The 144179-nt window shown below is 45.8% G+C and overlaps 4 protein-coding genes across 6 annotated transcripts; 2 read left to right on the top strand and 2 right to left on the bottom strand.

Moving 5' to 3' along the window:
- Positions 1 to 1237: 1237 nt before the first annotated feature.
- Positions 1238 to 6621, bottom strand: LOC136511341 (vegetative cell wall protein gp1-like). The gene is made up of 2 exons (XM_066505439.1): positions 6120 to 6621; positions 1238 to 1266 (listed from the first exon to the last, which is right to left on the bottom strand). The coding sequence occupies exons 1-2, from the start codon at positions 6619 to 6621 to the stop codon at positions 1238 to 1240; spliced, it is 531 nt and encodes a 176-aa protein (XP_066361536.1).
- A 63612-nt stretch (positions 6622 to 70233) lies between these two features.
- Positions 70234 to 76696, top strand: LOC136511622 (uncharacterized). 3 transcript variants are annotated; one of them, XM_066505666.1, is made up of 20 exons: positions 70234 to 70544; positions 71799 to 71878; positions 72225 to 72311; positions 72964 to 73014; positions 73122 to 73239; positions 73615 to 73671; positions 73804 to 73868; positions 73968 to 74051; positions 74153 to 74203; positions 74294 to 74356; positions 74441 to 74487; positions 74575 to 74653; positions 74756 to 74818; positions 74903 to 74992; positions 75076 to 75114; positions 75190 to 75417; positions 75517 to 75602; positions 75733 to 75862; positions 75934 to 76027; positions 76126 to 76696. In XM_066505666.1, exons 1-20 carry the CDS (start codon positions 70427 to 70429, stop codon positions 76314 to 76316), a joined length of 1821 nt encoding a protein of 606 aa, XP_066361763.1. In that variant the 5' UTR covers positions 70234 to 70426; the 3' UTR covers positions 76317 to 76696. The 3 variants fall into 3 exon arrangements, with proteins under 3 accessions (XP_066361763.1, XP_066361764.1, XP_066361762.1); XM_066505667.1 differs by lacking the exon at positions 74153 to 74203; XM_066505665.1 differs by having other exon boundaries at positions 74575 to 74818.
- Positions 76697 to 96185: 19489 nt separating this feature from the next.
- Positions 96186 to 96920, top strand: LOC136511502 (agamous-like MADS-box protein AGL29). The gene has a single exon (XM_066505554.1). It carries the CDS (start codon positions 96186 to 96188, stop codon positions 96918 to 96920), a length of 735 nt encoding a protein of 244 aa, XP_066361651.1.
- A 9915-nt stretch (positions 96921 to 106835) lies between these two features.
- Positions 106836 to 110512, bottom strand: LOC136511339 (isocitrate dehydrogenase [NADP]-like). The gene is made up of 15 exons (XM_066505438.1): positions 110446 to 110512; positions 109785 to 109828; positions 109560 to 109669; positions 109142 to 109179; positions 108953 to 109092; positions 108842 to 108895; positions 108650 to 108758; positions 108399 to 108484; positions 108203 to 108306; positions 108032 to 108100; positions 107833 to 107948; positions 107666 to 107704; positions 107306 to 107447; positions 107046 to 107171; positions 106836 to 106950 (listed from the first exon to the last, which is right to left on the bottom strand). The coding sequence occupies exons 1-15, from the start codon at positions 110510 to 110512 to the stop codon at positions 106857 to 106859; spliced, it is 1338 nt and encodes a 445-aa protein (XP_066361535.1). The 3' UTR covers positions 106836 to 106856.
- Between the last annotated feature and the right edge of the window lie 33667 nt (positions 110513 to 144179).

The raw sequence follows: 144179 nt of genomic DNA, 5'->3' as shown, positions 1-144179 counted from the left end.
TGATGGTACTTGCTAAACTTGTATGATCTTGGTTTGTATGACGATTGGTTTGAAATCCTTCGTGGTTTCATGGACTACCAGGTTATACAGGCTTAAGTTTGCTAAATTATCTGCTTTGGTTGGTTCTGTTACACTATCCACGATCATCTCCCAGCACACAGAGTGGGATCGGCACCACCAGGGAATCACCTACAAGTCATCGATTATTTGACATAGAAAAAGATAAAATTAAACCGACTTAATCTCAAAACAAATCATTATTAATATTTTTCGTCTACCTTAAGGTACTGGGCCCGGGACAGCTCCACCTGTCTTGCATCAGGCTTGCTGATGGATTGCTTCAACACCACGGCATAGTAGTCTCTATGGGCCTGCACGCGCGCCTCGTGGTGCATGTCGGTGACGTACTTCCTACAGGCGGCGGCAGCCGCCTGATCCGCCCGGGCCTCAAGTCCTTCTTCCGGCTTGAAATACCTCTGCATACAAAACCAATGTATCCATTCATTATTTCAATAAAAGACTTGCCCAATGAAAATGTTGTGCGAGAGAGACTTACCCAAAACTCCGCCAGTACCCGCTCCTGCTTGTTGCGGTACCTATCGTCAGGGGCCAACTGGTACCTGTCCCACGTGTAGGCCGGCTCCCGCACGTCCTTGGACACATTCATAAGGCCGGGGTACCATTTCCTGCACAAAACACCAAGGATGCTCGCGGGGGAGCATGCAGGAGTACCCAACAAAACCAACCAGGCCCTGCACAAGTGATTAAGAAAATTTACCAGTTCCTCTTTTGATTTCCAACATTATCATATGAAGTAGTTGTGATAACATCTATAGTTACTTACCTCTTTGCCATAGGGCGAATCAGTGGCCGGTTGTGAGGAAGCGGAGGCTGAGGGAGGCTCGCGGGACCTCGCTGGTAGACAGTCAGGGTAGCGGAACTGTCGCCCTCGGCGGCCTCGTCCTCGGTCGCCTCATCCTCGGCCGCCTCATCCTCGATCGCCTCATCCTCGGCCACCTCGTCCTCGGTCTGTCGGATGTCCTCGTCCTTGACCTCATCCTTGGGCATGGCTGTCACATGCTCCTCCTCCATCACCTTGTCTGAAGGTGGCGGGGAAGGAGTCCACTGCCTCCTGCTGACCCTGGTCCTCCTCCTTTGACCTCCTGTGGATGCTACCCCTAACCCCGACTCCTCGTCTGAAATAGGAGGGCGTGGTCTCCTGTAAAGGGAGGCCATCTCACATCGTGGACGACTGCTCACCATCACCTGCAATCACAGAATGAACAAGACTTATTAGTATATATATTAGAAATAGATTCAAAATAAATAAAGAAAACACAAACTAAAACAAACATAGTATTACATGTATTAGGAATAATCTTTATGATTAGGATCATAGGTGTCATCATCACTGTCAAAATTATCCAAATGGGCAACACTATCTAAAGGTTCTATGTTGTCTTCATCGTCATTGCCTAGCCTTAATCGGTCAAGCATTTCTATGTCCTTGGCATTTTGCACCACATCTCCATCAACCTCGTCATCCTCTATTTCGTTGTCTACTTCCATTTCGATCGCTTTGGGTAAGACTATCTCAAACGTGCCTGGTAGCCCATCTTCTTGATAGAACTATCCATCATATGTGTTTGCGTTGAAGTTGTAATCGTCATCGTTTAGGGCAGGTAATTTACCGTGTGGAGACACCTGGTGCACAATAGCCCAACCCTTAAGATCCGCTTTGTCTTGGTTGGCATATCGCGTATAGTACACCTGCACGGCCTATTGAGCCACAATGTAGACATCTTTTCCTGGATAGATGGAATCTTCTCAAATCTCGACTAGCCCAAGATGAGGGGTCCGTCTCGTTTCTCGAGGATTAAACCAGTGGCATTTGAACACGACAGGTTTATGTTTGTGACCATGAAATGAGAGTTCATAGATTTCCTCAACTCTACCATGATAGTCGAGGCCATCAGTGTCGGGCGTGCAAACTTCGCTATTTGTGGTTTTTCGTTTGGGCCGAGTCTGCTCATATCTTGTTGTGTGGAAGCGATATCCGTTCATGTCATAACTGGTAAATGACTGCACCCTAACATCATAGCCGCCTGCAACCTGTCTCAACTCCTCACTCATGGATGAGTCAGTCTAGGCCTGCAAGCTCAAGCATGATAGGTCGTTATATTAATTGAATGAACGAGAAACTTGGAATATGGAACGTGGGAGCTAAATTGGACATTACCTTTTGTTTGAACCAAGAAATGAAATCAGGCCTCCCCGCACCCACACCTCGAGAAAGAAGGGTGTCATGTTCCTACGAGGTAGGATCCCTCGATTGATGCCAGGACTCACAAACAAATTCCCTATCCGAACAAGAATCAGTGGGGTTGCATGAAGAATATTCAGGGCGTATTGAAACAAGTTCGTTGAGAACTTACTTGACGAACGGCTGCACCTCGGGAAGGTTGGTCAACACATATAGCATGCCACTTTGCCACTCTTCATTTCCCAATATCTTATTGGTCAATCCACTTGCGCTGCCGAGTTGGCCTTGGAACAGGTTGTGGGTCCATTCATTTTCGCCAACATTATAACGAGGGAGTGGATTATGATTGCTAGGAAGTTTTGGCTTATAGTATAGTGTTGTGAAGTTTGCCACCTCCTCCCTTAGACTTGCCTCTACAATGGAAGCCTTAATTCTAGCTTTATTTGTATATTTCTTGCGAAGAGTCTTTAGACATCTCTCGATTGGATAGCACCACCGGGCTTGCACGAGCCCCCCAAACGTGCCTCGGACGGGAGGTGCACAATCAGATGCTGCATGGGCAAGAAGAAGCCGGGTGGAAAGATCTTCTCTAGCTTACAGAGCAACACAGGTGCCGCTTTTTCCATGTCCTGAGCGACAGTCCGAGATATCTCCTTGGCACAAAGCTGACGGAAGAAAAAGCTCAACTCTGCCAGCACTTGCCAGACATGGTCAGGGACATAGCCTCGGACCATCGCTAGAAGAAGCCGCTCAATCCATATGTCGTAGTCATGACTCTTCATCCCGTTGACTCGTAAAGTGCCTAAGTTCACTCCACTACATAGATTCACTGCATATCCATCTAGGAACATTAACGTCTTGATCCATTTTAGTACTTCCCTCCTTTGATCGGGTTCCAAGACAAAATCAACCTTAGGTCTTTTCCATTGTTTGTTTCTGCCACTAGGAGGCCACATCTCTTGCTTCGGTCTATCACACAATGTCGCTAGATCCACTCTAGCCTTAACGTTGTCCTTAGACTTGTTAGTGTTCATGAGAGTTCCCCAAAGTGCCTCGGCGATATTCTTTTCGGTATGTATTACATCAATGTTATGTGGCAGAAGAAGGTCATCAAAATAGGGGAGCCTCGTCAAGCCGGACTTATGAGTCCACATATGTTACTCACCATATCCCACAAAACCACCTCCTTCATTGGGCATGAGAGCATCTATCTGAGCACGCACCTCAGCACCACTCTTCATGCGCGGTTTAAGGTCTATCACTGCAACACCTTTCGTAAAGTTCTTGATGTCTTGTCTGAATGGATGGTTAGAAGGGAGGAATTGACGATGCCTGTCGAACGACAAATACTTGCCACCCTTCTTTAACCAAATGAACCTCACAGCTTCCTTGCATATTGGGCACGGGAACTTCCCGTGGACACACCAGGCGGCGAATAACCCATACGCCAGGAAGTCATGCAGGGAGTAGTGGCACCAAACATGCATCTTGAAGGATGATTTTGTAGCTCGGTCATATGTCCATACCCCCTTCTCCCAAGCGTCGATCAATTCATCAATCATAGGCTCCATGTACACACCCATATTACTCCTCGGATGTCCAGGAATTATCAACAACAAGAAGATGTTATGTCGTTGAAAGGAGATGTCGGGGGGGGGGAGATTCAGGGGGATAACAAACATGGGCCAACATGTGTATGGGGCAGACAACTGTCCATAATGATTGAACCCATCTGTTGCCAGCGCGACACGTACATTACGAGCCTCAGCTGCTTTGTCAGGATGTTTGTCATTAAAGTACGTCCATGCTTCGGCATCGGACGGATGCACCATCGTCCATGGCTTGTACCGTACACCTTCTTTATGCCATGTCATCTATTTCGTGGATTCCTCGGTCATGAAAAGCCATTGGATCCTCGGCACAAACGGAAGGTGCCATAGGACTTTCGTGGGGATCGTAAGCTGCCTCTTCTGGCCATCTCCAGAGTCTACCTCCAGGTACCTTAAGGATTTACACTTTGGACAGTACTTTGCATCCTTGTGATCTTTCCTAAATAAGACGCACCCCTTCGGACAAACATGTATCTTGTCATATGGCATCTTAAGCATACGAAGTAGTTTCTGTGACTCATGCAAGTTCTTCAGCAGAATGTGCTTCTCTGGTAGCATGCTGCCAAACACGGCCAACATCTTATCAAAGCCTTCGTGACTCAGATTTAACTCGGCCTTCAACCCCATAACACGTCCAATGCTATCCAGCTGAGAAACTATTGTACTCTCATGAAGGGGTTTCTATGCCGAGTCCAACATTTCATAGAAGGCCTTAGCGACTTCCTCCATCTCCTCCTTCTCACGTCCTTCTACGAAGTGAGCTTGGTGAGTGTCATCTAGCATGTCTGCTACTCCGGCATCATCATCAAAAGCCTTGAGGCGTGGTCTCACCACCTCCGCTCTTATACGATCTGCTTCACCATGGTGGATCCACCGGTGGTAGCCAGCCGTATAACCATTGTACACAAGATGTTTACCCATGGTCACCTTGTCTACCCTTCTGTTGTTGTCACATTTGCTACAGGGACACCAAAGTTTAAAATGTCCTTTAGCTACACCCGAGCTCCATGCATGTTCCAAGAAAGCATCTATCCCATTCACCCACTCAATGTCAAAGTCACTCCTGCTTCTTCAGCCCGTGTACATCCACTGACGGTCTTTCATCCTTCCACATATATAGCACATAGTAATGTAACCATCAATTGCATCTACGCGGTGTTCCTACTCTCTAATAGGTGAGGATAGGTCCTAATCCCACCCACGGATGCGTAGATGAGGTTAGTTTCCATGCTCTGCTCCCTATCCGAGATAGAATTTTGGCAGCACCTCCCCGCTGTTCTCCCGATGCACGTCCTGCAAGGGAGAGTGTGTATCTGGAGAACAACAGGGGGTGATGCCAAAACACCATCTCGGACCGGAGCGGACCATGGAAACTAACCCATCTACGCATCCGCGGGCTGTCCAAAAAACGTGAACAATCCAAAACAGATACGGTCACAGATATACAAAGATCTGTATACCTCCAACCGTATCTCTTTCGGACGGGAGACACCTAACTAGGTTACGCGACCAAAGACCACATACGGATAGAGGGGTTATACCTAGGGTGCCGGTGAGGTCAGGGTAGCGAGGAGGTGAAGAGTCGGTGCAGTGGCGAGTCGACGCGATGCAGGAAGACCCGCAGCGCCGACGAAGACGATCGGGGTCGCCGAGTCCCTCCCACATGTCCTCCTGCAAAAAAGGGCAAAAATGGTTAGTGTCGACTCAAAATTTCGGCAGCACCTCCCCTGCACGGGGAGGTTCCCAAAACCTACAAAAAACATGGCACAAAGGCCAACAACCACATATATACCAAACATGGGCATGAAGGCCAACAACCACCAATATATCAAGAGGAGCCATGTACTTTAGTTCTCTTTCCATGCAGATGAAAGTATTGAAGTAGTACAACAACAATTACTACTAACCCTACAACTACTACTAACAACTACTTAACTACTAACAATACTAATACTAAGAACTACTTAACTATTAACAACTACTACTACTAACCACTACTACTTACTAACTACTACTATTTACTAACTACTACTACTAAGCCTACAACTAACACTACTAACTACTACTAACAACCACTACTACTTACTAACTACTACTATTTACTAACTACTACTACTACTAACCCTACAACTAACACTACTAACTACTACAACTAACACTACTAACTACTACTACTAACACAACAACTTACTACTACTAAAACTACTAACTACTACTACTACTAACACTACAAAGGTAGGGCTTACCTTGGCGGCAAGAACGGCAAGAGCAAGGGCCGGCGACGACGGCGGGGATGACCGCAGCAGCGCGAGGATCAACGGGCGGTCGGAACGGCGCGAGGATCGACGAGCGGTCGGGTCGGCACCTTCCTCTTCTTCCTCCTCCCCCTTCTCTTTCTTCCTCTTGCTCCTCTCCTCCCTCTGCTGGCCGATCGCAGGGCACGGCGGGGCCGGTGGAGCTCGGGGCCGACCGGGTCGTTGTCCCTGGGGAGCTTGGAGCCTGGGGCGCTGGTGAGCTCGGGGCGGCGGCCGGGGACCCAGGGCGCGGGCGCGGGGCCGCCGGGGCAGGGGCGCGAGGCCACCGGGGCGCGGGCGCGGGGCCGCCGAGGCTGGACGGGGGCGAGGGCTTCGGGGCGGGCCCGGCAGGACCTCGCCGGAGGGGGACGACGGCGGGGTCGGCGGCGGCGGCACGGCGACGCGGGGGCGGGTGGGAGACGAGTGAGGAGGGGGTGGGGTTGGGCCGGCCCATGCTGGGCCTTTAGGTTAAAAGATTTGCCGAGTGCCAGGCCCAGCGGCACTCGGCAAAGGTTTTTTTTATTTTTTTTTAAAAAATTCTTTGCCGAGCGCCCTGTGACCTGGCGCTCGGCAAAGGCTCAATTTTTTTTTGTTTTTTTCGCCCCTTTTTTTCTGGGGCCTTGCTACAGTAGTTAAAACTCCATTTCAAAATTTGGGACAATTTTTAGTTTTTTTACTTTATTTCCTTAATTAGTTTTGTTTCGTTGAATTTTTTCGACTATTTCAAATTTGAACTGCAAGTGCATGGAATATTGTAATCTAGTGCTTCAAAAAATGTTATTCATGGTATTTGGTGTATGTTGAGTCTCTATCCACGAACTCGCATCAAGTTTCGCGCATCTTCTTCACGTAACATGATGAGCCACTTGCCGGAAAAGTGTTTTAAAATTATATAAAGTCCATACGAAGTCCGGAAATCATGAAACTTGTCGAGGTGTCATGTTATCGCATGTGTAGGCTGTGGTAAAAAATTGAGAATGTTTCGAGCAAGTTGCGACATCAGATGCATAAAACCCAGACATCACCGCATCAAATTTCGCGCATCTTCTTCACGTAACATGACGAGCCACTTGCCGGAAAAGTGTTTTAAAATTATATAAAGTCCATACGAAGTCCAAAAATCACGAAACTTATCGAGGTGTTATGTTATCGTATGTGTAGGCTGTGGTAAAAAATTGAGAATGTTTCGAGCAAGTTGCGTAACTTGCTCGAAACATTCTCAATTTTTTACCACAGCCTACACATGCGATAAACATAACATCTCGACAAGTTTCGTGATTTTTGGACTTCGTATGGACTTTATATAATTTTAAAACACTTTTTCGGCAAGTGGCTCGTCATATTACGTGAAGAAGATGCGCGAAATTTGATGCGAGTTCGTGGATAGAGACTCAACATACACAAAATACCATGAATAACATTTTTCGAAGCACTAGATTACAATATTCCATGCACTTACAGTTCAAATTTGAATTATATATAAAAATTCAACATAATCAAATTAATCAACCAAATATAACAAAAAAAACTAGAAAAAGCACCAAATTTGAACATGAAGTTGTAAACAATGTAGGCGGGCCCAACAAAAAATTTGGGGTCAAAAAAACAAAAAAAATTGAAAATTTGCCGAGTGCCAGCTTGGTTCTTTGTCGAGTGCTGGTCCAGGGGCACTCGGCAAAAAAAATTTTAAAAGAAAAAATTCAAAAACGGTTAAAAAGTCTTTGCCGAGGGCCTAACGGTGATGCCCTCGGCAAAGATTGACGGCAGGGGATGGACGTCGTGTCAGGCGATGTTGCCGACGACCGGCCCTGCAAATAATTATTGTTGTCGTGTGCTTGTCGTTGCCGAGAGTCTGGCCCTCGGCAAAGAGTCTTTGCCGAGGGTCAGACTCTTTGCCGAGTGCTCGAGCATTTTTCCTCGGCAAATCTTCAGGCCCTCGGCAAAGATGCTATGTCGTGTAGTGTGTGCTCTGTGCAGTAGTGTCAAACCAACTTTTTCCGTTATTCGTGCGTGAAAAATGACTAATGTACATAGCGCACTCGGCCCATACAGTGTACCACTACCACCTACCACGTACGTTTGGTCATTCATGGCAACTAAGCATATATAAAAGCGCACATATGCCCATGATGCCTTTTGGCGCTACCGGCCTGCTAGTTGGCTGCTTCCATCACCGATAACCAAAGCACAAGCAAAGGTCAGGTCCGCGTGAGTGTACGTACGTTCGTGACCACAATCCACAAGTGGGAACGCGTGGAGGAGTCAACAACGCAAAAGCTAGCTAGACCTCGGAGAAAACCGGAGAACTCGATCGACAGAGACCTCAGACCACGCTCGCTTTCTGTGATTCTTTGCTCGCCACTATACACTGCTGACCGAAGTAGTGCACGTCCATGTGTAGTACATACATCCGTGTGCCATGCTAACAGCAAAGGAGGCACACAGCAAAACAAAAGCAAGGCCGCCAGTCCACCACCGCGAAAAGCTCGAATAATCATCCCCTTGGCCGGAGACCGGAAGAAAGAATCGTCGTCTGATCCTGTCGGCACGCCGGCACCCGTACACGTCAAGTGGAGCTGGGTCGCTGGGACCGGGAGGACGCAGGGGGGCGCGCTCTTGGGCGGCGCGCGCCGTGGAATTTAAGCGGAACGGGACGCGCGAGGAGGCGAGACCGCAGAGTGCTCGTTCGTTCCAACCATACAAAACCAGTCAGTCGCCCATGCAAAAGCGCAAAGCTTTGGCATGGCAGACGTCCGGTCCATATTATTCTTACGTGCCTGTCGAGACCGCTAGCTAGCTTCAAACGCGTCATGGCCGTCGTATTCGTATCGTATAGTACGGACAATAGTTATTTGATGCTTCCCTCCACCTTCCAAGAAATCGACACATTGGTTTAGGAAAAAGAAAAAAAGAACAGCGGATCGCTATATTTGATCCGAGCATATTTTTATTCCTCTCGCTTTATGAGGTTTTGGCTAGACCACTGCTTGGTCCTTAAAAGTCAAGATCGCACGTCCTGACCATCTTCTTCAACTCTAGCGAGGTTAGGGTTTTCAATTGAACTGTACCATCGATGGCTTACATTGTTTCTTAAGAATAACTCAAGCAACACCCCCTAAAAATAGGCCTCTGATTTTTTTTTCACGGCTCTTGTTTTAGACTCTAACTATAGCAGCACTCCCCTAACTTTTAGCCCCTGTTTTTCCGATGACATTGACACATGAGGCCCGCTTGTTAGGGGCTATTCTCCCTTTTTGTCCTCTCCCATATGCGCACACTGGTGGACTCCTCTCTCTCTCCCTTCTCAACTTATATCCTCTTGGTACTCCTCAAGGCTACCGAGGGGCTCACTCCCTATGGCTTGCTACACACAAGTCCGACTTTGTCATGCTCATCGTCGACCATGTAGTACTATTGGGTCACACTTAGTCCCAGTGCTCAGACGAATGAGGTCGCTTGCGTCCGAGCCATCACCATGTCTCATCCACCATCTCCTCTAAATCTGTCAAGTTACCAAGGATGACAAGTAGACGCGAAGGTCATGCTTGTGTCGTCGGGGACAATAAGAGGCCAAGGTGCCGAGATCGAGCCGCGGGGTTATATGATCAGTCGAGGTGCATGAGCTCCAATCATCAGAGGATGAAAAGAGGCCAGACGAGTGAGGGGAAGGTGGATTGGTGCTACCGAGTCTCCAACTTTCTAAAAATGAGCTAGAGACAACACTCCTTTTGACGGAAGGGTGGGTCAGGGGAGGACCGCCAATGAAGAGTGGGGGGAGGGATGTCAAAAAAAACTTAGAAGAAACCTGGCTAATAGAAAAATACTCCCTCTATTCTATATTAGAAGAAGATTTTGGTTTTCTAGATAAATAGCTTTTGTTATATACTATGTCTATATACATAGTAAAAACAATGTATCTAAAGACTAGAGAAGTCACAACGTCTCCTCCCTTTTGAGAGACTCTAGAAATAAGCTTGGGTGGATTGAAGGACCGAGCATGGGCTGTTGCCGCATGTGTTTCTTTTCTACTCTGGCTAGGGCATGGAAAATAGTGTAGGATCGTGCTAGAGTTGCTCTAAGAAAGCTATTATTTTTTTTAATTGGGTAAATCTTTTCTTGTGAGTTGGTCGGTCGACAGAAACTTATATAAGACAATAATTATCTGGACCAAGACCCCCCAATATCATACGATTCGAGGGAAATAAAGACGAAAAAAATTGCGGTGCGCATCGCAGGGCCAGGGCCAGGGCGCTAAGCATGTGCATGGTTGATGCTTAGCAGACTGTTACACAGACTGCAGGGTGTTAGATTGATCTCCACGAATTGGTCCAGTTAGGCCCTTGGATCTGCTCCCTGATTGGGGGCACCCAACCGCTCCATGGTTGGTGGGCTGAAAAAGAATAGAACAGCCCACCAACCATGGAGCGGTTGGGCGCCCCCGATCAGGGCGCGGATCCAAGAGCTTAATTGGTCGTTGGGTCAATTGGTGGAGATCAATCTAACATTCTTCCCCTTGATCTCACCTTATGAATTAAACTTAACTTACTTATTTTATCTTGTTTCTATTCCATCACAGATCAGTGCATAGAGCGCGCCTCATCGTCACGGTCAGTTGCCATTAGATTAAACAGCTACAATGCACCTCTCTGTTTTGAAACAAATTCTCAACTAGGCCCTCATTGTCCAGGAATCATAGGCTTTCCCTTAAACTCATGCCGGCTAAGTGTTCTCTGAACACGCTGGGTGGTAAGCCTTATGTAAGCGGATCCGCGAGCATCTTTTTTGTTCTTATATGTTCAAGGCTAATTATATGATCTCGGACTTTGTCTTTCACAATATGATACTTTATGTCAATATGTTTGGCAGCATCACTTGACTTATTGTTGTGAGCATAGCATACCGCTGGATTATTATTGCAGTATAACTTGAGTGGTTTATGTATGTCGTCTACCACTTTCAACACGGGCATGAATTTTTTCAGCCAATTCACCTGCCATGTGGTCTCATAACATGCTACAAACTCGACATATATTGTGGACGATGTAGTGACGGTTTGCTTTGAGCTTTTCCATGACATAGCTCCTTCTATAAGAGTGAATATGTATCTGGACGTGGACTTTCTGTCATCTCCCTCATAATCAGAATCTGTATACCCCTCTATATGTAGGGAATCAGATCTTCTGTATGTTAGCATGAGATCCTTCATACCTTACAGGTAACACAAAATTTTCTTTACTAATTTTCAGTGTTCTATTTCTGGATTACTCTAATATCTGCCAAGTAACCCGGTAACAAATGCTAAGTCAGGGCGAGTACACACTTAAGCATACTGTGAACTTCCGACAGCTAAACTATAGGAACCGCTTTCATTTGATCGATTTCATATTGGTTCCTGGGACATTAAAATTCCCCATACCTATCGCCCTTGACTATGGGAGCAGGTGAAGACTTACAATTTTACATACTGTATTTTTTAGAACTTTTTCTAAGTATGCCTTTTATGATAATCCTAAAACCCCCTTTTCTCTATCTCGGTGAATCTCTATTCCTAGGACGAACGAAGCTTCACTGAGATCCTTCATATCAAACTTCGAGGACAAGAATTTCTTTGTTTCTAGTAGTAGATTAACATCACTGCTAGCGAGCAAGATGTCATCCACAAACAATACTAGGAAAATGTATTTCCCATTCTTGAACTTTGCATAAACGCAATTGTCCTCTACATTTTTTTGAAACCCAAACTTTATTATTGTACTATCAAACTTCAAATACCACTTTCTTGAAGCTTGTTTTAATCCGTAAATGGATTTTTTTAGGCGGCATCCCATACGTTCTTTTTCTTCCACAACAAAACCTTTCGGTTGTACCATGTAAATATTTTCCTTTAGATCCTCATTTAGGAACGCCGTCTTTACATCCATCTGATATAATTCTAAATCATAATGTGCTACAAGCGCCATTATGATTCTAAAAGAATCCTTACATGAGACTAGAGAAAATATCTCATTATAATCTATACCTTCTCTTTGTGTGAAGCCTTTCGCCACAAGTCGTGTTTTGAATCTTTCTATATTCTCTTTGGAGTTATGTTTGGTTTTGTAGACCCATTTACAGCCTACTGTCTTGGCTCCTTTAGGAATTATTTCTAAGTCCCAAACACTGTTGGTTTTAATTGATTCCATTTCATCTTCTATGGCTTCAAGCCACTTTGATGAGTGAGCGCTTCTCATGGCTTCTTCAAATGAGGTGGGATCATCCTCCATTTAAAATTCCTCACATTCATAAACTTCGTAATCTTCAGGAATGACTGATCTCCTAACTCTTTGAGACCTTCTAGGGGCCTCGTTAGATGATGCTTGTTCTATATGAGGTTGTTGTTGCTCTTCCTCATGTGTGACAATGGGTTCTATGGGATCCTGAACGATAGATTTCTCATGTTCATTCATTATTGCCACAGGAGAACTAACAACAGGTGTTGTTACTACAGTGTCTTGCACTATTGATACAACAACAATAGGTAGCGTGAAGAATGGTTCCTAAACCATCGGAGTGCGCACATATACCCACTTCTCTTCAAAATTAATTTCTCGTGCTACCATGCTCCCCCTGATCATATTATTCTCGAAGAACACAACATGTTTTGTTTCTACAAACTTCGTTTGTCTGTCAGGACAATAGAAGCGGTAACCTTTTGAGTTTTTTGGATAGCCAATGAAATAGAAACTAACTGTCTTGAAGTCTAGCCTCCCTATGTTTGGGTTAAAGACTTTTGCCTCAGCTAGACAACCCCACACACGTAAATAGTTAAGTGAGGGTTCATTTCCTATCCACAACTCAGACGGTGTTTTGGGCACCGACTTACTTGGCACTCGATTAAGAATATGAATGGCGGTTTTCAACGCCTCCATCCATAAACTTATTGGTAAAGAAGAGTAACTTATCATGCTTCTCACCATATCCATTAAGGTACGGTTGCATCTTTTAGCTACTCCATTATGCTGAGGCTCGCCCGGTGTAGAATACTGGGCTACTATGTCATTTTCCTGTAAGAACCTTGTAAAAGGTCCAGAAACTTGGCAATATGGGGTGTGTCGACCGTAGTACTCTCCCCCATGGTCAGATCTTACTATCTTAATATTTAAGTTGTGTTGATTTTATACTTTAGCCTTAAATATCTTAAATTTATCCAATGCTTTCGATCTTTCCTTAATTGGATAAATATAGCCAAAACAAGAATAATCATCTATGAATGTTATAAATGAATCATAACCATCCACACTCTTCACAGGAAAAGGACCATAAATGTCTGTGTGAACTATTTCTAAAATTCTTGCGTTTCGTTTAACATCTTTCTTTATTTTCTTAATGCACTTTCCTTTTATACAATCAATGCATTGCTCTAAATCTGAAAATTCTAAAGGCAGAAGAATTGATTTCTTAATCAATTGCTCTATTCCCCCCCTTAAAATATGGCCTAAACGACAGTACCATAATTTCGAAGATACATTATGCATTCTCTTTCGCTTATTACTTGCATTCATAGATAAGGAAGCATTCTCATTCTCAGTGCTCACAACATTCACAATCTCAGAAAGTGATAGTAAATAAAGCTTGTCTTATCGGAAGGCAAGACCAACACACTTATTATTAATCACAATTCAACATTTGCCATTACCAAAATAGCAATCATATCCATCATCATCTAATCTTGAAACATTTATCAAGTTTCTATGCAAAGAGGGTACATAAAGAATATCTGAAAGCTAAAGTCTAAAACCATCATCTAATTCTAGAGAAAGATCTCCAATGGCTTCAACTTTAGCTTCAACTCCATTTACAACTTTAATTCTTCTTTCTCCTCTTTTGCAGGGTCCTCCTCGCATGGAATCCCTGTAATGAATTTGCAACATGAACAGTTGCTTCTGAATCAATCCACCAAGTAGATTTTGCATAACTTAAAAACAAGGATTCATCTATGAATGTAATGAAATCCTCACCTCTCTTCAGAAGGCTCTTCAGGAAGTATGGACAGTCCCTCTGGTAATGTCCATGCTTCTTGCACCTTTTACACTGATCCTTCTCAACTTGAGAATTGTTGTTCTTCTTATGGTGGTTGTTTTGAGGGGATTTCTCTTGAGGTTTAGCATTCTTATTGAAATTCTTCTTTTTATTGTCCTTCACATTGTTAGTAGAGTCACTCTATGAGCTTTTTAGCCTCTCCTCTTCTTGAACACATATTGCGATGAGCTTATCTATATCCCACTTATCGGGCTGCATGTTGTAATTTACAACAAAAGTTTCATATTCCTTAAGCAAGGAAGCAAAAACCAAATGAATAAGGAACTCATCCTTTAGCCCCAAATCCATTGGCTTTAGCTTCGAAGCCGTGTTGCTCATCTTTAGTATGTGCTCTCTGATACCGCCACCAGTGTATTTCTCATTGTATAATTTGTTGATCAAAGTACTGGCATAAGCCTTTGAAGAGCCAGTGATCTGACTCTCCACTTTCTTAAGATACTCTATGGCGGTATCACAATCTGTGATAGACCCTCTTATAGCATCTGAAATTATGGACTTAGCCACCATCAAGCACTTATAGTTTAAAATGTCCCATTTCTTACGTTCGAAAGGTCATATTTCATCTGCACTTTTGCATGATCTCGCTGCCTAGCAGTGACATCAGCATCAGTCTTAGTTTCTTTCCTCACCAGGTCCACTAGCTCAGTAGGACACGGGGAGGTAAGCGCTAGGTCATTTTCAGACAGCGCAAGTGCTAGTTCATACTTCTCTTGCCATACCCTATAGTTGCCCCTTCAAGAGGCGGTATATGCAAGATAAATGCCATTGGGTTGAGTCCTAAAAACCACCGTCAGAGATAGTGAGAATATATGACATAATAATTGCATGCTTTAATTTAACATTGGTCAAAAATTAAAAGATACAACATTCTTATACACTAATTCTACATCACTGTTGGGCAGAAATAGAATTAATGCATGGAAAACTTATGAATAAACATTATAATATTGCTATTATCAACGTTGGTCAGAAAAATAATAATATTATAATTTACTGACTAAAATTAACTGCTCTTCAAATTAAATTCTTCTATTTATTCAAATTTAATTAGAAGATAATATACTTTAACATTGCAGCGGAAACATGAAAAAATTCATTATCTATTTTTCAGAGCGATTTAACTTTTCTCATCTACTCTTTGAAAAAAAATTATCCCGTTGGTTTAAATTTTGACAGAGATTTAAACTAGACAAAAATCATCAAAAATTTACTTCTAAAAAAGAATAAAACATAAACTCAGAGTTCACTGTTCATTTGGCCCAGACTTGATGAAACAGTCACGCCCCACGTCCACGCGCGTGGCCTAGCGCCATGAAATCGGCCCACTACGCACGCGCGCGCAGCTCCTCCCCCGTGCCCAGGCCACAACCTGGGCTTGGTGTCGACGAAATCTGGTTGACAGTCTACCGAGGGGTATACCCACGGTAGTGGATGATTAGTGAATGTGTGCGTAATAGGAACCGGATGGTGACACAAGGCGCAGAGACAGTGATTTAGAAAGGTTCAGACCGTCTGATCGACGTAATACCCTACGTCCTATGTCTTTGTTGGATTGTATTGAATATGAGACGAATCTGAGGGTGGTCCTTACCTGCCTTATATAGTCTGTGGGGTAGGGTTACAAGTTGGTTTATGCCTAGATCTATTCGATTATATGGTATGTATTTACAAGAAATATGATATCTATTATATCCGAAAAGATCTTCCTTCATCGCCAAGATGTCTTGTGATTACCTTGTGGTGCACGGTGACTAGAGCCGAGAACTGTAGGCCTTGATCTTATGGGCTAGACCTCCCCTGGTGGCAGGGTCCTTTCAATGCTTTGGCGTAGTCTTCTTCGTAGTTGCGACGTCCGCCACATTTTTTAACGATGTTAACTTTACCGTCATCTTCCCGAGCATGCTTGCCCCTGTAATCGTCATGGCGATTACGCCGCTGATTACGCTGGTCGTGGTGGTCGCGAGAATCGTTGCGCTGGTTGCAGCGATCAAAATTGTCGTTCCGACCATGGTTGCCGCGGTAGTCGTCGCGGTGTGGGGGGTGGTCAGAGCGTGGAACCCTTGCTGCTTCTTCGATGATTATTTTTTTAGCATCATCGGCGTCCGCATATTTTTTAATAGTAGCTAGGAGCGCTGTGACCGATTCAGGTCTTTTGCGGAGGAGCTTGTCCCTTAGGGCGTCGTGGAAGCGGAGACCAGTGATGAAAGCTTTGATTGCCTCGTTGTCGGAGATTGATGGGACCTTGATGTGCATCTCTGAGAAGCGTCGGACGTACTCGCGCAGTGGCTCATCTTTGTGATCTCGAATCCGCTGCAGATCATATTTGTTGCCAGGTTGTTCGCAAGTAGCAATGAAGTTGTCGATGAATGCTTGCTTGAGCTCTTGCCAAGAATCAAAGTAGTTTGCCAGCAAGCTGACCAGCCATTGGTGGCCTACATGGCCGACGGCGACTGGGAAGTAATTAGACATGACGTGCTCGTCAGCCATGTCTGATCTACACGTGGTTTCGTAGAGCATGACCCATAACTCGGGGTTCTCCTTGTCGTCGTACTTCTGGAGTTTTTCGAGCTTGAAGTTTTTTGGCCACACGACTTGGCGAAGGTGAGGAGTAAACTGCTTCAAACCCGGAGGGCCGTGGGTAGTATCATATTCCATACGGCGATAGCTTTCGTGGGATGCACGATCATTGGCTCTTTGGTTAATGCGATCGCACAGATCACGTTCTCCGAGGGAATGGCGGATATCGTTATTGCCATCACGGCAATCCCGATTGCCACCCTGGTTGACCCCGCGACCACGGTTATCATGGCGATTGTCATGATTGTCTCGTCGATTATCATCCCAGTTGTTGCGGCGATTGTCGTCCCGGTAGTCACGGCGGTTGTCGTCCCGACCACCATCATGACCACCGTTTCTGCCTTGACGGTTGTCCGGTGGGTTGTTATTGCACGAGCCACATTTGTTGGGTGGCTGTGAGCGACTTGAGTACTGGCGGTTGTGGCTTGATTCGACTGAGACGGATGGAGCCCAGGCTTGGTTGGCAATTTCTGCGGTCTGGGCTATGGCAGATGTCAGGTAAGCTTGTACATCATCACGAATTTCCTGGATTTCCGGGGTATTGGGTAGTCATTGCATTGTCACCATAGCAACAGCTACGCTGGTGCTTGGAGTCCTGAAGACCTGCTTTTCCCCTACCCTATCAAAGGCATTATTGAGATCGCGTGGCTAGAACCTTATGCGTCGTGCCTCCTCTTCTGCCTCGGCTTTGGCTTGTCTATGATTAAACCGGTCAATATTGCATGCTTCACGTGCTAGCCTTTCTTGTTCTGTTTCACCAACTGCCGGTGGTTTGTCATTACTGACGACATTGATCAAGTCTCCTCGCCTTGGTGGGAAGGATGGGAATCATGGGTAACCCGGGGAGTGGTCTGGGATATCCAGATCGTATTCAACTTCTTCATTGTCACGATGCTGAAGCTCAGTGTGGACGGAGCCAATAGATGCGGTGCTGGACGGAGAGCTTGAACTGCCCTCTTGAACTATGTGGACCGATCCTTCTTGATATTCCTCAATCCGAACCATGTTGATGAAGTTGCGTGGCTTTGGCCGAGGTCGATGTATAAAACATAGATCCGAGCAGCGTTGTATATTGTACGCGTAGTTGGAAGCAGTGTTTCGCAGGCCGTAGGGCTGAGCCTGGTAATTCTCCATCAAGGCTTCGCACTTGGAGAGCCGGAGACCCGTTGCGAGGGTTGGTCGGCGATGAATGGAGCGCCCTTTAGGAGTAGACGTGACCATGAGATTCGTACCGAGTCATGCAGGATGACTGGCCCGAGCTGGTTGGGTAGATCTGTTGTGGGTAGTGGTTACCTGCTCGGTAGGTTGATTTTGAATCGAATCTACCAGAGCTAGGGTTTCAGCAAGCTTGGTGCCGACCCGATCGATGGAGTCGAGCAGGTCGGTGTTGTCGATCTGCCTCCCTTTGTAGCAAAGAAGCGAACGACAGGTGGTCGGCGTGGCTGAAGATGATGCTGGTGTAGCCGAAGCCAGATCCAACGTGGTCGGAGCCGTAGCTGATGCTGGTGAAGCAGTGGTCGATGCAGATTAGATCCGCGCCTCCCCCGTGGTCATGGCGATGAAGTTGTCGGAGCCAATGGTCCAGGTGATCTGGCCGATGGTGAACGTGAGGCCGTTCGGCGTAGCCATGGAATCAGGGATGATGACCATCTTGTTCGTCTGGAGAGCAGTACGCACACCCCCTACCTGGCACGCTACTGTTGACGAAATATGGTCGGCAGTCTACCTAGGGGTATACCCAAGATAGTAGATTATCGGCAGACAGGTGCGCAAGCCACGAACGAGATGGTGATGCAAGACAAACACGAGATTTTATCCAGGTTTGGCCGCCGTGAAGACGTAATACCTACGTCCTGCTTCTGATTGTATTGCTGTATGTCAATGAGATGATCTTTTGAGAGGGGTCCCCTGCCTGCCTTATATAGTCTAGGGGCAGGGTTACAGATCTGGAAACTAATCCTAACCAGTTACAATTGTCATAGGTGACCGGATAAGGATTCCTATTCTAACCGACCAGGATCTTGATTGATCTCCAAGTCTGCCTTGATTCCTTGCGCAGGACTCTGAGTAGATCGGCTGGGCCATGCGTCGTCTTCTAGTGGACCGGACCCCCTAGTCCGGGCCGACCCAATCCTAGCCGTAAGGGTATAGGGGTTAATACCCCCACACGGCCCATGTCCATTGCCGTGGATACCTGGGGTTGTACCCCCATAGCTAGTCCACGAGCGCCTTTTATCTGCTGAGCAACGCCGTCTTGAGCAAATACGAGTAGTTTAACTTGGAGTCAAATAATTAATCTAGTAATCCAACCAGTTTAACTAGTAATCCAAACAACAAAATGTAGTGCTGATCAGTTTAACTGGTAATCCAACCAGTTTAACTAGTAATCCAGTTAATAAAATGAGGTGCCGACCAGTTTAACTGATGATCCGAGCAGTGGAAGTCAAAGCCAACTAGTTTAACCGGTAGGCATATCTCGAATTTGGCCAAGTAAGGCTAGCCAGAAGGATGTAAGGAGCTCAATATTAAAATTTAAAAAATTCTTCACCTTTGGTGAAGTGTACACACTTAGGCTTCGTTGGCGAATTTAGATGATCATCATCCTTGACTTAGTCAAAGAGGATGTTAGTATCGATACATGCATCGCTAGGTGCAATGTATACATTATAGTCCCCGAGCCTGTGAGTAGGTGAAGAAGACACCTGGTGTCAGGATCAAAGAATATCAACGATCACTTAGTTAGAATAATCAACTCCCAGCTTAGCCGAGCACATAGCTAGTCCCTAGCTTAGCTGAAAACCAGGAAGGAGAAAAAATAATACACTCACCGCAAGGTAAAGTGTACACACTTAGTCCCCGAGCCTGCTATAAGATAGAGAAACATCTTGTAGCAGGTCAAAGAACATTATTAATATTGAGATCAAATAATATATTTTTAGCTTAGCTGTGAAAATTACACTCACCGCTAGGTGAAGTATACGCACTTAGTCCCTGAGCCTACTGTAAGATAAAGTTGCATCTTGTAGCAGGATCAAAGAATTAAGTATAGAGGACGAAGTCCCCATGCTTAGCACTGGGCATGTGGAGTAAAACTCGATAATATCGAGCAGTAAAACATGGAGAAAACATAGAGTGCTTAGCACTTAGATTGCCACGATAGATATACTTATCAAGGCCCCTGATGTGCCACCCAGGATCGGCACCCTGATCTAGACAACATGGACCACCTTGATAACACATATGACATGCAGCATCGACAAAACGTAGTAAGCCATCCGGCGAATCAACAGACGAGACATAGCAAAATCCGACCACCAAAGGAGCCCCCAGCTTAGCTGACGATGAAGTGACGAATAATCCAAACACCGAGAAGTCCCTAGCTTAACTGGTGAGCCCCCTACATAGCTAACGACGAAGCGATGGACAATCCAACTAGTTGGTTGACGGAGGATCGAGCATCGAGCAGCCCAACCAACTGACCGGTGGCAAAGTGAGCGCCGAGTAGAAGTGAATGCCGAATAGTCCGACCAACTGGTCGGCGACGAAGTCATGAACCTAGCGGTCTAACTAGTTGATCGACAGAGAAACCTGAAGGCCAGGTGGTGCGACCACCCAGACAATGATCCTGCAATACAAATATGTAGGATGGGTAGTACATGATTTAGAAATAAAATATATGAACTCGGTGATGAAGAAAACAGAGCGGAGTTGATTAGGAGCAATGTAACGGTGAATTATATATCCTGTAGAGCAGTTTATGTTTATTTGGAGTTTATTCATATTTGTATAAAGGACGAAATCCTCGTGCTTAGCACTGGACATATGAGTAAAATTTAGAGAGTGCTGAGCACTTAAAATGGAGAGAGTAATTAGCAATTGACCATGGCAAATTTTGGAGAGTGCTTCGCACTATACCATGGCGAAATTAGAGAACATGGAGAGTGCTTAGCACTATACCGTGGCAAAATTGGAGAACATGGAGCGTGCTTAGCACTATACCATGGTGAGATTGGAGAACATGGAGAGTGCTTAGCACTATACCGTAGTGAGATTGGAGAACATGGAGAGTGCTTAGCACTATACCGTGGCGAAATTGGAGAACATGGAGAGTGCTAAGCACTATACCATGGCGAATGGAGAGTGCTTAGCACTATACCATGGCAAAAATTGGAGAACATGGAGAGTGCTTAGCACTATACCGTGGCAAAATTGGAGAACATGGAGAATATTGAAGAGTGGTGAAAATTAGAGAACCGTGGCGAAAATTGGAGATCATGGTGAAGATTGGAGACCGTGGCAAAGATTGGAGACCGTGGCTTGATTACGACTCTGGCGGCTCATTGAGCAGCTCGCTTGGTGGCACGGCGACACAGCGGCTTGAGTGGCTCGGTGGCACGGTGGCTCGACGGCTGAAGGGTCGAGATGGCAGACTAGAGGGAGGGTGAATAGTCTTTTCTAAAACTTAATCGCATCGGCTAACCGATACAAATGCGGAATTAAAACTATCGGTCTAGCCAAGACTATACCCCACTATATATGTTCACTAGCACCTTGCAAAGATAACAATTATGCAACAAAGGTGCCGGGCTAGCTAGAGCTCTCCTAAACAATTCTAGGAGCAAGGTTACACAAACCTATGCCACTAGTACTTTAAGCAACAAGGGAGCTCCTACACATGCTAGTAAGCAAAAGCACAAAGCTAACTAAGCTCACTACCAATGCTCAATAACAAGGCAACCAATGCCTAATTAGAGAGCGCAAATACTTAGCTACACAAACTAAGCAATGTGACTAACAAGGTTACTAAAACCAAATTAGCCACGCAAGGGAGCTACTTCTATGCTACACAAGCAAGAAGGTAATTAGCAAGCTACACAAGCTATCTAATTACAAGAGGAACTACACAAGCTTAATATGTATAAAAGTAATTGCAAGCTTGTGTAATGGGGATGCAAACCAACGGGAAGAACAAGGTTGACACAATGATTTTTTCTCCCGAGGTTCACGTGTTTGCCAACACGCTAGTCCCCGTTGTGTCGACCGCTCACTTGGTGGTTCGGTGGCTAATTAGCATCACCCGCTAAGCCCGCACGTCGGGCGCCGCAAGAACCTACCCCTTGAGTGAGGGTAGCTCAATGACACGCTTTACTAGAGTTGCTCTTCGCGGCTCTCGCGGGGCGAGCATAATGTCCCTCACAAGCACTTCTTTGGAGCGCCGCACAAGCTTCTTGCGCGCTTCAACGGAGACCACCACCAAGCCGTCTAGGAGGTGGCAACCTCCAAGAGTAACAAGCACCACCGGCTTGCAACTCGATCACCTAGTGCCACTCGATGCAACCTCACGATGCAATCGCACTAGAATCGCTCACTCACACAATCGAATGATTACTATCATGTATATGTGTGATGGAGGGCTCCCAAGCACTCACAAGCATGGACACTAAGTCCCTTGAGGTGCTCCACACCAGCCATGGCCGAGGGCCACTTCTATTTATAGCCCAAGGGCTAAACTAGCCGTTACCCCTTCATTGGGCAACGGTCGGGCCGACCGGACGCTCCGGTCGTGTTGACCGGACGCTGGACCTCAGCGTTCGGTCGCCCGCAGACGACCACGTGTCCCGGTTCCAACGGTCACTTGACTTGACCGGATGCTCCAGCTTCAACTGACCGGACGCTGGACCCTCAGCGTCCGGTCGTTTCCAGTAAGCTCCCGAGCATGACCGGACGTGTCCGGTCGAACACGATCAGACGCAGCACCAGCGTCCGGTCACTCTCTAGCTACTGCTACACTCCACGTCAGCGCGACCGGACGCAGGCAGGCAGCGTCCGGTGCTTTTGGATCTAGCGTCCGGTCACTTGACCGACGCTGGCATCTCCTCCATTTTCTTCACCCTTGCTCAAGTGTGCTAACCACAAGAATTTGCATCCGGCGCAATAGAAAATAGGCATTCCATTTTCCCGAAAGGGACCCAAACCCATCTCACCCCTGCAAACACCACCTCCTTTGTAAATGTGCCAACACCACCAAGTGTACACCACCATGTGTATGTGTGTTAGCTTTTCACAATCATTTCCCAAAGGATGTTAGCCACTCAACTTGCCACGCCACTCGATCCTAGCGACAATGCAAAGTTAGATCACTCGAGTGGCACTAGATGACCAATATGCAAACAAGTTTGCCCCTCTTGATAGTACGGCCATCTATCCTAAACCCGGTCATAAACTTCTCTACACACCTATGACCGGTGAAATGAAATGCCCTAGGTTATACCTTTGCCTTGCGCATTCCATTCCATCTCCTCCAATATCGATGCAACACATGCACCAACATGATCAACAATGATATGATCCACTTCATATCATCACATGATCATATTGGTTCATCGATCTTGACTTTACTTGCTCTTCACCATTGCCATCGTCCATCGGCGCCAAGTCTTGCTCAAGCTTCACCGCCACGCGGTCCATCACTCCAAAGCCTTTGACTTGCCCTTCACGCTTACAACCGGTCCATCAAGCCAAGTCTTGTCTTGATCTTCTCCACCTTGATCACATGACTCAATGTCATATCTCATGTGCAATAAGCTCCTTCATCATCACATGTGTGAGCTTTGCAACACCTCCAAGCCATTTTCACCTTCATGGCATATGTTGCTCACACACATGTACATGTGGACTAATCACCTGTGTATCTCATATAAACACAATTAGTCCACCTAAGTTGTCACTCAATTACCAAAACCAAACAATGACCTTTCAACGGCTCGAGCGGCTCAGTGGCTCGAGTGGCTCGGTGGCACGGTGGCATGGCAGCACAGTGGCTCGATGACTCGAGCGGCTCAACGGCATGGCACCATGGCGGTTCGAGCGGCTCAGCGACATGGTGGAACGTCGGCTCGAGTGGCTCGGTGGCACGGCGGCATGGCGGCACAGCGGCATGATGACACGGCGACACGACAGAGTCATAGGCAAACGGGCGTAATCGGAGCCTAACAGAGTCAATTCGCATAGGGTGGCGAAGCCCTTGAGCATGTCCGACTAAGGTGAGGGGGCAGTCCAATTTGAATGGCGATAGTATGCGTCATCTTAAAGATGTTTAGCATGGAGAAAAATAAAAGATAATTGGAGGAAAATTATGAAGAAAACAACAAATGGAGAAAACATCATGGAGAAAATCATTATTGAAATGCATAAATACATAAGGGGTACATATCTTTGTAGGACATCTCAATGATAAAAACGCCTGAGGTGTTCAATGTGCTAGGAGTTAGGGATGTCTACGCCATCTTGATCGCAGAGTCTATAGGATCCTGGTCAGGATCGCTTGCTCCTCTGCTAGGACCTTCTTAGAATCGGCGATGCAAGCCTCCGTTTTGGCCGAGAGATCCATCGCATCGGCGGTGGTGAGTCCTTCTCTTTCGTAGTCATAGGCGGTGGAGACGCTAGCACACAGGGTGAGAACAGCCTATTCTGTCGGGATCTTCAACACTAGGTAGACATAATGGGGGCACGGCCATGAACTTGGCGAGAGCTGGTTGGCCAAGGATGGCATGGTAAGCAGTGTCAAAGTCTGCCACAAAGAGGTTCATGTACTTAGTACGGAAGTGGTCGGCGGTGCCAAACTACCCTAGCAAGGTGATCTGCCCTAAAGGTTGAGACGCTCTGCCAGGTACAATACCCTAGAATGGAGAATCAACAGGGATGAGATCATCCTTTGTGAGGCCTAACTCAGTTAGGGCTCCGGCAAAGAGGATATTGAGGGCACTCTCACTATCGATGAGGACCTTCTTGAACTGTACATTGTAGATGGTGGGATTTAACACAAATGGGAAACGCCCTGGGTATGGGATATCTGCCCACTAGTTGGCCCTAATGAATGTGATAGGATACTCCAACCAGTCTAGATATTTGGGATCGGCGACTGTGCCGTATTGGGTGATCGACATGACCTGCCGAGCGATGAACTTCTACTGGCGTTTGCTCTCGGAGGCGGCGTACCCTCCGAATATTGTGGCGACGGTTTATTGGCATCTTGGAAAGCGGGTCGTGCCTCCTTAGGACGCTCCTCCCCCATGCCGTCATCTGACTCATCATTCTTGCATGTCTGCCATTTATGTTCCTCATTGCGGAAAGCTTTGGTAATGCCATAACATTGCCGCATGGTGTGCTTGCTATTCTTGTGAATTGGGCATGGACTGTCGAGGAGCTTTTTGTAGGCAGCGTTGAAATTGCGCTTTGCTCATGGCCACTCTACATTGTTGATCAAGTTTTTCGGTCAGCGGCGGCGTGGCTGTGCAGCCCTTGATCCCTCTGGCTAACCATTATGACAGTGTTCGCGGTCGTCATAGCGCCTGCCGCGATCTCCATAATGTCATTCTTCGCGGCGATCATCATCACGACGTGGGTGGCGATCCGAGCGGGAAGCACGAGCAACGTCGTCCTTGAACTGTTGATCAGCTTCTTCAAAGTCTGCGTATGAGTTTGCAACCTTGAGGAGTTCGCCGATGGTCTGGGGCCTCTTATAGTAATGTTTGGAGCACAGCTCCTGACGGTGATGGAGTCCTCTGGTGAAAGCAGAGATGGCCTCACTGTCTAGCCAATTCGCAGGTAGCCACATCCAATTCTGGATGTCGTTAACCTAGGCCTGAGCTGCTTTAAGTAGTGCTTGAATCTTGAGTACCTCCGATGTTGGTGGGAGCCTAGCCAACTCGTGGGTAGCCACAGCCTGATTGGCGCTCAGCGTCTGCTCTACTTGCTGGTTGTCCACTATGAATAACTCATGTTGAAGATTACGGGCGAGGCAGTGGGCCACTTCCAGCAGTTTGGACGGCATTTTCTGCTTCTTCGTTGTGACATCGCTAGCGATCAGCGTTCCTAGTTCCGCACTCACGGCGCTGGACACTGGTTTCTCCATCGATAGCGATGCTATCGTGGCTAACCATGAAGAGCTCTCTCCCAAAGCCTGGAGGGAAATGTGGACAGGTGCTAGTAGAGCCTTCGGAGTATGGCTCGGGGCTTTCCTCCAAGATTGTTTGGAGCATGTCATCCGGAAGGTTTGTTTGGATTTACACCATGTTTACCATTGGCATAGGCTGGTCGGCCTCAAGGAAGTCGATCTGATAGAGGTCATCGATGCGGCTGCGCTCGGTGTGGCCAGCGAAAAGATGGTGCACGGCGTCCTGACAGATCGGACCCGCACCCACCAGCCTAAAAGAATAGGGCTTCAGCGTGCTCTCTTTCGGTGCGGGAGTGGTCGGCATTGGACGGTACGCCCTTCCAAAGTTGCCGTGATCACCAAATCTTCATCTTGCCACCTCGGACGATGTGCACGAGCAGGGTGCTCGGCATTAGTGGCATGGTGACCTTGAAGTGTAGGAATTTCGTCGCTCGCTCTAGATTGATCTAAGACCAAATCCACGAGGAGCTGGCATTCTGCTAAGCGATCTATGACTGATCGATGGATGTGATCAGATCATCATTGCTGATGGATCTTCTAGCCTAGCGGTGAGGCGCCGAGATCGGAGATGTCATTGTAGATGTTGGCACGATCGGCGCAGGGTGATTCTGTACCGCCTCCATGATTTCCTCGATGCCGTCGGCGCCAATGACCCAGGTCATAGATTCGACCGTGAAGGTCCGACCTGGCTTGGGAAGGATCATGGAGCTTGGGAAGCGGACCATCTGGTTGGCCATGGAATCAGCACGCACACCCCCTACCTGGCACGCCACTGTCGACAAAATCTGGTCAGCAGTCTACCGAGGGGTATACCCACGGTAGTAGATGATCGGTGGAGGTGCGCGTAATAGGAACCGTATGGTGACATAAGGCGCAGAGACAGTGATTTAGACAGGCTCGGGCCGTCTGATCGACGTAATACCCTACGTCCTGTGTCTTTGTTGGATTGTATTGAATATAAGATGAATCTGAGGGGGGTCCCTACTCGCCTTATATAGTCTAGGGGGTAGGGTAACAAGTCGGTTTAGGCCTAAATATATTCGGTTATATGGTAAGTATTTACAAGGAATACGATATCAATCATATCCGAAAAGATCTTCCTTCATCGCCAAGATGTCTTGTGATTACCTTGCGGTGCACGCCGACCAGAGTCGAGCACCGTAGGCCTTGATCTTATGGGCTGGACCTCCCCTGGTGGTGTGGCCCATGTCCATTGCCGTGGATACCTGGGGTTGTACCCCCCACACCTGGGCCAGGATTTCCCGCGCCCGCCTGGGCCTAATCTAGGTCCAGCGAATCGCAGCCGTTGCTCACGATCGGACGGCCGGGCGACGTTTGCCCGAGAACCCTAAGTCATTCTCGCCTCCCTCCGTCTCCTCTCCTCAGCGTAGCCGGAAGAGAAAAGAGAGGGCAACGCAGCGGCGCTGCCGCCGGTCCCCTCGTCGGCGTGCCGCCGTCGAGCAGCCTGGGCGACGGTGCCCTCATCCCCCATACGCGCTGCGGTGGAGCACGACCCAAAAACCCTAGATTTTACCAGCGCCGCCGCAGGTCCCTTCGTCGGAGCGCGCGCTCCCCAGTGGGTGAGCGCGCCGCCGTCGAGAGATCCTGTGACGGTGCCCTCGGCTAGGCTCGCGTGCACGGCGGCGTGCGCGGCTCGGCTTCTCCCTGTGCGCCGGCGAGGCGGCGGCGGAGCTCCTTCCCGCGCGACGGCGGGATTCTACCCGCGCGACGGCGGTGGTGACGCGCGGCGGGGAGTCCAGGTAGGTCCTCCCCTCGTTTGTCCTTACTCTAGGGTTAGGGTTGGGGTTAGGGTTTTGTGTTGGGGTCCGATCCTTTTCTTCAAATCGAATCCCCTCATTCTGCTCTTCTACTCGGTTTTTTACCCCGATGAGCTAGATCCATGTCCTGATCGGGGGCGCCCAACCGCTCCATGGTTGGTGGCCCCCATCGCACAGCGCGATAAAAATAGAGGTGGGGGCCGAGGCACAAGGCACGAGAATCACCTGAGCCGCCAAACGCCTCACCTACAGTCCCTAAACCCTAAGCCGATCTAGTGAGAGGGTATTGCCAGCGACGGGAGCCCACCAACCATGAAGCGGTTGGGCGCCCCCGATCAGGATGCGAATCAAGGGCCCAATTGACCATAGTGGAGATCAATCTAACACAGAGACGCTCATCAGTGGTACTAAAACGTGCCTTGTCTGGCACTGCCATGGAGAAATGAATACCGTTTTGGTCCAGTGCAGACTCGAGAGAGTGCGTACGCCCACAGGCCACAGCCAGACCCGGCATGTGCTGTGTTTCATGCAGTGCCCAGTCCCAAAATTATTGCCTATTGGGCCGGCACAGCATTTATATAGCGCGTCAAAAAATAGTTTTCCTTTCCCTGAGTGCCGGCACACCAATTCAATTCCATATCATCCATTTCCCCGGCCGCTTCATTCCGCTCTCAGGCCGGCCGTGCATGCATGCCGCAGAAGCAGAAGGAAGAAGAAATGGCATGCAGAGATGGGAGAGAACATGCAGCCCCTGCGACGTGGACCTCTCTGTCTGGGCAAATGCAAGCAGCAGCAGCTCGATCTGCAGGGTCATCTGACTGAGCCGGGCAGCCGGCCAGGCAGGCCACCTCGACGGCGACGAGACGAGAGAGTAACCGCCCAACCGAAGGCCATCAACTGCCATGAACAGAACAGGTGGACAAACGTACGTAGCTATGGCCGGTAGCCGAGAGCTGATCGATTAGGTGGCGAAGGTAAGGATCTATCGGATAACGCGAGTATGGTCGATCTCGATGCGTGAAAGGGATAGCGATGTTTCACTAACAATATCACTCTATCCACTGGCGGTGCGTAAGATGGATTAGCAGAGCTCGATTAGGATAATGATGACATAAGCGTCATTTAGTTTGTTGGAAAGCGTGGTGGTGATATATAACACACGTTGTTTTGAACATCGATATATAGGCTGCCGACTATATATACATACATTTATAGGCAGAGAAGATGTTTAGTTTTCCTTGGCACTGCTGGTTCCGTGAATTCGGGCCTTAGAATATGACGTGGCTGAGAGGTATATCTCTTTGTTCTAAATTATAAGTTGATTTGGTAGTAGTCTAAGATAAATTTCTACAATACTAAATATGTACTCCCTTCATTATTTTTAAATTATAAGGCGTTTTGACTTTTCTAAATATATTATTTTTTATTATATATCTGAACATAATATATATCTAAATATATAGAAAAGCCAAAACATTTTATAATTTAGAACGGAGAGAGTTTGTTGACATCTCTACCATACTAAATAAGTGCACTCCCAAGACATGCATGGTGGAATGAAAGGAACTAATTTGCTGTTGTAAATGCTCGCACTTTTTTAAGACTTAGTCAAAAATAGATTAGTCTCACTTAATTAGGACAAAATCAAAATGACTTATAATTTGAAATAGATTAGTTCGGCTGATCCATTATGAGCTTGTTTCAGCTTATTCTTTCTCATAGAACACTATTGAATCAGCCGAAATCAGCCGAAATCAGTCACAAACTGATCACATAAGGAAGCGGGAAAGTGGCAAGAAGACGGTGTTGCCAGCCACACGAGATGGAGGTATAGTTATTTCAAACACAATCATCTTTTATTGACTGGGACGCGACGTTTTGCTGGGTAATATAGATCAGAAGGAACGATATGGTTTTTGATAAAGGTAACCAAAAAACTTTTTTGCAGGTTCTTTTTAAGGGGACACATTGGTTATGATTTTGGGCTCTATTGCAGCGCTCGGATGACGGCAAGGAACGGATTTTTGACGCTTGCAAGCAACTAGAATCATGAGCCATAGAGTTCTTCGCATCGAATGAATGGTCCTTCATTCACCGTCTTGAACTTTAGTTTTGAACCTATATAATAAGTTCCAATTATGGGTGTGTTGTTGTAAAAGGTGGGCTTGATACTTCTTTTTCCTATAAGAAGGCTAAAGCTGAAAATTTTCCATTATCTAATAAAAGTTATTAAAACCGGATCAAGAGTCTTAGTTATGGGGACCGGAACAACAATCCAATTTAAAAAAAGCTTTGGCTGGTCCGGTCCATCTAAAAAATCAAGCATGCGCGGCAAAAACCAGTCGAACCGTCGATTTTAGGAAGAAATCCGGTATAAAAAGCATACTCAGAACCAATAGAAACCTGGCTGATAGCTGAGCGGAGCAGGTGGGAACGTGGGAGGAGAGAGAACTAATAAGAACCCTTTAACCGGGCGAAATGGCATATCTCTACAACTAAAAATACCCCAATATCATAATTTTTGCCCCGCTAATGCTAATGATCCCCGCCCGCTCTAAACGTCGCTAATCACCTCCCGCCCTGCGCTAATTGCCCCTCCCCGCGCCCTTTACCACGCGTCCGCGGAACCGCCGCACCCGCGCACGACGGCCACGATCCCTGCGCCTCGTTCCAGCGCAAAGAAAAGAAAAATCCTCTCCGCGGCTCCAAATCCTGCAGTCTCGCCCTAGCGCCCACCCTCGCCAGCCGATCTCCTCGCCGCCGCCCTCGCGCACCGACTACCGGAGGCAGCTTCTTTGTCGAGTGCCTCAGGCACTCGGTAAAGGCCGATATACACTCGGCAAATGGTTTGTCGAGTGTTACACTCGGCAAAGGACGCTTGGTAAAAAGTTGATCGGCAAATACCTCTTTGCCGAGTGCACTTTATCGGGCACTCGGCAAATCCTTTACCGAGTGCTAATCTGACACTCGGCAAAGAAAAGTCGCCGTGACGGCGAGCGCCACCGTGACGGCGGCTTTGCCGAGCGTCAACGTCAAGCACTCGGCAAAGGTCTCCTCTTTGCCGAGCGTCGTTGACTCAAACACTCGGCAAAGGTGGTCACTTTGCCGAGTGCTACCGGCAAGACACTCGGCAAACAGGCGACCTTTGCCGAGAGCCTGGTCCGTGACACTCGGCAAATCTATGATCTTTGCCGAGTGCAATGGCATGTGCACTCGGCAAAGCATGTTCCCAGGCATGTTCTCAGGTCGTCACTTTGCCGAGTGTCATAGCCATTGCACTCGGCAAAGTGACTGAAAACAGTCTTTTTTATTTGTTTTTTACATTCTATCCAAACAAACTGAAGATATATATAACCAACATCACATATATATCATCAACAACACATATATCCAACACCACATATATATCACAAACGTCACATGTCTCACAATACATCACAAATAAGTTCACAAGTAATCCAAGTGCTCCATCATCTACAACCATAATTGCAAATAGAAGTACCATTAACAACCACAAGTATCATCACCTAGCTTCCTCATCCCATCGCCCACCACCTTTGTTCAATCACCTGCAATTAAAAAGAGTAAACCAATATGCACATATAAACAAGAAGTACTTAGAAAGAGATGCAAAATAAATAAAACGTAATTACAAAATAGCATAGTATTACATGGATTAGAAATAATCTTCATGATCGGGATTAGCTGGATCATAAGTCTCATCATCACTATCAATCATGTCGAAATAATCAACACTATCCGAATGAGCAATGTTGCCATTGTCATTGTCTAAATGTAATCGCTCAAGCATTTATAAGTCCTTCACATTTTGCACCTCATCTCCAACGTCCTCTTCAATAACCGTTTCATTATCTACTTCCATTCCGATCGCTTCGGTTAAGTCTATCTCAAACCTCTCTTCTAGTCCCTCTTCTTGAAAGAACTCTCCGTCATATGTGTTTGGGTCTAAGTTGTAATCTTCATCGTTTGGGACAGGTACTTTACTGTGTGGCGATACCCTGTGCACAATATCCCAACCCTTAAGATGACTTTTGGTTTGACACGCATATGAGATATAATAAACTTGCGTGGCATTTTGGGCCACAATATAGACATCATCTCCTGGTAAGACGGAATCCTGTCGAATTTCGACTAGCCCAAGATTAGAATATGTCTGTCTCATTACTTCAAGATCAAACCAATGGCATTTGAATAAGACGGGATTAAAAGGTTTGGAACCATGAAACTTGAGTTCGTATATTTCTTCAATTCTTCCATAATACTCGACCTCATCAACGCCGGGCGTAAAAACTCCGGAACTTGTGGTTCTTCGATTGGGCCAACTCTGCTCGTAGCTTGTTGTGCGAAAGCGATATCCATTCACGTCATAACCGAAAAATGACCTGACCCTATAGGCAAAGCCATCGGCAACCTGTCTCAACTCGGCATGCATAGATGCATCCCTCTGGCCCTGCAAGCTCAAGCAGGATACATCGTTATATTATTCGCACGTACGAGTAACTTGGAATGTCAAACTAAGTACGAGCTAAATTGGACGGTACCTTCCGTTTGAACCAAGAAATGAAATTGGGCATTCTATTTCCCGCACCCTGTCTAAGAAAGGGTATCTACCAGCTGCAGGGTAGGATCCCTTGATTGATGCCAGAATTCATTAAGAAATTCCCTGTACCAACGAGAAACAAGGGGGTTAGATGCAAAATAGTGACGGCGTATTTAACAAGTTCGTTGAGAACTTACTGCATGTACGGCGCCACTTCGTCAAGGTTGGTCAACACGTATAGCATGATATGACGCCACTCTTCATGATTCAAGGTCTTGGGGGTCGATGCACTTACGCTTCCGAGTTGCCCTCGGAAAAGGCTGAGGTTCGATTTATTTTCGCCAGCAATGTAACGAGGGGGTGGATTATGCACGCTAGGGAGGTTGTCACCATAATATGTTGTTGTGAAGTTCACCACCTCCTCTAGAATGTATGCCTCTGTAATGGAAGCCTTGATTTTGCATTTATTTCTACATTTCTTTCGAAGAACCTTTAGACATCTCTCGATTGGATAGCACCAACGGCCCTGCACGCCCCCCCATTTGTGCCTCATACGGGAGGTGCAAAATCAAATGCTGCATCGGATTGAAGAAGCCAGGTGGAAAGATCTTCTTCAACTTACAGAGCAACACAGGTGCCATTCTTTCCAAGTCAGCAATCATGGTCCGAGATAACTCCTTGGCACAAAGCTGGCGAAAGAAATAGCTCAACTCTGCTAGCACTAGCCAAACATGCTCAGGGACATAGCCTCGAACCATCGCCGGAAATAGCCGCTCAATCCATATGTGGTAGTCATGACTCTTCATCCCTAAGACTCGCATAGTAGATAAGTTCACTCCCATCCTCAGATTAGCTACATACCCTTCAGGGAACATTAACGTCTGGATCCATTCTAGTACTTCCCTCCTTTGGGGCTTGCTCAAGAAAAAATCGGCCTTAGGCCTTCTCCATGTCTTGCCGCGACTAGGAGGCTTCATATGTTGGTTTGGTCTATCGCATAACATTGCCAGATCCACTCTAGCCTTAACGTTGTCCTTTGACTTATCAGGAATGTCCATGATTGTTGCCCAAAGTGCCTTGGCGACATTCTTTTTAGTGTGCATTACATCATTGTTGTGTGGAAGGAGAAGGTCATCAAAATAGGGGAGCCGAGTCAAGCCCGACTTATGAGTCCACATATGTTGCTCTTCATATCCCACAAAACTACCTTCTGGATTGACCACGAGACCATCTATCTGTTCATGAACCGCAGCACCAGTCATTATCGGTGGTGCAGGGTCTGTCACTACGACATCTTTCGTAAAGTTCTTGATGTCTCGTCTGAATGCATGGTCAAGAGGGAGGAATTGCCGATGTTTGTCGAACGATGAATACTTGCCACCCTTCTGCAACCAAATGAACCTCAGACCTTCCTTGCATACCGGGCATGGGAACTTCTCGTGAACACACCAGGCGCAGAATATCCCATACGTCAGGAAGTCATGTAGGGAGTAGTGGTACCAAACATGCATTTTGAAGTTTTTCTTTGTAGCTCGGTCGTATGTCCATACCCATTCCTCCCAAGCATGGACCAATTCATCAATCACAGGCTCCATGAACACACCCATATTATTCCCCGGGTGTCTAGGAATTATCAACGATAAGAATACGTTCTGTGGTTGAAAGCATACGCCGGGGGGGGGGGGAGATTGAGGGGGATAACGAACATAGGCCAACATGTGTATGGGGCAGCCATCATTCCATAAGGATTGAACCCATCTGTTGCCAGCGCAACACGTACATTACGAGCCTCTTTAGCTTTCTCATGATGAATGCCATCAAAGTGGGTCCATGCTTCACCATCGGATGCATGTACCATCCTGTCAGGATTGTATCGTTTGCTATTTTTGTGCCATGTCATTTATTTCGTGGATTCCTCGGTCATGTATAGCCATTGGATCCTCGGTATAAACGGAAGGTGCCGTAGAATTGTCATGGGAATGTCAAGCTGCCTCTTCTGGCCATCACCAGAATCTACCTCCAGGAACCTAGAGGATTTACACTTTGGACAGTACTTTGCTTCCACGTATTCTTTTCTAAATAGGACACACCCCTTCAGGCAAGTATGTATCTGCTCATACGGCATCTTAAGTGCACAAAGGAGTTTTTGTGACTCGTGCATGCTCTTTGGCAGAAGTGACCCTCCGGAAGCAGGCTGCCAATAACTGTCAACTTACCATCGAAGACGTCTCGACTCAGGCTATACTGGGACCTTAACGCCATTATGCGTCCAATGGCATCTAGTTGAGAAACCTTTGTCTGGTCGTGAAGGGGAAACACCATTATGCTTACCACCTTGTCGGCATCTTCACGAAATCATGAAACTTCTTCGGAGATTCTTCGGTTTGTAAGCATCGTACGTGACAACTTACGCGAAACCTTCTCAAATTTTTATCACAGCCTCCACATATGATATCATGACATCTTGACAAGTTTCATGATTTTCGGACTTCGTTTGCTTTTTATAGAATTTAAAAACAACTCGACCACAAGTTTGTGGTCATGTTTTGTGAATAAGATGTTCGAAATTGGTGATTTGGTCCTGGATACGGACTCACATTATACTAAAAAACATGAATATCATTATTCCATTCATTTTTTTTATTATTCGAATGACTAGCAGTTATATTTTGAATTATCCAAGAAAATTCAATTAAATGAAATAAATTAAAGAAATATAGAAAAAGTCCGAGAAATGTGCCACATTGGAACATGGAGCACCAGGTATTGTATGAGGACTGCAGAAAAAGTTTGGAGGTCAAAAGTAAAAAAAATATGGTTTGCCGAGTATTATATAATGACACTCGGCAAATCACCGCTTTGCCGAGTGTCAAAAAAATAACACTCAGCAAATCACCACTTTGCCGAGTGTCAGAAGAAGACACTCGGCAAAGGGTTAATGGCGGCTGCCAGCCGTTAACGGTGGCGGCCCTTTACCGAGTGTCAGGAGAATAACACTCGGTAAAGACAGTTTTGCCGAGTGTTATTGTTTGTCGAGTGTAAGTTGTTTGCCGAGTGCTTTATCTCTGGCACTCGGTAAACAGCTTCTTTACCGAGTGCCCGATAAAAAGCACTCGGCAAAGTCTGGACACTCGATAAAGAAGTCGTCTCCGGTAGTGACCGGCTGACCTCCGCCGTCGCGCGCCGCCATCACCATCGCCCGCGGTCATCGCCATCGCGGCCAAGTCCGTCCCGTCCTCTGCCGTGTCCACGAGGAGCTCATCGAGTGGGCCAAGATCCCCACGCCCACGGACGAGTTGGTGGTGCTGTACGACATCCTAGAAGTGGAAGCCCCGGCCGAAGGTGCCCACTATATAGTAAGCCTGAATCCTTGCTGCTCTTCTGCGTATTCCTGAATCTGATGCATGGGAATGTGAATGCCTAGACTGATTTGTCTAAGTAATAAATGCAGACATTAAGGCAATCAAGAAGCTGCTTGACAAGCTTGCCGTGCTCAAGCTCAGCGGCGGCCTGGGGACGACCATGGGATGCACCAGTCCCAAATAAGCCGTGTCCAGATTAGTCACTTCAAGAGTACAGGCTATAGAAACAAATTTGCTTTTGTTTTGGTTTCAATACCTGAATTAAGCTCTAGCATTCACTTCCAATCGTATCTGAATATCAGTATCATGTTCATACTTCATAGAGCTCTCAACATGCTGTATGGAACTAACATTATTTGCAGATCGGTCATCAAAATGCGCAACGGATTACTTTCCTCGACCTCATTCTTATCCAGATCGAGGTTGGTTAAAATATCATGACTAATGCAGCGTTCCTGCAAACTTCACCACTCCATCTTGTTTCTATCTTTTATGGCGACTCTTAGTGACAACATTTTTCTCGTACAGTTACTCAACAAGAAGTATGGTAGCAATGTGGTGTTGCTTCTGATGAACTCCTTCAACACCCATGAAGACACTTGAAAGTAAATTTTCCGTTCACAAGTTGACCGAAAGCTAACAATTATGCTTGTCCTACAGATTGATGAGAAGTATGCAAGTTCAAGCATTGGATCCACACATTCAACCCGGTATGCTAGACAAAAAAATTGTAGATGCTAGACACTTGATTTCTTAATCTTAGTTTATCAAATTCACTCTAAAAATATGCTAAGCTGGCAATAAAACAATCATTATCATTACAGAGCCAGTACCCTCAAGGTAGTAGCTAACGAGTTCTTGCCATGGCTGTCAAGGGTAACACTGACAAGGATGGCCATCGCTATATGCAGTGGAAACAACTATATGAGCTGAATTAATAAAACATAGAGACCAAGCCCTCCCTTCTCTTGCTGCACAATTTACTCATCCTAATGTATGTGGAACTGTGCTGGTTATCATTGATCCAAATGACCTTTCTAGGCTGAACCACAAACAAAAAGGAGTGATTAAATAGGCTTCAGGAGGGGATTGGATGAGGAGAACAAGGGCTAGCAACATTCAGAGTAAAGTAGATCAAAGCACACAGACCACAGCCATGTATCCAGTATAGGACATTGGGTGTGCACATGTATGCCTGACACACACTATCAGGTTCTCTGTATAAAAAACAATGCATGCCACACTATCACATTATTAATTTTGAGACAACAAATATCCCAACGATTTGTTTAAACTAAGCATATTTATTTTAGTTGCATAGAAACATATGTCCTTTGCAATGTCTGCCCTTTTATCACTGTTTGATATGCTTATGAGGTCTGTCATTTAGTCTGGGTTCATCACTCATGAGACCACTTGCGACATGTTCAGAACCACCAGACATACCTTTGTTGTTATGCTGATTATATGTTGCATAATTTCTTTATTTGCAACAACAATGCACACTTTACCTTTATGTAAACCTACTGCATTGTTGTTTGATATGCAGCTCTTGACTAAAATTGGACGAGATTACTTATGCTAGCTTCTTTCCTTGCATGGCAGTGGCAGGCTGGAGTCAGCACCAGTGCTCATGGTGAGACCCCGCCGTCATGGAGGCCAGCGTCCAAGCGCAGGACTCATGATACCTAGGTCCACAACATGTCGGACACTAGGGCGTGACGACCTCAAGCGGCAGTTGTACATAGTTGTATCCCACCTTGCACATAGTTGTAAACGTTAACTATGCAATTTTATTGCCGATGCGACCTTGCTTTTTTTTGGTTCAAACTGTATAATAATTTATGGTTGACTATTGTCACTATTATGAGATAATCATAATACTAATTTTTTTATTGGTCAAGGCCAATATGACTAAGATATTTGCTGCTACTTCACGATAGGTCGCACTGTCGTAGTATGCTTTATCTCAACTGAGTCCACTCCTATCTCTTCATTCTTGTGCAGGTTGCAGCAATATGATCACTCTGTAGCTGGTTGCAACAATCTGATCATTCTTGAACGACTTACAAGGATGGCCCATACTATGGATACAACAACAACAAAGCCTTTAAGTCCCAAACAAATTAGGTAGGCTAGCGTTGAAACCCAGCAGAAGCAAATACTATGGATAAGGGAGAAAATTTTTGCTAACTTTGAATTTTGATAGGTCACCATGGATAACCTATGAATTATTTTTAGGTTAACTATAATGGTATATTTGAACATATTTTCTTTCATATTTGGCTACTTAAATAAGATGCTCATGGATTAGTCAAACAAGACAATTTGCTTCTCAATCATGTGCTTTTGTATTATGAAAGAAAAGTCATTCTGGTATGTGTATCATGAATTCATGATTGGAGCAGTAAAAAAATGGGTTAGTTTTATGCTCATAGCAATATACGGGTTAGAACAAAATTTTATTGTATATTGTCATGCTTTATTGTATTGCCTGGGCTTAATGTTGTGCTCCCTTTGCAACGCAGGAGCACTCAATCAAGTATCCCGATCAAATCTAACACCGTACCTACTTCGCTGTCAGCCCCACCATGCAGCATCTCACAGCAGGCAAAAGAGCCTCTTTTATTTTTGCGTGTTGTGCTAATTAACTTTACTGGAGGCGATCATGGCTGAGATGACTGGGAAATTAATGATCTGACCACATATGTTTAGCGTAAAGAGCTCGCATTTACTGAAAAAGACGTGAGAACCTGCAGATGACTGGGTCGCAGCACAGCGCAGCTCATCGATCGCATATGGTAGTGTCAGGTCGGAAGAGTAGCATCAAAGCAAATCCGAGCGAGCAGTGAAATATAATGTCCGGCAAAAATAGCTAGTAGCAGCTGCTGGCCGGCCGGATGGATCTCACGAACTCCCGCTGCACAGATTTGATCAGAGAGAGAATTCAACGAAAGAGATGGCCCCAATTGAACCCCACCGGATCGATATATCACCACCATCACACGTCCTTTCTCTCTCTCGATCGATCGACAGCGCAGCCGATCGAAATAGCGGCAGCGCTGTTTTAGTCGGCAATAATCCATACGAATGAAACGGTTGTTCTGGCCGGCCGGGAATGAAACGCGACAGCTCAACGTCTGAACGCCACACGTCCATACGGCGATTGCAGAAGAGAGATGATGACTGTCTGTCACACGTATAGTACGGTTCTTGGCCAATGGCTATGCTTTCTTTGTTATATATTAACTAGAATCTGATTCTCGATCAGGCCTCGTTGGGAGCAAGCAGCTAGCCTAGGCTAGCTAAAAAGTGCACGCACTGATTATTCGAAGACGATTTCATCGCCAACTTTTGCTCTTGTTAGTTGTTGTTAACGTTTGATGGATCAATGATGCAGCAGCGTCTGAGTTGTGACACACAGCAGACATGCACTAGGTATAGGAATATAATCTATGACCATTTCTTGTTAATGCCCCCACAATCAATGCCCTACTTGACTTATAAGCCGTACTTTTTCAGCCAACGAATAATATTTTTCTCTCATAATAAATCAGCCAACATTACTTTTAGTCATGCCCAGCGAAGGGCACAGAATGGGGACTCACTCGGTTGGACTTCCAGCAGGTCACCGAGGGAACATATTCTGTGCATACTCCAGGTCTCCCAAAGTCAGACGGACGCTCAGTGGTTTCCATCGTGCATGCATGCATGCTACTCGGCCTACTCCTGTGTGTATCTGAACGTACGGTTGCCAAGTGATGATGTATGCACGGTCCAACAGTTAAATATACGAGAATATATACCTTACCGTTCGTGTCCAAGTTCAGGTTTCACCGATCACCAATTTTTAATTTGCAAATAATAAATGATTTTTCTGTAATTTTTCCAGCATGATTTCCCTACCTCAATTTGAAAGTTTAAAACATGCATGGAGTGTTAGAGTTGGACCTTTACCTAATAAATTATTTAATTAACCGAGGAGGAAGACTTCACATACAACACCAACCCACCACACCATTGATACGGTACGGTTATTAATGACCGGGGTACGTAGAAGATGGAAATCATCTGAATGCGTGGTAATTTTTTTTAATAAAAAGGCAATGTAACCTTTACAGTATGCGGAAGCATCCAGGTTGCTACGGTAGAACAATGGAATATAATCTCACGTCGAAGAGATTGTAATCAACCAATCCTACCAGATGGTTCCACTGTTAAGGCCGGTGAGAAATGTCAAATGCTCAAGAAAAGGTACAAAGAGTACGACACGTCATCACATTGCTCTCAAAGAGAGCCGGTCGCATTCCACCGGTTCGACCAGGAAAAGTCATGGCAAGAGTGGGAAATTTTGGACACCACCAAGCCATACTCTGAAAATATATGTTGAATGACAGAGCTAGTCATAATTATTTGGTAATATAGATATTAATATTTTTTCATATATAGTTAATTGGACTTTAGGTAATTTGGTTTATTATATAACAAAACTAAAACATCAAATTTTAAATCATAACCAACAATCAATACTGACATGAAAGAGCCTTTTATTCCATTTCCTGGTAAACATAGTAGTTTTTTGTTCCGCTTCCAAAGTTTTGAAATACACTGCATATTCATGGTGCGTTTGGAACCAGGAAACATTTTGGTTTCTCAGCGGAATCACTAGATTCATTTGCAAACAACGTGAGACATTTTAGATTCTCAAGGAGAAACGGTTAGAACAGATTCTCATTTTTTTACGGCCTTTGTCCACAAAAGAATACAAGTCTAGTAAATTACTAAGTTCAAGTATCTTAAATTTGGCTAACTATAAATAAAAATGTATTAATATTAATAATATCAAATAAGTATCTTTAAATTTGTTGTGAGATATATTTTCATACTATAATTATCATGATATCGTAAGCATTAATATTTTTACCTATAAGTGGTCAAATTTAAGACACGTAACCAAGAATGTATCTAGAATTGAAATCTTTTTGGGTAGAGGTAGTACTAGCTAAGAGAAATAGCCTAAGCCACCCCTAATTTGATGAGTTTCTAGTAGTTTCAAAGAATCTAGCCAGCTAACCAACGTTTCACAAAAGTGATTCTAAAATCACTAGAGAAACATTTACAGAGAATCTGAATCCAAACATGGACCAGAGTCCTAGGGGTTTCCCACGGAAGTTCTACCCGGATGGGCCCTAGGATGGCTCACGATCTGTTGAAGGACGCGAGACAAGGTGGCGTGGACTTCAAGCTATTCCAGATCAACTTAGCCGGCTTACTATGAAAGCTAGATTCGGTAATAGGACTAGGACTCTTCTCTTGTAACCGACTAGGACTAGATACATGCCCTTACCCTCTCCCCTATATAAAGAGAGGTACGACGCACCCCCTTGTAACCCTATCAATCATACAATCAATCCAATGCAAAAAGGCTACACGTCGACTCGACGTAAAGGCTATTACTCGACAAGAGGCCCCAAACCAGTATAAATCGTTCGTCTCTTTGCATTTACTGTCGAGTTCTACGTACGCTGAAGCCCTTTGAACATCGTCCCGGGTAACCCCGTGACGAGTTGCCAGTCATCAAACACCGGCAGCTGGCGCGCTAGGTAGGGGCTTTCAGTGACTTTGTGATCGAGAGCTCGGCGGACCTCGACAACATGATTTTCTCGGCGGGAACCACCTTCATCTTCGGCTCCTGGATCTGCAAGGCAGACGACAATGGCAAGCTCTAGAGTCATCTCATGGAGATCCTGGCACTTCAAGCTTCACCAGATGTCTCGACAATCACACTGGATCAACTCACCGAGAAGTTTTCGCACCTCTCAATTTCCGATTCAACTCAAACTCAAGAGGTCACCATCAACCATGACTCCCGCTCGGACACGTCACTTTTGTCCGGGTTGGAGATCCCATCTGAAGTCTAACTCGAAGACCCAGTTCGTTTTCCACTTGGATTCAAGAATTCGGCTTCAATCTATCAAAGATACGATCAGCCACCTTGTGCAGTCTGAGCAAGAAATCCCTCTTACGAGTGCCCAAAGAGGATTGGTTCTATCCATCACACCCGAAGGTGGCATCGTCCATTGGCTAGGTGCTCGACCTGATACTTCTTTAACAGATCCATCTCGTCTAGTCGGCATGGTGGAGCTCTTGCCTTATTAGGACGACATCACTCTTCCAGCGGACAACAATGATCATGATTCTACAAAGATCTTGGACATTGCGATGACTGTAGAATCTAGAACTCACTCGGCCATGAAGCACTCCAGAGAAGTTATGGCAGAACCGTCCGAAATAACGCACTTACGGAGGCATTCGTCTTCCACCAGACACTAAGCACCCCGAAAGCACGCAACAGCGAGCGGGTTCCGTCGGGCACACCCCAAGGGAGTGCTCGAAAAGTCCACATTTTCCCCCAAGGATCCAATAATGAGAATGAGTTACAATACTTAATCCATTTCATACCTCTAGAGTTCTTAGAAATATATTATTACAGTACCAAATTCAGAGTGCGGAATATTAAACAGCGGAATGATAATAAACATATATCGATAATGAACAAGGATCCATCTGTGCCCACCAGAAGAATCCTTCACACAACGGGTACTCCTCAAGTTGAACCTACAACAGGGGTAAATAAACCCTGAGTACACAATGTACTCGCAAGACTTATCTGACTAGTGGAAATAATTTCCCGACTCCAAGGAATATGATAAGTTTTATGGTTTGCTGGGTTTCTTTTTATAGAAAGCAATACTAATAGTGAATCCTTATTTATGTTATTATTAGCAGTCATGATTTATTTATTATCTAGCCTTTCTATGTAAGCACATGTTCTACTTTCAAGCAAGGGTTGAGCAATCAGTTCCATTTCATCATCTTTCATCTTTCAGTTCTTACTACGGTGCTAGACTGTAGACAAGCCGTATCGGATTGCCCGGCGATTCGTGAATCAATGCCCCCAGTTGGGTACCCCGAAAACACATGCCCCGCTTATACCTTAGGCATAAGCAGGACCAACCCATCACCCTCCTATCATGGGGTCCAGGTCCCTGTCCAAACTTGGACTCCAAGCTCCCGCTCCTAAGTCCCAGACTTAGTGCGGTGCAAGGACCTCCACCATCCCCGCCTCTAATCAGTCGGTCCATAAAGAGCCAAAACCCACAATAAGAGAGCAACAAGTCTTTCCTACACCCATACCTAAGTATGTGCTCAGGATAATAAGTCTGTGACTTGTCTAAAACCCAATGCAATGGCCGGTCCTTAACCGACATAGACAGGGAAAAGTGTAACCAAGCTATGCCCTGTTGGCCGCAGGACACAACCTCTTACACCCACCAATACCCAAACCATATCCCTACATGATCTTCATTTTCCTTTCCACCATTTTATCATGAGTGATCATAAATTTTCACCTATTGTGAGTAACGGCAGGTTACTCACACTACCGATACCCTAAGCATAGCAGCTACTCGACCTATACTAGTAGGACTCGTAGGTAGGTATATCTATGCATGTAGTTTCCATGAAATGCCTATAACATAAATGCACATCATATATATATTCTGTGATCATTCAAAAATAGGGGTTATGCATCAGGGCTTGCCTTAGGCAGGCGGCGGGTCAACACAGTCAGCAACGAACGACTCTAGAGCTCCCTCCTATATGAGAACCTCCTCCTCATACTCCTCAATAATCTCCTCATAGTCCTGTTCGTATGTTGGCACGAACTCTACCAACTCGTGATCTACATGCATGAAATGATGATGCAATACTTAGTAATATGACAACATGAATTCTTAAGATAAAAATACATCTATCCAGCTACTGAACTAGCTCTACCAACTAAGACGCTACGTTACCTATCATTCCCACTAAACAGGTATGCAACATTTCATGTATTAACTTAGCAACTAAATGAATCCCTATTCTTAATATCGATTTACTCTATATATGATTAAACAGGGAGTACTAGCTATTCTATTTATCAACCTACTCTAGGGCTACAAAATTACAATGAGCACATACTAATCTAATGAGCCACTATAAAAAATTCATGGCTAAAGCTATCATCGATTTGCCACAAAAATTCTTACAAATATTAAGCTAACTAATACTAAGCTTTCTAAATTGAATTTATGAATCTATCATTACCATAGATAACCGTAAATTAACTATACCATCAGCTAGATAGCATTTTTGTGAACCTAACAAATTTTATTTCACTATTTTTGGATACCTACAACATTTACTATCATTTTTCAAAGTTCAGCTCAAAACCAAATTGAATAAACCTTTACTAATTCACTGGAAATTGAAAAACCGAATTCCACCGCGCGGCCCGCGAGCAAGCGGCGCGGCCCACGCTACGCGGCCTACGGCGGAGCCACGTGCGAGCTGGCTCTTTGGCTAAAGAGCCCCCGTTCTCTTTTCTATTCGCGAAGCTAACTCAACACTATTTAACTGAGTCACGGCTTTTGCATCTAGCACCCTGCCTAAACTCAAATTCCTATTTTTCAAGGTCCCTGTCCAGAACTTAACAGAGGCCGCGGCATCTTCGGCCAAACACCGGCGAGCACGGACCTCCTCGGCAGCAAACCTCTCCACCGTGACACTCTTCATCGCAAGCGCAATCGATAGAGGTACAAAACACCATGAATTGTGCCGCACAGAGGCATGGCCATGCACCACGGTAGGGTTTGGCCGCAGTGACACTGATGCCGGCGAAAACATCTAGCCTAGCGCTACCATCACTACCTAGACTCCATGCCTAGAGTACTAATAACATTCTAGAGGTCCTAGATGTACCCGTTCTACTCCTAAACAAGCTGGCCATGGACATAGCATCTACACCGCATCCGCAGATGGTGGCCACTTGCTCCGACGAGCCTCGCCCTAACCGACTCAACCATCTACCCTAGGAGCAGGAGGTCCTCACCAGAGACGCGTAGGACGGCCTGGACGAAGTCACGAGGCTCGGTAAGGTGGTTGGCCATGAGCGCGGGGTTGCTCTAGTTCACAGCAAGCGTGGCGATGGTGTCCCCGGTGACCTGCTGCTCCATCGGTGAAACTGCTACATGGGCGAGGCAACCAAGTCAAGACGACGCAAAAGCACTGCTCAATTGAAACAATGAAGCATGGAGCGACGCCCTAGCCGAGCACCCGCCTATACGGCCATGGCGGATCGCCACATGGAAAATGCTCCGTAATACCTTACTAGAGGATGAAAGCTCATCGGGTCGACTCCAATCGTGAGCTAACTACTAGAGTTAGTTGTGTGCACAGTTAATTGGACAGAGGTGGATGGTGAGAGGCCAAATAGGTGGACGACGCAGTTCGGTCTTAAGGGGGTCGACGACGGGGGAAACCTCAAATTGATGCCCTGACATCATACGGCTGCAGCAGTGACAGGCTTGGCGTGAAGCTAGACTCCAAATCAAGCTCTAGGCGTGCGCAATTACAAGGATGGGGCTAGGCTCTACGGGTTGGCCTTGGTGTGGCTCGACCCGCCGACGTGAAGCCATTCAAGGTGATGTGATGGGGAGCGTGGCGTGGCACAGCCACTAAATGAGAGAGGACACGGTGTGACGGAAGATGCCTCCATGTGCACGTATAAGTCCGGCACAACAACGTGCGACCGTAGCACCATGACTCATAAGACAACAGCGACCAGGCCATGTGACGGTGTAGTAGACGCGCGCAGCTGCGGCAGCGATGACGCGATGCAATTGATGTGAGCACACATGAGGTGATAACGTGGTGCAGGGGCACGTGTGCATGCTAGCGATGATGGCCGTGGCCTAGGGATACCACTACACCCAAGCAGATGGCGATGGTGACCGGTGGAGCAGGGCTGGCAACGATGCGACGTGGGCGGCCCAAGGGCACCAGAAGCGACGTTGACAAGAGCGTACGCCGTGGCAGTGGGAAGGAGCAGTCGCACGCCCAGGGCAGCCAGCCACCATGGCCAGCCAGGTGTGGCCAGACATGTGCGTGCATGACCAACGCACCGACAATGGCACAGGGTAGCGGTGACCACGTCCACGCGATGAAACTGGCCAGAAACGTCATGTGCACGACTTTTAAAGCGTTCCAAAAATCAAACTCAATGATTCAAATGCCAAACCATTTTTTCTATACTCAAGAGGGTATGTTAAACTACTGAAACAAGTCCTAATACCATACCATTACTTAACCCAAATCTCCTACAAAAATTGCCAAACTTAGCTTCGTCAAAGCGTTTTTCGACTTAGGAAATTCGACTAAGCCGTGATCGGTTTCGTGTCGAATTCGATTTCCAAGCTACCAACCATGCTAGCTAGGGAATTCCATTCTTGACCGCAAGTATTTCACCGCCACCTACGAAGTTTGTACTACAAACTTTATTAAAGTTTCGTATATGCATTCTATAGCATTTTTATTCAATACAAATTCATTTAGAACCCTAAGTGATATAACGCGACATGAAATATAACATTTGTTTCGCATTTCCAATGAACGTTTTGAGTTACGTACATTGCTTTACACCCTATATTACACACATTTACACATAAATATGATGCTCATGCAGTGTTTTGGCAAAAGATTTATAGTGTAACACCGAGGGTGTTACAGAAGTCTTCATGGCTGGGCAACCACCTCAGATCCCTATGCCTAACCCACCAGATATCCAAGATGGAGAGGAAACTTTGTCCGACATCTCCCCGGACACTGTGCCACTCAATGGAGAGATGGATGGGCAGAAGACGGCTAGGGAGAGGAAGAATAGAGCTTGATAGGCTCGATGTAACCATGTCCAACACTACAGGGAGGAGTGGCAGCGGTATCAATTGGCTTATCGAGACATTGAACGACGGTGTTTGGCTACAGAGGCAGTGTATGAAGAGCGTCTATGGGATGAAGAAGCGGAATGACGGTGCCAAGACTGTGATGTCGTCAGAGCCTTTGCATCACGCAACCTTGAGCCTAAATTCATGGAAGTAGCTAGCCATAGGGTCTTTACCATGCCCTATGCCACCGTCTACGCCCTGGTAGAGGAGATGGCGGCCATAGAAAACCCTACTCCAGATCAGCAATGACTCAAAGTCATTTTGGAATCAATAGCCCTTCAGATGTAGGCTGCAAAAGCGACATCTCAAGCTAACCCTCCCCGAGGACCAAAGGCGCGGGCACCAGCCACTCTCGTCTTGGACCACAGGCAACCAAGGAGGAGAACAGCGAATTCTAGCCCACTCCCATCTAGGACCGTAGGGTAACCAGAACAGGAATCAGGGTGTCACGCAGTCGGCCTATCATGGGCACCAGTACTACAACCGGGAAGGCAGAGGCAAGTATGAGTACAGAGAAGCTGGTATCCCACCAGATAGGTTCCCATGTTTCTTTGACAGACTACTCTCTGTGCGGCTTCCCTACAAGTTTAAGCCATCGGCGATGATGACATCAAAGTATTATATTTTCCCATGGCACTCAACACTGTGCCTCTTGCCTAGTTTGGTAGACTAAGAGCCTGCTCCATTGATACTTGGGGACAGCTTCCGACAAGGCTGCCATGCCACTCGGATGGATCACGCTCCCGGTAACGTTTGGCACCCCAAACAATTTTTGAATGGAGTTCATCCAGTTCGAGGTAGCTGACTTTGAATCATCATACCATGCTATCTTCGGTCAACCCGCTTTGGCCAAGTTCATGGTTGTGCCGCATTACTCGTACCTCTTGCTCAAGATGTCGGATCCCAATGGCATACTCTTCTTCTGAGGTGACCTCAAGTGCTCATATGACTGTGACACGGAAGCCGTCCAGATCATAGCCAGAACACAACAATCCTATGAAGCATAGGTGATTGCCAACATTGCACAATAGACTAAGCTGAAACACATGGAGATTCCAACTAAGAAGGCGGGAATCATTGCCCCACCCTCTAAGATGGATACTATTGAGATTGATCTGGGTACTGGTGATCCCTCTAAGATGGCTATCATCCGCACCCACCTCTCTAATATGCTGGGTAAGAAGGCGGGAACTCACGCTCACCAACTTTTTCAGGGAAAACAAGGATATCTTTGCATGGAAGCCGGCTGATATGCCAGGTGTTCCAAGAGAGTTGGCTAAGCACAAATTGGATTTAAATCCTGACTCAAGGCTGTTTGAGCAACGACTACAATAGTTCTCACCTGATAAGAAAGCGGCAATCAAGAAGGAAATCACCAAGCTACTGGCAGCTAGGCTCATTAGAGAAATTCTTCACCCTGACTGGCTAGCCAATCTTGTACTCGTCCAGAAGAACTCAAAAGAGTGGCGCATGTGCGTTGACTACACAGATCAACAAGCATTGCCCGAAGGATCCCTTCGACTTACCTCGCATTGATCAGATCATAGACTCCATGGCTAGGTCAGCTCTTTTATCCTTCCTTGATTGCTACTCGGGTTACCTTCAGATTGCCCTCCAAAAAGAAGATCAGAGCAAGACATCCTTCATCACTCTATTTGGTGCCTGCTGATACACAACCATGTCCTTTGGGCTAAAAAATGCCGGTGCAACCTATCATCGAGCTATCTAAGCATGCCTAAGCGAATAGATTGGTCATAATGTAGAAGCCTATGTGGATGATGTCATCATCAAGACCAAGGATCCCTCTACTCTAATCACAGACCTTAAGCAAACCTTTGACCATCTTTGTGAGTACAAGTGGAAGCTTAACCCAACCAAGTGTGTGTTTGGAGTTCCTTTCGGATAGCTATTGGGTTTCCTCATGAGCCATCGGAGTATTGAAGCCAGCATGAAATAGATTCGAGCAATCACTCAGATGACTCAACCTCACTGCATCAAAAGATGTTTAGAAACTGACAGGGTGCATGGCGGCCCTCAATCGTTTTATCTCATGACTCGGGAAGAAAGGTCTGCCCTTCTTTAAGTTGTTGAAAAAGACGAGCAAGTTTGAGTGGACAACCGAAGCTGACGAAGCCTTCCAAAAGCTCAAAGAGTACCTGTCCACCTCTCCAATTCTTACTCCACCCAAGAAGCATGAACCACTCCTACTTTACATTGCAGCTACTACTATGGTAGTTAGCACAACAATAGTTGTGGAGCAGGCTGAAGAAGGGCACGCATATAAGGTACAACGACCTGTCTATTATATTAGCGAGGTGCTATCAGAATCTAAGGCCAAGTACCCACATGTGCAAAAGCTCCTCTACGCCCTCTTAATTACTTCACGCAAGTTATGCCACTACTTTGATGAGCACAAGGTAACAGTGATATCTGACTTCCCACTTGGCAATGTCTTACACAATCAAGATGCAATAGGAAGCATATCCAAGTGGTCAGTTGAACTCGGAGCTCAGAACATTGAGCTCGTTTCCCGCAAGGCTATTAAATCTCAAGTTTTGGCTGACTTCATAGCCGAGTGGACCGAAGCCCAGCAGCCTACTCCAATAGTAATCCTTGACCATTGGAAGATGTATTTCGATGGTTCCCTCAAGCTAGAAGGTGCAGGCGCTAGCGTTCTCTTCATATCTTTGGATGGAAAGCAGCTTAAATATGTCCTACAAATACTTTGGCCTGCTACCAATAATGAAGCCAAGTACTAGGCCCTCCTTCATGGCCTCCGAGTAGCAATCTCACTAGGCATCAAGCCTTTACTTGTCTATGGTGACTCCTCAGTGGTCATCAACCAGGTCAAAAAGGATTGGGACTGCACCAAGGAAACCATGAACGCTTACTACGCGGAAGTCTGTAAACTCGAGAAACACTTCCAAGGTCTAGAAATCCTCCATGTTATGTGAGATCTCAATGTTGCAACTGATGATTTAGCCAAATTGGGATCAGACAGAGCCTAGGTACCCCCTGATGTGTTCGTACAGGAACTCCAAGTCCCTTCAATCAAGCAAGAGGCCTCCACATCGACCAATACCCCGACTCCTGATGTCCAGGTACTAGTGGTTAACCCAGCATGGACACAAGTATTTATTGATTACATCCGAGATCACAAGTTGCCCGACAACAAGGTAGAAGCAGAGCAGATCACGCGTAGAAGTAAGAATTACGTCTTAGTCAGAGATAGGCTCTACCAACGGGGCACATCATCTGATGTTCTCCTCAAATGCATTACACCTGAAGAAGGGCAGTAGATCTTAGAATAAATCCACTCCGGGTGCTATGGTAATCATGCAGCTTCCAGGACTTTAGTCGGCAAGGCTTTCTGATCTGGGTACTATTGGCCTACGGCACTCAAAGATGTAGAGAGCTAGTGCGACACTGCAAGGGCTATCAGTTCTTTGCCAAACAAGCCCATGTTCTAGCTCACAGCCTTATCTACATCCCTCCATCATGGCCATTTTCATGCTGGGGGCTCGACATGGTTGGACCCCTCAAACGAGCATCGGGCGGTTTCGAGTACATCTACGTAGCTATTGACAAGTTTACCAAGTCGATAGAGTACAAGCCACTCATCAAGTTCAACACTACAAAGGCAGTCAAATTCATGCAAGGCATTATGTACCGGTTCGGTATGCCCAATCGGATCATTATAGATCCCGGCTCACCCTTTACAGCTATTGAGTTCAGAAGTTGGGCTCAAGATTGTGGCATCAGCATCAACTACGCTTTCGTAGCCCATCCTCAAGCAATGGTCAAGTAAGGTGGGCTAATGGGCTACTCCTAGTCGGATTAAAGCCTAGGCTATTTGACAAACTCAGACTATGATGGCAAGTGGATATACGAGTTACCCAAGGTGGTTTGGGGATGCGCACTCAGCAAAGGAGAGCGACAGGGTACTCTCCCTTTTTCCTGGTTTATGGCTCAGAGGCCATCTTACCAGCAGATTTGATATGGAACTCTCCCAGGGTTGAACAGTACAATGAAGGCGAAGCAGACAAAAACTAGCGGCTAGAAATTGACAATGATGAAGAAATTAAGCTTAAGGCACTCTGACAGTTTGCCAGGTACTTGTAAGGCCTACGACATCACTACGACAAGAACGTGCGCCCTCATACCTTTCAAGTCAGAGATCTAGTTATCAAACATATCCAGAATACCTTAGGATGCCACAAGCTACTCAGCCCCTGGAAAGGCCCCTTCATCATCTCCAAAGTTACCCGGCCAGGTTCTTTCGAGTTAATCACAGAGGACGGTGATCCCGTGCCTAACTCCTGTAATATTGACCAGCTATGGAGATTTTATGCTTAATATTATTAAGTAGTTTTCTTATTTAAGTAAATTTAGTGTCCTAGCGTCTGTAGTTAAGGTTCTTTATTAATACAGAATCAATATTCTTCGCTAGATGAATCTATCTTTTTTGTTTTTACACAACTTTTCAGTTGTCCCCCTTTGTTGAAGTTTTTACGTCATATACGAGATATACAACTAACTACTTGCGCTGCTATACATCTCTCAATATGATAAACTCACTCGACACACAGTTCTTGTTCTGTATACCGAGTAATAAGCTATGTTACACGAGATATGCCTCCTACCCAGATGGCTTACATCTCCTTGGCCAGGAGCCAATTACTGATATTTAGTTTAACTATTGCATGTCATCCTGGGTAGGGTGATTCCTAGAAGCAAGTAACCTGATTCGTTGGCTATGGGATGGGATCCTAACAGCAAACAATAGTCACATGGGTTCCTTGAACACGTGACTTTGAACACTTAACATCGATAGAAGGGTCCAACATGATTTTAATCATAGCAACTATGTTGATCAACTTTTTACTCGGCTACTCAGTCTTACGTGCCTTTCTAAAGGACTCAACAAGACAAATTTACAGCCTAAGTAGACTATTGTCTTATTTGAAAGATTACCAAGTCTAAATGATTTGAAAAACCCGTCTTAGGTGCTCAAGTACCATGACAAGATGGATCATATTCACAGCATGTAGGCTAAGTATTGTCATTAAACTAACAAGCCTACACAAACAAACGAATATCATTTCTTACAATGTGCCTACTCGGTACATGTGCTCAACAAGTTTTTTCAAACTTACACAACCTATTCATCAGGCTTCTCCATCCTAAGGTCTAGTTCATTAGTTATGGTGATGCCAAGCCTGTCGAGTTGATCCTCAGCCCTCTCCACGGCAGCAAGGTGGCCTTTGTCGTCATAATCCATGGTTATCCACTGAAGATCAATAGCCGGGTGTAGTACTCAGAGCGTACCGACTACATTCTGGACACGGACCTTGGTGGCTCCATGCACATAACCCTCGAAGCGGTAGGGGATGTCTTTCACTATATCCACTCACCTCTTTTCATCATTTTCTGGCTTACGAAAGATGAGGGTGAGTGGCTTCACAGCTTCCCAAAGCGTGTTCCACTCTAACTACGCTCTCTCCAGCTGAGCCTTCATATCATTCACTAACTTCAGAGCCTGCATTAGATCACGATCAGCTCCCCACTTTATTAGCTTAGCTTGAGTGAGTTCTTCACTTGCTCATTCAATTATCTCTTTAGATTGGTTGTGCTAGGTTCTCAGGGCTTCATTCAAGTCCTTCACCTCTCCTTCCAATCACCAGGTTTTGGTATACTCTTCTACAAAAAGGACCACAAACGATCATCATCATGATCACTGACTACTATGTGTCATGAACTATAGAGAAGTCGTACAGTTCTTTTACCTTTCAACTTGGTATCAAAGAGCTCGGCCTTCTCTGTCATTTTCAACAAAGAGTCAAATGCATCATTTGTTCTGCCTTCGGTGGCCGCTTTTTGCCCTTGGCCTCACCAATCTACGAACAGAGGATACATAGGGTCTCTTCATGGCATTTCTATGCAGATTCTCACTTGGCCTCCTTCGTGGCCTGCTCGTTCCTTAGCTTGGTGAGTTCTGCCTGGATCTTTTGAACCTCGATAGAGGCTTTCAGCTCTACACCTTGAGCATATGACTGTTTTCGGCATGAGAATTTGGAAGTTATTTACAGCAGGAAATGACAAAACATGCTTACTTACCCTCAAATGGTCGTTGAAGATGGAAGCCTGGGTTATAAACCTAGAGCTGGGTTCCCGACCCAGTAACTGGGATGACATCCTCCTCCTCCGCTTGCAAGGCGTTCATCATCGGCACCTCTGGGGCAGGAGTACTCGGTGTAGCAGCACTTGGGTCACCCCTGGTGCTTTGCACTCCCTCTTTAGAAGTAGCCCCCATGGGCTCCAGCTCGGGCGGCGAATGTGCTTCATCTCCAACTGGCGCTGCTACCTATGGCTAGGTCACCTCCACCCTTTCCATAGAACCCGGCTACATAGGTTGCTCTGCTTCACTAATAGCAGATGTCGGACCCTATGCCTGGGGCATTTTAGTAGACCCAGGTGGAGACAGGCCTGCTTACCTAGCCTTTTTCCATCCGGTCACCCTCAGTTTGTGGGTTCTCCTCAACCCAGGGCTCCTCACTCTATTCCCGAGCACTCAGTGCCTTTTGTACCTTGAAATGAGCAACATACAAGTGATGTCCTAAGAACAAAAATAATATACAGAGGAATTTTTTGACACTTACTTGGCACTGCATCTTTTCTTTAGGGCGGGCTAGCCTAGCAACATCCCACTAAGCGATCCACCAAGCTCTAGGCTTGATACAGATGCTGATAGCACTGAGTCCTCCTGATGACTCGCAGTGCTAGCACCTTGTCCAAGTGAGATACCGTCACCCTGAGTTGGCACCCGGGTGCTCAATAGGTCTGGTGGTGGCATCCTGCCAAAAGCAAATAAACATTATCAAGTATACCTATCTTAAGAATTTAGCAACAGAATTTTACTCAAAAAAATACTTACTGTCTGACGGAAAATGAGGTGTCTTCCTACTCCTCTTCTGCCTATTCCTTGATAGCCTCATCCATAGTAGCTGTTCACGAATCGGATTTAGCACAAGATAACAATCAGACTACTCAAAGATAGTTTAGACATCTTTTACCTGGTCTCAGTGTGCAGGCTCAACGGGGCCTTTTGGGCATTGTCCCGCTCCTGGAGGCAACATCGGCCTCTGGTGAACGTTTCCCGCCAATGGCTCCCTGCCTGGCACTCAGGATTGCCTGGACTATTACGACATCTGGGTCATCTTTAGACGCACCCCTAGCTTCCCAGTCCACAAGGGAGGCAGAGGCGGCGCTTCATCCGGCTTCTCCACCAGATGCCGCTCTGCTTCCGCCAACTCCTCTAGAATCAGGACACGGAGGACGGGCAGGCAAATCATTGAAATTCTGCCCCAACTCCTGCAATCAACACACAGGAGTCATTTTTCCACAATATTAAGATATTTATGAATTACAATGTCAATATACTTACAACGGCTGGCGGATTCTGACGATCATGCTCTGGGTACTGGTATAGTATCACCTATATCGATGCAAGCACATTCTGAATTCTCTCTAGAACTTCACCTTCTGTTAGTTCATCAGCGGTTACCCGAGCTAGGTCATCTAGGCCGGTGTACTCAAACCCATAGTGGATCCTCTCTTGTAGAGGCTATATTCAACGTCTAATGAACCTAGCAACTACTCCAACTTCACTAAGGCCTTGGTCCTTTGTGGCTCAGATTTGCTTGAGGAAAGGATGAATACCCACAAGTTTCGTCGCACTCAGCGTCTCCTTATCCCACGATTGTTGGGCACTAGCATGGTGTCGCTATGGACTTCTAGGGGCCCACATGTTTCCTGCATAAAACCACTTGGCTCTCCAATTCTTCACAGAATCTACCAAGGTATAGTGGATATACTCGTTGTTCCTCCCCACATGAAATTGAATACCAGCACCCCCCAAAACGCTTGGATTTATGACATCCGGGTGCGCTTTTAGTTTGAAAAAATAGCGGAAAAGAGTGATGTAGGGGGGAATACCAAGGAAAGTTTCACAAAAATGAACAAAAATCGATAGATGCAGGATGGAGTTTAGGGTTATGCCGTAGTAATACAAAAACTCATGTAAAAACAGACGCTGGCAACCCTAACCCATACTGGATGAATGGAATTAAGAGCACAATTTCACTTGGATCAAGATTGGGAATGCGGTGCTCACCAGGCACCTTCCATTCCCCTAGCTTCTGGTCAGGAAGATAGCCCTAATCACGGAGTTTCTGAAGGTGCTTCGGCTTCGTGCTTGGCGTCGGCTAGATTTGGGCGGCGGCGGCCATCTCCGGCACCTCCAACGCCCTCTTCTTGGCAACCTTCTTGGTGATAGTGCTCGGGTACTTGCCCTTACCCTTCAACAGAGCTCTTTTTCAAATCTAGGGTTTGAGGGAGACGGCGCTCACTGTAGGCATGGGGGCTTAAGCAGAATGTGAAATGCGATGGAGGAAGAAGACGCATAGGGTGGTTACCTTTTATACAGGGATTCCACTACCACGTGGCCCGATAATCATGCCAACGGGCGTGGCGTTTCGGTTTCCCTTCTATTTTAATGACGCTGCATGGTTTGATATGACGGTTGCACACCTTTTCATGATGTCCCACACATCAGAATGTGTTCAGACATCTATTAGATTTCCTCCATCTAGGTACCAGCCATGATACGACTAATATCTACATGGTCACATCATGTAGTACCCGGATGATATTGTAGTACTTGGACAATTACTTGACAGTATGCACTACACAGCGCAGTACTCGGATGAAGATTTTTTATTCAACCACAGTACCATGGATACAAAGTTGAACACTTTACAAGATTCAAGATCACTCAGTACAAGATTTTTTTAGTCAATAACAAAGACAACACCTACTCGGATATAACAGAATATTCATACTCCAAGTGCTTCTCAGTAGGTACTTTTCTACCCGATGCACCTAGATCAAAGAGCAAAGTCATGCATCCGGGTAGATAACAAAAGTGCAGTGTGTCCTATCCTAGAACTTTGGGTAGACTATTCAGCTATGAACATTTGTTGGCCGCCAACCCTTGGGAGCATAGCTACTGCAATAGGAAGCTTGTAGGTTAGTATGCAGGATGAGCTACTCGCACATCTTGCCACCCAACCGACGCCATCTGTACACATTTGGGTCTGGGTACGACCCTTCATGGACAAACATCGACAGGCACCCTAGAAGAATTGACATGGGACTACTGGATGTGCTACCCCACTAGCCATCATAAGATTTCTTCCTGTTTTAGATCTAGACTACTCTACTGTGCACAACTACGGGTTTAGCCTACCTCTAAACCCTCCCACAAGAATTCTTCTAGTCACTATAGCTCTTGGCTATGCCAACTGAGTACTCCCGGGGGCTAGTCTACTTCGCTCACCACCATATTTGCAAGCTACAAACTCTGAGCCACTTCGCTTCATCTACAACTGAGGTTCAAGTGCTCGCTAGGGGGGTTTATAGGCATTTTGACGACATCTATAGACCAGGTTCACGCGGAATACACTGACAAACTACAAACTCCTATACAGGTTCACGTGCTACACTATAAGGGTACAGTGCTCCCCACCACACCTTTTCAGTGTACAGGCAGCCTTTTCCCAGCACATGTGAAGTTACAGTACACCCGGTAGCATCTTTGATGGCATATTCTCACAGATATACTGAGCATCTTTGGACCAACAGTACTAAAGCTTTGCATGTGACCTTGACAGGTCCTTCCTGCTTCTATACAAGTAAACAGGGCAATAATTTTCATTGGCACTCTCATACTCAAGTATATTCTTTTTAAATCCTTGTTTTGAGTATAAGTACTTGAACACAGGCTTGGGGGTTGTAGGGTACATATCCTCTATGGATGTTTTTTCTTTTATACCCTCTAACTCTTTGTTTTGTAAACAACAAGAGGCTCGGGGGCTACACTCAGTGAGTGCACTTTCCTGAAAAGTGCATGTCACTCGAAGGCTTTATAGAGCACCTCATGGCTTCACTCATGAAAGCACTCGGATTACACTTGTTTCTACTCAGCAAGACCATGAGAAACAAAGAAGGCTTCTGAGTTCAACCATAACATGTTTAGGGGCTTAACGGACCAGGGTCCTAGGGGTTCCCCATGGGAGTTCTACCCGGATGGGCCCTAGGATGGCCCACGATCTATTGAAGGACACGAGACAAGGTGGCGTGGACTTCAAGCTATTCCAGATCAACTTAGTCAGCTTGCTATGAAAGCTAGATTCTGTAATAGGACTAGGACTCTTCTCTTGTAACTGACTAGGACTAGATACATACCCTTACCCTCTCCCCTATATAAAGAGAGGTACGATGCACCCCCTTGTAACCCTAATGTGGTAGAACCACCTAATCTAATGCCTCCTAGGAGTACTTGTCTTCTATTAGACACTAAGTACCCAAGAGAGGACACTAAACTATGCAGTTTCAACGAGCACACTCTAAGGGAGAACTCAAAAATCCACATTTTTCCATCAGGATCATAAACGAGAGAATAAATCTTACAACATTCTAAGTCATTTCTTACATCACTTTATTACAGTAACAAAATATTACCTCAATTGATTATAACAGCGGAATATAAAAATGTTATCAAAGTTACAGAGAAAGCAAGATTAATTTAATGATATGGTGGAGCATTAACATAGTGGATATTTTCATACAAGAGATGCTAGCAGATTTTACATCTTTTCTTATAAAAACCTTTAGTGAGGGTTATAAATAAACACTACGATCGTAGCGGAAAAGGAATCCTCTCTGAGCCCACCAGGAGGTTTCCACACACAAGGGTCAGGTCTATGTATCCTTCGATCACCTACAACAGGGGGAATAAAACCCTGAGTACTTGATTGTACTCAGCAAGACTTACCTAATAGGAGAAAAACAAAAGACTCCAAGGATATGCAAGGTCACTGAAATTATCAAATCATCAAAAGGTCCTTTTCTAGTAGCCTCGAGGTGGTATTTATACTACGAGAAGTCTCTTAAGATAGATGTGAACTGAAGAAACCACGTTGGGGAGGTGGAAGGTCAACTGGCTAGAGCTTTTATGAGGTGGTCTTCAGTTCCCGCGCGTCTTCTAGGCTTTTGTGCAATCTTCGTTATTTTGGTCATAACTCCTTCAGTTTTGCACGGGATCTTTAGCTTCATGCAGACTGTTGAGCTTTAGAGCAGTCTTCACTAAAACTGGTTGGATGCCATGTTGGATTGGCTTGAACGTAGCTCTTCTCTCTCATCCATCCTTGATGTATCCTCGTCTTCCTTCTCGAAGAACCTGAGTAATAACAACATGCACGACTTAGGTAGCTCGAAATTACCATCAATGTTTAATTGAAATTCACAAAGTAGCGCGTGCACCTCTTGCTGTATCTTTTTGGCACGGCTATGAGTGACTGGTCCAGTAGGGACTTGGAGTGGTGTATCAGCCGGTGAGGTGGTCGGAGAAGTCACCGAGGTCGGTGAAGTTATCGGAGAGGTCGCCGAGGTGGTCGGAGAGCTCGCCAAGGTGGTCAGAGAGCTCGCCAAGGTGGTCGGAGAGGTCACCAAGGTGGTCGGAGAGCTCGCCGAGGTGGTTGGAGAGATCACCGAGGTCCCTGACACTGGCGTGGTCACATCATCCTCCCCCCTTGAAAAAGAGTCGTCCTCGACTCTTCTAATCCAAAGAATGGAGATAGGTCGGCCACATTAAAACTGGTACTCACACCATAAGTACTAGGCAGATCAATTTTAGAAGCATTGTCGTTGATCTTGCGTAGCACTTTGAATGGACCATCAGCTCGGGCTTGCAACTTGCTTTTGTGTTGTTTAGGAAATCTGTCCTTACGTAGATGCACCCAAACCAAGTCTCCTGGTTCAAATAACACCTTCCTTCGACCTTTATTGGCGTGCTTCTCATACATCGTTGTCATCTTTTCAATGTTTGTCCGAGCTCTATCGTGAAGGTTCTTGACAAACTCGGCGCGCTTGCTTGCATCGAAGTTTACATGTTTCTGCATAGGTAAAGGCAAAAGATCTATGGGAGCAGTGGGTTTGAACCCATATACAATTTCAAATGGACAAAATTTAGTGGTCGAGTGTACTGCCCTATTGTATGTAAATTCGACATGTGGCAAACTTTCTTCCCAAAGTTTCAAGTTCTTCTTGAGAATAGCTCACAGTAGCATTGATAGAGTATGGTTCACAACTTCAGTTTGTCCATCCATTTGTGGATGACACATCATAGAGAACAGCAATAGTGTTCCAAGTTTCCTCCACAAAGTTTTCTAAAAGTAACTCAAAAATTTGGTGTCACGATCAGAAACAATGGTTCGTGGCACCCCATGTAGTCATACAATTTCTTTGAAAAACAATTCAGCGATATGTGAAGCATCATTACTCTTGTGGCATGGGATAAAATGTGCCATTTTGCTAAAACGATCAACCACAACAAAGATGGAACCCCTTCCCCGCTTGGTTCGAGGTAAACCAAGAACAAAATCCATGGAGATATCTTCCCAAGGCACACTAGGGATAGGCAGAGGAGTGTATAATCCATGAGGATTCACACGAGACTTAGCTTCGTGGCATGATTCGCAGCGAAGAACATGTCTCTCCACATCTCTTCTCATCTTTGGCCAAAAGAAGTGGTCGGTAAGGACTTGTTCTGTCTTCTTGGCGCCAAAATGGCCCATGAGTCCTCCTACGTGGGCTTCCTGCACATGTAAAATGTGAATAGAGCAATCTGGAATACATAGTTTGTTAGCTCGAAACAAAAACCCATCATGCACATGAAAGTTTTTCCATCCTTTGCCATCTCAACACTTGGAATATGGTTCAGCAAAATATGAATCAGTTGTATATAAACCTTTTATGCTTTCTAATCCAAGAATCTTAGTGTCAAGTTGGGTTAGCAAAGTGTGACGTCGAGACAACGCATCTGCTACAACATTCTCTTTTCCTTTCTTGTACTTGACAATATAGGAAAATGATTCAATGAATTCACACCATTTTGCATGTCTTCTATTCAGTTTTTAGTTGTCCTTTAAGGTGTTTCAATGATTCATGATCTGAATGTATCACAAATTCTTTAGGAAAAAGGTAATGTTGCCAAGTTTCCAGACTCCGAACAAGAGCATATAATTCTTTATCATAAACTGAATAATTTAGAGTTGGACCACTTAGCTTTTCACTAAAGTATGCAATTGGCCTTCATCCTTGCATGAGCACACCTCCAATCCCAACTCCACTTGCATCACATTCTATTTCAAATGACTTACCAAAATCTAGGAGTGCAAGGACTGGCGCTGTTGTTAACTTCATCTTCAATTCTTCAAATGCCTTCTATTGTGCTTCTCCCCACTTGAAAAGCACTTCTTTCTTTGTCAGCTCATTGATTGGTGCAGCAATAGTGCTGAAATCCTTCATGAACCACCGATAGAAACCAGCAAGTCTAAGGAAGCTTTTTACTTGGCTCACGTTCTGTGGAGGTGTCCAGTCCCGGACAGCCTTGATCTTTTCTTCATCTACCTCCACTCCTTGTCCTATAACAACAAATCCAAGAAAGACTACCTTGTCGGTGCAAAAGGTGCACTTTTCAAGGTTAGCATACAATTTCTATTCACGTAAGACAGCAAGCACACATTGGATATGTTCAACATGTTCATCAAGAGACTTGCTGTAAATTAAGATGTCATCAAAATAAACAACAACAAATTTGCCAATGAAAGCTCTAAGCACATGATTCATCAATCTCATAAATGTACTTGGTGCATTGGTTAACCCAAAAGGCATTACCAACCATTCATACAACCCAAATTTTGTTTTAAAGGTTGTTTTTCATTCATCTCCTTCTCTCATGCGAATCTGGTGGTATCCACTTCTTAAATCAATTTTAGTGAATATGATAGCACCACTAAGTTCATCAAGCATATCATCCAGCCGAGGGATGGGGTGTCTATACCTTATGGTAATGTTATTTATTGTTCGGCATTCCACACACATCCACCAAGACCCATCTTTCTTACGCACTAAAAGGACAGGAACAACACAAGGGGACAAACTTTCTTGTACGTACCCTTTTCTCATTACTTCTTCCACTTGTTGTTGAATCTCTTTGGTTTCTTCCGGGTTGGCGCGGTAGGCAGCACGGTTTGGGAGTGAAGCACCGGTCACAAGATCAATTTGATGTTTGATTCCTCTCTTAGGTGGTAGTCCTAGTGGCACTTCATCCAGAAAGACATCCTCATATTCCTATAACACATCAAAGACAACACTTGGCAAAGTAGAGGGTAAGTCGTTAGCGACAAGAAAACTGTCCTTGTACAGAAGGACATAGAACACAGCATTGGGTTCACTCAATTCTTTTAAATCCCCTTTCCTAGCCATCATAACTAAACCCTCTTTTCTCGGTGTCTTGGTTCTTTGAGGCTGTGGGGTTTTATTTGGCTTTGGAATCTCTCCCTCACTATTTTTGTGGGTCACTCGTAGGTGGTTCTCGCTTTCTCGCTGTTTTCTTTTTAGATCATTTCTCACAATCTCCTCCGGTGACAAGGGAAGCAAAGTGATGCGCTCTCCTTTGTACATGAGAACAATCTTATTGGCGTGACCACAAATCTGAGCATCTCGGTCATACAACCAAGGTCTTCCTAACAGCAATTGGCATGCTTCCATTGGAACCACATCACACTCCACATGATCATTGTACTGCCCAATGGAGAAGGGAATGGTCACAATATTTGTTACATGCAGCACACCACAATCATTTAACCATTGCATCTTGTATGGAGAAGGGTGGCGCCGCTATTTCAGTCCCAATCTTTCAACTAATTCTCGACTTGCAATATTATTGCAACTGCCATTGTCAACAATGATTTGACACAACTTGTCCTTGATCATGCCCCGGGTGTGAAAAAGATTGTGCCGCTGATTATTCTCTTCTTGGACAACAGTAACACTAAGCACTCAGCGAGAAATGAAGCAATTGTTGTCTCCATCATCAGGTTGAATTTCATCACCTTTATCTTGCATAATTTCTTCATCATATATTGGAGCTTCTTCCTCAGGTTCGCTTTTAGATTCCCATTCACCTTGCTCATTTATAATCATGGTCCTTCGACTAGGACATTGAGCAGCAATATATCCTCGACCTTGGCACTTGTGACAAATAATGCCTCGGGTATGGGAAGAAGAAGAAGCAGCTGATGCAACAAAAGGGGTTGCTGTGCTTGCAGCAGGACGTCGCTGTTCTTGCTGAACTGCAGGTGAAGAAGCAGTAGAAACTATGGTCTTTGCAACACCAATGGATGGAGAAGGACTAGTAGCAACTCATTGTGATCTTCCCCCACCAATAAAGGTGCCAGACTGCTACCGACGCCATGGGGCTGAAATTGATTGGCTCCCATAAGACCTTCTTCGTCCCTCTTGCTGAATTTTTTTCTGTGCATAGCTTGATCAACAAGGTCTTGCAAATTATGATATGGAAACATCTCAACAAAACCTGAAATTTATTCATTGAGACCATTCAAAAATCTTGCCATTTTTGACTCTTCATCTTCTCTAATTCCAGATCTCACCAAGAGTAACTCCATCTCCTTGAAGTAGTCATCAACAGATTTTGATCCTTGTCTCAATGTTTGTAACCTATTGCGGAGGTCACGCTGATAGCTTGATGGCACAAAGTGTCTTCTCATCACTCTCTTCATCTCAGCCCATGTGTTGATATGATCACGTCCCAACTCACGTTGATTTTCTTGAACTTGGTTCTACCATGTGAGAGCATAACCTGAAAACTCAATAGAAGCAAGGTTGACATGCCTCTGATTAGAAAGATTGTGCACTCTAAAAATCTGATCACATTGCTCCTCCCATTCAAGATAAGCATCAGCATTTTCTTTCTCTAAAAATTTTAGAACACTTAACTTTACACGAGCAATGCTATCCGGATCATCTCTATTGCAACGACCACGATGATTTTCCCCATTAGGACCAGCACCACGAAGATGTTCAAATGGCTGTCCAAAACACCCATGGTGACCAAAAGGATTTTCATTATCATCAAATCCCACCTCATACTCATCATGAACCTCATCTTCATCTTCAAATCGTACACGACGTCCATGTGCACGACGGCCACCACGCTGATTATCAAAACCAGCACGGCGACCACCACCATGTCCTCCATGGCCATCGCCGAAGCGATCAAATCCATGATCAAAACAAGAATTCTCATCACCAGACTCCTCCTGGTGATTTTCTTCATGACGACGATGTGGTCCTTGGCCTCCCTCCGCGGGAAGACAAGCATCAAGCATCCTCTCCATCGCCTCCACCAGCGAGTTTGCCATGTGGCGCACCTCAGCCCATGTGATAGGGGCCTCCCCATCTCCATGGTTTCCACCATGAATACTCGAATTGGATCCTGCCATGTTAGACTAGTTGCAAGAAAAAAAGTGGACTAGGTAAATTTGTGAAAACACTCGATCTCACCTTTACTTACCCAAGTTCTTTCCTGATCTCAAGGACCATAATAATGCTGGTGTGGTAGTTCAACGGAGGTGGTAGAGAGGTCGTAAGGATTACGAATCGAATGTCCTGGTTCAGGTTTTTGGTGGAGTTATAGGTGGCTAACAAGGAGGGCTACGGTACTGCCAACCGAGCGGTTTTGATGTGCTCAAAGATATGACGTTGCTGCTAACAAGATCACCACCAACTCAAATATATAATCTGAAATTTTCAGCAATACACCACAGCATAGATCCTTCAAATTCTTTTCACTTCTCTTTTTTTATCTATATTTTTTATAACACCGACAGTGGTAACGAACGACACAACTCAAATTTTTTTTAATAAACGGTGGTGACTAGCAACTTGATGAACACAAAACACAACGTAACAGTACCGCAAAAAGGTTATAGGTATATTTTTTTGTGTGTGGCTTTGGACTATAGTATGTGAACAAACACAAATATATGAAGTAGATTAAACAAGGATAACGATGTGGATGACGGCAAGACCTACCATCTCAATCCGAAGCTCTGATACCAGATGATAGGTACTGAACTATTTCAGTACGGGAGTTGGCCCGATCTTCACGATAGTAGGTCACGATCAAGATAACTTGCAACAAGGCAGCAGGGATAAAATAGTAACTTGCTGGAGAACAGCGAAGTAACTAGCTTTATACCTGACCAAGGTTGGATGCGACTAGGCGACAAGGAGAGAGACACTGAAACCACGAAGACTTCGACTCGATCTCCGAACGACCGCAGAACCACAACCGGAGCTAATTCACACAAGGTGGGGCAGCCGTACTGGAACCCGCAGAGCACGAACTAGTGGATCCCAGAGGAATCTCTTCACAAGTCCAGGATAAACAAGGAAGAACAAGGGTTTGAGTAAACACTCGGCAGCTCGGCTACAATATCACTAGAATTATCAAATCATCAAAAGGTCCTTTTCTAGTAGCCTCGAGGTGGTATTTATACTATGAGAAGTCTCTTAAGATAGATGTGAACTGAAGAAACCACGTTGGGGTGGTGGAAGGTCAACTGGCTAGAACTTTTATGAGGTGGTCTTTAGTTCCCACGCGTCTTCTAGGCTTTTGTACAGTCTTCATTATTTTGGTCATAACTCCTTCAGTTTTGCACGGGATCTTTAGCTTCATGCAGACTATTGAGCTTCAGAGCAGTCTTCACTAAAACTGGTCGGATGCCATGCTGGATTGGCTTGAATGTAGCTCTTCTCTCTGATCCATCCTTAATGTATCCTCGTCTTCCTTCTCGAAGAACCTGAGTAATAACAATATGCACGACTTAGGTAGCTCGAAATTACCATCAATGTTTAATTGAAATTCACAAAGTAACGCGTGCACCTCTTGTTGTATCTTTTGGCGTGGCTACGAGTGACTGGTCCCATAGGGACTTGGAGTGGTGTATCAGTCGGTGAGGTGGTCGGAGAAGTCACCGAGGTCGGTGAAGTTATCGGAGAGGTCGTCGAGGTGTTCGAAGAGGTCGCCAAGGTGGTCGGAGAGCTCGCCGAGGTGGTCGGAGAGATCGTCGAGGTCCCTGACGCTGGCGTGGTCACATCACGGTTGCATGAGCCAGGACATCATAGAAGGACCTCTCCACGACGGCGGGCACCATGCGGCAATGGCGATGATGTTCTGGTGAGCCGCAACAACAATAAGGTAGTAGGGGTAGCGGGTGAGGAACGACAACTCACCAGTGACCTAACCGAGGTGTCGGCTCGGCCAGAGATGACCCGAGCGAGGCTGGTCACGTGCGCGCTATGAGGTGAACGGCGGACCACAAAGGCACAGGCACGTTAGTGGCGAGGAGGTGGCACTAGAGCTACGACTAGCATGCACACGACATAGAGGGGCTCAAGGCAGAGCTATTGGTGCAGCCAATTCGATGTGGGGCTAAGTGGGGAGGACTGGCCATGGCATAGGCGGTGACGGGTCTTAACAGCGCGGTGGCGGGGCAAAGCTCCAAAATTGAGGCTCGGCTGAGCCGCAATGAAAGCGGGGTGGGGACGGCTAGAAAGGGGATGTGAGGACGGAGCGGTGGGCGCAGCAAATTAATGAAAGGCGTCCTCTCGCTTCTTAGCACTCTAACGTGGCGCAGCGGCGGTGGCAGCAGAGAGGTGGACAGGGGACAAGCGAGCGGACGGGAGGTGGTGGGGACTCGGTCAGAGGCTCAATATGTGCGTGCTTGGCAAGATGCGATTGGCACGACCGGGGCGGCCCACGGCCAAGCGCTAGCCGACGGCCACACGCTCGCAGTCGACGTGGCCTGCGCGCCGCTGTGTCATAAATGGCAAGGCGACGGTGACACGGCCTCATGCGCGTGGCATCAAAGTGGGCCAACGATGCAGTGTGGTGTAGCGGCAGGCGATGCAATGCGATGCAGCAAGCAAGCGCGAGCGCGACAGCAGCAGTGGCGGCTACGTCGCGGCGTCAGGTGGGTCGGCAGCGTGGCAGCGCGCGGGGTAGGGGCAGCGCCGCTTAGCTAGGTAAGCCACAGCAACGGTGGCTCCTAGTGGTCGGGTCAGGGCGACCAGGTCGGCCAAGCGCGGCAGCACGCGTGCGCACGTAGAGCGCGCCAACGCCACGATGGCACGCCCCCACAGCCTGGTGACCGTGCCCAGCACAGAGGGCTAGCTCGAGAACGTGCTGTGCATGGATTTTAAAGCAGCGACTACCACTAAACCATTGTCTCTAAACCGAAACCAACTTCACCACGATCAAACTGATACATGAGGCTGCTCAGCTGAGCTAAAACACCGCATCACCCTCTACCCCAATCTCTCTAAATAAATTGCTAAACTTAGCATTGTCCAGCTGTACACAAGCTTGAAATTTTCTAAGTTTTTTTAGTTGAACTCTATTTCAAATTGCATTTATAAGCTATTGAAAATATTACCAAGCAATATTATTTTTCAACAGCAAGTGTTTCATTGTCATCTACAAAGTTTGCACTTTCAACTTTATTTAAGTATCACACACATGTTCTATAGTATTTTTGCTTAATAAAAATTGGTTTTAAACCCTACTTGATATACATGAGCTATTGCATTAACATTGATTTAACATTTTTATTGATTATTTTAGGCTACAAAAAATTTATCAACACCTTCTATCACATGCATTATTACACAAACACGATGCCCGTGACATGATTTAGTAGTTGGTTTAGGGCGTAACACCGAGGGTGTTACACCTAACAATCGTACAATCAATCCAACGCAAAAAGACTACACGTCGACCGGACGTAAAGGCTATTACTCGACAAGAGGGCCTGAACCAGTATAAATCGTTCGTCTCTTTGTGTTTACTGTCGAGTTCTGCGTATGCTGAAGTCCTTCGAACATCGTCCCGAGTAACTCCGTGACGAGTCACCGGTCATCAAACACCGACAGATCTGGACCCGAACGAGAATCCAGACCCTACCAAACTCATCCTTAAAAGTACTAGACCATGAAGTACCAAGCATGCAAACCTAATTTTCAACCTCCACTTGTTTACATGCATGTTGCTGCTGTTTGAACAGTAGTGTGCGACAGGGATGGATCAAAGGGGCTGCCGAGGTTACGGCCCCTAGTGAGCCTGATTTCTTTATTAGACCACGATTACTTAGTCATAAATCATTATTAATCTCTAGCTCTAACCATGGATCTTCGTTATTTAGCCCCTTTTCCACTCTGCATCCGCCACTGGTGTGCGAGGAAGATTTCAGCCACAGGCGGCTGCGCTGCAGCGCCGCAAAGTTGAAGCGAACACTTGTGGCCGACCTGAGGGCGTACTCCCTCCAGTTTCGATTTGCAGGTCGTCCTGGAGAAACTCCCGATTTCAAATCACAGGTCGTTCTGTTAATTTGCGTCCATTCTAGACTATACTGCCCTCCCGCGTGCATTGACGTAGCTCGGTCCTGAGGCTAGACTTGCTCGCTCCCGAGGCGGCAATTAAACCACGCCGCTGCCCTCCTGTCTTCCCCGCTGCTCTTTAAATCGCGCCGCGCGCTGCTCCGTCCGTCGACGCGCGTCGTTGCTAGCTGCTCCGCCTCTCTCGCTCGCCGCACGCTATTGCTAGCTGCACCATGGACGCAGGCTCCATGGATGGGAGCTCGAAGGTCGTCGCACCGGCATTCGTTGATGCAGGTTCAGTAGATGAGAGCTCGCAGGTCATCGCGCCGGAGAAGGATGGCGATCACTCCATGGACGTGCTCATCGTCCCTGATTCCAAAGGCAAAGACGACGACGACCTGTGTTTGTGCAAACATTGCGGTGAAGTACACAGTGTGCAAGACATTGAAGAATGCCGCCGCGTTCGTAGGGAGCAGAGCAGGTGCTCTCGATGTTGTCTCGTCCACAGATACTATGACCTCACGGCATGGATCATAGACGGCTTCGACAAATTCAATTGTGAGTTATACATTCCCAATGTCGATGAGCTTCAAATGGACAGCAAGACACTCATTTTACCAGACCATGTCCAGAAGAGGGTGGATGAACTCAGTCCAAAGATGCAAGAGTTAAAGGAACAAGAGGCAAACAACAAGACTGATACATAGGGTAAGTTACAGAAATTGTTACATGTCTCATGAACTAACCCTAGTCATTGCCTAGTTCTAATCTTCTTCTCCTAATTGTTTGCTGCAGCGAGAATTGCCTTTGCCTGGTCAACTATGGATGCCTCACAAGCAATTTGCAATGGAAGCTGACCTAGTGTCTCTAGTCTTTCTTTGTTTATGTGAGGGATTTTATATTTGTTCGCTCCAGCAACCTTCATAGCTTCCTTCATAACTAGATGCAATGTGAGCCAAATTCTATTAGCCTTCTCTGGACAAAACTCATTGAAAGCCTGTTTCAATTATGAAAAAATGTTAGAATGAGTATGGAACTGATATGAAATATTATTGCATGAATGTACTAGTAGTTTACCTCTTGCACAATTGGAACAAGTTCTTGGACTATTCTCGCTGATTTCCTATATTGAATGGCTTGAATTGCACGAAAGAAGCCCAAATCTAATATATTGAAGTCCGGAGAATTCGGAGGTTGATAAATAAGTCTAATATCAAATCCATCTTGCCTAGCAGCTTCACAAAATAAATGATCATTAACCTCTAAATGAGATGGTGCATTGTCCTGAACAATGTAGATCGGTTTGTGAATATCCTCCATTGGCCATTTTTCTCTAATAGCCGGCAGCACCCTCTCAATCATGAACTCCCTAATCACATCTCTTGTGATGTGAGCAATTGGTTTAACTTCCCATGTTCCAGCTTTCCGATTCACGCTCCTCCTCTTAGCTTGTTCATAAGTCACAAGAGGGAATGATCCAATTTTTCCATAAAAAAATACAAACTCCATTATGAAACCTTGGCCGAGCTGATACAACAAAAAACATTAGGCGTGGAATGTAGTTCTTACTTTTACTAGAACGATGTGGATCATCTTCCTCAGGCAGCAAATAATATTTTGCAGAATTTTGTGTAAGGAAAAACCACTTCTCATCTATGAATACATGATCAAATAAATCTTTGAAACATGGATCATTAGGTGTGTTGTCCAGATCAAGCATATCAACACACCACTGCAACCTAGTCTTCTTGTTTGCTTCGGTTAGGTAAGGTTTGATGCTGTTTGAATGGCGCCTAAGGAGCCCTTTACGCATGCACCGAATCAACTTTGCTTTGCTAACATGGAGGCGCCTACTCACAGTTTCTAAAGTCATTCTTTCATTGAGAGGAATATTGCGTAAAGGTTCCAAATCAATAGGAGTTTCCTTACGGCCTGCACGACCACTCTTTCTACTTGTTACATTGACCACAATACCTTGAGCTAGTGACTCTTTTCCTCTCTTCCAAATCTTCTGAACAGTACGAATATGCAAACCAAATTGAGATGCAACCTCTGTTGTAACTCCCTTCCCTAACCTCCCATTGTTACTTCTTGCCAATAAAGTTTGGTAAAATAATTTCCTAACTTCATCAGTAGCATCTTTCTTTCTACTAGCACCTAGAAGTTTTAAATAAAAATGTGTGAACATGACATTCAACACAGCTACAAGTTCAAAAAACACAAATTAAAGTTGAAGAAACAAAACCTAGCTCCGGTGCCTCCATCTCTAATCCATCACTGTCGTCACTTGTTTCCTCCATCAAGTCCATCACATGATTGCCACCGAAGTTGAGATTAAATCCACCTACAAGACATAATTTTAGCCGGTAGTCCTATTGGGGTGCTTCAAAATCATGAAAAAAGGATGATAACAAACTGACCATATTGGGGTGCCTCAAAATCGATGGCACCATATTCATCTAGTGGCAAGTTCAAATCGATGAAACCATCATCTTGTGCCTCCATGTTTAAATCAAATCCTATTAAAAAAACTAAGAAGTGATGACATAATAAAAGGATAGTTGCAGGGAACTGTAGAAAGAAGAAGAAATAAAGCATTACCGATGTTGTTTTCCAAAGACGGAGGGCTCATTACCGATGTCATTTGTGTGCTAGGTTCATTTGGGTGCAAATGCCCTGCTGGGCTGCTGTGCGCTTAAATAGAGTGTTTACGAGGTAACTGAGGCGACGCCGGCACTCACAGGCGACAAGCACGGCACATGCAAAAGAAAAAAAAGGCGCCATGCAAAAGAAAAAAGGCGCCAATGCAACCACAGCGCCGCATGCAAAAGAAAAAAAGGCGCCATGCAAAAGAAAAAACAGCGCCCGGGAGAAAACAGAGAAAGCACGGCGCGCGTCCACAGCGCCGCATGCAAATTACTAGCGCGCGTCCACAGCGCCGCATGCAAATTACCAGCGCGCGTCCCACTCACAGCGCCGCAGCGCGCGCGTCCACAGCGCCATGCAAAATTGCCAAAAACCAGCAAAACTGAGGAATCGAACCCGCGACCTTCGAAACTAATGCAATAGCCACTCGGGTAGAGAGACATTGTTATATTGAAACAACTCCGAGGCATATTTAATAAGGGCAAACATGGAAGAATAGACCTAAATTAATTACACCTTGGTATGTTAAACCTTGTCCTAAACGACGTTGATATCAAAACCGGAGGGAGTACGTGCTAAGCTAGTGACCCTGCAACTAGAATACCTGCACAAACAATGAAGTGTGGTGTGGTCCAGTGGCTTGGATTTGTCTGAATAAACTACTACACACCACTGTACGCTTACAAGATCTCGTTGCAAATTGTACTCTAGGCGGCACAGGAGGAGAGAGCCCGGCCCGGTAGACTAGAGAGGGGGCTTTTACAGGTTTTCGCGCTTGCCAGTTACGCGTGTATGAGACGGAGCACGATAGTGGGCCCCACCAGTGGCCCTGTCCTCTCCCTCTCCGATCCGAGGGCCAACAACGCCTATTTAACGCACTGCGCTCCGCGCTCCCAAACCCCAACCTCCCTTGGCTGGGCCCCAACCCAACCAAAAAAAAACCCCTCTCTCCCATTCCCATCTCGCCTCCCACATCCTCCGCCTCGCCGCGGCAGGCACCGCCGCCAGTCTCCTCCCCTCCCCCCTACTCCCTCCTCGACGACTCGATCGCGTGCGACGACCGAGGTGACCTCGCTCGCTATCTCGCCAGGAGATCGACCCCGAACCGTCATGAAGTACGTGCTGGTGACGGGCGGAGTGGTGAGCGGGCTCGGGAAGGGCGTGACGGCCAGCAGCATCGGCGTCCTGCTCAAGTCCTGCGGCTTCCGCGTCACCTCCATCAAGATCGGTAAGCCCGCCGCCGCCGCAGCCCGCGCGCGCGGCGCGTCTGTTTCTGATTTCTCCCCTCTCCGCACTCTCCGGTCAAACAGAAAAAGGAGGAGAGTAATGGCGGCCACGTGATCGCACAGGCCACGAACACCCGGCCTCCCCGTACAAAACAAAAGCCGCTCCAGCCTTTTTCTGGCCTCCCCCCCACTCTCCCGTAGTCCCTCCCATGCGTACGTGTGCCCGTTTCCGTTTGGTGGTTCGGGCATAAACAACTCGCCGTCCGCCCTCGTCTTCGTCTCTCTGTCGAGATCGTCACAAATTGGGTGGGCGTTCACACTTCACTAGGGTACCCACGTTGCTAGCTACTGCTAGGAGGACTGACTCCATTTCCATCGAAATGGGGGCCTGATTCAGATTTGGGCTCTTGACGGCGGTCGCCTTCGGCTGCTCTTGGATGTTGGATGTGTGGATAAGGCTTAATCTCATGTGGCATCGTTTTATTAGCTAAAGTAGGCACTTGTAGCTTTCCATGGTTTATATGTTACACCCAATTTCTTTTTTCTGCTACTACATACTGCTACTACTATTGCCTTGGCCGGCTTGTTCCTCTGTTGGTACGTACCACAAAGCAATTCTACCTTTTCTTCCTCTCATGGTCAGCCAGCCAGCGATTAGCTAAGCCAAGTCGCCGGCCATTCAATCTAGCTTTCTGTTAAAATAACCTCATGTCCCATGTTTCGTTTTTTTCCCTTTGAACCGCGATCACGTACTCGTCGCTGCTTTGTTGAAGTGGGCATCTTATCCTGTGTCAGTGTCACTGTCTGGGTTCCTTGAAGCACATGAACTTCTCAGGCGCACAGTTTTTTTTTATTGGGGGTAGTAATACAGGTCAAATTTGCCATCCCGTGCTCTGGAATTTTGTCCTGACCGGGAGTGTTTTTGTCTCTTCATGCGGGCCAAGTGCTGTGCACCTTTCATTTCTCGCGTCTGACTCTCTCAATTTGCACAAAAACGTTTTCTACCCTGTCTCGTCACGTCCCGGACTTGCCCCGTACTTGATTTACTGCAGGTTTCTCCCCGCTATACTTACGTGTCTTATTGCGGTCACTGAAGTCCTCATACTACTTTATCTTTTTTGACACTCGTTTTTGCTTTACGCATGTACGTTGATCGAGCTAGTGCCGTGGAGACTTCTGACTCTTGAGTTTTATCTGTTGGGTGCTCTGGGAGATGATGCCGTTTCTGAACTTCTTTCGCTGTCGCTGGTGTGCAGATCCATACCTTAACACCGATGCCGGAACCATGTCTCCGTTCGAGCACGGCGAAGTGTTTGTTTTGGACGACGGTGGTGAGGTGCGATTCATCACACTGCATATAGTAGACCTGTGCGTACTTTCTTTTCCCCTGTACGTATGGTTCACTGTACACCGATCGCCACATTGCACTACTGGAGATTTGAGGCACCAATTGTTTAGACCAGTACCAAGTGGTACACGTCAGCGGCTGCACGATAGCGCCACATATCGTCCTTGTTTTGCACTTCAACCGTCACTGACTTGTCGTCAGTACTAGCGCTTCATACACTTATCCTGCTGTCCATTCTCCTCTTCTTCAACGTGTTAGAACTGTGCTATATTTCTCTAAGGCTTCTTTCATGGGCTAACAAGACTTCACTTTGTTCCATCCCTTCTTTTCAAAGGTGGACTTGGACCTTGGAAACTACGAACGATTTCTGGACATCAAGTTGACTCGTGACAACAACATAACCACGGGGAAGATCTACCAGGTGACGGGAATAAACAGCCTCTCTCAAAAGTCCACACAAGGCTTTGAGCTAATTTGCCAGTATATTGTCTGTTAAAGTTGTGGCTTAGGCTTCACCTTGATATTTACGGACTAGGAATATTCGGTGATTTTTTCTTTTGCACCAAGGTTAGGTGCTTCTTTACCTGAATTTTTAATGGAACCCACAAATCTTTTGTGATGTTGCTTTTTTTTCATTCTAAGATCTGCTACAGTTCAATAATGCATGTGGGAAATCATCTGGTCCTTAGTCAGCCACTGCTGTAATGCTGTCTCAAGCAATTGGTTGGCAGAAAGCATATCATCAGGTTAATAGTGCACCAATCATAGGCTAGGACCCTTTGTAGAACTGGATGCTTCCTTTACTGCATCTGCAAATCCGTCTAGTGGTTGAAATTAAATATGTGCGTTCAGGATTTATCATAAAGTATAGTAACACATAATATGAATTAGAATAGATAATGAAATTCTGATGCTAGAAATATGGTTTAATGAAAATGGGTAGCTGTCGTCTATCACTTTGTAGTCGATAGAATTTAGGACCACCGGAGCATATGTTTCTGTATACCTTATGAGATATCTTGGATTTCATAGTATAACTGTTAATAACCTTTCTACTAATGTTCAAACTGCAGTCTGTCATTGACAAGGAGCGTAGAGGAGATTACCTAGGAAAAACTGTCCAGGTGAGGAATGGTTATCAGAACAGAGATTTCCATGCTTTTCTGTAGCCATAGAAAAGGTGCCAATTGTTACAGTGAGTTTAAGAATTATAGTTAATTCTCTTTATCAGGTTGTGCCGCACATCACAGATGAAATACAAGAGTGGATCGAACGTGTGGCAATGAATCCAGTTGATGGCACAGAAGAGCCAGCTGATGTTTGTGTCATAGAACTTGGTGGCACTCTAGGTAAAAAAAACATTCTGTATCATTGCAGGAAGTTGCAAAATAGCATAAGTTTGCTCAATTGTTCCCATACCTGTAAGTATTCCGGTGCAGGAGACAAAATATTTTTGCCGCATAACGACAGTGGCATTCTTTGGTGTGGCGCCTTTGGTGTCCCAGCATAGCAGATCCCAAGCCCTGGTAAAGGAGGAGGGTTGTGTTAGGCGTGGCGAGCCAATGTAAAAACTTAGCCACTTAAATGGAGATGAAACCCGAAAGAAAATGATTGCTTCTGCTGGGTTTCAACTCTAGCCTACCCCAACTTATTTGAGATTTAAAGGCTTTGTTGTTGTTGTTGTTGTTGTTGTTGTTGTAACGACAGTGGCATTCTTGATGCAGGGGACATTGAATCAATGCCTTTCATTGAAGCATTAGGTCAATTTTCATACCGTGTAGGTAAGGAAACTCTGTAAATCTCCGTAATCTTTTTCCTTGTTTTACTTATGTTTTTACTCAAGGATGTTGATCCGATGTCTATTCGCTATTAGCATAAATTGTTTATTGATGCAATCTTGTGAAAATTGTCAGGGCCTGGAAACTTCTGCTTGGTGCATGTTAGTCTTGTGCCAGTTCTAAATGTAGTTGGTGAGCAGGTAAGCTTCTGCTGATTTTGGGGCACAGTGTTACTTTTTATATTCCAAAGATATTATTACTGTTCAGAAACTAATGCTGTTGTTTCCTCTATTATCTAGAAAACAAAGCCAACCCAACATAGTGTTCGCGGACTTAGAGGACTTGGACTCTTGCCTGATATTTTGGCATGTCGTAGTACACAGGTATTCCACATAACTTGTATCTGTATTTTCATTCTGTGCCTCCTGAACCTTTCAATGCTGATGGTGGCTGTATAAATGGTTTGCTCTGTGCTTCTTGGCAGCCACTTGAAGAACATGTGAAAGTGAAGCTCGCACAATTTTGTCATGTTCCGGTAAAAATGTTGCCTGCTCAAGAGTTTTTTTTTTAATAAATCAAGTCCGTATCATGCAACAGCAATGCTGACTTTGATTTTATTTGGCAGATACCAAATATCATTAATCTCCATGATGTCACGAACATTTGGCACATCCCTTTGTTGCTCAGAGTATGTCATATGAAATTATTTGTATGCATGATTGCCAAATTCTCATTTGACATGGTTAACCTGAATTCTTTTCTCTCTTTATAGGATCAGAAGGCCCATGAAGCTATTTTGAAAGTGTTAGACCTTCAGTGGTATGCCATTGGACCAAAGTATTATAAGCTCTTCCAGTTGGCTTCATTTCTATGAAACTTACATGTATTATTTCTTCATGTGTGCAGTGTGGGTAAAGTTGCTCGAGAACCCCAATTGTCTGAATGGACTGAAAGAGCCAGCAGATGTGACAGATTGAAAACTCCGGTTGGTTTGTTGATCATTTTAACTTCTGTTTCCAATACCGAATTGACTCCTAGCTTATATAACAACCAGTGCTTGATATTATGGCATGAAAATCCTTTTCAGGTTAGGATTGCTATGGTTGGAAAGTATACTGGCTTGTCAGATTCCTACCTATCTGTTATCAAGGTGCCATTACTGTTTTATATCTTATAACACATACAGTTTTGAACAAAACTAGTGGGCCTTATCTGTTTCTTCATCTTCTGCCAGGCTCTTTTGCATGCATCGGTTGCTTTGGACAGGAAACTTGTGGTGGACTGGGTTCCTTCCTGTGATCTTGAAGATTCTACAGCAGAAGAGGTCAGTTTTATTTATGCCTTATCAATTCTTTTCTATATCTTAGAGAATTAACTGACAATAATTGGGAGACTGTCGCATTGCAGACTCCTGATGCCTATGAAAAAGCATGGGAGTTGCTAAAGGTAAGCATAGAATGCCTTCTTGTGACATACCACTAGCCCACTATATAGAAAATTGAACGAATTTTTACACCTCAGGGTGCAGATGGTGTGTTGGTGCCAGGAGGTTTTGGAGACAGAGGAGTCCAAGGGAAAATTCTTGCTGCAAAATACGCGCGAGAAAAGAACATTCCTTATCTTGGCATTTGCTTGGGCATGCAAATTGCAGTGATTGAGTTTGCACGTTCTATCATGAAGTTGCATGGTGCTAACAGCACGGAGTTTGATCCAACCACAAAAACACCATGTGTTATTTTCATGCCAGAGGTAATTATTTTGCTTCAGTTGCTAGTGTAGTTACCTAATTCCTTTGTGTTGAAAATTAGCATGAGTTTTAGTGCCAACCATGCTCCTCTTGTTCTGCAGGGATCCAAAACCCATATGGGGGCAACAATGCGCCTTGGATCTAGGAGGACCTTTTTCCAGGTCACTAACTGCAAATCTGCTAAACTGTAAGAAGCACCTCCCACATCTTTCACCATTGTTTCTGCAGGAGTTATACATCTGGCCCATCTTTCACCACTTGATTATCTATGGTCTATGGAGTACTTGGGTAATCGTCTGAATTCTGAACTGCCTTAGGTATGGCAATGCTAGCTACGTTGATGAAAGGCACCGCCACAGATACGAGGTCAATCCTGATATGGTCCCAGAATTTGAGAAAGCAGGGCTTTCTTTCGTTGGCAGGGATGAAAGCGGTAAACGCATGGAGGTATGATTGCCAACATTTTTCATGAAGATTAACCATGTACTGGTCTCATATATTTGATTTGTCACATGCAGATTATCGAACTACCAACTCTTAGGTTTTTCGTTGGTGTACAATTTCACCCTGAATTCAAGTCAAGGCCTGGCAAGCCATCTCCGCTTTTCTTAGGTAAGACATCCTCAAACTCTACTTATTTTGCCTGCTGAAGTGTTCTTTGCTTTTGAAAGAAATTTAAACGCTTGAGCACTTAATGAAAATCTTGGCAGGATTGATAGCAGCTTCATCAGGTCAGCTTGATCAACGTGGCGTTATTATCAGTTCAACAGGCAGAAAGCTAAAAGCCACTGAAGGAGCACCGAAGCTAAAAGCTTACCAGAATGGGCACCTCATGATGCCACTGAACGGCCTGGTGAACGGGCACTATTCAACAAACGGCAATGGTGCTATTCCCATCTAGCAGCACAGAGCTGTGAGGCGCTGCGTGCTTGTTTGAGATTTCTCTCTTACCGTTTTCGCTTGTTCTTTTCCTTTCCTTGGAGCGCGTTCTTCCATTCTAGCGACACGGCAGCCATTTCCGATGTTTTAACGTGGAAGCATTTGGCATGCAAGCTGTCGCATGCATTAAGAGGCAAATTTAGCAGTTTAGCTTAGAGTTTGATTAGTAGTAGTAATCAGATATGCTGGTTTATCTGTTCGTTTGTTTGCTAAGATTACAAGGGCTGGTGATGTGCAGCTAGCTGTAGTGTAGCCTGCCGTGTCGCCTTATTTGTACATTGTAAAACAACTGCTACTCTCCATTGACTGACTGAATGGATGAGTATAAACGTATTGGACCAACATGCTGAGTATGGGTTTAATTTATCACATATAGAAAACAGAGAACTCCGAAATTTCAGTTCTATCAGTGCAGAAGCCGAAGAAAGGGTTTTATCACTTTTTTACACCTGCCAGACAAACAGGCACGCGTTACAAATAAAAAGATGTTTTGGTTTTTCTAAATACATAGCATTTGCTACGCATTTAGATATACACTATATCTAGATGAATAGAAAAAACAATGTAGCTACAAAAGTCAAAACGTCTTATAATTTGGAACTGAGGGAGTAGTACAGAAGGCAGTATATCGTCTAACGACGTCCAGCAAGGGCGGCCACAATGTGAGCACCCACCGGACGTCCCGGCAGTGTGGAGAAGGAATTAGGTTTTCGAAAAAAAGTGTGGAGAAGGAATCGGTGGATCATTTGATGGCCAACAGTGTGGCACTGTGTGAAAACATGCACCGTACTATCCAAGTGCGAAGAAGATGGTGCACCGGGCGATTGGTGATAGTCCTGCGTTGATCTTTCTGCCTAACATCGAATCATTCACTGCCCTAGAAAATTGTTTTTTTTCATCTAACATCTCGTCGGGGTGAGCGGGCTATATATATGGGATCTGACTCACTTGCTGATGTGGTTGGAGTGCCCCAAGATTGCTACAAGCTAGAGCAAATGATTCTACACTCTATCTACCCTCTCAAGTGTACATTGATCACATCCAAGGCATATGATAGACCTAAGTCTTCACCTTTATATAAGGGTTAGGCCTTAGAATTTGAGATCTTAAGTGATTGGATTGCTATACTTGAGCACTTGAAGTCTTAGTGACTTTCCGTCAAAGGCAGTGACCCTTCTGGCGTCAATCCTCCGAGCTTGGTGTGGAGCGGCGATGACTTGGAGTACGAGGACAAAGAGACCCCCCTCCTTAGTGGAGAAGATTCGTAGAAGACGACAACAAGATGACCGGGAGAGTTGGGCAATAGTGGTGAGCCTTAGTGGCTTGTGGCACTTGACTTGATTGCACAAACCTTTGTGGCGAGCTCAACACCATGAATGGGGGAAGGCTTCATGATCAGGAGCATACCTTGGTGGAGTTCAACGTGGATGAGAAATTGCATTTTGGCAACCGATGCCACTGGAAAATTGCCACGTCTCCGGGAGTTTTCTCTTTTGATTTGCTCTTTACTTGTTGCTTCACTTGTGTGACATTTTTCTTTCCTAGATTAGTATAGACTAGCTAGTAGGATTGAATTTAGGTTGCAAATTTTTTTATGAGTTGGGTAGGTAGGGCACATTGGAAAAAAAAATTAAGGTGCATATCATGTTTGTTAAGTTTATGGTTTTTATAGTGCATTTCAAGAAAACCCCACGTTTAAATCTTTAGAGACCCAATTCATCCCTCTCCCCCTTGGATCTTTTGGTTGTATTCATATGCTCATGGTCTCTTTTCAACTGGTATCAGAGTTGGAGCCCATACCTTTCACAAGGCCAATTCAATTCCATTAGCAAATTTGTGAGTATTGATATGGAAGCTTTTTGGTGGCCCAAATTATTGTAAAAATGAAAAGGCCAATGCACTTTGAGTAGGTGTATTGTAGTTGCATTGGTTAGTTAATTAACCCAGGATGATGATTATGTTTGGACTTTATGATGTGATGAACCCCAGCATTCCATCCAAGGTATGCTTTAATTGAAAACAAGGCTTTTCACTTTTGATGAGAAATATCTCGAACTGCCCACTCCATAGGGTCACATGAAGAATGATAAAATAGTGTTTTTAGGAATAAGATAGGGACAAAGTTGGATATTCTATTTTATCCTAGTGGTGGGGGCACTCAGGGACGGAACGATCCTATTAGGGAATATTCCACCTACATGTGGGACACCTATCATGGGGGCAAGCATGGCGAGATGAAGAATGGAAGTTGGGCATTCACCTTTGTTTTTCTTTTATTGGAGGAAGAAGCATGTGGAAGAAGAGAATAAATATCAGGCCAATAGACCGGATCCGCTCGTTAGGAAAGTTCATCCCAGATTTAATGTCCTCAAAACCAAACACAAATTAGGGATTGATCTGTCCCCCAAACCAAACACTGAGATGGGACGATTCTATTCATACCTTTCTTCAAATCAAACACAACCTGAGTTCCAATCAATTAGAGCATATTTCGATAAAAAATTAGCTGATTTGAGTGCTCATCAATGACACCAAAGAAAGTTTTGGTAAAATCATTTTCACAGAACCTTGGTACATAATACATATACGATGGGTGTCTTTAGGCTTCCTAAAGGCCTATGTTATGATCTTATGGAAATGATTTGACTTTATTGATGGGTGGAGAAGAGGAGAAAAAGAATACTCATTGGGTCTCTTGGAATAATTTGATGCAACCAAAATGTTGGCACGACACTTTTAATCTTTCTGAAAGTGCAATCAAGCCCTAATTGTAGGTTTTGGTCATAATGACCTCGTAATTAGAGAACTAATGAGATTTATCGAGATGACAAGCAGGGAATTTATATTCGAGGATGCTACACGAAACGGAGGAGCCCTCAATTATAAATGTAGATGGCTTCAAACTCAAAGGAGGTTTAAATTCTTTTACACATTGAATTTGAGTATAGGAAAAGCTGTACTATAAAGGGGGACATAATGGTTAAGTTAATATGTGCTACCAAGTGCTCATATAACCACATGCATCCTTAGATTCACAGCCAAGACAGTTCACTTCACTATTACCCTTGTTGTCTTGCAGGGTGCGAGCTCCGACTCACCCGACCCCTTGGGTGCGAGCTCCGTCTCGCCTGACCCCTTGGGCATGGGCTTCGGTTCACCCGACCCCTTGGGCATGGGCTTTGGTTCGCCTAACCCTTTGGTCGCGGGCTCCATCTTGCTCGACCCCATGGTCGCAGGCTCCGTCTCGCTCGACCCCAAGGTCACGGGCTCCGGCTCGCCCGACCCTTTGGTCGCGGCTGTCTCGCCCGACCCCAAGGTCACGGGCTTTGGCTCGCTCGACCCCAAGGTCGCGGGCTCTGGCTCGCCCGACCCTTTGGTCGTAGCCTCATCTCGCCCGACCTCTTGGGTGCAGTGTCCGTTGAGGGCTGGGGATATATATACCTTTCCCTTTCCTCTCCAATGGCTATATGCGATTTAAGTGACCGTTGGAGGTTGGGGGTATATATACCTTTTCCCTTCCTCCCCAATGGTAACCAACCAAACCTGCTCTCTTGTTCCTCACTTCAGCACGCCCAAAATAGAGCAGGAGCTCTCTCTCTCACTCCATTGTTGACCTCAAGCCCTCAAGCAAATCCATTGATTTCTCCATCAATCCTTGAGGGATAAGGGTCCAAAACTTAATTAGAGAGTAGTTCCATTGATTCTGAACTCTAAAGAGCACTTGGTTCATGTTTTGGCCGGCAGTTATATTTATTACTCTTGGAGCTTGGCTCCTAGCCGGCTAGTGCATTGCCCATGGAGCTTGCCAACTTGTGTGGCAATCCCAGGAGGTTTGTAACCACCTCTTGGAGCAAGTAAAATTACCCTCATCTTAAGAGTTCACTCTCTTAACTTGAGAACGAGGTAGAGTTACAAATCCCTAAGCCTTAGTGGCATACCTTAACAATGTGGATATAGGCAAGCCTTGGCGACGAGCTGAACCACGGGATAAATCCTTGTGTCATCTTGTGCTTGCGTTGCTATACTTGTGTTCTTATTGTTGTTGAGGTAATTTCTAGGATTGAGGCTGATCTACTTGTGTGTGTGGTGTTTCCACCATTTTTAGCTATTGATCTATGATCTACTACCCTGTAGAAAGCTAAGAAATTTACACGATCTAAATTTTGTTGGGTAGATTTTGAACTGTAAACTAATCTCTCCTGCAGGTGCGGCAGTGTTGTGCTCACAGAGCGGTAGTGCCACGGATGAATTTGACTTTGATTTGAGTTGAATATTTATAGGCCTATTCACCCCCCTCTAGGCGTACCAGAGATCCTACACTTTCCAAATAGTCTCTATTATAGACCTCTAAAAGCTCTAGTGGAAAATTGCTTGACACAATTTTCACAAGCAATGGATCCAATACATGGTGCAATTTTTTTTGACAAGTATACATAGTGTGCAATTGAACAGACATTGAATCGTTGAAGAAAGGCATAATTGGGCTTATCGGGAATGGCAAAAGCAGTCATCTTTGGCATGATAATTGGATACCGAGGGATGCTTATTTGAGACCAATTCACAAAAAGAAGACGATCAAGGCAGTCACAAAAAAGAAGATGATCCTCTATCTAGCGCGTGAGGATCCAGAGTAGTTCCCCATCATGGACTGTCCATAGATTGTTGTATCTGTCTCTGTATTGTTAGATTGATCTCTTCCAATTGGCCCAACAACCAATTGGGCTCTTGGATCCACGCCCTGATCGGGGGTGCCCAACCGCTCCATGGTTGGTGGGTCCCTATTGCACAACGCTATAAAAAGGAAGGTGGGGGCCGAGGCACAAGGCACGAGGTTCACCTAAGCCGCCAGACGCCCTACCTACATCCTAACCCTAGCCAGTCTAGAGAAGGGGTGTTGCCAGCGACAGGAATCTCCTCCACTAGCCACCGCCGCCTCTGCACCACCACCACCGCGACAGCGCCTTCATTGCCGGGCTTCACCGCGCCACCGTCAAGCAACCCCACGGCCAGCTTATCTTCTACGAAGGCGGCTGATGGTTTACACCTTCGCAACCCCTCTCTCTCTCTCGCTCTATTTGTTAATCACGTACTAGTACATGTTCTAGGACTTGCTATTTATCCCAAATGTAAGTACACATTGAAAGGTCCTAATGGCTAGAGGGGGGTGAATAGCCTAATAAAAATTTCTACAACAACACTTAACAAAAAGGTTAGACAATTATGAGGCGAAGCAAGAGATGCGCTAGCCTACTCAAAATGCAAGCCACCTACCACAATTCTAGTTTAGATAGTATCTATTCACACAATAGCTAGGACACTACCCTATGTTAATGTGCTCTTAAAGGCTAACTAAAGAGCCACACCAACCAACCAAGCAAGCTCTCACAACTAGCTACACTAAAGAGCTTGACAACTAGTTTGCAGTAATGTAAAGAGAGTGATCAAGAAAGTTATACTGCCGTGTAGATGAAAGAACCAATCAATCACAAGGATGAATAACAATGAAGACCAATCACATCGGAATCAATGATGAACACAATAATTTTTTACTGAAGTTCACTTGCATGCCGGCAAGCTAGTCCTCGTTGTGGTGATTCACTCACTTGGAGGTTCACGCATTAATTGGCATCACACGCCAAACCCTTAAAAGGGTGCTGCACAACCAACACAAGATGGGGATCACACAAGCCACGAGCAATCCACTAGAGTACCTTTTGGCACTCCACCGGGGAAAAGTCAAGAACACCTCACAATCACCACGATCGGAGCCGGAGACAATCACCACCCTTCGCTCGACGATCCTCGCTACTTCAAGCCGTCTAGGTGGCGGCAACCACCAAGAGTAACAAGCGAATCCCACAGCGAAACACGAACACCAAGTGCCTCTAGATGCAATCACTCAAGCAATGCACTTGGATTCTCTCCCAATCTCACAAAGATGATGAATCAATGATGGAGATGAGTGGGAGGGCTTTGGCTAAGCTCACAAGGTTGCTATGTCAATGCAAATGGCCAAGAGAGTGAGCTTGAGCCGGCCATGGGGCTTAAATAGAAGCCCCCACGAAATAGAGCCATTGAGCTCCTCACTGCACTGAACACGGGTCGACCGGACTCTCCGATCAGATTGACTGGACACTGGAGCTCAGCGTCCGGTCGTGCGATGTGCGCCACGTGTCATCGGCTTCAAATGCCGATCACCCGATTTCAATGGTCAAGTGATGACCGGACGCGTCAGTTAGAAAGTGACTAGACGCTGGACCTCAGCGTCCGGTCGTTTCTAGTAAGGTTTCAAACACAAATTTTCACGACCAGACGCGTCCGGTCATGCCCGACCGGACTCACCCAGCGTCCAATCACTCAACGTCTCCTCTGTGCGCCTCACGTCGGCGTACGCCAGCACTGACCGAATGCACCCTACCAGCGTTCGGTCATAGAGCGGCCCAGTGTCTGGTCATTTGACCGACGCCAGCATCTTCGCTGTTACACCTGACCAGATGCGCCGGTCCAACCGAGGCCAGCGTCCGGTCACTTCCAATGACTTCCGTCTTTTCTTCTAGGGCGCCGGTGGAGTTTCTTACCCTTGCTCCCAAACTTCACCACCCTTAATCAAATGTGCCAACCACCAAGTGTATCACCTTGTGCACATGTGTTAGCATATTTTCACAAACATTTTCAAGGGTGTTAGCACTGCACTAGATCCTAAATGCATATGCAACGAGTTAGAGCATCTAGTGGCACTTTGATAACCGCATTCTGATATGAGTTTCACCCCTCTTAATAGTATGGCTATCAAACCTAAATATGATTACACTCTCTAAGTGTCTTGATCACTGAAACAAAATGACTCCTATAATTTATACCTTTGCCTTGAGCCTTTTGTTTCTCTTTCTTCTTTTCAAGTTCAAGCACTTGATCATCACCATGGCATCACCGTCATCATGTCATGGTCTTCATTTGCTTCTCCACTTGGAAGGTGCTACCTATCTCATGATCACTTGATAAACTAGGTTAGCACTTAGGGTTTCATCAATTCACCAAAATCAAACTAGAGCTTTCAATCTCCCTCTTTTTGGTAATTGATGACAACCCTTTCACAAAGATATGAATTGAAATTCAATTGAATCCATGTTGCTTGTCCAAGCATATTTACCATGTGAAAAAGGATATGGACAAGTTTCATGAACTCCATATGGTAGCAATTGCTCCCCCTACATATGTGCTACGAGTTTGGATTGTGGCTTGCACATATGCTTAGATAGCAAATATAGGAGACAATGTCTACCAAATGATGCTAAAGTATAAAAGATGGACCTTTGAAGCGTGATACCAATCAGAGTGCACCATTATACCATCCTTGGCATCATGGTTAGCTTGATACCACTTGAAAACAACACTTTGAAAATGAAATCACTATATAACCTATGCATGCTAGTTTTTCATTTTATCATTCAATCCTATAACTAGCATACTCCACACAAGCATGGATATCGAAATTTTAAAACTTGTGCCATGCAAGCAAACATATGAAATGCACATTCAAATGCACCATACAAGTTCATGAGCTTGCTCCCCCTACTTGTGTGCTCAAAATTTTAATTGATTATTTTCCTTTGTCATATCTCTCCCCCTATGTCAAATTCTCCCCTTTGGTGTCTATTTACTATCTTTGTGCACTATTTCTCCCCCTTTGTCATCAATGACCACAAAGGTTTAAAAGGTAGATAGGTTAGGATTATCAATGTCAATCAATGGGGTAAGGATCATATTCCCAAAATTTGGTCCAATCTAGATCATTTGCCAAAGATATTTAACTCGGTTTGATCCAAAGACAAGCTTCTTCACACCTCCAAATAAGGGTTATCTTGTACCATGTTGAGTTAAACACTTGGAGCTCATTTTCTAGATTAAACACTAGGTTTACAAGCCCACAAACATGTCATATGCTACCACTAGATCAAAATAAGCATAGAAGCAATAGTGGTACCATACAATCATCAAATTCATTTGATTTTCATGAATGAGCCTAATAAAATGGAGAGATGACTAGATGCACTAAACATGTCCTTAGCAATGATGTATGCCATGCCAATCAACTTTTACCTTGGATTGCTCGAAGGAGAGGCATCTCATATAAGTGGGGGGTGCATCAACACATATTTGAGAAATCCAATATGTTCAACTTATTCCTTAGCTTGCAAAACCTTTTCTCATCCAATGGCTTGGTGAATATATCGGCAAGTTGATCTTCGGTGCCTACACTCTCAATGCAAATGTCCCCTTTTTATTGGTGATCTCTTATGAAATGGTGGCGGACATCAATGTGCTATGTTCTTGCATGTTGAACCGGATTGTTGGTCAACTTGATTGCACTCTCATTGTCACATAGCAATGACACTTTCTTGAACTTGATTCCAAAGTCACTCAAGGTGGCCTTCATCCAAAGTATTTGTACACAACAACTACCGGCAGATATGTATTCGGCTTCGGCGGTTGATAATGCAACATTGTTTTGCTTCTTTGATGACCATGAAACAAGTGATCTTCTCAATAATTGACATGTGCTCAAGGTGCTCTTTCTTTCAACCTTGCATCCCGCATAGTCCGAGTCGAAGTAGCCAACTAGCTCAAACTTTGCTCCTTTGGGATACCACAAACCAACATTTGGTGTATGCTTCAAGTACCTCAATATTCTCTTTGTAGCCTTCAAATGACTTTCTCTTGGTGAGGCTTGAAATCTTGCACACATGCATACACTAAACATGACATCCGGCCTTAATCTGGTCACATAAAGTAGGCTTCCAATCATAGACCGATATAATTTTTGATCCACCATATTGCCACTTGCATCACTATCCAAGTTGTCATTTGTTCCCATTGGTGTGCTAATGACTTTGCTATCACTCATGCCAAACTTCTTGATTATGTCCTTGATGTACTTGCCTTGACTCACAAATGTACCATTTTTTCAATTGCTTGATTTGAAGGCCAAGAAAGTAACTTAACTCTCTAATCATGGACATTTTAAACTCATTAGCCATTATCTTTCCAAACTCATCACAAAAGTCTTGATTGGTTGATCCAAATATGATGTCATCAACATAGATTTGCAATACAAATAGATCTTTTCTGATCTTCTTGATGAAAAGAGTGGTGTCAACCTTGCCCATCATGAACCCTTTAGAGAGGAGGAAGTCCCTCAATCTCTCATACCATGCTCTAGGTGCTGATTCAAGCCATATAATGCCTTCTTCAACTTATATACATGGTTGGGCTTCTTATCATCTTCAAAACTAGGAGGTTGCTCAACATATACTTCTTCATTTATGTAACCATTGAGAAATGCACTCTTAACATCCATTTGATAGAGCTTGATGTTGTGGGCACAAGCATAGGCTAGCAAGATTCTAATTGCTTCCAATCTAGCAACCGAGGCATATGTTTCTCCAAAGTCAAGACCTTCAACTTGTATATAGCCTTGTGCTAACCTTCTTGCTTTATTTCTTACTACTATCCCATCTTGATCTTGCTTGTTTCTAAAGACCCATTTGGTTCTAATCATATTGTGTCCCTTTGGTCTCTCTACTAATTCCCATACTTGATTTCTTGTGAAGTTATTCAATTCTTCATGCATAGCATTCACCCAATCAACATTCTTCAATGCTTCATCTATCTTTTTTGGTTCAATGGATGACACAAATGAGAAATGCTCACAAAATAATGCTAATCTTGATCTTGTTTGTACACCTCTAGAAATATCACCAATGATAGTGTCCAATGGATGATCTCTTGCAATATTTGTTGGTTGGAGTATTGGAACTTGATTGCTTGCACTTGCTTGATCATTAGGTTGAGATAATGTACTAGCCACTTATTCTTGTTCATTATCATGAGAGCCACTTGCACTAGCTTGATTTGTATCATCTTGCACATTTGAGTTGGAGAGCACTTGTACTTGATCATCTTCATCATTATTCACTTGCCTAGGCCTCAATTCATCAATATCCATGTTCTTCATGGCATTTAAAAGTTGAATTCCACTAACATCTTCTAAGTTCTCATTCTCTACTTGTGAACCCTTGGTTTCATCAAATTCAACATCATGAACTTCCTCAAGAGTTCCACCACCCAATCAAACCCTATGTTAATGTGTTCTCAAAGGCTAACTAAAGAGCCACACCAACCAAGCAAGCAAGCTCTCACAACTAGCTACACTAAAGAGGTTGACAACTAGTTTGCGGTAATATAAAGAGAGTGATCAAGAAAGTTATACCGCCATGTAGATGAAGGAACCAATCAATCACAAGGATGAATAACAATGAAGACCAATCACCTCGGAATCAATGATGAATACAATGATTTTTTACCGAGGTTCACTTGCTTGCCGGCAAGCTAGTTCTCATTGTGGCGATTCACTCACTTAGAGGTTCACACGCTAATTGGCATCACACGCCAAACCCTCAAAAGGGTGCCGCACAACCAACACAAGATGAGGATCACACAAGCCATGAGCAATCCACTAGAGTACCTTTTGGCACTCTGCCGGAGAAAGGTCAAGAACCCCTCACAATCACCACGATCGAAATCAGAGACAATCACCACCCTCCGCTCGACGATCCTCGCTGCTCCAAGCCATCTAGGTGGCGGCAACCACTAAGAGTAACAAGCAAATCCCACAGCGAAACACAAACACCAAGTGCCTCTAGATGCAATCACTCAAGCAATGCACTTGGATTCTCTCCCAATCTCACAAAGATGATGAATCATTGATGGAGATGAGTGGGAGGGCTTTGGCTAAGCTCACAAAGTTGCTATGTCAATGCAAATGGCCAAGAGAGTGAGCTTGAGCCGGCCATGGGGCTTAAATAGAAGCCCCCATGAAATAGAGCCATTGAGCTCCTCACTGCACTGAACATGGGCCGACCGGACGCTCCGGTTAGATTGACCGGACGCTGGACCTCAGCGTCCAGTCATGCGATGTGTGCCACATGTCATCGGCTTCAAATGCCGATCACCCAATTTCAACGATTAAGTGATGACCAGACGCGTCAGTTAGAAAGTGACCGGACGCTGGACCTCAGCGTCCGATCGTTTCTAGTAAGGTTCCAAATGCGAATTTTCACTACCGGACGTGTCCGGTCATGCCCGACCGAACTCACCCAGCGTCCGGTCACTCAACGTCTCCTCTGTGCGCCTCACGTCAATGTACGTCAGCACTGACCGGACGCACCCTGCCAGTGTTCGGTCGTAGAGCGACCTAGCATCTGATCATTTGACCGACGCCAGCGTCTTCGCTATTACACCAGACCGGACACGCTGGTCCAACCGAGGCCAGCGTCCGGACACTTCTAGTGACTTCCATCTTTTCTGTCTAGGGCGCCGGTGGCACTGTCGGACTATCCGCACACTATGGACAAACACTCCGCCGGTGGAGTTTCTTACCCTTGCTCCCAAACTTCACCACCCTTGATCAAATGTGCCAACCACCAAGTGTATCACCTTGTGCACATGTGTTAGCGTATTTTCACAAACATTTTCAAGGGTGTTAGCACTCCACTAGATCCTAAATGCATATGCAACGAGTTAGAGCATCTAGTGCCACTTTGATAACCGCATTCCGATACGAGTTTCACCCCTCTTAATAGTACGGCTATCAAACCTAAATGTGATCACACTCTCTAAGTGTCTTGATCACTGAAACAAAATGGCTCCTACAATTTATACCTTTGCCTTGAGCCTTTTGTTTTTCTCTTTCTTCTTTTCAAGTCCAAGCACTTGATCATCACCATGGCATCACCATCATCATGTCATGGTCTTTATTTGCTTCTCCACTTGGAATGTGCTACCTATCTCATGATCACTTGATAAACTAGGTTAGCACTTAGGGTTTCATCAATTCACCAAAACCAAACTAGAGCTTTCACACATGCTAGATCTATTTCTAGTTGATCCAGTAACTTTTCATCAATGGTATGAGTCACCTAACTAGGCATAGATCTAGCTTATCGAGATAGAAAACCGAGTAGAAGAAATTAGAAGGAGGTGATTCAATTTGGATTGAAAGAAAAGAGAAGCAGAGGGTTGATCGAACCCTAAACCCTAATCGGGTGAAGAAAAGGAGTAAGAAGGGGGTCTCATTTTCAAAAAGTACTCAAACCCTAACCCTAACCCGTCGTGAAAGATGAACAGTAACCTTAATCCTAACCCTAACCCTAGATCGGATCAACTCCGAGAAGAATAGAAGAAGATCCAATACAGAGAGAAGAAGGGGAAATGGGAAGGGCTTGGGAGGCGGCTTGAGGCTTACCTCACTAGCCTCCACTCACTAGAGTCCTCTAGGAAGGGCTCCATGCTGCGCTAGGGCATGGCTCCACGCCGCGCTAGGGCACTATCACAAGGCCACGCTAGGCCGCTGGGGAGCATGCATGCCGGCGAGGGAGCCGGCGACGGCGCCATCATCCTCCGCTCTAGGCTCTCACCGGTGGACGTTGCGCTCGTTCGCTTACGGGGCTAAGAGAGAGAAGGGGAGAGCAAATGGCTAGGGTTTGGGGGCAAGCGGCGTCGTCGTGCCATTTTGATCAGTCGATACGCGCGCTCAGCCATCGATCTGAGATGGATGGCTGCGAGCGCACCGGGCTGCTTTGCTAGCCTAGGCCCAAGTTGCGGCCTAGGAGGCACAGCGGGCGCGCGCGGGCGTGAGCAGGCCGGGCCAGCTTTTTTGTCGCTGGGCCGAGCACTGTTTCAACGGGCTAGGCCAAATGAACAGTAGAAACTGAGTTATTGTTTTATTCATTTTCAGAAACAAATTTTGATGTTTTTTGTCCAGTTTCAATCTCTATCAAAATTTGAACCAACGGGATAATTTTTTTATAGAGTAGATTAGTATAGTTAAATGCTTCTGAAAAGTAGATAAATAATTTTTTCATGTTTTCGTTACAATGTTAAAGTTTATCATCTTCCAATTAAATTCAAACCAACGGGAGAATTTAATTTGGAGAGTAGTCATTTTTAGCCAATAAATTATAATATTGTTATTTTTCTGACCAACGTTGATAATAGCAAAATTATAATGTTTATTCATAAGTTTTACATGCATTAATTCTATTTTTGCCCAACGGTGATGTAGAATTAGTGTATAAGAATGTTGTATGTTTTAATTTTGACCAACGTTAAATTAAAGCATGCAATAATGATGTCATGTTTTCTCACTATCTCTGACGGTATTTTTTTAGGACTCAACCCAATGGCTTTTATCTTGCACATACCGCCTCTTGAAGGGGGCAACTACAGGGTATGGCGAGAGAAGTATGAACTAGCACTTACACTGTCTGAAAATGACCTAGCGCTTACCTCCCCATGTTCGACTGAGCCAGTGGCCCTAGTGAGGGAAGATAATGAGACTGATGCTGATTTCACTGCTCGGTAGCGAGATCATGCAGAAGTGCGGATGAAATATGATCTCGAACGCAAGAAATAGGATATTTTAAACCGTAAGTGCTTGATGGTGGCTAAGTCCACTATTTTAGATGCGATAAGAGGGTCTATCCCAAATTATGATACCACCACAGAGTATCTTAAGAAAGTGGAGAGTCAGTTTACTGGCACTTCAAAGGCTTATGCCAGTACTTTGATCAAGAAATTGTTCAATGAGAAATACACAGGTGGCGATATCAGAGAGCACATACTGAAGATGAGCAACATGGCTTCGAAGTTGAAGCCAATGGATTTGGGGCTCAAGGATGAGTTCCTTATTCATTTGGTTTTTGCTTCCTTGCCTAAGGAATATGAAACTTTTGTTGTAAATTATAACATGTAGCCCGATAAGTGGGATATAGAGAAGCTCATCGCAATGTGTGTTCAAGAAGAGGAGAGGCTTAAAAGCTCATAGGATGACTCTACTAACCTTGTGAAGGACAACAAAAAGAAGAATTTCAATAAGAATGTTAAACCTCAAGGAAAAGCCCCTTAGAATGACCACCATTAGAAGAACAACAATGCTCAAGTTGAGAAGGATCAGTGTAAATGGTGCAAGAAGTATGTACATTACCAGAGGGACTATCCAGACTTCCTGAAGAGCCTCCTGAAGAGAGGGATTCCATACGAGGAGGACCCTACAAAGAGGAGAAAGAAGAATTAAAGTTACAAATGGAGTTGAAGCTGAAGTTGAAGCCATTGGAGATCTCTCTCTAGAATTAGATGATGGTTTTAGACTACAGCTTTCAGATATTCTTTATGTACCCTCTTTGCATAGAAACTTGATAAGTGTCTCACGACTAGATGATGATGGATATGATTGTCATTTTGGTAATGGCAAATGTCGGATTGTGATTAATAATAAGTGTGTTGGTCTTGCCTTTCCGACAAGACAAGCTTTATTTATTATCACTTTCTGAGAATGTGAATGATGTGAGCACTAAGAATGAGAATGAGAATGCTTCCTCGTCTATGAATGCAACAAATAAGCGGAAGAGAGTGCATGATGTATCTTTGAAATTATGGCACTATCGTTTAGGCCATATTTCGAGGGGGAGAATAAAGTGATTGATTAAAAAATCAATTCTTTCGTCTTTAGAATTTTCAGATTTAGAACAATGCATAGATTGCATAAAAGGAAAGTACGTTAAGAAAATAAAGAAAGATGTCAAATGAAGTGCGGGAATTTTAGAAATAGTTCACATAGACATCTGTGGTCCTTTTCCTATGAAGAGTGTGGATGGTTATGATTCTTTTATAACATTCACAGATGATTATTCTCGTTTTGGCTATATTTATCCAATTAGAGAAAGATCGGAAGCATTGGATAAATTTAAGATATTTAAGGCTAAAGTAGAAAATCAGCACAACTTAAAGATTAAGGTAATAAGATCCGACCGTGGAGAAGAGTATTACGGTCGACATACCTCATATGGCCAAGTTCCTGGACCTTTTGCAAGGTTCTTACAGGAAAATGGCATAGTAGCCTAGTATTCTACACCGGGCGAGTCTCAACAGAATGGAGTAGCTGAAAGACGTAACCGTACCTTAATGGATATGGTGAGAAGCATGATAAGTTACTCTTCTTTACCGATAAGTTTATGGATGGAGGCGTTGAAAACCGCCATTCATATTCTTAATCGAGTGCCAAGTAAGTCGGTGCCCGAAATACCGTATGAGTTATGGATAGGAAAGGAATCCTCACTTAACTATTTATGTGTGTGGAGTTGTCCAGCTGAGGCAAAAGTTTTTAACCTAAACATAGGGAAGCTAGACTCCAAGACAGTCAGTTGTCATTTCATTAGCTATCTAGAAAAGTCAAAAGGTTATCGCTTCTATTATCCTGACAGACAAATGAAGTTTATAGAAATAAGACATGCTATTTTCTTGGAGGATGATATGATCAGGGGGAGCATGGTAGCACGAGAAATTAGTTTTGAAGAGAAGCGGGTATACGTGCCCACTCCAATGGTTCAGGAACCATTCTTCACGCTACTTGTTGTTGCTGTACCAACAGTGCAAGACACTATAGTAACAGCACATGTTGTTAGTTCTCCTGTGGCAACAATGAATGAACATGAGGAGCATGTCCTTTAGGATCCCCTAGAACCCGTTGCCACACATGAGGGAGGGCAACAACAGCCTCATATAGAACAAGCGTCATCTAATGAGGCCCCTAGAAGGTCTCAAAGAGTCAGGAGATCAGCCATTTCTGATGATTATGAAGTTTATGAATATGTGGAATTTCAAATGGAGGGTGATCCCACCTCATTTGAAGAAGCCATGAGAAGCGCTCACTCATCCAAGTGGCTTGAAGCCATGGAAGATGAAATGAAATCAATGAAAACCAATGGTGTTTGGAACTTAGAAATAATTTCTAAAGGAGCCAAGACAGTAGGTTGTAAATGGGTCTACAAAACTAAACATGACTCCACAGGGAATATAAAAAAGGTTTAAAGCGTGACTTGTGGTGAAAGGTTTCACGCAAAGAGAAGATATAGATTATAATGAGACATTTTCTCCAGTCTCATGTAAGGATTCCTTTAGAATCACAATGGCGCTTGTAGCACATTACGATTCAGAATTACATCAGATTGATATAAAGACAGCATTCCTAATGGGGATCCGGAGGAAAATATTTACATGGCACGACCGAAAGGTTTTGTTGTAGAAAGAAAAGAACGTATAGGATGCCTCCTGAAGAAATCCATTTATGGATTAAAACAAGCTTCAAGACAGTGGTATTTGAAGTTTGATAGTACAATAAGAAAGTTTGGGTTTCAAGAAAATGTAGAAGACAATTGCGTTTATGCAAAGTTCAAAAATGAGAAATATATTTTTCTAGTCTTGTATGTGGATAACATCTTGCTCGCTAGCAGTGATGTTAATCTACTACTAGAAACAAAGAAGTTTTTGTCCTCGAAGTTTGATATGAAGGATATCGGTGAAGCTTCGTTCGTCCTAGGAATAGAGATTCACCGAGATAGAGAAAATAGGGGTTTAGGATTATCACAAAAGGCATACTTAGAAAAAGTTCTAAAGAAATACAGTATGCAAAATTATAAGTCTTCACCTGCTCCCATATTTAAGGGCGACAGATATGGAGAATTTCAATGTCCCAGGAACCAATATGAGATCGATCAAATGAAAGCAGTTCCATATAGTTCAGCTGTCGGAAGTTTACAGTATGCTTAAGTGTGTACTCGCCCTGACTTAGCATTTGTTATCGGGTTACTTGGCAGATATCAGAGTAATCCAGGAATAGAACACTGGAAATTAGTAAAGAAAGTTTTGCGTTACCTGCAAGGTACGAAGGGTCTCATGCTAACGTACAGAAGATCTGATTCTCTGCACATAGAGGGGTATACAGATTCTGATTATGCGGAAGATGATAGAAAATCCACGTCGTGATACATATTCACTCTCGCAGGAGGAGCTATATCGTGGAAAAGCTCAAAGCAAACCGTCACTACATCGTCCACAATGTATGTCGAGTTTGTAGCATGTTATGAAGGACAGATGAATTGGCTGAAGAAATTCATGCCCGGGTTGAAAGTGGTAGACGACATACATAAGCCACTCAAGTTATACTGCGATAATAATCCAACAGTATGTTATGCTCACAATAATAAGTCAAGTGATGCTACCAAACACATTGACTTAAAATATTATGTTGTGAAAGATAAAGTCTGGGATCATATAATTAGTCTTGAGCATATAAGAACAGAAAAGATGCTCGTGGATCTGCTTACAAAAGGCTTACCACTCAGTATGTTCAGAGAACACTTAGCCGGCATGGATTTAAGGGAAAGCCTATGATTCCTGGACAATAAGGGTCTAGTTGAGAATCTATTTTAAAATAGAGAAGTGCATTGTAGCTGTTTAATCTAATGGTAATTGACCGTGACGATGAGGCACGCTCTATGCACAATTGACCGTGACGATGAGGCACGCTCTATGCACTGATCTGTGATGGAATGAGAACAAGATAAAGTAAGTAAGCTAAGTTTAAGTCATAAGGTGAGATCAAGGAGAAAAATGTTAGATTGATCTCTTCCAATTGGCCCAATTGGGCCCTTGGATCCGCGCCCTGATCGGGGATGTCCAACCGCTCCATGGTTGGTGGGCCCCCGTCGCACAACGCTATAAAAGGGAGGTGGGGGCCGGGACACAAGGCACGAGGTTCACCTGAGCCGCCAGACGCCCCATCTACATCCTAACCCTAGTCGATCTAGAGAGGGGGCGTTGCCAACGACGAGAAGCTCCGCCACCGGCCACCGCCGCCTCTGCACCGCCGCCACCACGACAGCGCCTTCATCGCCGGGCTTTACCGTGCCACCGTCAAGCAAGCCCATGGCCAGCTCGTCTTCTACGAAGGCGGTCGATGGTTTGCACCTCCATAACCCCTCTCTCTCTCTCACTCTATTTATTAATCCCGTACTAGTACATGTTATAGTACTCGCTATTTATCCCAAATGTAAGTACGCATGCTATATCTATGGCTAGTTGATCCTAAAATCTTCTATCATGTATCTGTCTCTGTATTTATTTCTACTCATCTTTTTTTTCTCTATCTCCTTTCTACTTTAGTTCTTTATCTTTGATGTAAAGATTTCAGCTGCTTTCTACTGAACGAAAAGGCTGAGCCCCTGCCCATCTTGCTAAAAAAGGCTCAAATTGGTGTGCGATCACATTGATGAAGAGCGATTCTAGACAAAATTCTGCACCAGTTAGATGTTGAAGAGATCCTGATAATTAAGATCTCAAATATAAGTGAAGAAATTGTCTCATGGCGCTATGAGCTTTCCGGCGCCTTTTCTGTTCAAAGTGCTTACAAATATGGGTGAAAACGGTATGGATATTTTTCGACCATATTCGAGACCGAATCCGTTTAGAAGAGTTCTGATCTGTCCATATCCAAGTCTAGATATTCAATATCCGATACCGTATTCGTATCCGAATACTCAAATCGCATATTTATGATGTCGATACCCAATCGTATCCTATCCGGCATGGTTGACACTATCCGTATTTGAATCCGAATCCAAGCAGAAATATAAAAACAAATGTAATATCGGTGATATCCGTCCGTATCCGATCTGTTTTCATCCCTATTTACAAACTTAACTAAATTGAGCACCGTCGAGAGAATGAGACCTATATGCTTGACGCAGTAGGGAAAAAAACGAAGCTAAGTTGCATCACTTACATGTGGCAGCATCTATGGAAAACAAATATTCCACCAAAAGTCTCACCTTTGCATGTCGCCTTGCAAGAAATGGTCACGCCACTCATGGGGAGGAGGGCAGCAATATAAATTTTCTCAAAATTTGGTCAAAATTATTTTTTAGTGAATTATTTCACCATGCGATGGTTGCTTGCTGTCATTCTCGGCTCTTTTGGAAGCAATGCGCACGGATTGTTCTGTGCTAGATGATTCTCACCTCCATTTTTTAGGTCCAGACTGGCTTCTATTTGCCAGATTGCTAGGTACATGTATACCCGATGATGAGTATTCTGCAAGAATCTTACGACGTATTTGGTTAGCATCATGACACTGTCCGGAATTATCCAATCCTCTATCCGAGCCTACGCACGTCGTTTGGTTTGCAGTACGGATCCAACTGGTCTGTCACCGGCCAATTCCACAAAAGAGCAAAAACCTTCCTCGGGAAACCGCTGGACCGCCTCGTGCTGCATCAACCACGTCGTTAATATTAGGAAATGTTTGTCTGTTCAAGGTTAATGGACCTGTTCAGCTGATACGTTTTCGGATGATTTCAGATAATTTCGGATGATTCAATAATATTCTGTGAGAAAGAATAAGCTGAAACAAGGAAAAAAATGGTACATCGGGCTGAAAATTGGCATCACATGAATTGGCACAACACGCTAATGCAACTAAATGCGCATTAATTTCATCTCGGATGCTACTTATAATCCAGCATGTTGTGCTTAATTGCTTATGGATTGTAATGTTGCCTAATTATGCTCTTCATAAACCATCTTTTTACTTGCAAGAAACATAAAAGGTTGCCCTTTACGTCACAAATTAATAGCTCACTCTTTAACCTCATCCCTCATTTAGCATTAGCATTTGGGATATGTATGTATACAGCTTGAACTACACCTAGTAGCTAGCAAGTTACTCCTAATTACCCATTTTTATTATATTGGATCCTCACAATCGACAACTCATGCGATCTAATTTCTCATAATCTCATCTCTCTCAGCTCCCCTTGCAGCGTTAGCTATAAAAGATGGCACACATTTGATCAACTGCAGCCGCTAGTAGTATTCATTGGTAAGGCTAGCTAACCGGCCGGCGAGTCGATCGGCGACGTGCACGCAGCAACTAGCAATGGCGCCTCCACGCCGGCCGAGCATGGGGCGGCAGAAGATCGAGATCCGGCGCATAGAGAGCGACGAGGCGCGGCAGGTGTGCTTCTCCAAGCGCCGCGCGGGGCTGTTCAAGAAGGCCAGCGAGCTCTCCATCCTCTGCGGCGCCGACGTGGCCGCCGTCGTCTTCTCACCCGCCGGCAAGGCCTTCTCCTTCGGCCACCCTTCCGTGGAGTCCGTCGTCGAGCGCTTCCTCGCCTCCTCCTCCCCCTCGCCTGCAGGTGCCGGTGACGGTGCTGGCCACTCCTCCGCCGGCGGCGGCGAGGACCGCGCGGTCTCGGAGCTGAACCGCCAGCACGGCGAGCTGCGCGCACAGCTGGACGCGGAGAAGACGAGGCAGGAGCGCGCGGACGAGGCGATCCGGAAGGAGCGCGAGGCGAGGAGTCCCGCCATGGCGTGGATCGACGCTGACCTGGGCGCGATGGGCCACGACGACCTGGTCGCGTTCTGGGCCGCGCTGGCGGGCGTACAGGCCGCCGTGGCGGCGAGCGCCGATCAGCTGCTGCGTGACGCGCTGCTCGTCGGGCGCAGGGGCCGGCAGCAGCCCGCCCAGCTCGCCGGTGGTGGTGTGGCCTTTGATGTCGGTGCGTTTGGCATTGGCGTGCAAGTGCAGCCGCCTCCAGGATTCGCCGGTATCGACCTGCAGGGGTTCGGGGGACAGGCTGCTGCCATCCTCGGCGCCGCCGGTCCCTCATGAGGTGATCGAATGCATGTGTGCACAGTTCACACAAGTTGCTGCATGGACGCGTCGTGCCTATGTTGGGTTTGGAGATAACATCGCAAATTTGCAACACTGTTTTAATTAATTTGTTGTATGCTTCTCTCCTATTATATATATGATTATGATGCTATTGCTCGTGATGCATTGTTCTTTCTCAGCTTGCTTTGGATCGAGCACCATTCTCGCTCATTAACACTTAGGTTATCCGACAATAATATAAATGTCCGAGGACGGGATGCCATCTCCATAGTAGTCTGAAAAAAAAAAGAACCGTAATAATCTACCTCATAATTTTGGATCACAATTAAATGCAATGGATCCAAACTGAACCTAAAATGTTTAAAAACCATATCCACACTATTTAAGTAAATTTGATGTCGCAAGCATTATTCTGTTGAGAGATCTCCTTTCAAGAAACTGCACTTTTGAAACAAAGAAAATACTTTTTTTGTTTTGAATAATGGAAGTTTTTATTAAAAACTTAACAAAATTACATCGAGATGATATAAATTTTTGGAAAGCGCTTCCAACGTCTTCCTAAACAGACACGCGATGAAACAAGGAGAATAACGACGCATTCTAGGCACACAACCAAACAAAGAGAAAACCAACATATTCTAGTGCTTATCAATCCATAAACTAGATCGGCACCCATATAGACATGTAGTGTAAGAAAATATGACATTTTTACATATATTTGCCTAATTAACCATGTTGTGACTGTTCATCTCGCCGTTCTATATCAAGAAAACATTCACTTAGTACGAGGATGCCATTTTCATACGGCATTCACCATACCTGAATGTTGGATTTAAGTTGGTTTGGCCCATTTATTTTCAATTAATCAATAAATTCTAAGGCCCATGTGTTTAAATCCAAGTGGCAATTTAAGAAGAGAATTAATCAATATATATATAAAAGAGGGTAGCATTTGTTACATCTTCTGTGAACATGGAAAGATCAAAGATGCATGTGCCACACCACACGTGCACCTGCTCATCGCCACACCATGGCCAAGCCGTTTCTGAGGAGGGATGGCACATTCGGGGGGAAGTTTAGTCCCTGTCCACATTGAAAGTTCCTATGCTAATTAGAAGAACAAAACATAAGCTAATTATACAACTAATTGCATAGATGAAGACTAATTTACGAGACAAATCTATTAAGCCTATTAATCCATCATTAGCACATGTTTACTGTAGCACCACATTGTCAAATCATGAACTAATTAGGCTTAATAGATTCGTTTTGCAAATTAGTCTCCATATTTTTTTTTGTGACGAAAGAAGAATTATATTATATAATAGTTGGGTATATCAACACGTTACCAGCACTCTGGATTAGACAAATATTCAGAAACTGATTTTCATCTAAATTGTACCCACGCTGTGAATAGCTCCAGATCTCAAAACTAAAAACATGTACAACGCTTTGCAATATGGATGACAGCATAGGCAAACACTCGGGCAAAAGGCTTGAGAACAGATGCCCGACAAACAACGGTCAACATTCATGTAGGCGGAGTTGGAAAATTTATTCTTTCTGGTGTCTTCCTTCTTATTCTTTGTGCCATCGAAGGATGAGGAAGACCTATCTAAAACTTATTCTTCCTAGTCCTTCATCGTGGCCAAATCTAACCATAATAAAACGGAGAAGAGACCGAAGAAAATTATTCCACGGCGGCGACACCATTTTTGTCTTGTTGTCACTGTCCGAAAATAAAAGTCTCCATGTCATACTAGTGAGGATGCTGACGCCGTAGTTGTCACCTCCATCTTCAACAAAGCCGTCATAGAGAAAACGATTTCACCTTGCCCTCTCACCATCACTGGAGAGGAGGAGGAGATAAATCTCCAAAACCAAAAAACTTCATGGAGAGACCCTAACCCCAAGGACTCGATCTGCCGAAAAAAAATATTAAAAATGATGGATCCCCACTCCCTCCGACCTACGGTGATATGCCGGAAGGGGGGAGGGAGGGGACCAGTGGGGGGTGCTCCGAGTTGCGAGATGCGTGACCTAACAACCCAAATAGTTTCGTTCTGGCAGATCTATGTGGCGCTTTAAGGTTAGGAAACGATGGAGATAGATAAATTAGTCTCCATCTATGCAATTAGTTTTGTAATTAGTCTATATTTAAGACTCTAAATTAGTGTCAAACATCCGATGTGAGAGAGACTTAAAAATTAGTCCCTCAAACCAAACACCCCTCAATCACAACATCAAATGACCCGATTTGATGCTGTTCATTACATGTAAACATGCATAGATGTGGATAATATGCTAGCAGGGATTAAAAACTCTCGATCACAAACTAAATTCTAAGGATACTCTAGGATAAACACGCGTAGATATGTGAGTTTAATTCCCGTGTTACCCTTGAATATCTTCACCACTTATCTTGACACCAAATGCAAAATAAAAGAGGGTGAAGCTTACTCGTACAAAAGTACACCTTCGCAAACAGTTCTTGTCATTTCAGATAAGGATCGTCCATAGATAGCAATATTAACAGAGCTAAGTTCCTTTATTTGTTATCCATGATAAGCGGCAAGTGGTTATAGCCATGTCTGTCCTCTGCATCCGTTTGTGATGTCTTATAGGACCTTCAGTGCTAGCCTCATTTGTTATCTTACTCTATTATAGAGTCTAAAAAATTAAAGAGGTGTAGCCTTCATCTTTTTATGTTGTTACCTTAATTAGTCCCTCGTGCTTAACCTTAGTGTTAGAAAGGATCGTTTAGGAGTGTAGTTTCGTGTCGTTGTCCTCTCGACTTGTTATACCATTTTTTATTCCTTATTTGGATCACATGCGGGCGAAGGCATCTTCAACACCAGATAAGCATAGTGCGGTACAGCCATGAACTTGGCCAGAGCTGGCCGACCAAGTATGGCGTGGTAGGCGGTGTTGAAGTCGGCGACGTAGAAGTTGATGTGCTCGACGCGGTAGTTGCTTGTCGTGCCAAACTGTACTGATAGGGTGATCTCTCCAAGCGGTTTGGATGCCCTGCTAGGTAGCACACCCCAGAAGGAGAAGTCTGAGGGTGTGAGATCTGCTATCCCGAGGCCCAACTCCTTTAGGGCTCCGGCGAAGAGGAGATTCAGAGCGCTCCCACCGTCGATAAGCACTTTTCTGAAAAGCACTTTCTAGACGGTTGCATCGAGGACGAGGGGGAAACACCATGTGTAGGGGATGTCTGCCCACTGGTCGGCCCTGCTGAAGGTGATTGGGACCTCAGACCATGGGCGATAGCTGGGGTTGGCAGCGACGGCTTCCGTAGTGACGATGAGCACCCACCGGGTGGTGAGCTTCCGTTCTCTTCTGCTCTCGGTGGAGGCGAGACCCCGAAGATGGTGGCAACCACCTTGTCGTGGTCCTAGAAGGCATTGTTATTGCCCCCAGTGGTCGGCGGCCTCTGGCTCCGTTGTTGGTGTCATCGTCCAACTTTTTGTCCTGGAACTCCTTAGCCAAGCCAAGGCAGTCCTTCATCTTATGTCTGGCGTTCTTGTGGAGAGGGCATAGGCCGTCGAGGATCTTTTTATATTGCTCATCGTAGTTGCGCTTGGTGCGAGGTTCATTAACGACGGTGAGGATGTGGTCTGGCCGACGGCGGCAATTTTGACCAGACTTGGGTCCTTCTGGCCGATCATGGCCGCTGTCACGATGGTAACTGCAGTCGTTGTAGCGGCGGTCGTTATGGCGTCGGTCATCGGGGCAGTCGTCATAGCGGCGTGTTGGGCGATGAGTGCCCGCATCCTCGTTGAAGCGCACCTTGGCTTTCTCGGCGTCGGTGTGCTGGTTGGCGGTCATGATCATCTCACCAATCCCTATGGGTGGCTTACGGTTGAACTTGGAACGAAGCTCACGGTGATGGAGTCCTCTGATGAAGGCGGTGATGACCTCTGCTTCCTTGATGTTGGGAATAGAATTCCTTATCTCGAAAAAGCGTCTAATGTAGCTACAGAGGAGCTCGGATGGCTTCTAATTGATGCGGTTGAGATCATGCTTGGTGCCCGACCGAGTACACGTAGCCATATAATTATCGGTGAAGACCTTTTTTAGCTCTTCCTAGGATCCGATGGAGTCCGGGGCAAGGCTCGTGAACCAGTTCATGGCGGTTGGCGTGAGCATGATGGGAAGATAGTTCGCCATGACACTAGTGTCTCCTCCGGCGGCGCGAACAGCAGTGGCATAAGCCTGTAGTCACTGTGTTGGGTTCATCCTTCCTTCGTAGGGCTCGACCCCTATGATTTTAAAACCATGGGGCCAATGAAGTGTTCGGAGCACCCTCGTGAATGCTGGGGGGCCTTTGGGGTTGGCGGCGCCATTATCTACAGTGTTGCCAGCGTTGAGCGGCTCGAGAGCTGAGTCCGAGTTACCGTACTCTTGCTCATACTCCTGGCGGCGACGTACTTCTTCTCCATGACGACTGAAGTGGCGTTCGTCGATATGTCGTCGTGCATCTCGAAGATTGTTGAGGTGCACTCGGACGTCCTGGTCGACCTCCTGGTCGTGTTGGCGGTGATGTTCGATGCGGTTGCCCCTAGCTCCACCTTGGAGGGGTTGCCTGTGTCGCGGTGTTGGTCGATGAAGCGACTTTGGTGGCGATCGGTTCTTGTCACGGTGGATCGGCGAATCGAGGTTGTGGAGTATGAAGGTCTCTGTTCCTGGTGGATCTCATTGACCTGATAGTGTGTCGCTTTAAGCATAACGGCAACCTTGGTGACCTCGGGTGTCTGTGGGAGCCAGGCGAGCTTGTTGGTGGCCACTGCGAGATTGGCGCTTCGTGTCTTGTAGACGTTGTGGCCATCAATGTGGACAAACTTGTCGTCGAGGTTGCGTTGGAGTGGCCTTCCTTGCGAGTCAAGTTGCTGCTCGGCCATCGCAAGAGCAATCTCGTTTACTCGGCGCTGCACACGGTTGACGGTCTGATTCTCGTGGGCTCCTCCTCGATTTCGCCGTTCCGAGGGGAGCTGTCGATGCTCAAGCTGAAGATTGCGCCGCCGCGGAAAGGAGGGAGAGGAAGTCGCTCGGTGGTGGTTTCGGCGATGGTCTCCGTAGAGCCCTGAGACTCGGAGCCCAGATTCTCCTCCAAGATGGTTTAGAGGGATGCTCCGGGGCGTCGGCCAATGTGCAGCATGTTGACGGCTGGTGGAGGCTGGTCAGCGAGCTGGTCGGCGAGAGGATGGACATCTCCAACCTGGTTGGCAAATTTGCCCCTTAGGGCATCTTGGTAAACAGCGGCGACATTGGTGAACCCGAAGGGTAGGGCCGTAACCTCTAGAGTTTCCCGAGCAGCCTCTAATAGATCTGGATCAGAGGGTGGTCGACGCTGAACTAGAGTGTCTAGAGCCGATTCAGCGATGGAGAGGCAATCGGCGAGCTTCAGGCTGACCCGATCGATAGATGCGATCAGATCGTCATTGTTGATCTGCCTCCTCTGGTAGCGAGGAAGCGGGCGGTGAGTCATCGATGAAGGGGACCTCGGAGGCGGTTCCGAGATCGGATCTGTAGTCGTAGGTGTTGGGGTGATCGGCGCAGCGTTGATCTGCACCGGCTCGACGAGCTCTCCGATTCCGTCAGCGTTGATGACCCACGAGATGGATCTGACTATGAAGATCTGGCCAGGCTGCGGAAGGGACGAAGAGCCTGCGGAAAAAGCTATCTTGTTCGACAAGGAAACAACACGCAGACCCCTACCTGGCGCGTCAACTGTCGACAGAATATCATCGGCAGTCCTTCGAGGGGTATCCCACGAAGGTAGATTGATCGACAGAGAAGCGTGTGATCAATAACAAGAAGGTAATAGAGACACACGAGTTAGACATTTCAGGCCATCAGTATGATGTAATACCCTACTCCTGTGGTATGTTGCTTTGTATTAGCTATCGTATGATATTGCGTGAGTTTAGAGGGGGTCCCTGCCCGCCTTATATAGTCCGGGGGTAGGGTTACAAGTCGGTTAGATCTGAGAGATAATCGAAAAGTAATAACAGATGGAAGGAATCTTGGGATCATACGTATCCTCACAAATATCGTAGTATCTTCATGATATCTTCCCGGTGTCTTGCAGGAGATGCCAAGCAGAGTCGTGCCCCGCAAGGCTTCATCTTGTGGGTTGGGCCACCCCTTGGGGCGCAGCTCATGTAATCTGTCGTGGGTATCCGGGGTCGTACTCCCACAGTTCTCGTTATCTACCTTACTCCAACTTTAGAATAGCTAGTATCTAATTAGTGATCTATTCCAACTTACTTAAAGATAATTCTTCCTACACATTTAGAACATGACAAACGCTGACTAACAGAAGTATTGGTCCTAGCAAAAAGTAGTCATCCGCGTAGTTCTTGATGGATGAAGCCTCTAATTCCCACCTCCTAGCCACACGTACATATTTACCTCTGAGAGCGAGGCTAATAATATAGTTCACTGGCTGTAAAGATTTTTATAGTTTTCTCTCAGCCCACTAATATAATAGTTATCTTTTCACTATGAATACATAGCTTCACTTGTCTCTCTCACAAAGTTTTTCGGTTCTAATATCTAAGTCGGCTATAAGCTTACAATCCGTTTTTCTTCTCTCTCCTCTTATCTTCTCTATCTCAGTATTTAGTCAGCTTACGGCCTAATACTGTACTTGCTCTTAGGCCAGTCCACCGTTACTTCACCCTCTCCGATCCTCATTTCTCAAGTTTATCCATCAGTCAATGTCACGGAGATTTATATCTGCACGGTACGTTTTTTAAGGGCGCGTTTAGTTGGCAAAAATTTTTGGTTTTGGCTACTGTAGCACTTGCGCATTTAGTTGGCAATTTTTTTGTTTTGGCTACTGTAGCACTTTCATTTGTATTTGACAATTAGTGTCTAATTATAGACTAATTAGGTTCGAAAGTTTCGTCTCGCGATTTCTCACTCAACTGTGCAATTAGTTTTATTTTTCGTCTATATTTAGTACTCCATAAATGTACCGTAAAATTCAATATAGCACTTTAGGGTGAAAATTTTTGAAATAGAGCCTAACTCAACCCGATACTTACCCTTGCAAGGTCATGGGCAGCTCTACGAGACCATATGACAAATTGTAAAGTCACCTTCTAGTTGTCTCACTCGTTCATCTGACATATGAGCCTACATAGATATGCGGGGCTAACTTACGGTCCGTTTAATTTCTCTCCTAAAATTTACTTTTTATACCATCGAATATTTAGACACATGCATATAGTATTAAATATAGACTAAAAAAATAATTAATCGTATAATTTGCAACTAATTTACGAGACAAATCTTTTAAGCCAAATTAGTCCATGATTTGACAATGTAGTGCTACAGTAACACGTGTGCTGATGATGGATTAATTAGGCTTAATAAATTCGTCTCGCGGATTACTGACGGATTCTGTAATTTGTTTTTTATTAGTATCCGAACAACCAATGCGACATTCCCATGTGACATCCGATGTGACATCCTAAAACTTTACACTCTGAATTTAAACAAGGTCTTACATGCTGGTGTGTTGGGCATGGCCCCAACACCCTGAGGTGGCTAGCCTCATCTTCTATGGTCACGTTCGCTTGTCTTATGAGCCGTACTATTTTAGCGAACAAATATTGTTTTTGTCTTACAATAAATCAGCGAACAGTACTTTTATCCAGTGTCCTGTTAGCTTGGCTGATAAGTCATAGCTGAAAATATTGTTGGTTGATTTATTATAAAAAAATTATTCATTGATTTAAAAAAAATACGGCTTATAAGCCAAATGAATAGAGCACATGACTTTTCAGCAAAGCGAGAGGGGCCTATGTCCCCACACGAGATCCATGCCACGTTGTTGGTGGCTTCACAGCTACGTGCAGAAGCTACCAATGCTCCGCCTGACAAAAGTTGCAGGGATCAATTCAAGTAGGTCTGGTTTAGATTGCAAATTTTTGTAATCTGGACACTGTAGCACGTTTCGTTTGTATTTGACAAACTTTGTCCGATCATGGATTAACTAGACTCAAAAGATTCGTCTCGTGATTTACAACCAAACTGTGCAATTAGTTATTTTTTTTTTACCTACATTTAATACTCCATGCATGCGTCCAAAAATTGATATAATGAAAAAAGAGTGAAAAAATTTGAAATTTTGAGGCAATCTAAATAAGGCGTTAGTATGTTTTGTGGCGGAGTAGCATAAACCCTTCGCAGAGGTCGGGAGAGAACGTATCTGACAAAAAAGTTGGAAGATGTTCACATTTTAAATGTTGGCTAGCGTTTAGATTGAGGTTAGGAATCAGTATTTAATACTGTAGCATTTTTATTTGTATTTGACAATTATTGTCCAATCATGACCTAACTAGACTCAAAAGATTCGTCTCGTAGTTTACAATCAAACTGTGTAATTAGTTATTTTTTTATTTATATTTAATACTCCATATATGTGTCCAAAAATTTGATGTGATGGAGAGAAAGTGAAAAAACTTACGATCTAAACAAGGCCTGGGTTGTAAAATTGGTAACCTCATGTATTCACTGCCTATGTGTCCTAAACCTTTTAGCTAGAGCACACGATACCAAGTGTCAGCGTTGCGGCTGGCCTAAGAACTTCAGGCACTACAGGTGCAAAAAGGTAGGATGAAAGCGGTACGAGACCGATATCATTTTTTATGATATCGTTTTCGAGTATTTTTGTTTTTTATCAAAATATAAAAGTTGTCATTTTAAAATTTTAGCACAGCCATTTTTTTCATTAGACGTTTTGATAAAAAACAGAAAAATCCCGTAGTTGCGACCTTCATCTCTACAGAAAGGCGTAAAATAGGTACCACGGCTCATTTCAAAAACAAAACGAAAAGGTAAAGGGCCTGTTTAGTTCCCCAAAACCCAAAAATTTTTGTGCAGTATCTATTACATCGAATCTTGTGACACATGCATGGAGTACTAAATATAGACGAAAAAAAACTAATTGCACAGTTGGGTGAGAAATTGCGAGACGAAACTTTCGAACCTAATTAGTCTATAATTAAACACTAATTATCAAATACAAGCAAAAGTGCTACAGTACCCCAAACCTAAAAAAAAATCGGATCTAAACACGCCCTAAACAAGAGGAGAAGGTACAGTCGTACAGATGTAGTGGGCGTCAAGCTCAGCCGACCTCTGGACTCCAGAGCGACGGTCGCCATCTGGGCAGTCGCTGCCTTTATGGGCTGGGCCGCCGGCCTCTTCTGATCACCGTCAAGAACTACAGTCTACAGGCACTGCTTGTGCATGCCAAAAGAATTATGACATGTCACATGTGTAAAGCTACTCGGTACTTCGCAACAAAATCAAGAACTACAGGCACTGCAGTCTGCAGGAACGTGTCAGAAAAGTGTCACAACTAAGCCCCGTTTAGATCCAAAAATTTTTGGATTTTGGCTACTGTAGCACTTTCGTTTGTACTTAGTAATTAGTGTCTAATTATGGACTAATTATGTTCAAAAGTTTCGTCTCGTGATTTCTCACCGAACTGTGCAATTAGTTTTTTTTTTCATCTACGTTTAGTACTCCATACATGTGCCGCAAGATTCGATGTGACGGATACTGCACAAAATTTTTTGGAATCTAAAGAGGCCCTAATTCCAATGTTTAGCACAATGAAAGCCGGTAACGGGTCTTTAGGGGAAAAAAATTCCAATCTTTATCACGAAATCGGGCACAGATGAAGAGACAACAATCATTCTGTATGGACGACCTTTTATTTGAAATGTATCAGATAATCAGGTATATGAGTTCCATAATCACGGAATCTAGGGCAGTCTCTCATTGGTAATGATCGGGCATATATTCGCCTAGTTCAGGCCTTCAGGGTGGTGGCACAAGGAAAGAAAATGGCAGCATAAGAAAAATGACTCGAATCGTCGTGCAAGGAAGCATCACACTTCAGCAAGGATTTCATAGGTTTGAGTTGGCCGCCAGCCTTGATCTGAGCTCATCAGCAACAGCGTCGATGAACTCCTCGGTGTTCAGGTAATTGCTCCTCGTTACACTGCAACAGACATCAGTCAGTAGAAAATCAAGAAGTGTATGCATGCTGAAGATGCACTTGAATGGAGCAGCAATACGGATATTGCAGTCACATACTTTGCAGATCCGTGAACAAGAAGGGCAAGGTCCTTGGTCATCTTCCCAGACTCGACAGCTCCAATGCAGGCAGCCTCGAGCTTCTGAGTGAAGTCAAGTAGTCTAGCATTGTCATCAAACTTTGCCCTAAACCACACAAGGGGAAGGGTTGGCTACTGAGATAATTGGAAGTTGCATAATTTGTAGGCCCAGATAACGAATGAATCTGAACTGATGCATCTCACAGAAGTACTAGAACTGTACTCGATGGGCATACAAACCTGTGTGCAAGTCCTCTTGTCCACGCAAAGATTGAGGCAATACTGTTTGTACTGGTTTCACCTCCTTTCTGATGAACACGGTAATGACGGGTAACAGTACCATGGGCAGCTTCAGCTTCGATCGTCTTCCCATCAGGCACATCTGGGGCAAGGTTACATGAACCAGATTAGCATCATTCTGTTTTACAATGGTTACAGTGCTCTTCTGAAACCTCTAATCTAAAACTCGCAAAGTCTAGAAGCATCCAAGTAAAATACACTCATTTTCTTCTTATTTAACCAAACCAGTAATAATGTGGCTGTTGACTGATGAGACATTTATCAATTATCATGACAAGTACTGAAAGCAAATTTAGTGACCTACCAGTACCGATGTCATCAAACCCAATGAGCCAAAACCTGCAGTTAAGGAAAGAATCATATCATTAATACATCACTTGTTAACTAAGGTCTAAGAGCAAGCAAATGCTAGCGTTACTCAAAACTTGAGTCCAGATTCTAAAAACTGGCAGCAGGAAAATTGTAACCTTGAGCTAAGAAATCGCTCTGCACATCTCCATCATAATTCTTGCAAGCCCAGACATACCCTCCTTCACTCTTAAGCGCGTATGCTACCATGTCATCAATGAGGCGGTGCTCATACCTAAAAGCATCAAAAGACCAGATGAGAAGGAAAGGCCTTGGGGCTCAGACCTTGTTAAACAAAGATGGAAGTTGTAATTATACCATATGCCGGCAGCTTCAAATTTGGTTTTCCAACCAGCTTCATAGACCTCCTGGAAAATGTCCTTGAACCTGCAAACAAATCAAGTACACAGATAAACATGCTGCGCAAGGGGAAAGGCACCATCAGTAAGACCTGAAAAATAATGAGAAACAGTTTAGCAAGACTCTTACCTGCCATCATATTTCTTCAAAATAGTGTTTTTGGTGCTAAGATACAATGGCCATTTCTTTTCATAAGCAGTGGCCATAGAAGCCTCAGCAAAGGCATGGATGGACTGCATAATTACACAAATACTGAGATTATAAATCACAAGAGGGGCACATTATATATGTCAAGTAATGGAATAGTAGCAAGAACCAACTGTACCTCATCAGTGTTGTACATGGATAAGGCAACTCCTCCGGCACCAGTGAAGTTGAACACCTCCAGCTCAACTTGCTCTTCTTTTCCCTCTATCAGTAACAAAACAAAGAACAAAGGGGAAGAGGTCAATTCTTCACAGGATTCGCTCAACGGATGAACAGAATTTTAGAAAATGCATCATATGAATTGCAACTAGGAAGTTTAATAGGATAAGCATTCCATTGGTTATTAAATGCTGAGTGATTGATACATACCAAAAACTAATTTGAGCTTGCCGGGGCCCTTGATAACTGCATCAGTTGCCCGGTACTGATCACCGAATGCATGCCTCCCAAATCCCAATGCAAATGGGCTTTGTCCACCCTGAATTCACCAACAGTTTAGTTTAGAATACAAGATCACATAAATGAGTAGCTATGATTATGATTGTGGTCTTCCTTAGATACCTGGAACAAGCCGTGGGATGTTTTTGCAGATGATTGGTTCTCTGAACACAGTGCCTACATGCAGTGAGCACAGGAATAGAACTGTCAGTCTCGAGGACTGGATAATGTTACACTTGCAGGCTGCAGCAGCATCTTACCATTCATAATGTTCCTAATTGTGCCATTCGGGCTCTTCCACATAGCCTTCAAGACAAACTCCTTTACCCTTGCTTCGTCTGCCAGCCATGGATTTTGACGCAATGTCAGTAAATCTAGAATGTCATAAAACCTTGTCAGCAGAACAAAATAACCCAAATGTACCTGGTGTAATGGTGGCACACTTGATAGCCACATTGTACCTACACAATAATGGATGAGCATAAGCTAGGTGCGCGAAGCAGCAAAATATCCATAGCCCGCAACGCCAAACTACTGAATCAACAGATAAATGACTTATGAAATGAGGTTAAAAGGTTGAATCGACTATGTATATTCAAGCCAAACTCACTTTCTTAAGGAAGTCTTTTGCAGTAATTAAATGACTTATGAAAAAAGGTTAGAAGGCCGAATCAACTATGTATATTGCACCACAAACAGCAAGCTTGTTAGACAAAGCAACTAAACACAAACTTGAGCATCTGGATTGGATATAAATAATATTGAGCCACAACAGTCTTTTCTTTGATTTGCTTTCCATTTCCACTTTCTTAAGGAAGTGACAGTAACGTGCAATTCTTACTTGAGTGTGGCCTCTGCAGCCTCGACTGTGACTTTGTCATCGGTAGCATCACGGTATGGAAGGCCGAGGTCAAAGTATTTGATGTCCAGGTCCACGAAAGGGAAGATAAGCTGCAGGAAATTAACATCCCAGCAACCAGTGTTAGGGGGGAAAAAAAGATGTTATCTCAAAGAACAACAGCACGGGAAGCAACATCGAAGACAGAGTCAGACATGTTCCGATTACCTTGTCCTTGATAGATTTCCAGAACACCCTGGTCATCTCATCACCTGAAAGCGAAATTCAGCAACAAAGGTAAGGAGCAGGCCAGCTTGATTAATCGCGGGGTGAACGAAATCCCGGACACTACGGGTTTGGTGGGTGTGTTGGGGGGAGGAGAATACGACGGAAGGGGCGGTATCATTATAGTCAAATCAAAAATTCAAAATAGGTGTGCCTGGCCGTCTGCCAGTGTCGTCATTCGTCAAGAACAGTGGGGGCTGAGGATCAGGCACTGTGGGTGGGCGGGGCCGTGGGGGTGCTAAATAAAAAACTTGCAGTACCATGCACCATGCAGGGAGGGACCAAGCAGGCAAGCAGTAGCTAGTGTATTAATACCAGATTTTTTTTTTAGTTTTTGTAGTGGGAATGCTAATAATTTCTCTCACAGACACATGATCGTTCCTTTGTCTTTGGAGAAATATGAGCAGCTCATTTCTTGTTTCGAAGTTCCAACCATCAAAATAGGTGTGCGTTCGCTCGGAGGAATTTGAAGAAATCTGGAAGAATTTGAATGAATCTAGAGGAATCTGTGAGAAGAAAAGACTGTTCTAGATGAAAAAAAAAACAGATCAAGCCGGCTTTAAGGGCACGTGAACGGGACCACAGTGGGAGATAGATCCAAAACTTGCAGCAGCACGCACCATGAAGCCATAGGGACCAAGCTGCACTGAAACGCCCTGCTTTTTAGCCATGGAAGTATTTTTCTCTCACAACATTTTAGCATAAACATCAGCATAAGTCAAATTTTGAGGTAAGCGAATAGGGTGATTATGTTAATATTACTAACATCTTTTTTATTCCTTTGGTGGGAATAATGCTAGCAGGATGAATGGCAGAAGTCCAGAACCCTGCCTTTCTTACGAGATAAAACATTTTTTGAACGAATATGAACTCACGCATCTATTATTGGCTTATTGCTCATGACACGTGTTTCGTGGCGTCTTGTGTTTAACTTGAGCGTGTTTGGTTTCACGCCACAACTCACGGTGGCCACAAGAATTAGTGTTGTTGTTTAGTTTGTAGCAGAGGTGCGCGAGTAGCATTTTCAAGCCATTTTTGCGCCACGACTTAGGCACCGATTTTTAATGCCACACCTTCGATGTGGTTGGTTGTGGCCAGGAGCCTAATAACTGTCTCTTAGTATTCTTCTTGTCATAGACTTCAAACAAATCAATCTAAAGGTTAACTAGATTTATAGAAAATTTAAATAGATTTAATCTCATAAATGCTAGTATTATTTTGCATGAATTTGATGAAATTTTAAACTATTTGACTTCTCGAAAATCAAAGAACTATATTTTATTTTGGAGAGTGGAGGGGTGGATGAGGGAGTAATCTGGTAAGTGATAGCAATTGACAACGACACTTAATAATAGCAATATTAAAAAAATGTAAGTAATCTAATATCCATTGACCAACCACAACCACTTCCGCAAGTTACACGACATAACTTACATTATCCTAGTACCTAAGAGCAACTCCAACAGCTTGGCTAAAATTAGTAGCCAAATTTTATTGTTTAGCCATTTTATAAAATAGAAAACTCCTCAAAAAAGAAGAGTTCAACAACAACCTTGTTATCTTACAAAGTCAGACAGCGAGCGCCCGTGGTTAGCTATATATGGCCACCGAAAATCAAGGGGTAGCCATCTTCCTATTTTACAAAATCAGATAGCACATCTGTTGGAGTCTACTTTTTGTTATACAGATTTCAAAATAGCCTCCACAACAAGAATAGCCAAACAGTTGGAGTTGCTCTAAGTTGCATCATCGCTTGTCGGAAAAAAAAAAGTTGCATCATCGCATGCATTATGAGCTTAGAGCATGACCATCGTAGACATACAGATAAGCAAAATCCATTTGAGACGACATCCAAACTTCCAAGCACATAGCGCAGGCACCAATGTGCTAGACCACGGTTTTTGTCCGTGCTCAGACAAGAGTACAACAGTCCTTTCTCTCCCTCTCACATGCTAGCGTTCTATCTTCTGAGGCTCTCGGTGTCTCTACGAGAACAACTGGCATTCTACACGCTATTAACTTTTTTATCTCTCTGCGTCTCCATCTGATGTGGCACACTGAAACCACCACCCATCGGTGGAGGCTGGAGCGTTAGGGCGGGCCATCCAGACACGGACGACCTCATCCGCCTTAATATGTTTTATTAAAACATTTTTGTGTTTGGATTTAAAAAAGGAATAAAAAAAGGTTTTCTTTTTTTGATAAAGAATACGTAAAAGAGGTTGGCAGGCAGGCAGCCGGTAAAGAATACGTAAAATGGGTCCACGTCAGCCTCCTCACTCCGCTACTCCAGTGAGTAATGTCACACATGCAAGGAATTGCTACAATCGCTATTCAACTAATCTTGTCTCATGCAATCTCTTCTCCTGTGTGCAGCCTCAGTCGGCGGGTTCAAACAACCCAGCACTCCGAACGAGCAGATGTTTCCTTCCCCGTCGTCAGCAGGATGGCCACATCAAGGACCGCTTCAATGAGTAGCGCTTGTAGTTTCATGTCTTGTTCTCTTCGCAATGGATTTCTGTCCAAGACAATGTTGTTGTCATGCATGTGTTATAGTGATATGTGGTGATGGATTTGAACTCCTTGTTGAATGATGTGGAATCCTGTCGAATAATGGTTGGAATTACTGTGACATGTGGTGAACGGATGTGATTCATGTGGTGCGTGTGATGGATTGTGACATATAAGGTGCCGGATGTGGTATATATGTGATGGATGTGATATATATATGTCATATGTTGTGTTTGCAGTGATCGAAAGCAAAAAAAAAAATTTGGTCACTTTGCCGAGTGTAACACTCGGCAAAGAGCCTTTGTCGAGTGCCTTTTGCCCTGACACTCGGCAAAGCTACCAAAAAATACACTACCGGGTCTCTTTGCCGAGTGCTAGTACCCTGACACTCGACAAAGCTGTGTACACTACCATGTGTTTCACAGCTTTGCCGAGTGCCAGGGCTCTGGCACTCGGCAAAGAATTTTTTAAAAAAAATATTTTTTCTTTGCCGAGTGTCGTCTTAGCTAGGCACTCGGCAAAGATTTTTTTTAAAAAAACATTTTTTTTCTTTGCCAAGTACCGGGTCAGGAAGGCACTCGGCAAAGGATTTTTCAAAAAAAAAATTCTTTACCGAGTGCCGGGTCAGGAAGGCACTCGGCAAAGGATTTTTTTTAAAAAAAGGAAAAGCTTTGCCGAGTGCCTTCCTGACCCGGCACTCGGCAAAGACGCCGTCAACGGTTGACGGCCAATTTTCTTTGTCGAGTGCCCGACAAACGGCACTCGACAAAGAACCCTTCGCCAGATGCGGCTTTGCTGTTTGCTCTTTGCCGAGTGTGGCACTCGGCAAAGCCTTTGCCGAGTGCAATAGGGCCTTTGCCGAGTGCCCCAGGTACTCGGCAAAGAGCGCGTCTCCAGTAGTGGGTGTAGAAAGTAACCAACAAGTAAATATTTGTAGTTTTGCCATACGTCGTGATCGGAGGTGGCCTAGCACTCAATGACATAGGGTTTATACTAGTTCAGACAACATGCCCTACGTCCAATTTAAATCGGTCGGTGACTTTATTCCTGAGCCCAGGTACTCGAAGTTTGCAGTGGGGTTACAAACGAGAAGGGAAAAGATGAGGAATGCAAAAGGTCCGATCAGACTTCGGTCGGAAGGGCCTAGAGTGACAGGAGCTTCGCTATGAGCCAAGTGTTCAAGCGTGTGCTTGAGGTTCGAACCTGGCGGTTCTGTGGTTATGAACTAGTGAACTTGATCGATCTGATAAATCCGAAATGACTTGAATATTGGGAGAGAGCGCATCCCCTTTTATAGATGAAGGGGATGGCCTTACAAGTGAGGGAGAGAGAGTACATATGTTTCTGAGCCTTGCTGCCCACGTCGACGGGTACAGGACGATGGTAGGCGCCCATAATACTGTTGAATGTCACATGCACGTGGGAGGTGGTGTTGTCTTCTTCGGGCATGGCAGACGTCGGCGCCTGCCACACTGTTGATGCCTGAGGCATGCAAGGGGTTTTTACCATGTTCGTTCGGTACGATAAAAGCTAGCGCCCACAACACTATAGATGCCCAGAGGCATGTGGGGGCCTTACTGTATGGGAGTTGTAGGCGCCCACAATACCGTAGAGGAAAACATCGGCGCCTACAACACTGTTTGTGTCAGGGAGGTTGCATAATACTATTTCTGCAGGTATATATGGTATGGTCCCTGGTATCGTGGTTTGACTTGTGCGACCTGCCTTGCTTTCCTCGTTCGTTCCCCGGTCCCTTTCGAGCAGGTGTTCCCGGTCGGTTGGTCCCAATCGGTTCTGATCGCGCCAATCGGAGATGAGCAGTGAGCAGGTTTTTGCGTACCCTGGTCGGAGACGTGGGGTCGGAGTCAGAAGTAGTGTTTTGGCCAGGCCTTCTGGTCAGAGAGGCCGTCCGGAGGCGGGCTGGAGACCAAAGTGAGCCCTCCGGTCAGAGAGGTGGGCCACAGTCAGAAAATGGGTGTCGCTCCTCCTTGGCCAGACCTTTCGGTTGGTGATTGGATCGCCCTTCTAGCTTGTTTGTTCAGATACTTAGGCCGCCCCATGAGTTGCGTGTTGTCTGCTTGGGCTGAGCCTTTGTTGGGAAGCCGGTCCGTGAGGGACCCTGGGTTTATGAACCCGATAGAAGCCCCCAAGCCCCCAGGCGATTCGAGCAGAATCAACTGGGGGGGTTTTTTGTCTTTGACGGCGGGTGCGCGTGAGCGCACCCACGGGTGTAGCCCCCGACGATTCAGGCAGAATCGTCTGGGGGTTTTTTCGTGTTGCCAGCGGGGGAGGTTTTTGTTTTATCAGTGGGTGCGCGCGAGCGCACCAGCGGGTGTAGCCCTAGGGCGATTTGAGCAAAATCTTCTAGGGGTGTTTGTTAGCGGGCGTGTGTGCGTGTTTTTTTAGTCGAGATGAAGTCGCCAACCAAGGCATCGTTACGTAGCCTGAGGCGGTTAGTTTTTTAGGGATTGGGTGAGACGGAGCTCATGGATCGTGGCATCGGTGCGCGCCGTGGGATCGGACGGGGCAGTTAGTCTTAGGGATCGGACGAGATGAAGCTCGTGGGTCTAGGCGTCGGTGCGTGCCGTAGGATCAGGTGAGTCAAAGTCATGGATCCAGGCCTCGATGCAGCCTACGAAGCCAAGGTAGTTAGTTAGTTTTAGAGATCGGGCGAGCTGAGGCTCGTGGATCCTGATGGGGTGAGTTTGGGGTCATAGACCTAGGTGTTTGGTGTGCAGTCGAATCGTAGCCAGATGGGGCGAGTTCAGGGTCGCAGACCTAGGCATTTGGTGTGCAGTCGAAGCATAGCCGAATGGGGTGAGTTTGGGGTCGTAGACCCACACGTTTGGTGTGCAGTCGAAGCATAGCCGGATGGAGCGAGTTTAGGGTCACAGACCTAGGCATTTGGTATGCAGTCGAAGCATAGCTGGATGGGGTGAATTTTGGGTCGTAGACCTAGGCGTTTGATGTGTAGTCAAAGGTAAGCCGGATGGGGTGAGTTTAGGGTCACAGACCTAGGCATTTGGTGTGTAGTCGAAGTGTAGCCTGATGGGGCGAGTTCGGGGTCACAGACCCAGGCGTTTGGTGTGCAGTCGAAGCATAGCCAGATGGGGCAAGTTTGGGGTCGTAGACCCAGGCGTTTGGTGTGTAGTCGAAGCATAGCCGGATGGGGCGAGTTTAGGGTCACAAACTCGTGCGTTTGGTGTCTTGAGCCCTGAGCCCCGTTGGGCTTTTGGTAGGGGGCGGTTTGAGTTGTGTGCATTACCCCGTCCTTGGTTTCTCACAACCAGAGGGGCTAAGTTTTGTCCCTTGTCCCGATCGCTCGAGCTCGAGTGACGTGCTCGGTGAGTTCGCTAATGGGTATGATTGAGTGGAATCCAGTTTTGTTGTTCATGACGGGGTCGACATAGCCCTCTTATGACATTCCACTGCTCCTTTACCTGCAACCCGGTAGATGCCTAGGTCATTCTGGAGACCGATCTAGGTGGCCTAATGGCCTCCCCTCGATGAAGATTCTATGGGTTCGGTAGAGGCTTAGGATCGAACGAAAAGGTTGAGATGACCCTGTCTGCTAGATTGGGCGAGGGCCGCATGGGGCTCATCTGCATTTTTCTCCCCTGGCTCTATTTGATGTGGGCCGGCCTCGAGCCCTTCGTGGGATGGCTTTCAAACCCCGATCGGTCGTTGCTCATGTGGAATGAGGCAACTGCCTCTTCGTGACACAACACGGAGCGTTGTGATGTATTTCGCTGCATATACAATGCTTAGTTCCTGAGCCCCCAAGCGGTTTAGGGCTCGAATCGTCCGGGGGGCATGGGCGTATGGAATGAATGCGTGTATGGATGTATGAAATGATTATAAAGAAATAGAGAGGGTCGGTAGTGTTACCTTGATGACTCGAGTGACGGGGTTTGAAGAGCTCCAGTCAAATGTTCGACCGAGACCCGTGCTCATCGTTCATGATGGAGTCGACATGGCCTACATGGGGCATCCCTTTGCACCTTACCTGTCCCTTGGTGTGTTTTTCTGAGCCGTGTGATCTACTTAGGAAGCCCGATGGTCTCTCCCAGTGGAGATCCCATTTTGGGTTTTTCCAAGTCCCACCTAGGGATGCAGAGAGTTTGCTTGTGTGTGGTGATGCTTTGGTTTTTGTGCTTGGTCATGCGATAGTGGTGGGCCATACCTAGGCCACGTCTCATCTAATTAGGCTGTGTTCTGTCTGACCAGGCGTCGTTCCATCGGTCAGTGTGCGTCCCATCGGTCAGGGTGCGTCCCATCGTTTCCTATCCGCATTGAATGGGGGAAGGGAGAGAGTTTTTCGCTCTGATCTTTTGCCCCTCTTTGGCTATAGTGTTTCTTCCTTAAATAGGGGGAGGGAGAGGGCTCTCCGTCATAGTCCTTTGCCTGTTCTCCAACCATTGTCTCTCCTCCTTCTTCCTCCTCACCAAGAGTGCATGTATGCCATGGCGGTTTCTAAGTGAGAGAGGGGGTGAGTGAGAGGGAGGACTTATAGATCCTTTCATGAATCCAGAGCGCGATGTCGAGCTGGAGGCTACCTAGGGTGGTGCTGGATTCATCTACGAGGCCTTCTTTGAAATGGAGCCAAGTTTGGACTTTCTCCGGTGGATCTTCACCAGGCGAGCCTTGTCGAAGGGGAAGTTGCTCAGGATCGTGCCGGTGGAGGGTTCTACGCCTGCAGCTGCTCAGGTTGGCTAGTTCATAAAGTTTGATGAGATCTCTTCCAGCCATGGCGACCATACCTTGCTAGTGGCGTCCCTGCCCAGGAGCTGCCTCGGCTGCATGAGAAGGTCAGGAGCTCCATGTTCCTCTATTGAGCATCTATGGGTGCGACACCCTTGAGGTACTTGTTGCACTCGCTGACATCGAGGGAACAGAACCAGGCGGGTCCCTTGAGGTACCCGTTGTGCTCGCCGAAGTCGAGGGAACCGGGTGGTGGTTACATCTGGTGGCATGTGCCATAGTTTCTCCTTTGGAGTTGGGCGATGTTGTCGAGGGGCCGCAGTAGTATTTGGATTAGAAGTAGTTAGAAAAATGTAATGATTGTGGGTGAGCCCCCGTATGAATAGTTTTTGTATCAATGAATCCATCAGTTCTATTCTTGTGATGGAACCACACTATTTGTTCCTTGTTTTTTATCCTAGCACAACTTTCATTTTTATCCTTTTCTTCTTTGCACCTGCCCATTAGTTCCATAGACTGTAGCTGTTGAGAGCCCACGGGGCTCGGCTGCTTGTAACCGTAGGTCATGGCGGGGTGCGTTTTAGTTGGGAGTAAGAACAGAGTTACGTAGGGCAATCAAAGGAATGGAATGTGCTTCCGTTTGGGGACAAAGTTGTTTACCATGTGACAGTAAAAAAGAGAGTAAAAAAGAGAGGTAGTATTCGGTATTATACCCTCATGGAGCCCTCGAGCGACCCAGGCTAAAAGTGTTTGGGCTGGGATGCTTTATAGGGGCAAGTGTTGACTAAAAACGGTAAGACCAAATTTAGGGGAAAATGACGTAGCTGTTGAATGTTCCAAGTGTTGGTGAGAACGTTGCCATTGTTGTCCTCCAGTTGGTAGGTGCCTAGTCAGATTACTTCGGTCACTGTATAGGGCCCTTCCCATGGTGGAGAGAGTTTGTGTTTTTCCTTCGTTGATTGGGTCCTCCGAAGTACGAGATCACCAACTTTGAGTATCCTCCCCCTGATCTTCCCTTCGTGGTACCTGTGTAGGGTTTGTTGGTAGCGAGCGGAATGGATGACAGTCATCTCATGGGTCTCTTCGAGTAGGTTGACTGTGTCTTGCTAAGCCTCCATGGCTCGATCACGGTCCAAAGCCTTCACTCTTGGGGCACCGTGGTCGATGTCGGAGGGTAGTATTGCCTTAGCTTCATAGGCTAAGAAGAAGGGTGTGAACCTTGTGGATCGGTTTGAGGTTATTCTTAGGCTCTAGAGGATCGCTGGGACCTCTGCAACCCATCGCCCAGCGTACTTGTTGAGTCGGTCAAAGATGCGTGACTTAAGTCCTTGGAGGACCATGCCATTGGCATGCTCGACCTGACCGTTAGTTCATAGATGTCCGATCGAGGCCCAGTCGATCCTGATGTCGTATCCATCACTGAAGTCTAGGAACTTCTTTCTGGTGAAGTTAGTCCCATGGTCAACGATGATACAATTAGGGACGCCGAACTGGTAGATGATGTTGAGGAAGAAATTGACTGCCTCTTCCGAGCGGATGTTGATGATGGGCTTGGCCTCTATCCACTTGGTGAACTTGTCGACTACTACGAGTAGATGAGTAAAGCCACCTGGGCCCTTTTTGAGGGGTCCCACCATGTCAAGGCCCTAGAACGCGAATGGCCAGGTGCTGGGGATGGTTTGGAGATCCTATGCCGGCAAATGGGTTTGTCGAGCGTAGAACTGGCACCCTTCACACCTGTGGATGACCTCCTCTGCATCCCGTAGCACGGTGGGCCAGTAAAAACCTTAGCGAAAGGCTTTCCTGACTAGTGACCTTGAGGCCGTGTGGTGTCCGCAAATCCCAGCATGGACCTCAGGGAGGAGCTACTTCCCCTAGTTGGTGGGGATGTACTTCATGAGCACCCCTGATGGACTCTGTTTGTAAGAGCTCGTCACCGAGCACGACGAAGGTCTTGGCATGTTGAGCGATCCATCGGGCTTCAGTTCTTTTGGATGGGAGAACCTCCTTGAGGAGGTACGCAAGTAGCAGCACTCGCCAATTGATTTGATCGAGTGCCAATATGGTGATGTTGGTGGGTGATGTCGTCATGGAGGTATTGGGATCAGAGCGCCCGAGCGCTGGCTTGGCATCGGGGTCGGAGCCCCCAGATGCTAGCTGGGCATCGGGGTGTGTCTGGACTGGACTTTCTAGGATGCAGATGGATGGCTCGTGGATGTCATTGATGAAGACCCTGCTTGGGGATGGATCCCTCCTGGCGGCTAATTTTGCAAGAAAATCAGTGGCATCATTGTCCTTTCGGGGGATGTGATGTAGCTCAATCCCCTGGAATTTGTCCTCGAGCTTGCGCACCTCTTGGCAGTATGCTACCATGAGGGGGCTTTTGCAGGAGGACTCCTTCATGACCTAATCAACAACTAGCTCTGAGTCACCACGAACATAGAGTCATGTAGCACCAAGCTCGATGGCGATGCGTAGTCCATTGATGAGGGCCTCACACTCCACGGTGTTGTTTGAGGCTGAAAAGTGGTGGCGAATGGCATAGCGGATCCTACTCCCGTTCGGGGAGATCAGAACCACTCCAGCCGAGCACCATTACGAACCCATCAAAATATATTGTCCAGTACTCGTGGGTGACATCCAGGGTTGAAAGGTCTTAATATGGCTAGAGGGGGGTGAATAGCCTATTTAAAATCTATAAATCAACTAGAACAATTTGATTAGTATAACAAATAGCAAAATGCAAACTTGCTCTAGCTCTACAAGGGTTGCAAACCACCTATCCAATAATTCTAGTTATTATGATCACTAGGCACACAATCCACTAGGTCACTACTCACTAAGAGCTCACACAATTGCTACACTAAAGAGCTCCACTAGATGAACTTAATTCACAAAGCAAGCTCTCAATTCTAGCTACACTAAAGAGTTTGATATAGCTAGTTTGTAGGAATATAAATGAGTAAGGGAGGTGATTATACCGTCGCGTAGAGGAGTGAACCAATCACAAGATGAATACTTTATCAATCACTGGGAGAATACCAAAAGCCAAGAGACAACCAATTTTCTCCCGAGGGTCACATGCTTGCCAACACACTATGTCCCTGTTGTGTCGACCAACACTTGGTGGTTCAGTGGCTAAGAGATGTTGCACGAACCTCATCCACATAATTAGACACCGCAAGAACCTACCAACAAATGAGGTAACTCAATGACACAAGCAATCCACTAGAGTTACCTTTCGGCGCTCTGCCGAGGAAGGTACAAATCCCCTCATAATCACCAGAGATGGCCACGAACAATCACCAACTCATGCCAATCCTTCTCCGCTGCTCCAAGCCATCTAGGTGGTGGCAACCACCAAGAGCAACAAGCGAATCCCACAACAAAAAACACGAACACCAAGTGCCTCTAGATGCAATCACTCAAGCAATGCACTTGGATTCTCTCCCAATCTCACAAAGATGATGAATCAATGATGGAGATGAAGAGCTTTGGCTAAGCTCACAAGGTTGCTAAGTCAATGCAAATGGCCAAGGGAGTGAGCTTGAGCCGACCATGGGACTTAAATAGAAGCCCTCATGAAATAGACCCATTGTACCCCTTCACTGGGCACAACACAGGGTGACCGGATGCTCTGGTCATACGATGCGTGCCATGTGTCCCCTCTCTTCAAAAGTTGATCGCCCGATCTCAATGGTCAAGTGATGACCGAACGCAGCAGCTCAAAGTGATCGGACACTGAACCTTAGCGTTTGGTCATTTCCAGTAAGCATACAGAGATGACTTTTTACGACCGAACATGTTCGGTCATGCTCGACCGAACACGCCCAATGTCCGGTCACATGGCAACTCCCCCATGCGCTGCCACATCAGCAGCACTGGACACAACCTTCCAGCGTCTGATCACTAAGTGACCTAGCTTCCGGTCAGAGACCGACGCCAGTGTCTACATGCTTCACCTGACCGGACATGTCGGTCCTACCAAGACCAGCATCCGGTCACTTACAGTGACCTCCATCTTTTCTGTCTAGGTTGTCGGTGGCACCGCCAGACTGTCCGCACTCTACGGGCGAACACTCCATCGGTGAAGTTCCTAACCCTTGCTCAAATGTGCCAACCACCAAGTGTATCACCTTGTGCACATGTGTTAGCATATTTTCACAAATGTTTTCAAGGGTGTTAGCACTCCACAAGATCCTAAATGTATATGCAATGAGTTAGAGCATCTAGTGACACTTTGATAACTGCATTTCGATATAAGTTTCACCCCTCTTAATAGTATGGCTATCAAACCTAAATATGATCACACTCTCTAAGTGTCTTGATCACCAAAACAAAATAGCTCCTACCATTTATACCTTTGCCTTGAGCCTTTTGTTTTTCTCTTTCTTCTTTTCAAGTCCAAGCGCTTGATCATCATCATGGCATCACCATCATCATGTTATGATCTTCATTTTCTTCACCACTTGGAATGTGCTACCTATCTCATAATCACTTTGATAAACTAGGTTAGCACTTAGGGTTTCATCAATTAACCAAAACCAAACTAGAGCTTTCAAGGGTCGGTAGTTGCACCTCTGTCCATTTGGCAACAAAATCTATGAGAGCCTGAGATTTAATGGCGGTACGGGGGATGTAGCTCATGTCATGGCCCATGAGTTCGAGTGCCAACTTAGAGATCCGTCTCGCGGTGTCACAGTTGCGGATGATGTCCCCGAGCGAGTATGAAATGACGACCGTGATTTTGTGGTCGGTGAAGTAGTGCAGGAGCTTCTGGGTCACCATCAGCACGGCGTATAGGAGTTTCTACACCTAGGGGTACCAGACCTTGGGGTCGGTGAGTACTTCGTCGATGAAGTATATGGGCCGTTGGACCTTAAGTTGATGTCCCGGCTGCTCCCTTTCGATGACCAGCGTGGCACTTACCACATGGTTGCTGGCCATGATGTAGAGGAGAAGGGGTTCTCACTGTTTAGGAGCGATGAGGATCGGGGATGATGTCAGGGATGCTTTGAGGCTCTCTATGGCCTGCTAAGCTTCCTCAGTCCAGACAAAAGTGTCTGTCTTTTTAAGGAGCTTGTAGAGTGGCATCCCCTATTCACTAAGCTGGGAGATGAACCGACTTAGGGTAGCCAGACAGCCGGTGAGCCTTTGCACACCCTTGACGTTGTGTATGGGGCCCATATTGGAGATGGCCGTGATTTTTTCGGGGTTGACCTCGATGCCGTGCTCGGACACAATATATCCTAGCAGCTTCCCCTTTGGAACCCTAAAACACATTTTCGAGATTTAGCCTGATGTTGAACCTTCGGAGGTTCACAAATGTTGTGGCCAAGTTTGTGATCAGGTCGTAAGCTTGATTTATTTTGACCACTATGTCATCAACACAGATGATGATCGTTGGTCTTGGCCGCTCGGCTTGATCTGGCTGATCAAGCGGGTCGATTTGGTTGGCGAAGCATTGCTGCATGCACCTTTGGTAGGTGGCACTAGTGTTCTTTAAGCCGAATGGCATGGTTACATAGCAGTAAGAACCATATGGGGTGATGAACGAGGTTGCGAGCAAATTAGACTCTTTCATCGCGATTTGGTGATAGCCCGAGTAGGCATCCAGAAAGGAGAGGATCTCACAACCCAAGTTAGAGTCGACTATCTGGTCTATGTGTGGTAGAGGAAAGTGATCCTTTGGGCATGTTTTGTTGAGGCCAGTATAATCAATGCACATTCTCCACTTCCCAGTCTTCTTTTTAATAAGAACAGGATTGGCAAGCTAGTTGAAGTGGAATACCTCTCTGATGAATACATCTGCCAGGAGTTTGATGATCTCTTCGTCTATGGCCCTGTGGCTCTCGTCGTCGAAAAGACGCAGGCGCTGCTTGGTGGGCCTCGAGCCTAGGATGAGGTGCAGTGCGTGCTCGGTGACCTCCCACGGTATGCCCAGCATGTCAGAAGGCTACCATGCGAAGACATCATGATTGTCGCATAGGAAGTCGACGAGCTCGCATTCCTATTTGGCTAGGAGCTAGGTCCTGATCCAAACCATCTTGGTTGGGTCAATGGGGTCGATTCCCACCGCCTTGGTTTCCTCGAGCTAACGGAAGGCTGTCGAGGAGGTTGGTTTGTTGTAGTCTGGGACTATCGGGATCGATGATTCCCTAAGCCATGGGAGCTCGGACGAGTTGATGACCGTAGTGGCAAGCTTGTAGTGCTCGTGGTCGCACATGAAGGCGTGCGAAAAGGCGCTGCTCATGGTGATGATGCCGCTCGGTCCTAGCATCTTTAGCTTGAGGTAGGTGCAGTTGGGGATTGCCATGAATTTTGCGTAGCATGGCTGCCCCAAGATGGCGTGGTAGAACCCTAGAAAATCCACCACTTCGAAGGTGAGGACCTCCTTTCTTGGTTGCCGCCTCTTTGTTGTCCCCTTCTTTTGGCCCGCCGGCCTGTCGTAGGAAATGTTTGAGGAGCTCACAGTCCTTGTAGAGGTGTTTGATGGGGTAGGCGTGGTTAGTGCATAGACTGTCCATGAGCTTGTTGAAGTGGTCAGGAAGTCCCTATTAGGGCTGCTTGCCCGTGCGATCAGCCACGGTGACCAATGCGGTGTTGTCCGATTGGTGCAGATCCTTTTTCTTCTTGCCCTTCTATGTGGAGGGGCCCTCATCTTGGTCCATGCGCTTGGTCTTGCCTTTGTCCTAGCCCCCGTTAAAGACTGCTCCAACCGCCTCCTCACCAGAGGCGTGGTTAGTGGTGATGTCGAGCAGGTCGTGGGTGGTATGGGGCTTCAGGCATCCAAGCTTGTGGATCAGGGACTCATAGGTCGTCCCGAAAAGGAATGCGCTGATGATGTCCGCATCGATGACATTAGGGAGAGAGTTGCATCATTGGGAGAACCTGTGGATGTAATCTTGTAGGGTCTCACTAGGCTCCTACTAGCAACTCTTGAGGTCCTAGGTGTTTCTAGGGCAGACATACATCCTCTAGAAATTTTTGACAAAGACCCTCTTGAGGTCCACCCAGTCATGGATGTTGTTGTGCAGGAGGAATTCAAGCCATGCCTAAACATGTTCCCCCATGTAGATGGAGAGATACTGAATGATGAAATAGTCATCATCCACCCCTTCGGCTTGATAGGTGAGCCAGAAATCTTTAAGCCAAATATCAAGGTTTGTCTCCCCGGTGTACTTGGTGATGTTGGTGGGCGATCGAAAGCACTATGGGAATGGTGCACTCCAGATACGCCAGTCAAAGGCACGTGGTCCCAGGCCCTTAGGGCTAGGACTCTAGCCATCCAACTGGTGATCGTGCCTAGGGCATGTTTCACCGCTCCCCTCGATGGTTCGGCTAGGATCCATGTCGCCTGCTCTCACTGCCGCCCGGCGGACATCATCATCATGCCAGGCCCGATGCCAGTTGCTAACGATGCTGCGAGCGTCCTAGTGTGGACTGGGCCACTCATGTACTGGCGGTCGGTGCGAGGTAGGCGCCAGGTTGGACCGAGGCATAGTTGCTGCCTCTCGAGCCACACCTGGTGGCTGTAGCAGCGAGCAGATAGAGCAATCTATCTAGTGTGTCCCCGCTCCCCTGGTGGGGGGAGAGAGCGCATGTTGGAGTCGTGATGTAGAGCTTTCTGCCTGTTGAACGGCGGTGGCTTCTACTAGAACCTAAAGATTCCGGTAGACTGTCTGCTCCTAGGGGTTGACGGGCTCGGGAACGCGCGCACAGAAGCATTGCTGCAGCAGCGATGTTCTAGCTAGCCTAAGCAAACTATGGGAGATCGTTCTCCTCGTTCATGATGTTGTGTTGGACCTGACGGGTGCGACCCCGAGCACCACCCGCTGGGTTATGCACATGGGGTGCAACTTGCTGCACCGAGCTTGCTGGCATAGGCGGTGGCTGCTTATGCCGCCATTGTCATAGTTCCTCAGCATGCCCTTGCACAAATGCGAGGGCCCCCACACGTGGGTCTAGAGGGGTGTGAGTTTGTGTAGACTCCACAATGACCAACGGCTATCCTAGAACGTCTGCCATAGCGTACTCCCGGGACGGACGGTGGCTAGGCGCTACGTCGTCGATGCTGGAGCCATCACTCTCACCCTCATCATCCAGAAGTTCATGCAAAGTGGTAGGAGCATAGCTCACCATTCCCACAAATTTGGATGTGAGGGGAAGGCGGCAGCATCCCTTGGAGCCCCCGATCACACGCGTTCGCGGGGGACATGAGGCCATAGGGGAACCGGTCGTACGGTGTCCGCGATGCAGTCAATACGGTTCCTCTGGATAATCGGTGGGAGATAGTAAATAGAGAGTAAATTACAGTATACATATTACTCACAGTGAGGTTTGACTAGAAGTTTGCTCAGAATGAAGCACAGATGCCGCGTTGTCGATGTCATGTGTCCCGAAGCCAATGGAGGGCGCCCCTCCAATGAGCGCCGGAATGAGTGCCTCCTCGCGGAGGTGTAGTACGCCAAACCGGTTGATGATGAAGTCCAGGCTTCCAAAGAGGAAGGCCTAGGATGGCTCAAAGACAGGTAGAACCCACATCCCAACAGGTGGGAGTGCGGAAAATTCCAGAGAGCCAAAGCGAATCATTTCACCTGAGTTCACCATGGCAAAGGTGGCAGAAAAGTGGGTCATCCGATGACCAAAAACTGTTGAACGTACAACGTCTTCCCCATGGACGGTGCCAACTATTGGTGTAGAAAGTGACCAATAAGTAAATATTTGTAGTTTTGTCGTACGCTGTGATCGAAGGTGGCCTAGCACTCAATGACACAGGGTTATACTGGTTTAGGCAACGTGCCCTACGTCTAGTTTGAGTTGGTTGGTGACTTTATTCCTAAGCCCATGTGCTCAAAGTTTGTAGTGGGGTTATAAACAAGAAGGAGAAAGATGGGGGGTGCAAGAGGTTCGGTCAAACTCCAGTCAGAAGGGCCAAGAGCGACAAGAGCTCGCTATGAGCTAAGTGTTCAAGCATGTGCTTGAGGTTCAAACCTGGTGGTTCTATGGTTGTAAACTAGTGAACTTGATTGATCTAATGAATCTGGAATGACTTGAATATTGGGAGAGAGCGCATCCCCTTTTATAGATGAAGGGGATGGCCTCACAAGTGAGGGAGAGAGAGTACGTATGTTTCTGAGCCTTGCTACCCACACTGGTGGGTACAGGACAATGGTAGGCGCCCACAATACTATTGTATGTCAGATGCACGTGGGAGGTAGTGTTGTCTTCTTCAAGCATGGCAGACGTCGGCGCCTGCCCACAACACTGTCAATGCCTAGAGGCATGTGGGGGGGCCTTACTGTATAGGAGTTGTAGGTGCCCACAATACTATAGAGAAAAATATCGGCGCCTACAACACTGTTTATGTCAGGTAGGTTGTAGAATACTATTTCTATAGGTGCATAGGGTATAGTCCCTGGTATCGTGGTTTGACTTGTGTGTCGTACCTTGCTTTCCCCGTTTGTTCCCCGATCCCTTTCTTGCGGGCGTCCCTGGTCGGTTGGTTCCAGTCAGTTCTAATGGCGCCAGTCAGAGATGAGTAGTGAGCAGGTTTTTGCGTACGTCGACCGGAGACTTAGGGTTAGAGTCAGAAGTAGTGTTTTGGCCAGGCCTTCTGGTCAAAGAGGCCATCCAGAGGTGGGCTAGAGACCGAAGTGAGCCCTCTGGTTGGAGAGGCAGACCAGAGTCAGAAAACGGGCGTCGCTCCTCCACGGCCAAACCTTCCGGTTGGTGATTGGATCGCCCTTTCTGGCCTGTTTGTTCAGATACTTGGGCCGACCCATGAGTTGCACATTGTCTGCTTGGGCCAAGCCTTTGTTGGGAAGCCAGTCCATGAGGGACCCCAAGTTTATGAACCCAACATATCGCTTTCTCACCTGTCGTCTGCTCAGTGCTCACCAACTCCATGGTTCACGACAAACGAGAGTCGTCGGCTCGCCGGTGAGATCACGTGCGAAAAGGGTGGCATGTCACGTGTCACAGTGGCTTTTAGCACAGGAAAGAGCAGCCGGTCTAGGCTAAGCTAAAGGTGGGCCTCCTAGCTCATGCTAGGTCTTTAGGCGGGCCACCAGTGTGAAAGGATCAAGATGCCCAAGAGGGGGGGTGAATTGGGCTAATTCTAAATTCTCTTGCAATAATCAAATCCTACGGATAGCCCAATTAACCCCTTGTGCCTTGAAAAGTGTTTCTATCAAACTAATGCACAACGAACTTGCAACCTATGTTCCAAACTTACTCTAGCAAGCAATTCTATGGATGTAAAACAAGTATTGAATTGCTCGAAGTAAATACTCAAAGTAAATGCTCAAATTAAATGGAGAGAGAAAGGAACGCGACGATGTTTTGCTGAGGTATCGAAGAGTTGCCACTCCCCACTAGTCCTCGTTGGAGCACTCACACAAGGGTGTAGCTCCCCCTTGATCCATGCAAGGATCAAGTGCTCTCTACGGGTTGATTCTTCGACACTCCGTCGCGGCGAATCACCCAAAACTGCTCATAACTTGAGTTGGGTCACCCACAAGCTCCGCCGGGTGATCACCAAACTCCCAATCACCACCAAGCCGTCTAGGTGATGGCGATCACCAAGAGTAACAAGTACAAACTCTCACTTGACCACTTAAAGCCTAATGAGAAGATGGATGCACACTTTGCTACTCTTGATTTGCTAGTGAGGCTACACTCTTGGATTCTCAAATCACAAACACCTCACTAGGACCTTGCTCTTCTTGGCACTCACAAACGTGTTTCTCAGCTGTTGGAATGAGCAAAAGTGACTCTACACATGAGTGAAGCTTCTATTTATAAGGCAGCCTAAAAACGAACCGTTATGAGCTTCTACAGGGTGACCGGACGCTCCGATCGTGTTCACCAGACGCTCCGGTCAGTTCAACCCACGAACCAATAGTAATGAGTCAACCAGACGCTGGCAGGGTCTGGTCAGCACTGATCGGACGCGTTCGGTCGCATAAAACCCTTACTGGAACCTTACTGGACTCAACCGGACGCTGGATACTCAAGGTCCGGTCAGTATTGATCGAATGCGTCCGGTCACACTTTCTCAAGTCTGGACCCTTACTGGAGTCGACCAAACGCTGGCCCTTAGCGTCCGGTCACAATGACCTTCCAGCGTCCGGTCACACCAAACTTGTTCACCTCGGTCAAATGAACTGACCGGACCCTACGGCCAGCGTTCGGTCGCACTGGAGCCAGCGTCCGGTCAGTGTTTGACCCTCCATTCACTTCCAACTCTCGATCAATTGTGAATGAAGTTTGCTCCAAAGGATCTTTGGCATTCATAGGAGCTACCTAGAGCTAGTTTTAACAAGTGTGCACCACACCTAACTCACTAGACTCAACTAGGTCAAGCTACCCGTTCATACCCCCCTTAATAGTACGGCCAAAGGAAAAACAAAGTCCTAAACTACTCTAAGTGTCTCTCCAACTCCAATCGACACTTAGAACTAGTCATCCTTAACCTTGTCGTCAATCCTTTGAAAACCAAAATGATTTCCATCGTAGGGGCATGACAACTTTGATTGCCCGATTGATCTCCATTACCATGACCTAACTTAATTGCATCTGCAAAACACACGTTAGTCATAGTAATCTTGTATTGTCATTAATCACCGAGACCCAACTAGGGGCCTAGATGCTTTCAATCTCCCCTTTTTGGTGATTGATGACAATACCACCTCGAGTATGTGAAAGAGTGAGGTTTTGATAGGCTTGGTTCATATAAGCTTTTGTCAATAAGAACAAAATTGTTAGTCAAGCTTATATGACCCAAGCCAACTCAATGTACTCAAAGGATGTGAATTAAGCATGAGTATGACTAACAAAGTTCATTTGCATCGGAGTATAAACGCGGAAGCAAAGGCAAATGAGCATGACACAAGTGATATGACATTTAAATAATGCAAAGTAGAAAGCACACATGTCATATATCATAATCACATAGATAGCACTATCACATATATATAATAGTATGCATGAAAGTAAACACATGAATGCATAAGTAATATTGTATCACACAAATAGAACTCCAAATGTATATAATAAGCTAATACTAGATAACTAGCTCCCCCTAAATGTAGCTCCCCCTGAGACTACATACTCGAACTCCCTCTCCCCCCTTTGGCGTCAAACACCAAAACCTAAGGATCGGTCGGCGGGGCTATAGCGGATGAGCCAGGCGCTGAAGAACATGGGGCAAGCTAGAACTAGGCACCATCATCATTTGACCCTGAGCTCTGAACTGACTGATCCTCTGTGACAGGTTGTAAGTTGGGAACTCTATGGTGGCACCTATATACTCATCCATCATACCTAGGGGCTTATCAAGCACTACCCTGCAAATGAGAAACATGATCCAGTGAGCATAGAGAAGCTGCCTGTGACCCTTGAATCCCTCAGCTATTGTATCCTCCATCTCTAAAAGAAGGAGATCCCAGATATCAAATACTATCTGTTGCATGAGGGCATTGAGAAGCCAGAGCTGTAAGCGAGTCAGGCCCTCCCTGTATCCCAACCTGGGAAGCAGTGTCCTCCTGATAATGGCCTCTAGCACTCTTGCTATAGGAGTCAAGTCACTAGGGTTCCTGCTCGACCCCTCACCAAAGGGCTCCTTGAAGCAATGTCGCACTAAATCTGTAGGGGGCACCAACCCTCCATGAGGATGCCTAGGAGGCTCCTGCTGTCCATAACAAACCTCATGCATCTTGATAGGCTGCTCCTGTAGCCTTAGTATCTCTCTGACCCTGCCACTCGTCACTCTATAGTCTTTGCCTCTAAAAGCAAAGTGAATAAATCTATGATGTGGATCGATGAAGAGTGAAGCATAAAACTGATGAACCCAAGATGGTACATATATTCCTGTCCATCCAATCAAATCTGTCAACCCTAGCAGATATGATAAGTAAGGCCGAATGTGCTCTCCGGCTGCTGCCACAATAGACTCTATGCGACAAACTCTCTGAGATCTGAACACTGCCCCACTATTGAGATAAGCATTGTAGAAATCTTCCTGCAGTGGCGTGTAGAAACCCTCAGCTGCTCTCTCATCCCTCCTCGGAGGAAACCAAACCTCAAACTCTACAAATCGTAGCTGCTGAACCTGTCTGGCTGTGGCGGCCCTCAAGTCGAGGTGAACCACTGGAGGTGGACCCTATGGTCTAGGTGGGGGACGTGATCCCCTCCACTGTGTCAGCGGCCTCAGCGAGATTGGTACATGGGTCCGTCCAGAGCAGTGAAGCTGGGGTGTCGGCTCTATCTCCTCGGCCTCCTAGGTCTGCTGTGCCTGCTCACCCTCCTAAGTCTGCTAAACTGGCTCCTGCTTGGCTGACTGACCCTCCTCAATGGCAACCCGTCATCTTGCAAACGTGGCAGTCCCAGCTGGACTACCATGATGATGCTCAACCTCCTCAAGCGCTGCTCTCACTGCTGGTGAAACCGGCTGATCTACAATGACAACTCCGCTGTGGGCACCACCTCTCTCGGCACGCTCTGTGGCCTCTATAACAGCTACTGCTCTCACTGTCTCTGCATCGAGGTACTTCCGCTTCTTGGATGTCACCTGCTTGGTTGACTTGCCCTTCGATCCTGCTGGCTGGCGAGGCGGGGGCCTCCGATCATCATCACCTGGGCCACCACCAACGTTCTTGGTGTGAGCCATCTGAACTGATAAGATGATGAACTGACACTGATGAAGATCAACAGACAAACTGAACCTCTCAAGGCTTGGCCTCGATCCTTACTTGCGAGCTTGGCTCCAAGTTGACTGCCAACTGCCACAAGAACCACAACGACACTGACTCGCTGCACGATAGAATAGATGGATATACGAATAAATACAATATATCTACTAGATGCGAAAACCTAGGAAGCAAGCAATGTTGGTACGAAATTGAGACGACGGGCAGGCTACCTGACGAACAACGATCCGGGAAAAGGAAAGACGTCACATGGGGGAACCTCGGAACCGGCTAGGGTCAGGTCAAAAACCCTGAATGCAATTTGGAATTAGAACAATGCAGTTGATCTAGGTTCACAGGCAAATCGAATTTGGAGCATTGATCTAGTCTTACCAAGATGAAGGAGGTAGGGCTAGGGTACACGTTGCTTGATGACCAGCAAGAAGACTGGAGGCGCGTGGTGAGGCTTGGCAGCGGGCTCTTAGGCAGCGTGGTGGCGAGAGGACCGGGCGAGCGCGGTCAAGGGAGGCATGGTGGCTTGTGTGGCCGGCGCAAGGAGCTCGGCTACGGGGCTATGACAGCATGGCGAGCTTGGGCGCGAGGTGGCCGATGTGGGGTTGCGGTGGCGCAGCGAGGCAGGAGCACGATGGCGTGTGGCTGGCGAGCTGTGGAGGCGCAGGAGGCGGTGGCAAGGACTAGGGTTAGGTCACGGGGAATCAAAGCAAAGGTATGGCCGAAATAAATAGATCCCTCGACGCGACAGAGAAGGAAACAGAAAAGAGTCTTGAAAGATCCACTGACCGGATGCTCCGGTGGTAGCGACCGGACGCTACCACCCAGCGTCCGATCGATTCTAGAGGTCCAGTTCCTCTAGAATCGGGACCGAACGCGTCCGGTGGTCCATGACTGGACGCAGGCAGGGTCTGGTCAGTACAACTTGTCCTTCCTTCGATCGACCGGATGTTGGATCCCCTCCTAACCGGACGCACAGACGCAGCGTCCGGTCACTCCTTCGACAGCAGTTCACCTCCTGTGACCTGACCGGACGCTGGACAGTAGCGTCCGATGCAGCGTTCGGTGCACCTTTTCTAGCAAATCTTCAAACTTTCTTCGCGCTGCCTGTTCCCAATCAAGTCCCAACTTGAATAAGATCCAAATAAACACTAATTGGGACTGATGTGAGTGACCTCTTTCAAACCCTCATATTTTTCAAAATATTTTGCCTTAGGCTATAATTCTTTTTAAGAAAATAGGCAACAAGAGGGCAAATGGAACAAAACGACAAAACAACATTCATGCATATGCAATACTTGTAAGTAAATCTAGTTGCTTGTCAAGTTTGATCCAAGGTTAAGCTTCTTCATACGCTTTTTGGCGGTTATCTTAACCATGTTAGACAAGCCCTATATGCATTGCCACAAATTAAGCATGTTGTATATTACAATGAATGCAAGGGACAACACAAGCTCAATTTTTAGTGAAGTTACTAAAATCAAGTACATTGAGCTCATTCCGCAATCTACAAAATGTAGCCTCATCTAGCGGTTTAGTGAAGATATCCGCTAATTGATCTTCGGATCTTACACCTTCTAGTGATATATCATTTTTAGCCACATGATCTCTTAGAAAGTGATGGCGGATATCTATATGTTTGGTGCGAGAGTGTTGAACCAGATTATTTGCAAGTTTTACCGCACTTTCATTGTCACACAAAAGAGGTACTTTCTCTAGAACTACTCCATAGTCTAGCAAAGTTTGTTTCATGTATAGTATTTGTGCACAACAAGCACCCACGGCAATGTATTCCGCTTCGGCGGTGGACAAAGCCACACTATTTTGTTTCTTGGAGGACCAAGACACAAGTGATCTACCAAGCAAATGGCACCCTCCGGGTGTGCTCTTTCTATCAACTTTGCATCCGGCGTAATCCGAATCAGAATAGCCAATTAATTCAAATAAAGCTCCTTTGGGATACCAAAGGCCAATGCTTGGTGTGTGCTTAAGATACCTCAGGATTCTTTTTACAGCAATTAAATGTGTTTCCTTAGGACTAGCTTGAAATCTAGCACATATACACACACTAAACATGATGTCGGGCCTAGATGCGGTTAAATATAATAAGCTACCAATCATAGAATGGTAGAGAGTTTGATCAACCGGGTTACCTCCCTCATGTAGGTCGAGATGTCCATTGGTAGGCATTGGTGTCTTGATTAGCTTACATTCATTCGTCTTGAATCTCTTGAGAAGATCTTTTGTGTATTTCTCTTGAGAGATGAAGATGCCTTCTTTCATTTGCTTGACTTGAAAACCAAGAAAGAATGTAAGCTCACTAATCATTGACATCTCAAACTCCTTCGACATCAATTCACCAAATTCTTTGCATGAGTCTTCATTTGATGATCCAAAGATGATATCATCAACATATACTTGACAAATGAAGATATGCCCATCAAGCTTCTTGGTGAATAGTGTGGTGTTAACCTTCCCAATGGTGAAGCCCTTCTCAATGAGGAAGTCCCAAAGGCGCTCATACCAAGCTCTTGGGGCTTGCTTAAGCCCATATAGTGCCTTGGACAACCTATAAATATGATTAGAATATCTAGGGTCTTCAAACCCGAGAGGTTGATCAACATAGACTAGTTCATTAATAAAGCTATTTAAAAATGCACTTTTCACATCCATTTGATATAGTTTCATTTCATGATGTGATGCATATGCAAGAAGGATACGGATGGCTTCTAATCTTGCAATCAGTGTAAAAGTCTCTCCAAAATCCAAACCTTCAACTTGAGAGAACCCCTTTGCATCTAGTCTTGCCTTGTTCCTCACAACAACACCTTAATCATCTTGCTTGTTGTGGAACACCCACTTCATTCCAATGACTCTTGCACCTTTTGGTCGCTCTTCAAGAGTCCAAACTTTATTGCGAGTGAAGTTGTTCAACTCTTCATGCATGGCATTGATCCAATCCAGATCTTTTAAAGCTTCTTCTACCTTGGTAGGCTCATAGCAAGAGACAAAAGAGTGATGAGCAATAAATGAAGTAAGTTTTTGAGATCGAGTCATTACACCCTTTGATGGACTTCCTATGATGAGATCTTGTGGATGATCTTGTAGGAGAGGTGTATTTCTTCTATTGACCACTTGAGGAGGAGATTGTGGAGCATCAACATCTTGTGCTTGTACCACCATTTGCTCATGGGAGATATGAGTATCTTCATTTTCTACTCTCCCATCTTTTTCGCCATCTTGTGGCACACTTGATGAAGAAGGTTGGTTAATGACTTGTACATCATCTTCATCATCTTTTGGCTTGATGTCTCCTACCGGAATATTCTTCATAGCCTCCCTCAATGGTTCATCACCTACTCGGGAACGCGCGCACAGAAGCATTGCTGCAGCAGCGATGTTCTAGCTAGCCTAAGCAAACTATGGGAGATCGTTCTCCTCGTTCATGATGTTGTGTTGGACCTGACGGGTGCGACCCCGAGCACCACCCGCTGGGTTATGCACATGGGGTGCAACTTGCTGCACCGAGCTTGCTGGCATAGGCGGTGGCTGCTTATGCCGCCATTGTCATAGTTCCTCAGCATGCCCTTGCACAAATGCGAGGGCCCCCACACGTGGGTCTAGAGGGGTGTGAGTTTGTGTAGACTCCACAATGACCAACGGCTATCCTAGAACGTCTGCCATAGCGTACTCCCGGGACGGACGGTGGCTAGGCGCTACGTCGTCGATGCTGGAGCCATCACTCTCACCCTCATCATCCAGAAGTTCATGCAAAGTGGTAGGAGCATAGCTCACCATTCCCACAAATTTGGATGTGAGGGGAAGGCGGCAGCATCCCTTGGAGCCCCCGATCACACGCGTTCGCGGGGGACATGAGGCCATAGGGGAACCGGTCGTACGGTGTCCGCGATGCAGTCAATACGGTTCCTCTGGATAATCGGTGGGAGATAGTAAATAGAGAGTAAATTACAGTATACATATTACTCACAGTGAGGTTTGACTAGAAGTTTGCTCAGAATGAAGCACAGATGCCGCGTTGTCGATGTCATGTGTCCCGAAGCCAATGGAGGGCGCCCCTCCAATGAGCGCCGGAATGAGTGCCTCCTCGCGGAGGTGTAGTACGCCAAACCGGTTGATGATGAAGTCCAGGCTTCCAAAGAGGAAGGCCTAGGATGGCTCAAAGACAGGTAGAACCCACATCCCAACAGGTGGGAGTGCGGAAAATTCCAGAGAGCCAAAGCGAATCATTTCACCTGAGTTCACCATGGCAAAGGTGGCAGAAAAGTGGGTCATCCGATGACCAAAAACTGTTGAACGTACAACGTCTTCCCCATGGACGGTGCCAACTATTGGTGTAGAAAGTGACCAATAAGTAAATATTTGTAGTTTTGTCGTACGCTGTGATCGAAGGTGGCCTAGCACTCAATGACACAGGGTTATACTGGTTTAGGCAACGTGCCCTACGTCTAGTTTGAGTTGGTTGGTGACTTTATTCCTAAGCCCATGTGCTCAAAGTTTGTAGTGGGGTTATAAACAAGAAGGAGAAAGATGGGGGGTGCAAGAGGTTCGGTCAAACTCCAGTCAGAAGGGCCAAGAGCGACAAGAGCTCGCTATGAGCTAAGTGTTCAAGCATGTGCTTGAGGTTCAAACCTGGTGGTTCTATGGTTGTAAACTAGTGAACTTGATTGATCTAATGAATCTGGAATGACTTGAATATTGGGAGAGAGCGCATCCCCTTTTATAGATGAAGGGGATGGCCTCACAAGTGAGGGAGAGAGAGTACGTATGTTTCTGAGCCTTGCTACCCACACTGGTGGGTACAGGACAATGGTAGGCGCCCACAATACTATTGTATGTCAGATGCACGTGGGAGGTAGTGTTGTCTTCTTCAAGCATGGCAGACGTCGGCGCCTGCCCACAACACTGTCAATGCCTAGAGGCATGTGGGGGGGCCTTACTGTATAGGAGTTGTAGGTGCCCACAATACTATAGAGAAAAATATCGGCGCCTACAACACTGTTTATGTCAGGTAGGTTGTAGAATACTATTTCTATAGGTGCATAGGGTATAGTCCCTGGTATCGTGGTTTGACTTGTGTGTCGTACCTTGCTTTCCCCGTTTGTTCCCCGATCCCTTTCTTGCGGGCGTCCCTGGTCGGTTGGTTCCAGTCAGTTCTAATGGCGCCAGTCAGAGATGAGTAGTGAGCAGGTTTTTGCGTACGTCGACCGGAGACTTAGGGTTAGAGTCAGAAGTAGTGTTTTGGCCAGGCCTTCTGGTCAAAGAGGCCATCCAGAGGTGGGCTAGAGACCGAAGTGAGCCCTCTGGTTGGAGAGGCAGACCAGAGTCAGAAAACGGGCGTCGCTCCTCCACGGCCAAACCTTCCGGTTGGTGATTGGATCGCCCTTTCTGGCCTGTTTGTTCAGATACTTGGGCCGACCCATGAGTTGCACATTGTCTGCTTGGGCCAAGCCTTTGTTGGGAAGCCAGTCCATGAGGGACCCCAAGTTTATGAACCCAACATATCGCTTTCTCACCTGTCGTCTGCTCAGTGCTCACCAACTCCATGGTTCACGACAAACGAGAGTCGTCGGCTCGCCGGTGAGATCACGTGCGAAAAGGGTGGCATGTCACGTGTCACAGTGGCTTTTAGCACAGGAAAGAGCAGCCGGTCTAGGCTAAGCTAAAGGTGGGCCTCCTAGCTCATGCTAGGTCTTTAGGCGGGCCACCAGTGTGAAAGGATCAAGATGCCCAAGAGGGGGGGTGAATTGGGCTAATTCTAAATTCTCTTGCAATAATCAAATCCTACGGATAGCCCAATTAACCCCTTGTGCCTTGAAAAGTGTTTCTATCAAACTAATGCACAACGAACTTGCAACCTATGTTCCAAACTTACTCTAGCAAGCAATTCTATGGATGTAAAACAAGTATTGAATTGCTCGAAGTAAATACTCAAAGTAAATGCTCAAATTAAATGGAGAGAGAAAGGAACGCGACGATGTTTTGCTGAGGTATCGAAGAGTTGCCACTCCCCACTAGTCCTCGTTGGAGCACTCACACAAGGGTGTAGCTCCCCCTTGATCCATGCAAGGATCAAGTGCTCTCTACGGGTTGATTCTTCGACACTCCGTCGCGGCGAATCACCCAAAACTGCTCATAACTTGAGTTGGGTCACCCACAAGCTCCGCCGGGTGATCACCAAACTCCCAATCACCACCAAGCCGTCTAGGTGATGGCGATCACCAAGAGTAACAAGTACAAACTCTCACTTGACCACTTAAAGCCTAATGAGAAGATGGATGCACACTTTGCTACTCTTGATTTGCTAGTGAGGCTACACTCTTGGATTCTCAAATCACAAACACCTCACTAGGACCTTGCTCTTCTTGGCACTCACAAACGTGTTTCTCAGCTGTTGGAATGAGCAAAAGTGACTCTACACATGAGTGAAGCTTCTATTTATAAGGCAGCCTAAAAACGAACCGTTATGAGCTTCTACAGGGTGACCGGACGCTCCGATCGTGTTCACCAGACGCTCCGGTCAGTTCAACCCACGAACCAATAGTAATGAGTCAACCAGACGCTGGCAGGGTCTGGTCAGCACTGATCGGACGCGTTCGGTCGCATAAAACCCTTACTGGAACCTTACTGGACTCAACCGGACGCTGGATACTCAAGGTCCGGTCAGTATTGATCGAATGCGTCCGGTCACACTTTCTCAAGTCTGGACCCTTACTGGAGTCGACCAAACGCTGGCCCTTAGCGTCCGGTCACAATGACCTTCCAGCGTCCGGTCACACCAAACTTGTTCACCTCGGTCAAATGAACTGACCGGACCCTACGGCCAGCGTTCGGTCGCACTGGAGCCAGCGTCCGGTCAGTGTTTGACCCTCCATTCACTTCCAACTCTCGATCAATTGTGAATGAAGTTTGCTCCAAAGGATCTTTGGCATTCATAGGAGCTACCTAGAGCTAGTTTTAACAAGTGTGCACCACACCTAACTCACTAGACTCAACTAGGTCAAGCTACCCGTTCATACCCCCCTTAATAGTACGGCCAAAGGAAAAACAAAGTCCTAAACTACTCTAAGTGTCTCTCCAACTCCAATCGACACTTAGAACTAGTCATCCTTAACCTTGTCGTCAATCCTTTGAAAACCAAAATGATTTCCATCGTAGGGGCATGACAACTTTGATTGCCCGATTGATCTCCATTACCATGACCTAACTTAATTGCATCTGCAAAACACACGTTAGTCATAGTAATCTTGTATTGTCATTAATCACCGAGACCCAACTAGGGGCCTAGATGCTTTCAATCTCCCCTTTTTGGTGATTGATGACAATACCACCTCGAGTATGTGAAAGAGTGAGGTTTTGATAGGCTTGGTTCATATAAGCTTTTGTCAATAAGAACAAAATTGTTAGTCAAGCTTATATGACCCAAGCCAACTCAATGTACTCAAAGGATGTGAATTAAGCATGAGTATGACTAACAAAGTTCATTTGCATCGGAGTATAAACGCGGAAGCAAAGGCAAATGAGCATGACACAAGTGATATGACATTTAAATAATGCAAAGTAGAAAGCACACATGTCATATATCATAATCACATAGATAGCACTATCACATATATATAATAGTATGCATGAAAGTAAACACATGAATGCATAAGTAATATTGTATCACACAAATAGAACTCCAAATGTATATAATAAGCTAATACTAGATAACTAGCTCCCCCTAAATGTAGCTCCCCCTGAGACTACATACTCGAACTCCCTCTCCCCCCTTTGGCGTCAAACACCAAAACCTAAGGATCGGTCGGCGGGGCTATAGCGGATGAGCCAGGCGCTGAAGAACATGGGGCAAGCTAGAACTAGGCACCATCATCATTTGACCCTGAGCTCTGAACTGACTGATCCTCTGTGACAGGTTGTAAGTTGGGAACTCTATGGTGGCACCTATATACTCATCCATCATACCTAGGGGCTTATCAAGCACTACCCTGCAAATGAGAAACATGATCCAGTGAGCATAGAGAAGCTGCCTGTGACCCTTGAATCCCTCAGCTATTGTATCCTCCATCTCTAAAAGAAGGAGATCCCAGATATCAAATACTATCTGTTGCATGAGGGCATTGAGAAGCCAGAGCTGTAAGCGAGTCAGGCCCTCCCTGTATCCCAACCTGGGAAGCAGTGTCCTCCTGATAATGGCCTCTAGCACTCTTGCTATAGGAGTCAAGTCACTAGGGTTCCTGCTCGACCCCTCACCAAAGGGCTCCTTGAAGCAATGTCGCACTAAATCTGTAGGGGGCACCAACCCTCCATGAGGATGCCTAGGAGGCTCCTGCTGTCCATAACAAACCTCATGCATCTTGATAGGCTGCTCCTGTAGCCTTAGTATCTCTCTGACCCTGCCACTCGTCACTCTATAGTCTTTGCCTCTAAAAGCAAAGTGAATAAATCTATGATGTGGATCGATGAAGAGTGAAGCATAAAACTGATGAACCCAAGATGGTACATATATTCCTGTCCATCCAATCAAATCTGTCAACCCTAGCAGATATGATAAGTAAGGCCGAATGTGCTCTCCGGCTGCTGCCACAATAGACTCTATGCGACAAACTCTCTGAGATCTGAACACTGCCCCACTATTGAGATAAGCATTGTAGAAATCTTCCTGCAGTGGCGTGTAGAAACCCTCAGCTGCTCTCTCATCCCTCCTCGGAGGAAACCAAACCTCAAACTCTACAAATCGTAGCTGCTGAACCTGTCTGGCTGTGGCGGCCCTCAAGTCGAGGTGAACCACTGGAGGTGGACCCTATGGTCTAGGTGGGGGACGTGATCCCCTCCACTGTGTCAGCGGCCTCAGCGAGATTGGTACATGGGTCCGTCCAGAGCAGTGAAGCTGGGGTGTCGGCTCTATCTCCTCGGCCTCCTAGGTCTGCTGTGCCTGCTCACCCTCCTAAGTCTGCTAAACTGGCTCCTGCTTGGCTGACTGACCCTCCTCAATGGCAACCCGTCATCTTGCAAACGTGGCAGTCCCAGCTGGACTACCATGATGATGCTCAACCTCCTCAAGCGCTGCTCTCACTGCTGGTGAAACCGGCTGATCTACAATGACAACTCCGCTGTGGGCACCACCTCTCTCGGCACGCTCTGTGGCCTCTATAACAGCTACTGCTCTCACTGTCTCTGCATCGAGGTACTTCCGCTTCTTGGATGTCACCTGCTTGGTTGACTTGCCCTTCGATCCTGCTGGCTGGCGAGGCGGGGGCCTCCGATCATCATCACCTGGGCCACCACCAACGTTCTTGGTGTGAGCCATCTGAACTGATAAGATGATGAACTGACACTGATGAAGATCAACAGACAAACTGAACCTCTCAAGGCTTGGCCTCGATCCTTACTTGCGAGCTTGGCTCCAAGTTGACTGCCAACTGCCACAAGAACCACAACGACACTGACTCGCTGCACGATAGAATAGATGGATATACGAATAAATACAATATATCTACTAGATGCGAAAACCTAGGAAGCAAGCAATGTTGGTACGAAATTGAGACGACGGGCAGGCTACCTGACGAACAACGATCCGGGAAAAGGAAAGACGTCACATGGGGGAACCTCGGAACCGGCTAGGGTCAGGTCAAAAACCCTGAATGCAATTTGGAATTAGAACAATGCAGTTGATCTAGGTTCACAGGCAAATCGAATTTGGAGCATTGATCTAGTCTTACCAAGATGAAGGAGGTAGGGCTAGGGTACACGTTGCTTGATGACCAGCAAGAAGACTGGAGGCGCGTGGTGAGGCTTGGCAGCGGGCTCTTAGGCAGCGTGGTGGCGAGAGGACCGGGCGAGCGCGGTCAAGGGAGGCATGGTGGCTTGTGTGGCCGGCGCAAGGAGCTCGGCTACGGGGCTATGACAGCATGGCGAGCTTGGGCGCGAGGTGGCCGATGTGGGGTTGCGGTGGCGCAGCGAGGCAGGAGCACGATGGCGTGTGGCTGGCGAGCTGTGGAGGCGCAGGAGGCGGTGGCAAGGACTAGGGTTAGGTCACGGGGAATCAAAGCAAAGGTATGGCCGAAATAAATAGATCCCTCGACGCGACAGAGAAGGAAACAGAAAAGAGTCTTGAAAGATCCACTGACCGGATGCTCCGGTGGTAGCGACCGGACGCTACCACCCAGCGTCCGATCGATTCTAGAGGTCCAGTTCCTCTAGAATCGGGACCGAACGCGTCCGGTGGTCCATGACTGGACGCAGGCAGGGTCTGGTCAGTACAACTTGTCCTTCCTTCGATCGACCGGATGTTGGATCCCCTCCTAACCGGACGCACAGACGCAGCGTCCGGTCACTCCTTCGACAGCAGTTCACCTCCTGTGACCTGACCGGACGCTGGACAGTAGCGTCCGATGCAGCGTTCGGTGCACCTTTTCTAGCAAATCTTCAAACTTTCTTCGCGCTGCCTGTTCCCAATCAAGTCCCAACTTGAATAAGATCCAAATAAACACTAATTGGGACTGATGTGAGTGACCTCTTTCAAACCCTCATATTTTTCAAAATATTTTGCCTTAGGCTATAATTCTTTTTAAGAAAATAGGCAACAAGAGGGCAAATGGAACAAAACGACAAAACAACATTCATGCATATGCAATACTTGTAAGTAAATCTAGTTGCTTGTCAAGTTTGATCCAAGGTTAAGCTTCTTCATACGCTTTTTGGCGGTTATCTTAACCATGTTAGACAAGCCCTATATGCATTGCCACAAATTAAGCATGTTGTATATTACAATGAATGCAAGGGACAACACAAGCTCAATTTTTAGTGAAGTTACTAAAATCAAGTACATTGAGCTCATTCCGCAATCTACAAAATGTAGCCTCATCTAGCGGTTTAGTGAAGATATCCGCTAATTGATCTTCGGATCTTACACCTTCTAGTGATATATCATTTTTAGCCACATGATCTCTTAGAAAGTGATGGCGGATATCTATATGTTTGGTGCGAGAGTGTTGAACCAGATTATTTGCAAGTTTTACCGCACTTTCATTGTCACACAAAAGAGGTACTTTCTCTAGAACTACTCCATAGTCTAGCAAAGTTTGTTTCATGTATAGTATTTGTGCACAACAAGCACCCACGGCAATGTATTCCGCTTCGGCGGTGGACAAAGCCACACTATTTTGTTTCTTGGAGGACCAAGACACAAGTGATCTACCAAGCAAATGGCACCCTCCGGGTGTGCTCTTTCTATCAACTTTGCATCCGGCGTAATCCGAATCAGAATAGCCAATTAATTCAAATAAAGCTCCTTTGGGATACCAAAGGCCAATGCTTGGTGTGTGCTTAAGATACCTCAGGATTCTTTTTACAGCAATTAAATGTGTTTCCTTAGGACTAGCTTGAAATCTAGCACATATACACACACTAAACATGATGTCGGGCCTAGATGCGGTTAAATATAATAAGCTACCAATCATAGAATGGTAGAGAGTTTGATCAACCGGGTTACCTCCCTCATGTAGGTCGAGATGTCCATTGGTAGGCATTGGTGTCTTGATTAGCTTACATTCATTCGTCTTGAATCTCTTGAGAAGATCTTTTGTGTATTTCTCTTGAGAGATGAAGATGCCTTCTTTCATTTGCTTGACTTGAAAACCAAGAAAGAATGTAAGCTCACTAATCATTGACATCTCAAACTCCTTCGACATCAATTCACCAAATTCTTTGCATGAGTCTTCATTTGATGATCCAAAGATGATATCATCAACATATACTTGACAAATGAAGATATGCCCATCAAGCTTCTTGGTGAATAGTGTGGTGTTAACCTTCCCAATGGTGAAGCCCTTCTCAATGAGGAAGTCCCAAAGGCGCTCATACCAAGCTCTTGGGGCTTGCTTAAGCCCATATAGTGCCTTGGACAACCTATAAATATGATTAGAATATCTAGGGTCTTCAAACCCGAGAGGTTGATCAACATAGACTAGTTCATTAATAAAGCTATTTAAAAATGCACTTTTCACATCCATTTGATATAGTTTCATTTCATGATGTGATGCATATGCAAGAAGGATACGGATGGCTTCTAATCTTGCAATCAGTGTAAAAGTCTCTCCAAAATCCAAACCTTCAACTTGAGAGAACCCCTTTGCATCTAGTCTTGCCTTGTTCCTCACAACAACACCTTAATCATCTTGCTTGTTGTGGAACACCCACTTCATTCCAATGACTCTTGCACCTTTTGGTCGCTCTTCAAGAGTCCAAACTTTATTGCGAGTGAAGTTGTTCAACTCTTCATGCATGGCATTGATCCAATCCAGATCTTTTAAAGCTTCTTCTACCTTGGTAGGCTCATAGCAAGAGACAAAAGAGTGATGAGCAATAAATGAAGTAAGTTTTTGAGATCGAGTCATTACACCCTTTGATGGACTTCCTATGATGAGATCTTGTGGATGATCTTGTAGGAGAGGTGTATTTCTTCTATTGACCACTTGAGGAGGAGATTGTGGAGCATCAACATCTTGTGCTTGTACCACCATTTGCTCATGGGAGATATGAGTATCTTCATTTTCTACTCTCCCATCTTTTTCGCCATCTTGTGGCACACTTGATGAAGAAGGTTGGTTAATGACTTGTACATCATCTTCATCATCTTTTGGCTTGATGTCTCCTACCGGAATATTCTTCATAGCCTCCCTCAATGGTTCATCACCTACATCATCAAGATTCTTATGTGCTCCTTGGGAGCCATTAGATTCATCAAATTCCACATTATATGTTTCTTCAACCAAGCCGGTGGCATGATTAAATACTCTATATGCTTTGGACTTTAATGAGTAACCAACAAGAAAACCTATATCACAATATCTTTGAAACTTCCCTAGGTGTTGCCGCTTCTTATAGATGTAGCACTTGCAACCAAACACCCTAAAGAAGGAGACGTCCGGCTTCTTCCCATTTAGCAACTCATACGGTGTCTTGACAAGGAACTTTTGAAGAAATAGACGGTTGGATGCATAACATGCGGTGTTGATTGCTTCCACCCATAGAGCTTCGGGGGTGTTGTACTCATCTAGCATTGTCGTTGCAAGAGTGATCAAAGTCCGGTTCTTCCTCTCAACTACACCATTTTGTTGAGGAGTATAGGTTGCGAAGACTTCATGTTTGATTCCAACTTCATCACAATAAGCTTCTATGTTTGTGTTGTCAAACTCTTTGCCATTGTCACTTCTTATCTTCTTGAGCTTCACTTCAAATTCATTTTGAGCTCTCTTGGCAAACTTCTTGAGACAAGATGCAACTTCGGATTTGTCATGAAGGAAGAACACCCATGTATACCTTGAATAGTCATCCACAATCACAAGACAATAGAGATTTCCTCCCAAGCTCTTGTATGTTGTTGGTCCAAATAAATCCATGT

The sequence above is a fragment of the Miscanthus floridulus genome, chromosome 16 (genome assembly GCF_019320115.1).
Source record: "Miscanthus floridulus cultivar M001 chromosome 16, ASM1932011v1, whole genome shotgun sequence".
In the NCBI taxonomy this organism is placed as follows: domain Eukaryota; kingdom Viridiplantae; phylum Streptophyta; class Magnoliopsida; order Poales; family Poaceae; genus Miscanthus; species Miscanthus floridulus.
This window is presented reverse-complemented; position numbering and strand designations above follow the sequence as displayed.

Excerpts from the sequence above, each read along its gene's own strand:
- LOC136511622 (XM_066505665.1), top strand. The coding sequence starts at position 70,427 with ATGAAGTACGTGCTGGTGACGGGCGGAGTGGTGAGCGGGCTCGGGAAG. Across the intron at positions 73,869-73,967 it reads TAAATGTAGTTGGTGAGCAG|AAAACAAAGCCAACCCAACA; the intron begins GTAAGCTTCTGC and ends TCTATTATCTAG. Across the intron at positions 74,488-74,574 it reads AAAGTGTTAGACCTTCAGTG|TGTGGGTAAAGTTGCTCGAG; the intron begins GTATGCCATTGG and ends TCATGTGTGCAG.
- LOC136511502 (XM_066505554.1), top strand. The coding sequence starts at position 96,186 with ATGGCGCCTCCACGCCGGCCGAGCATGGGGCGGCAGAAGATCGAGATC.
- LOC136511341 (XM_066505439.1), bottom strand. The coding sequence starts at position 6,621 with ATGGGCCGGCCCAACCCCACCCCCTCCTCACTCGTCTCCCACCCGCCC. Across the intron at positions 1,267-6,119 it reads TTGCCGTTCTTGCCGCCAAG|GTGATGGTGAGCAGTCGTCC; the intron begins GTAAGCCCTACC and ends CTGTGATTGCAG.
- LOC136511339 (XM_066505438.1), bottom strand. The coding sequence starts at position 110,512 with ATGGCTAAAAAGCAGGGCGTTTCAGTGCAGCTTGGTCCCTATGGCTTC. Across the intron at positions 109,093-109,141 it reads GTGTGCCACCATTACACCAG|ATTTACTGACATTGCGTCAA; the intron begins GTACATTTGGGT and ends ATGACATTCTAG. Across the intron at positions 108,896-108,952 it reads TGCTGCTGCAGCCTGCAAGT|GCACTGTGTTCAGAGAACCA; the intron begins GTAACATTATCC and ends CACTGCATGTAG.